We start from the raw sequence: 144,179 nt of genomic DNA, 5'->3' as shown, positions 1-144,179 counted from the left end.
TTTTAAAAGTAATTTTTGTAGGTGTCTTTTTCACCCTTAAAAAACCAAAAGCGTACAACGGCTAAATATAGAAAATGAACTAGAGGATGAAATGAGCCTCATCCCAAATTTTTGTACAAATCGATGCTGGACGAAAAAATTGCGAGGTTTTGCCATTTTTCCAGCTTCATTTCCTCGACTAATTAGCTAAAACCTACATTTGTAACTCTTCTTAAGACTAACTGCAAGTTTCGACCGGTCAGTGTTAACAGTGAGTATTTATTACGACCCATCATAATCAAACATACTAAAAGTGAAAACAAAGTTTTAATTAACTACAGATGGGTTTTCGGGAAAGATTGGAAACTAAGAAGTTTGTCTCTATTGATTCTGCTACAAAATTTTTGAGTCTACCCAGGTAGATATAAAACGATAAATATAAGAAGGAAGGAAAATCAGTGAGGCCAAAGCAAGAGAAGTAATGAAAAATGCGAACAAATTGAGACTCTTAGGCCAGGGTAATAAGACAAAAATATACCCTGTTCGTGACACTTCAGCAGCCAGGGTACTGAAGCGTTTTTTCGACAGGTAATACCACAGAATAAATAACCACACAGAAGCGAATCTGACTGTCGTTTCCATTGATTTTGTTGGGACCGAAATATTTGACCTTGTGCACCAGTTACAGAATAGAACTTGATGTTCTAAGGAATAGACCATTCCAAATTAGGTAATATTTTTGATAACTAGTTATTAATTAAATATGAAATATAAAATTTAACTATAAAATATAAATAAAATATAAAATAACACATATATAAATATAAAATTTAACTATAAACAACTGTCACGTCAGTCGCAAAAGTGAGGTTTCACCAGTTATGTTGACACATGAGCATGAAAATTGTGTTACCGTTTTCGGCAGGAGTTTCGCTTCTGTGTGGTTATTTATTCTATGGTAATACCTATGTATAGGAACAAATTGTAACTATTTCCTGCGTAGAATCTGGCGGCCATTTTTATTTATAAACAATTAACTGTCAAAAAATGGCATGTTCCCCTTTTTTTCAAATCAACGGAAAACAGTGAAACTTATGATTTTTGTAGTACAAATATCTTCGAGATTATGCAAAAAGTTTTAAAATGACGTATTACAAAGTTTGATACATATACTCATTTATTGTTAATATAATTGCGAAAAAAGGTCGGAATTGCAAAAAAAAATATTTTCGCAATAACTGTTGTAAAAATTAGTGTACAGCTTTGAAATTTTTGTCAAATGAGGGTTCTTTGGTGCTTAATATGTGGCAAAAATTTCAAAGCGATTCATTCAATTGTTTAAATTTTATTCAAATTGTTTTTCCCAGAGAGCATTTTTTTGCAATAACATAAGTCAGAAAAAAATGACGTTAGAACCATTCCACATGTGTCAAATGAAAGAGCATGAGCTACATTTTCAACACGGTTTAAAAAAGTGAATAAAACATGCATTTATTAGTAATAAATAATTATGCAAAAGTATCGTAAATTTTTCTTTATAAACTTTTTGAATAACTTTTTCCAAAAAAATTAACTTTTTTACCATGATTTAAGTGTACAACTACCGAGTAAAGTTATTTATATCATAATTGATAAAAAATTGTAATAAATATATATTATTTCTTATATAACAAAATAAAAAGTTTATAAGGAAAGATTTACGATACTTTTGCATAATTATTTATTACTAACAACTTTTTTTAAACCAAGTTGAGAATATAACTACTGCTCTTTCATTTGACACCTGTGGAATGGTTCTATTGTCCTTTTCATGAGCATTTTTCAGTGCGTAACAAATGATAGGAAAAAGGGTAAGTCCGTGATAATACACATTTATGACATTTATTCTAACATGGCATTTTAGTTAAATCTGACAGTTGTCACATTTTATTTTCAATTTGTAATCAACACAAATCAAATGTGTTTCTTGCATTTATAAAATGGTATTTTCTTTGATTTGTATAGTCTTATAAATTATACAGATTAAATGTGTAATATTATTATCTAATTAAAAAAAATTATTTTTTTATTATGGCGCCATCTATTGACAACTAGAATAACTAGAATAAATGTTGTAAATGTCTGTAATCACGGACGTGCCTTTTTTCTCTCACATACAATTTAATGCGTTAGAAAGAAATCGAAAAACTGTGACGCACTGAAAGATGATCATGAGAAAAAGAATAACGTCATTTTTTTCTGACTTATGTTATTGCAAAAAAAATGCTCTCTGGGATAAACAATTTGAATAAAATTTAAACAATTGAATGAATCGCTTTGAAATTTTTATCACATATTAAGCACCAAAGAACCCTTATTTGACAAAACTTTCAAAGCTGTACACTAATTTTTACATTAGTTATTGACAAAATATTTTTTTTGCAATTCCGACCTTTTTTCGCAATTATATTGACAATAAATGAGTATATCAAACTTTGTAATACGTCATTTTAAAGCTTTTTCAATAATCTGGAAAATATTTGTACTAAAAAAGCCATAAGTTTCCCTGTTTTCCATTGATTTGAAAAAAAGTGAAAAATGTCATTTTTTGACACTTAATTGTTTATAAATAAAAATGGCCGCCAGATCCTACGCAGGAGATAGTTACAATTTGCTCTTATACGCTATGAGCTTGTAGGTAGAGGGGATAATTAAGAATTCGCGAGTGCCAGTAGTGACAAATCTGTAAGCTTTTACCGGAAATTTGACATAAATGTCAAAGTGATTAATTTAACACATTGAAATTAAAAACATTAATAGGAAATAATATTAGGTGGTCAAAGCTGTGGTGCATATTTTTACCTAAAATATACTTACGTTTTAAGTACTGAATTTAAGTTTTTTTTAATATTTTATAATATGTAATTATAAATTAATCTAAGCGCCATCTACACGATAATTCTGAAAGTATCCGAGGTAATAAATTAATATTTCATTAATAGAACGTTAAAATGATTAGCAAAATCTTTAAAAAATCGATTACAATTTAATTACTTTTTGGCGTTGTAAATATTAAGCGATAACAATTAAATAATAAAATTAAAAATTACCGGTGAAAGTTGCATTAGTGATCCGCTAGGAGCGACACCAGCGAAGCTCAGAGCGTATAGGTATTACCTGTCGAAAAAACGCTTCAGTACCCTGGCTGTTTAAGTGTCATGGAAAAAAACCTTATTACCCTGCAGTGGGACTCTATAACTTTTATAGCGAAAGCGTAAGCAAGTCGTAGCGAAGCGTAGCAAAGCAACGGTTCAGTTCGAATCGTACTCTGTATTGTGTGACTTCGCTTCGCTATACTATCGCAATACTCTACGAACTGGACCGAATTGAAACGAAAGATGGGGTAAAAATTAACGGCAACACAGCACGTTGTTTCAAGATTTTAGAGTTCTGTAATAATTGTCTTGTTCTATACCACAGATAAACTCCGTCCTGTGGAAATGTGATGTGATTCTACACATTTGACAGATTTAACTAACCTATAATTCCAAAAAAGCATAAGGTAAACAAAAACAAGTGTTTATTGTTGAAATTAAATAAAATGTTGCCTATAAATTTAATAATTTTCGACGAACAAGAACGTAGGGATCAGTTACGGCTGATTCGTGAAGAAGGTAGATTTTTAAGGGATAGAAGTGATTATTTTGGTTTGCCGGATTTACGATTCGTAGAGTTGTTTAGATTAAATAAAGATTTATTCCATTACCTTTTTAATGAATTGCAACCGTTGATGGATAACATTATATATATTTCCATGTTAAAAAAATGTATTTGTGAAAACTGAAAACTCGAGTATATTATGTATTTGTAAACAACAACGGCCAAAAAAACGAAACGTGGTAAAAAACAACCTCAAAACCAAGTAAAATTGTCAATTTCTTCTTCTAATACGTCACTCTAAGCGCTAAACGTGGTGAAACGAAACCACAAATAATCACGTTTCGCTTTACTTCCGAACTCCATTCGGTGTTGCCGACGTCATCCGACAGCAGTTTACAGAGTATAACTTGATGAAAGCGTTCGGAAATCACGCTTACGCTTTCGCTATAAAAGTTACAGAGTCCCGCTACTGGACTATCTACAGTACTGTTAAAGTACGATAGTCACAATAAACACGGGAAAGTTACAGAACTCACAGGTGGACCATGATAGACACAGAAAAAAAATGTAACTGATTCGGATGGAAACATCATCTTGGATAAATGGAGTTAAATAAGAACATGGAAAGAATAATTAGAGGAACTGTTTGAAAACTAAAAGATAAAACGTCTTTGAGCTAGAATAAGAGGTAAATGATAGTTCAAGAACACAAATTGAAGAGTCTCAAATGCAGAATTCACCATTATAATAAAATTAAAATGGTAAATAGTTATTTAAATCTGAGATTTTTCGTGTTGAAAGTTCTTTCTGGTACATCCTTAATCTGCGACTTTAACAATATATAAGACCGCAAACGACGAATATAGAAAACAGAAAGGACTCCTTGCAGTCACATTCCGTTTTCATTCGTGTTTCATCCTTGAATGTGATTGCAAGGTGTCCTTTTTGTTTTCTATATTCGTCATCTGCGGTCTTATAAATTGTTAAAGTGGCAGATTAAGGATGTACCAGAAAGAACTTTCAACGCGAAAAGTCTCAGATTTAAATAACTATTTACCATTTTAATTTTATTGTAATGGTGAATTCTGCATCTGAGACTATTCAATGTCGCTGGATCGCCTCCCAATGGGAATTTGAATGATCTTTCAAATTCCCCTTAAATTGATGGTCGAGCTGTTTTTCAATTCAGAGGAGTGCATGCTAGCGCTGTTGATAAAGCCTGAAATGGAGAAAACAGCTGTCCAGCGATTGTGCATCCCTCTGAATCAAAAACAAGCAAAACCATCTTTTACTTTACAGTTCAAGAATAATTCAACAGAAATTACTTGCATTAATTGTGCAATTACTTGCATCGTGTAATTATGGAAAAAAGGCGGCTGAGAGGGAAATGCAGAATAATTATAAATAAAAGCAGGTTAAATCAAATAAGACTTTTGAGAGTTTCTTATTTGTTAACTGTCGAAGAAATTTCTGTCTATTTCATGTCAGTTTATGCAATTGTTTGCACTGTGTAATCACTTTATTGCAGAAAGTTAATTGCAACTTATTGCACAAGTTCTTGCGCAAGAAAGTGTGCAATTGCTTGCATCGTGTAAAGTGGCTATACGAGAACTGAAGTTCAAGTGGACAAAACACTAAAAAAATAGGAGACTATCATGAAGATAAAAAATATAAACAGTGATATTCTTGAAGGATTTTCATCAGATTATGGCTTGAATAGTAAAACATGCATGATAAATCGTATCGTCTAAGGCCGCTATTATATTAGGCAACTGGTGACGCCACCAAGTTGCTCCACCAGTGACTCATGACGTCACGGGGCATTTAAGTAAATGAGACCTATTAGACTACGGCAACTGGTTGCGCCACCAGAAATTGTTGTCGATCTGGTGGCCGAACCAGTTCACCAGCCGGGTAACCGGGTCTGGTGGCGCCACCAAGCCGGGGCATTATGTTATATGGACCCTATTAGACTGAGCAACTGGTGACGGCCACCACTAGTTCATTTGTATTGTAATCGAGTGCTTCGTATTTCTTTTCTATTAACTTCTATATTTTCTATTCACAAGCGTATATTTTTCTAAAATCTTTTTTGTTGATTTATAAATATGCTATATTAAAAAGTTCTTCTCGCAGATTTAGCCGTTAATTGTTTATTCATTGTTTAAACAATAAAAGCTCTTTTTATATTTTAGAAATATCGGTGAATTCATCACTTTACCTTGATCAAAAAGGTTTCTATTTTGTTTTTAATTATGCTGAATCCGAGTGTGACGTTAATTGGAAAATTTAAAAAAATTGAGCTTTTATATACAGTGTGTCAATTTTAAAATTTACAATGGCTATATCTCACGAACAAAAGCTGAAAACGAAAAATGCTTGAAACCGTTTCTAGGATAGTAAGGGGGAACTAAAATGACATAAAAGAGAACTCACCCCCATCAACCCCCTAGGCCCCACCCACCACAACCAAAAAAGTTTAAATTGCAAACCCCTACTTGTGATGCATCATTGAAAAGGCTATAGAAAATGCTATCCAATGGTATAAATAATAATTATACAGGGTGAAGCAATAATTGTGAAACTTTGGCTTAAATGAAAAATTTAATGAGGTTTTGTTTAACTACAAATTTGATAAAAATGTCAATTAAGTAAATGTTCAAAGTGGGTTCCGTTGTTTTGTAAACAATAATACAGTCTATTTTCAAATTCTGCACGAAATTTGACAAATGTTTTTCTAGTAATAGGGCGACATGCTTGAGTAATTATTTCTCGCAATTTCCCAAGTGACGCAAGTTAAGTTTTATAAACAACTGATTTAAGTCAAAAATGGCAAATTAAGTTTTAATTAACAAACAAAAGTACGAGCGGACACCTACCATTTAAAATAATAGTCCGGGAGATAGCATTACAAATACAAAGGTTCTAGTAAGCCAGCTGATATTAACACCCTGTATAATTATTATTTATACCATTGGATAGTACTTTTTATAGTAGGATAGCATATTACTTTTTCTATGGGGTTACCCTTAATCAGTTGTTTATAAAACTCAACTTGCTTCACTTGGGAAATTGCGAGAAAGAATTACTCAAGCATGTCGCCCTATTACTAGAACATTTGCTAAATTTCGTGCAGAATTTGAAAATAGGCTGTATTATTGTTTACCAAACAACGGAATTCACATTAAGTATTTACTTAATTGACATTTTTAATAAATTTTTAATTCAACAAAACCTTATTAAATTTTTCATTTAAGCCAAAATTTCACAATTATTGCTTCACCCTGTATAATTAATATTTATACTATTGAATAGCATTTTTTATAGCCTTTTCAATGATGTGTCACAAGTAGGGGTTTGCAATTTAAACTTTTTTGGTTGCGATGGGCGGGGCCTAGGGGGTTGATGGGGGTGAGTTCTCTTTCATGTCACTTTAGTTCCCCCTTACTATCCTAGAAACGGTTTCAAGCATTTTTCGATATTAGCTTTTGTTCGTGAGATATAGCCATTGTAAGTTTTAAAATTGACACATTGTATAGGTACAGTATGTCTGCGTAACTTGGAACCATATGGGAAACTTATTTCTTATCAATTTTACGAAAAAAAAAATTCTATATAAAATGCTCTGCATAGTCTATGTTATACGAGGTATGTCAAAAAATTGTATGTAATGTACCTTTAGATTTCACAACATCGAAAATTGTTATTATGAAAAGTTGTTAAGAATTAAAAAAACTATGTTTTGGGACGCATTAATTTTATTACATCATTCTAATTGAAAACAAAAAATGCAATTTTTTTTTAAATTATGGATACCCAACATCAGTTTATTACAAATATCTATAAGTATTTTATTATTAATTTTACGAAAAAAGTTATTTTTTACAAAAAGCTTTATATGGTCTAAAATCTAAGATGCAATCATAATATATAAACTTTTATCAATTCTATACGAGGTATGTTAAAAAATATGAATTTCGTCCAAGAGTAAAGTACCTTTACAGTTCACAATATTTCAATTAGAAGAATGTAATTGCATATTCAAACATTGCTTTTAATTCCGAACAACTTTTTATAAAATATATTTTGATATTGTTTAATATAAGGATATTTTACTCTTGAGCGAAATTCATCTTTTTTGACATACCTCGTATAAAATTCACAAAATTTGAATCTGATGGTTGCATCTTATATTTTATACTATTAAGAGCATTTTATGAAGAATAACTTTTTTTCGTAAAATTGATAACAAATAAGTTTCCGATTGCATTTGATTATTTTTCCAATTCCAATTCATTTTATTATTTTTGCTGGTGGCTATTCTCGGCCATCAGTTGCCCGTGCTCACAATTTGGTGGGCCCACTAGTTGCGCCACCAGTTACCTAGACTAATAGAGCCCTAAGGGGCCATTTTATAACACAAGATGTTGCAACATGTTACAACACATCTACTACGGTTTTTTAATTTTTTATTTAAAAACAAAAATATCGTTAAACATTAACAATATTATAGTGTAGGAAACAAAGGTTGAACCTTGCAAATTGGACACAAGTCCGGTTTTATTTTTTTTCTGGTATATCAAGGGGTGCTTATTATAAGACCAACTTTTTCTGAAAAAATTTCGCCCCGGAACCTCCCTTTTCACCCCTTTAAAGGGGGTAATTTGTGGTTTTTGCGGAACGTAGCCCTTCCTGTAACTTTTACAAAAAATTTCTTTTATAGAAATATGAAGAGGACTATATTTTCTACGATCTACTTCCGACACCATCTCTCTATCATCCACCGTTTAGCGGGGGTGGCGCCCTAAAGTTGACAAGTTTTTAAAAAAGATGTTTTTAAAAAAAATTTATTTTTCCCTAACTGTAACGGAAATTAAGAAAAAATCGTGCGGAAATTATTCACAAATAATTGACTGATTTTTTGGTATAGGTTTCACTTAAGAGTAATTGCCCTTTTTTTAATTACAGGGTGTTACATTTTAAAAAACCTCTTTTTATACCATCTGAACCGTTTATGCTAGAGTAAAAAGACTTTCAGCGATTACCCATGTACTGGTGCTATTTACAAATTTGTATAATGCATCCCCATTTTTTCCCCGGAACCACCCCAAAAAAAGAAGAATTAATAAATAAATTGATTTTCTTGGAATCCTTCACACACAATGCCCTTTATTAATATGCTTCATATATCATTTTGTGCACGTTATTATTACCCATGCATGGACACTAAAAGCAATTTCCTAGTGCAACCCCTGTAGCAAAAAAAAAATAAATAAAATGGGGGGTTGAAATTTTTTTTTGTTTTTTGCTTTTTGATCCATATGGGCATATGCTTCATCAATAGTGCTTTTCAAAAATATATATGGTTATTGCAACATCTCTGCGAAAACCACCCCTATCCTTGAAAATATACTGCAGAAACTACCCCTATCCCTTGGCGAGCATGTTTTTACGATTTTCTCATTACCTATGTATTCTTTTTAAACAAAACTTATACAAGGTTAAAGACCACTATTTACTCTAAAAATTATGTCCTATTCATTTTTTCGTATAAGCAACCGTTACGGCACAGTGGCGCCGTAAACCTCATATATGCTTTGGCGGGCTCCAGTTTTTGTTTTTTTTTTCGTCATCTGTTCGTTTTATTGATAAAGTACTTATGCAAAATAAAACAACACAGTGTAACCTACAAATTATGACTTATGCACATTTTACATTCTTTGCTCCCCAAAGCCACAGTGGTGGCCCAAAATAAATTTTTGCATATTTTCGCCACCTACATGCATTTTATTGCATTAATGCTACCTTAACAGCTCAAAATTTACCCTTAGGTGGTCGTTACGCAGTGGCGGATCCAGGGAGGGGTGATGGGGGTGATCACCTCCCCCCTCTCAAACCAAGTGATATTATATTCAAAGATTATAAAAATATTCATTTATTTTTATAGAAATTTAACCAATTGGCACCCCCCTCTTAACTATGCTGGATCCGCCACTGTCGATTAAGCATAAAAAGTCATTCTTATAAAAATAATATTAATATAATATAAGTATTTCTATAAAAATAAATGAATATTTTTATAATCTTCAAATATAATATCACTTGGTTTGAGAGGAGTGGGGGTGATCGCCCCCATCACCCCTCCCTGGATCCGCCACTGCTTAGCGACCACTTAGGGGTGAATATTGTGCTATTAAGGTAGCATTAACGCAATAAAATGCGTGTAGGTAGCGAAAATATGAAAAAATTTATTTTGGGCCACCACTGTAGCTTTGGGGAGCAAAGAATGTAAAATGTGCATAAGTCATAATTTGTAGGTTACACTGTGTTGTTTTATTTTGCATAAGTACTTTATCAATAAAACGAACAGATGACGAAAAAAAAAAACAAAAACTGGAGCCCGCCAAAGCATATATGAGGTTTACGGCGCCACTGTGCCGTAACGGTTGCTTATACGAAAAAATGAATAGGACATAATTTTTAGAGTAAATAGTGGTCTTTAACCTTGTATAAGTTTTGTTTAATAAAAATGAATAGGTAATGAGAAAATCGTAAAAACATGCTGGATAAGGTATAGGGGTAGTTTCTGCAGTATATTTTCAAGGATAGGGGTGGTTTGCGCAGGGATGTTGCAATAACCATATATATTTTTGAAAAGCACTATTGATGGAGCATATGCCCATATGGATCAAAAAGCAAAAAACAAAAAAAAATTTTCAACCCCCCATTTTATTTATTGTTTTTGGCTACAGGGGTTGCACTAGGAAATCGCTTTTAGTGTCCATGCATGGGTAATAATAACTTGCACAAAATGATATATGAAGCATATTAATGAAGGGCATTGTGTGTGAAGGATTCCAAGAAAATCACTTTATTTATTAATTCTTCTTTTTTTTGGGTGTTTCCGGGGAAAAAATGGGGGTGCATTATACAAATTTGTAAATAACACCAGTACATGGGTAATCGCTGAAAGTCTTTTTACTCTAGCATAAACGGTTCAGATGGTATAAAAAGGGGTTTTTTAAAATGTAACACCCTGTAATTAAAAAAAGGGCAATTACCCTTAAGTAAAACCTATACCAAAAAATCAATCATCTATTTGTGAATAATTTCCGCGCATGTCTTTTTAATTTCCGTTACAGTTAGGGAAAAATATATATTTTTTAAAAACATCTTTTTTAAAAACTTGTCAACTTTGGGGCGCCAATCTTGCTAAACGGTGGATGATAGAGAGATGCTGTCGGAAATAAATCGTAGAAAATATAGTCCTCTTCATATTTCTATAGAAGAAATTTTTTATAAAAGGTACAGGAAGGGCTACGTTCTGCAAAAACCATAAATTACCCCCTTTAAAGGGGTGAAAAGGGGGGTTCCGGGGCGAAATTTTTTCAGAAAAAGTTAGTCTTATAATAAGCACCCCTTGATATGCCAGAAAAAAAATAAAAGCGGACTTGTGTCCATTTTGCAAGGTTCAACCTCTGTTTCCTACACTATTAATTTATGCAAGTGATTGAAAAGTTAAGTACGTGTAAAATAATAAATGTACTACATACCAGCATATGACTTCTCCTTTATGATACTGCATATTAAATATACTATTGCAGATATGTGCAACGAATTCCCAATTATTCTAAAGAAATCTATTTCTTCAAATTTGGAAAACATACTGGATTTGAATGGAACCAAATACATAAATAACACGAGAGAGGAAGCATAGACGTCAACCGTACATCAACCCATACGCTGGTTCTACATATAATACTGATCAGAATCAGATCACTCTGTTCTCTGTTGTGTTTTGAAGCTTCCAGGTAAAATTCTTGCGCTTCTTCAAATGGCGGACCAAACATTTATAGAATTAGATGGAGATTTTATGCAATATTTATTTGGATAACTACCTCCGACTCGGTAATAGCACAGCATGCTTGGGTTTTTCGCCCTAATTAGGTTTTAATATTTCTTTTACAACCTTTTATGTTTGGCAGTAATGCGCTGGCTTTATTAAAAACTAATTATTATAATAGCGATAAGTAGTTTGCTTGTTAATTAATATTGAAAAGAATACAAGAAATATAACGGTAATTTAGTCAATGAGGTAGTTGTTTATTTTTTCTTATAGATGTAGAGGACGCAGTTGTTCAGAATATACAGGCCAACAAAATTTATTTAGGTTGAAAGCTTTTTTGACTTTAATAGCAGATTTTTGTTGACTTTTATGTGCTGAAACCAAATCTGGTCTTTTTATGTATCACCCATGATAGTTTTTGAACAACCTGCTTTTTCACATCCTGCTAAATCACAATCCTGTTTTTTATTTACATTATAAGGATACAGTGTAGTAATGCATGATTCAATATAGTTGGTTTATACTTCCTTTCTCTTTTTTTGTTTTAACTTCTTGTATAGCATTTTCTACAAGAATAACGAGAAACCGCTTGTAGAGCATCTCGATGTAGTGACTAACAGTAGGCCCCCATCATGTTGGTGTCCCAGCAGCCCTGGTATCGTTTTTCCGTCAATTTAATATCTTGGTGAAAACGCTCACTCTGTTCTTCACTAACAGTGCCGGATTAACCATTAGGCAAAGTAGGCAGTTGCCTAGGGGCCTCGACCCCAAAGGGGGCCTCGCAGCCCTCGCAGGGCCCAAAACGAAAACTATAAAATTGTTAAAATATGAAAATTTGCCAAATTTTTACCTTTACCCAACTGACAATATATTCTAAACAATATGTTTCTACGAGTTGTATCTGTTTTGAGTAATACCTACTAAAATATTCTTATTCCTAAACTGTTGGAAAACATTTCAGGTAACCTAGTAAATACAAGATTTTAGCAATATAACTAACTACAATGGGGTAAGGTTATATCAACCATAATAAATTTATTTGAATTTGGACTCTGTCACGTACATTCTATGAAGTTTTATAATTATATTGTATATACTAAAACTTAATATTATTGGCGTTGGGTGGTTTTATTTATTAGTAGGGGAGTAAATTATGCTAAATTTGCAGTCACTCGAGCGTTATGGGGACCAATTGGGTTGTGATTATTAGGTCCTAGAATCAAAAAAAGTTAAGTAAAATTTTCCATTTTAGCGGGCGCTTGTCATTTTTTAATTTAATTTGCCATTTCCAACAATCGTTTTTTTCCTATTATAGCGCCATCTTTCCATAATTCGAAAAAATGTCTCGAATAAAAATTGCTTATTTTTACGTAAAGAATCCAAATCTGCAATAAAAATTTGGGGGTTCCATTTAAGATTTTAAAGTAACCCCGCCCCCGTGGGGGGTCGTATTTGGTACTATTCGATATATTTTTCAGAAACATTTTGAAAGTGTATTTTGCAGTTTTTCGATCTGATGTTCATTTTGTGAAATATCGCAGGATTTGTATTTAAAATTTTAAACTTACCCCCCACCCCTCGTCGTGGGGGTCATGTTTAGTACCATTCGATAGATTTTTGAAAAATATTGAAGAAGTATTTTTTACTTTTTCGATCTGACGTTCATTTCGCGAAATATTCGCTTTTCTTTTGTGAAATTTTGACTCACCCATTTCCTTACATCCCGCTCAAATCGTCAGATTTTTGAAATATACACTCTCTTGCATGTACTCAGGGCCTATTTTACCACTAGGCCCGTGAGGCACCTGCCTCGGGCCCGTATTTTAATGGGGCCCGGAAAGATCACCAAACAAAACATGTTTATTACAATAACAAAACAAATTTTCAAAATTCTTTCATTTTACGAACAGGCAATGATAGATGATAACCATAAGAGTTATAATTAAGTGGATAGGCGCAAACTTTCGGCTTCAATGCTCTTTAAATGCATTAATTTTTTCAAATCCTCAAAAAACTAATAAATATTTTAAAAAAATTTAGACGCAGAATGAAAGACAACATTATTACCTACGAATGTCTCTTAGAATAAATAAAAAGTTTCTTTTGAATAAGATTTAAAAGTATTTTTCTACAACCGTGTTAAAAATGCAATTTTTAGCACTTCATACGAGCGTTAAAAAAGCTACTTTAACGCACTAGTGCTTTAAAAAAATTTTAAGGCACTGCAGTTCGTATTGACCGTATATGCAATTTTGATGTAATGTCAAAAAAATATAAAATTGGAATGTCAGTCCAGTTCAAGTAAAAGTTTTTGTAGATATTGTCCTGTAATTACGTTTGTAGAAAAAATATTGTATGCTATGCGTGTTAAAAAGTACATTTTTAAAGCACTCATGTGAATTGCAGAACTCGCTTTCGCTCATTCTGCAAACTTTCACATGCGTGCCTTAAACGTGTACTTTTAACACTTATATCATAAATAGCTATTAAAATTAAAAATCACACTCAATTTTCTCTCTTTTTCACCCCTGTAACTTATTAAAATAAACATTATCGAAGATTTCAGGGACTTTCGGCCCTCGGTAGTAACGTAATCTTCCATTCTGCGTTTAAATTTTTCAAAAATACTTATTAGTTTTCTCAGGCTTCGAAAAAAACAAATGCATTTAAATAGCATTGAAGCCGAAAGTTTGCGCCTATACCCTTAAACAATGTTTAATTGTTTAAATATAAATTTTATTTGTTGTTAATAAAAATTTTATTTTCTTGTGCAACTATATTTCTATTAAATAATTAATACATTTAAAAAAGTTATTATTATTATTACATTGGGGCCCGAAAATTGTGTAATGCCTCGGGCCTGATTTGAAGTAAAATAGGCTCTGCATGTACTTAACTTACCTATCTTAATCTGACAATTTCGAGTAATTTTAACCATAGATATTTTTTTTCGGGACCCCTTAACGAACCTCAATGTGTTAAGAGCCAATATATGGTAGAGGTACATCTGCAGGATACCAGGTTTCTCCCATATGATAATCGTACGCGCTCGAGTAACTGCAAAAATCCCCGCTTGGGCTCCCCTACCATAAACATCGATGGTTCTTTCAATCTAATATTTATATCTAAGTCATCTTTTCTTAGTTTGGTTTTGTTTGTTCTTTGGAAGAGAATAATTGTTATCGTGTAGTTAGGTGCCATAGTTGATTTTATAAATTTGCACATCAGACATCAGATTGATTAATATTTTATTCTAATAACTCTTCATTTTAAAGCAGTGAAAGGGTACTTTTAAGTGATCGCCAGATACCTTAATTTTTGACTTAGGGTATTTATCTGTTGTGCTTGGTATAATATTGGAATTTAAGCATTTGTTTTGATCTCTACAATATTTAAACCAGGTAAGTTATTTTCAATAAAATGTATATAGTCCAGGGTAATACCTAAGGTTTTTTCCATGACTCTTCAAGAGCAAGGACACTGAAGCGTTTTTTCGACAAGTAATGCCTATAAGAGCAAATTGTAACTATTTCCTGCGTAGTATCTGGCTGCCATTTTTATTTATAAACAATTTAGTGTCAAAAAACGACATTTTTCCTTTTTTTTTTTCAAATACAGTTGAAAACAGTGAAACTTTATGGGTTTTTAATACAAACATCTTCGAGAGTATGGAAAAAGCTTTAAAATGGATTATTACAAAGTTTGATACAATCAATTGATACTCAAAGTTTGATATACTAATTACTTACTTACTTTCCGTGTCCGGAACACCAACAACTTTAAATTCTGTATTTCCAATGGTTGGCCACATAGATGGCCCTGTCACTTGCTATAATTAAGTCTTTTTCTGTGCAGGTCTCTCTCATCTCTGTGCATGATAGTAGATGCCGGCTGGTCTGAACCGCGCCACAGTCGCAGGTATCGTCCTCCTGGTATCCCCATTTTTTCAGGTTACTAGCACAACGTGAAACGCCGGTTCTTAGTCTGTTTAGCGCTTTCCAAGTCGGATACGGTAAATTGTGTCCAGCAGCCATTTCCTCCGAGGGAGGAAAATGTGTCGCGGTAGCTGACGCTTGCCATAGGTGTATTCGGCGCGTCTCTGGCGCTTCGGGGATGGATCTTGATGTTTTCAGGAAGCTTTTCCGAGATCTTAGTCTGCTTGGCTGAGTTTGGTGGTCATATAAGGGGTGTCTTCGGTCCGTCTCCTGCTTTTTCCGTTCTACCTCTGACGTGACCTTCCTCCTGATAGGTGGTGGAGCAATTCCAGCAATGGGGTATACCTCTTCGATAGGTGTCGGTTTCAGGCAACCCGATATTATACGGACCGTTTCATTTAGAGCCACGTCGACGTTCTTTGCGTGAGCAGAGTTTACCCATACTGGTGCTCCAAACTCCGCGGCCGAAAAACATAATGCCAAGGCAGAAATGCGGAGAGTGTGTGGTTGTGCTCCCCATTTTGTATTAGTTAGCTTGCGGATGATATTATTTCTGGCACTTACTTTCTTCTTGACATCTTGACAGTGGTATCGGTAAGACAGAGTTCTATCCAGACGGACGCCAAGGTATTTTGGCGTCTTGTTGTGTTCCAGCATCTGACCACGCCATTCCACCTCCAGCGACCTTCGGGCATGCTTGTTTCTCAGGTGGAAAGCACATACAAAGCCCAGGGCATCTGTCAGTTTCACTTCGACTTCATTGAAGGTTCTTGCCTGAGCTGCCACCGCTGTATCATCAGCGTAAATAAATTGCCTTGTTTGTTGGTGTATGGGTTGGTCGTTGGTGTATATGTTGTATAGAATCGGCGCGAGGACACTTCCCTGTGGTAGCCCATTTGTTTGGTCCCTCCACCGACTGTTCTTGGACTGGAGCGTTACGTAGAAGCGTCTATTCTGGAGGAGACATTTCACTAACCTTGTTAGTCGGAAATCCTTTGTAGTTTCGTAGAGTTTTGCGAGTAGCCGTTGATGGTTAACTGTATCATAGGCGGCAGTTAGGTCTATGAACGCTACTCCTGTTATTTCCTTCCGTTCAAAACCATCTTCAATATGTTGGGTGAGATGAATTTGACTGCAGCAGCACTTTCCGGGCCTGAATCCTGCTTGTTCTGGAATAATTTTAGTCTCCACATATTCTGCGATCCGGTTCAGTATCATTCTTTCAAAGGCCTTGAAAAGGTGGCACAAGAGAGATACAGGTCTAAAACTCTTTGTATCCGCCGGATCCTTCCCTGGTTTTAAGAGGGCTACCACTCTAGCTTTCCTCCAGATTTTGGGGATTTGTAATGTACGGATGCAGCAATTCATCATTTTTACGAGCCACTCTACGGTTTTTAGTCCAAAGTTCTTTATTTGCTCTGTTCGTATGTCGTCCAGGCCAGCCGCTTTATTATCTTTCATTTGATGGATCGCGCCTCTCATCTCCTCTAGACAAAAAGAGGTAACTAGAACATCTCTTTCTTCGTCGATATTCCGTTGAGCTCTCACCTTGTTCTTTCTTGATATCGTCTTACCGTTCATTAGAAGATGATGGGCTATCTGATCGGGTGCGACTTCTGTCATGTTGACTGCCGGAGCAGCGGGATCGTTGCCAAGATTCCGAATCAGCTTCCAGGCACGTCTACTGTTTTGTTTCATGTCCAGACTCGTGACCAGCTTGCACCACCTTTCCGTTCTGTTGGCGGATATCGCATGTGACATTTCCTCCCCAGCCTGTATTGTCGCTTCCGAGAAAGGGTCTTCTTCATATAGCTGTTCGTATCTTTTAAGTAGGGGTTTAGATTCATCATTGAGCCCCGCTATGTACTCAGTTCGACAACCTCTAGGTGATAAATTTCCGTGATACTTGCTTTACGATTTCTACAAATTTATCGTATGAATCAGGGCAAGGTTCTAGCTGGGAAACTTCTTGATCCAATGTTTCAGAGAATTTTTCCCATTTTGCTTTAGTAAAGTTGAACCTTCTCTTGAAAGGAACAATTTCGTATCTGATTGCCGCGTTGGAAAGACAAATTATTGGTCTGTGCTGTGTCTTTGGGAGGGCGCTTCCAACGATTTTTGTCACCTAGTCTCCAATTCTGTCGCTGACAAATATATTGTCTGGGTTGTAACCTCTGCGCCATCTTCCGCTGTTGAACGACGCAGGCTGCTTTGGATCGTGAATAAGTTTTAGGTTCATGCTTTCAGCCCATTTTTCTAGTTCTTCGCCATTGGAATCTGTTTCGTTGTAACCCCACGCGACACTGTGACAGTTGAATTTGATTTGCTGTGATTGAAAGTTATTCGGTTCCTCAAAAGCAAAGTCAGCGTTTGGTGGTTTGTAGATTGACGTTACTGTACAGGAGTTTATCTCCACTGTGAGGATCTCGATGTCATTTTGATCTGTTAGAGATGTGGATGCTACGTCGATATCTGGTCTGACGAAGACTGCGCTACCATATTGGTCGTGTGGTCTCTCCAGTATGAGCTTCATACCCCGAATCCTTGGTCTGCGGCTTGCAGTACCTCTATGGGTTTCTTGAACCAGTAGAACATCGACACCATGTTCTCTGCACATATTAGACAATAGGTCTTCTTTATCTGCTGATAGTCCTTCAATATTAATTGAGGTCGTCATCAAAAATGGCCTTGATAAAGACCGTTTTGATTTTGATTGCATCTGTGTTGTTGGTGCACCGGTGTTGAAAGGATTAGCCGACATTACTCGTTTCCAGGGGACACCCGATTGTATTCACAAGTGATCACAATCTACGTGGAGGCTCCTTTCATGTCCCCCGATATACTAATGGATTATTACAAATATACTAATATATGATATACTAATGGATTATTACAAAGGTTAATATAATTGCGAAAAAGATCAAAATTGCAAAAAAATTAATTTCGCATAACTATTAAAACGCAAAAACTTATAAAATGAATGTACAGCTTTGAAATTATTGTCAAATGAGGGTTATTTGGTGCTTAATATGTGACAAAAATTTCAAAGCGGTTCATTCAATTGTTTAAATTTTATACAATCCACAATGAAAGAGCATGAGCTATATTTTCAACTTGGTTTAAAAAAAGTAAATAAAAAATGCATTTATTAGTAATAAATAATTATGCAAAAGTATCATCAATCTTTCCTTATAAACTTTTTATTTTTTATAAAATAAATTATATATTATATTTATTACAATTTTTTATCACTATGTATATCTAGCATTTTTGGAGTTATTATCCAAAGAAAATGAAATTTATGTACTTACATTGAAAAAAATTTTTTAAATCATATTTTTTTCAAAATTATTCATTCTAAACCGGTCAAAATATTTGAGGTTCTTACTAATGCTAAAGTAAAAAAAGTCTTATAGGAATTACTATAAATTTTAATTTTTGTGGAAATAACGATGTTTTATTTTTCACTTTTTTCTAAAAAATTTGAAAGTGTCCTCTTATTTTCACCATAACTTTGATGATAATTTTGATGTTATTATTAAATCTATTAACTCATTCATTTCATAGGTATACCTGATTACTTTGACAAGTGTTTAATAAGTATATTTTTTATAAAATACATCGTGTTCCCGATATTTAAGTTTGAATATGTATCTATAATCCGTTTGAAAATTATTGATTGTACAGTTTTTACGACGCAGGTATCCCAAAATTTTCCAGAAAGTAATCAAGATGATTGTTCAAAAACTGAACTTTCAGACTCATGAAACATCCGATTTTTTTTAATTCTCTAACATGTCAGTTACAATAGTACCATATTCTTGATCTTTTGCATGTCCTAAGAATTTTGTAAAAACTTGCTTAAACGGTACCATGCTTCTTTCTTATTTATGCTCATTATAGTTGCAAAGTTAACGTTGAGCATTACTTTGTCCTACAAAGACGCCTTGTTTAAATTCTGTGCAGGTCTTTATGAAATCTGGGATGTTTTCTGTGATTTATTTATATTATGTGTCCCAGTCTTCTTTGGATACCTACGGGTTCTATTTGGACGTTTTCGTTGGTATTTTTCCTTCAAGATTTAAATATTTTCCAGGATGTATTGTTCAATTTTTGCACATATTTCTTTCCATTCTCCTTTCCTTTTTGCTCTTATTCGTTTTACTACTGTTTTTCTTTTTCTACTTCTGTAAGTATGTCTTCCGTAGATTTCGTGGTCATAGTTTTCATATAGAATTATATTCTGTTCAATACATTTTTTGGTTTCTTCGTTTATTTTTACTTTGTGTTGGGCATTTCTTTTCTAGAGGTCTCCCAAAGCTTCTAATCCGCCTCTTTTCTACTATGTTTTACGGCAGGGGTGGGCAAAAGCCGGCCCGCGGGCCGGATCCGGCCCTTTTGTTTATTTTATCCGGCCCATCCAACAGGCAATTTTTGTTATTCTCTTAGTATTAGTGTGCATATAACATCATTTTAAATTAATTTGTAGAAATCGTTAAGCTATAAAGAAATAGCAAAATAAAAATTTTCATTAACTGACTTATTTAATGACCAATATTTTAATATTCTTCTTCTTTTAGTGCCGACTCCACTAATGAAGGTTGGCTATAACCATTGCGAATTCGTCTCTATCTTCTGCTGTTCTTAAAAGAGGCTGTGTGTTTAACCCGGTCCAGTCGCGAATATTTTTCAATCAGGATATTATTTATCGACTACCAGGACCGGTTTTTTACTCGTACTAATCATTTTTAAGTATATGTCCCCAATATGCTGCCTTTCTCCTTGTAATGGTGGTCAAAAGTTCTCTACCTCTTCCTATTCTGTACAACACCATATAGTTCATAATATGATCGGTCCGTGGTATTTTTAAAATTCTCCTAAAAAACCACGTCGCAAAAGCTTTCAGCTCTCTCATTAAGTCCACATTAACAGTCCAAGCTTCGGCACTATAAAGAAGAATAGAGTGGATATAAGATTTTACCATCCGATAACGGATTTGCAGATCGAGTCTTTGGTTACTTAAGGTTACTCTTTGGTTACATCTTCAAAAAGGCTAATCTTGATTCTCTAATTAATCTCTCTCTACTTGATCGAATTTCTGATTTCGTATTTAAATCTTTCGTAATCCAGACTAGAAAAGATTTTTCATTTTGCCCACTTGTTAAATATCTTCTTTTTTTTATCTGGATTTGTTATAACTTAATATAATATAATTGACCATATTTCTTTAAAAATTATGTAATATATTTTAGCGGGCATAAATTATTGTGTGCATGTACATATTGTACATCCAAGTAAGACAATAATTTATTATTACTATTATCTATTATTAACAGTCAAATTTCTTTGTCCAAATGCTTTAAAATCATACTAGTAATGATAGTATTTTTGTCAACAAAATTTCTTGAACAGGGAAAAAACTCCACCAAAAACATTCGCGGGTGCAGTGTACTTACGCATTATAGTCCTCCGGCCCGGGAGACATTTTGGAAATTTCATTTTGGCCCGCGCTTAAAAGTATTTGCCCACCCCTGTTTTACGGTCTCGCACGTTTCTTTGGCATTTTTGAAACTAAATTCTATAAACTTGAACTTTATTTTTTCTTCTTTCCCTTTATTTTCTACTTGGCCTTCCTCCTTTTTTCTAGCTTAGGTTTCAACCTGTAGGCAAATCCCCTTTTGAAATTGTTAATCGGTGGTCACAGTCACATTCGGCTTCTCTCTTTAATTTTGATAGTACTATGTAATCGATAATAGATCTCATGTTTCTTATAGACCTGGATCCCGCGTATCAAAAAAATTGATTATAATAGCAAGCTGAAAATTTGTTAATAGCTTAACGGTGTCTAGTCGGACAAACTTTGATGTACGGGAACACTGGATTAGGGGAAGTTTTAATTGTCGAACCATTTAAAAATATGGAACGTCAGATTACGAAAACGTCCCATGTATTTAGTCGGACAGAATATCCAATTGATTTGTTACACTTTCATAAAACGCTCGTGCAAAAATCAGACTGTTACTACTAACCAACATGATACCTGTCATTTGACATGTTCTTCATGTTCCACTCATTACAATGCCCAGTTGGTGATAAACATCAGTCGGATTTTTGCATGAGAGTTTAATGAAATGGTAACAAATCAATTGGAATTTCTGTCCGACAAAATATATGGAACGTTTTCGTAGCATGACGTTCCCATGCATCAAAGTTTGTCCGACTAGACACCGTTAAGCTATTAACAAATTTTCAAAATAACTTGTAACAAAATAAGAAAACTTCTGTTGGAGTGAAAGTAAAGAGAAAGATATACTCCAACAGAAGTAAGGAAAAGAAAAGAAAGACTAGGTAACTAAATAGTTGTGGCTGAAAATAAAATGAAAAGAAGAGAGTGTGGGGTGTGTAAAGAAAAGGGTGAAGTGACTTCTACGTTGAGAAGCCGCCGAAGTAAGAAAAATAAAAAAAATACTACTTTGCAGTAGTACTGAAGAAAGGGGAATAAAAAGGGGTATAAGTAGAAGTGGGACGAGACAGAGGCAAACTGAATAGAGTTGGCTAGCAAGAGATGCAAGAAAACCACTTGACACTCAAGGATGGATACGGCTCGTTTGCATGCCTGTCGAAGAACGGTAGCTCTAAGTAGATAGTAATGATGACTAAAAGGTGAAATAATAAAATAAGAATAAGGTACTGAAAAGGAATGAAGATGAATAATTTCTAAAGACCAACAAGATAACTAAATCTAACAAATCATGGGCGCCATGACAATGATCTTCGATCATTTTCCCAGGTATCTCACACTGCTGTCAAATATTAAATATATTAAACCTGTAATAATGAACATAAAGGAATAATAAAATAATTGATGTACAAAATAAATAAATATTTATTAAAAATAACTACTAGATTTTTGACAATCTCTGAGTTACACAAAGTGTATATCATGTGACTCTAAAATGACATAAGTTATACAAAAAGTTATATCTAAGATAACAACAATAATGTTATCTGTTACAAAATTACAGGTATAAGTACCTCTTACTTACATATAGTGTACAAAATTACATGAGTCTTCTACCAAATGGTTATAGTACGCCTGCTACGTACAACTAAAGGAAACTGACAAAGATGAAAATACTACAAATAAATAGGCCCAAGCCTCACTAAGGGAAAATACAATAATGAAGTACGCAAGTTAAATATACAAGGAATGAAATAGAAATGAAGTTGAGATAAATACCGACGATGACCTAAATTAACCGAACAAACGGAATAAAGCGAATAACAGTAAAATATTTGGGAAACAAGCTAGTAATATTAAAAAATAAATGTACCCGAATTACATAAACCAATATCAAAGCAATAGTAAAGTATTAAAAACCTAATTTTCTCTAGGCTTATTCCTGTGCACAAGAAGTTACCGTAGATACAAAGTTTGGGAACCAAATAATCTAATACATATACAAATATGTCAAAAAAAACCAGAGGTAACCTAAATCTGGAAAAAAAAACATAGTGTATTTAACAGATAGTCTGAAATATAAAAAAACCAATAGTTACTAAAACACCTCACTAAATGTTCCCAAACGAGGTTGCGGTTGCATCCTAGAAAATGATGCACCAGGATGGTGCGACCCCATGACTCCTGTAGGCCCAGGTGCCAAGACGAAAATTGAGCTGGAACGCTCCCATAGCTTGCTCCCAAATAGACATACTCCCAATGGTGACTTGGCCGTGGCTGCAGTGGTTTCCCTAGGTGGTCAAAGGGCTACGGTTTCATGTTAGGGTTTCTTCCAAATGGCTAAAAACATTCCCAGTTTTATTTCCCATTTTAAACATGAGCAAAAAGTAAAGGGAAGAAGAAATACTTTTTAGAAGCAATAGTATAGAAAAACCGGCCATTAAAAATGGAACAAAAAACCAATCTCAGGTAACCTTGAACTATTTTAAGTGTGAAGACATGAATAAATGACACTGAAATGATTTATTTGAGGAAATATCTGTAAAAATATATTGAATTTATAAAATATTGGATGTTCAATAAATTTAAAACCTACAGAGAAATGGTAATTATTTCCAATATTAATTTGAGGACTTCAAAAATGTTTGGTTATATAAAACCAAAAACCCCATTAATATAAAGATCGATATAAAGATAATATAAAGATCGAAATCATCTACACCCTTCCCTTAATAGATTGACTAAGAAAGTTTAACAATGGGACTAATATTTTAAATATTCCACAACAAAAAACACATGACAATGGCTAATTAAAAAATTATTACAAAAAAAATAAATCTCACCGAATGATTCCTATTAGGCTCCAACAGGAGTTGTTACACACATGTCTCCCTTACTCCAGACAACCCTTGCTGGTAACTTTTTACTTAAAAAAACTGGATTGATGTTATAAAATAAGGTGTATGGAACTCATTCGCCATTTCATGGTACCAGTACCAAACCAACCCACTTAATAGGGCTTTTCATTCAGTCATTTGTTTCGAGCTTCTGTCATATGTCGTATAATCCGTGTATATTAAATTATACACAGATTATACAACATATGACAGAAGCTCGAAACAAATGACAGTCGATGAAAAGCCCTATTAGCAGCCACAACACAAACCAAGTGACGAACGAGAGACGAGAGACGTTTCTCCGCCAAGGTGAACGTCAAATTCTCTCAGAAAACGAAATCATTCTCGATAGGTGGAGTACGTTCCATCACCGAGGTATGACGTCACCCCAGTAGTCCTATACGAGAAATTAGAGAATTTAAATGGAGACCGAGGGAAAATAATTATAATAATAATTAAAGAGCAAATTTTGTAACGTGACCGTTACAGCTTGCTATTAGTCAACTTTTTTTTGGTGCGCGGGATTTAGGTCTATTATTGTTTGTACATAATAAAATGTATAATATGTATGTGTATTTATTCTTAGGTCTAAAAAAGCTGTTTGTAATTTTTAGGTGGTCCAGTTCACACAGCTCAATTCGTCTTTCTTCATTAACATTTTTCACGTCCTTTTCAAAACGGCAGACAGTGCTTTTCTTATTTTGTCGTTTCTCTGTTCTTCTATTTGGGTTCCTCGCTTTCTTATACAAAACACTATGTTGTCTACTATATTTGTTTCAATTTTTATTGGTTCGGAATGCATTTGAAGGAAGTAAATAACGAAAGAAAAGTTTTGTTCAATTGTATATATACATATTCGAAAAAATACAAATTATGGAATCATTGTAAATAATCATTAAATACTTATGTAAATAGCTTCTTCTGCATTAGTAATCACATTGTTTCCTTCTCACAGCTCACTTTCAATCCAAAGTCATTCTTTGGTTGAAATTTTTTATCCTGCCATTGACCACAATCCAAATCATCCTCCTTTCCATTTATAAGTAAGGCCGTATCCGAACAATCATCAACAAACTCGCTGGTCAAAGAGTATATCTGTTCGGATCCACCATCATCACTGCTGTACATTTGAACACCAGAATGTAGCATGATCATTACAGAAACAGTGTAAACGCCCAAGTAAATAAAGGAAGTTATATCCGTAGTTTGGTTGAAACCTAGTGTAGAATATTTGGCTATCCAGTCTTGGAAACCCATCGCAAAAAGGTAAATGGCTATTGTGTTTGAGATTTTTTTGGTCTTTAATATTAAGTACATCTGAGGGATCACAGCTACGCATTTGAGGAACTGGCTGAAGGTGTACAGCAACTAAGACAGAAAGAGAAGTTGATAATTATTAGATTATAAATGTTACAGTAGTTGTCAAAATTTTTAATTAAAAGTGATTACTAATATAAGGAGAAATCTAAGTTTGTTACTAAGGACATTTTTAAACAAAAAATTACACCATCTACATAATATCAGGATCTGACAACATAGGACATAATGGAATAACCATTCTTATTATGATTATTGACATAACTGTCAAATGCCTTCTTAAAGTCCACTAAACATATATATGCCGGTTTTTTGTATTGTAATGCCTTCTCTTGAACCTGCTTCATTATAAATATATATAGCGTCGGTGCATGGTCTTCCCGACCTAAGACCTTGTTCTTCTGCTAATGTTGTACTTAATTTTATTCAGTTTGTTTGTTATCAATTTGGTTGTTAATTTTAAAGTTGTGTTTAATAAATTAATTCCTCTGTAATTCTCCGGGTCCTGTTTGTCTCCCTTTTTGAAGAGAGGTATTAGGATGCTCGATCTCCATTCTTATGGTGTTATTATTTTTGGATTAGCTTTAACAGTTGTTTAGTCAGATCTTGTCCTCCGCACTTTAGGAGTTTATTCGATATTCTGTCCTCTCCTGGTGATTTTCTATTTTTTAATTTCGTTAATGCTTCCTTTATCTCTGCTCCTTTAATGTTTATTTCTTTGTTTATCGTCACTCCAGGTGTTGGTGGTTCATTATCGTCACATATCGTCAAATAGAGATCGAAAGTAGTCTGCCCATGTTTCCTTCTGAATGTGTTTCGTTTTTATTAGTTCGTTCATCTCTTTTCTTTGTCTTCTGATCATTCTTCGTATTTCCTTTTGTGTTCCATGGAAGTCGTGTTCCATCTATTTTGAGAAGCTCTCCGTGTTCCCTTTTTATTTGTCTGACTGAAGTATTCGTTTCATTTCTGATTCGCTTATAGTGGTCAAGTTTATAATGGAATGCTTTATTTTGTTCTGTATTGTAAAAAGGCTTTTTTTCTTCACATTTTGTCTTCAGTTCCTCTCTAAACCATGAGGTTTTCTTTTTTTATATGTTAGTATTCGTTTCTGTTCTCTCTCCAAGTGATTCTGTTGCTGCGTTAATTATGGTATCTTTAAGTTTTTCCCAGCTTTCCTCGATGTTATCGTTTTCTAATATTCTCAGCTGCATTCTCAGCAATCTTCTCTGACACTATTTTTCTGTATAAGTATTCCGTGGATTCCGTGTTTAGTCCTTTTACTCTGCTTTTTGTTTGTCTTTGTGCCACTCTCTGGGGTGTGAAATATTTCAAGATGATTCTTATTTTATATAATACTAGGCTGTGGTCACTACCTACATCGGCTGAGTTGAGGCATCTTACATGGATTATTTTTGATGGATGTATGTCTCTGTTGGTCTCATTAAGATTCAAAATATAAATTCCTAAAATTTTAGGAAGAACTTAAAGAAGTTGTGACTGGCTAAATGGCAAAAGCCTGTGCCAAAAAAAAAACATTTATAAATTCTCAGTAATAAGTTGCAATACTGCTGTGTTAAAAATACACTAATAATAATAATAATAATAATAATATAATTCCCTGTGGGAGTTTTTTGTCAGTTCTTCTATCAGGCGCGGCCCCCTGCGAATGGGGGATACTTTCTGGGTATTCGTAGCGCCAGTACCCAGAGAGTAGCAGGGATACTTGCCGTGGAACAAAAACTGACACCTGGCAGTAGGTATAAAATGCACACCCATTGATATGGAGAATTATGGTTTATGTTTAGGATCGCTGCCTGGGGATCGCCAGGGCACGTCTGGAGCCGGCGCTGGACGTGACAGCATGCGGGACGTCGGTGGCAGGGTGTTGAGGAGGCGGGCCCCTGTCACACAAACAGCTACAGCCCAACAACAAGAACAACAACCACAAGCGAGCCAAACAACAGCAAGAGCTCCACTCGCTGAAGGTGCTGCGCTGGAACATCAGCCGGCGCTCACTCAAGCGGGACGACCGAGGCAGCGCATGAAATGGACTGTGTCCATCAACGAAAGCATTTTGCGCTTCTATTATAAGGTGACCAACCTTGGTCAAGAAACGATCGGCTACAGACAACAGCTGTATGCCGAATTTTGCAGGGAGTACCCAGATATTCAAGTATCGGAGCAAAGAGTATCAGATCAATACCGGGTAATCATAAGAAACAACCTTATCCCAGAGACTAGACGCAATACGATCAAAAGCGAAGTCGAACGGGAGATTAATAACCAAGAGCTAGTTTTAGATCAAGTCCCTAATGAAATCCTTGATGAGCAGATTCCTGAGATTCCCATACCAGAACTTCAACCTGACAATACACAGCAGGAAAACAACGAGTTGCGCGATAGTCTAGAAAGCGAAATGGCTCGTGCCGTACAAGAGTTTAATGGAACAAATCCACTTAGCAGACCACCGCTACCACGAATAAACTCTTGTAAGAAACTAGGTGCGCTGTTACAAATTGTGAATACTGAAGTCCTACCCAATTATGTCGTAGAAGCCCACACATTGGAATATCTGCATATGCTAATCTACTGTGCAGCAACAGCAATTGCCAATGTAATGGGCGTTAAGATCAGAACACGACGGGGTACTAATAACGGAAGGACTGGTAACAGAATTGCACCCTGGGAAAAAAGACTTCTCGGAAAAATTGAATTACTGCGTAGGGATATTGGTCAAGTCACAGAATATATAAGAGGTGTAACAAGTAGAAAAGTCATTAAGAGAGCTGAAGAAATAATGCGGAGCACTGCAAGACACTCGAGATACGATCCAGAAAATAACACAGCTCAACAATGTCTGGATACATTAAAACAAAAACTCTCCGTCTATTCAGGACGATTAAGAAGGTATAAAGTTAGTAACAACCGAAAATGTGACAATGCACTTTTTGAGAACTCTGAGAAGGCGTTTTACCGAAAACTTAATTCCACCGTAGAAAGTGTCGACAAGTCTTACCCAAGCCAAGAAGAAATTCATGAGTTTTGGGGAAATCAACTTTCCACACCAGCTGCTCTTAACAACAATGCTGGCTGGATAGAAGATACGACGCACAACTGTCACCACTACGTCACTGCTAACTACGAACCATTCACGACTGAAGAAGTCTCAAATGTCATCAAAGAGCTTCATAACTGGAAATCTCCTGGACCAGACGGAGTTCAGAACTTTTGGCTTAAAAAGTTTTGGAGTATTCATGAGTGCTTAGCAACATTAATTAATCATGTTATTTCTAATCCGCAGGAATTACCATCATTTCTAACTCAGGGAACTACTTATTTAATACCCAAGGATCAAAATAACATCCAAGATCCATCCAAGTACCGCCCAATTACTTGTCTTCCAACTTTGTATAAATTGGTCACATCCTGTGTAACCAGGCGTATCTACCAACACTGTGCTCTAAACAATATCATAGAGCCTCAACAGAAAGGATGCGCTAAGGGTTCCATGGGTTGCAAAGAACAGCTTATCATCGACTCAGTCATTTCTAACCAGGCATTCACAAAAAAAAGGAACCTTTTTACTGCTTTTATTGACTATAAAAAGGCCTTTGATTCAGTACCGCATGAATGGCTAATAGATATATTGAAAATATACAAAGTCGATGATAACATAGTGACCTTTTTAAGGCATATAATGAGAGATTGGAAGACTAAAATTCACCTCCAAATACCTGGTGAAAACAATATCGAAACCGAAAATATCGCAATCAACCGGGGCCTGTTTCAAGGAGACTCGTTGAGTCCACTGTGGTTCTGTTTAGCTTTGAACCCCCTTTCCCAACTATTAAACTCCACTGACTCAGGTTTTAGCATTAAAAGCAATAATACTTTAGTAGCAAAGCTCAATCATCTGTTGTATATGGATGATTTGAAATTAATGGCTTCCACTCGAGAACACCTAGAAGAGATGCTAAAAACTGTAGAAACATTATCTAATGATATTAGTATGCAGTTCGGTCTAGACAAGTGCCGTGTTTTGAATATAGTCAGAGGAAAGTTACAGCCCGGTGGATTCGATATGCAAAATGGCCAGAACATCGAGGCCATGGGCGCTAACGATATGTACAAATATCTTGGAGTAAAGCAGGCGCGGAAAATTGACCATAAGCAAATGAAAACTGAGATAACAACTGAGTTTATAAGAAGGGTAAAACAACTGCTTCGTTCACAGCTTAACAGTAAAAATTTGTTTAAGGCACTGAACACCTACGCTTGTTCCGCGCTTAGCTATTCATTTGGTATTATTAAGTGGACAAAAACGGATATAGAAAATCTTCAGCGAAAAGTACGAACACACCTCACAAAGGCACAAAAACACCACCCTAAAAGTGCAGTAGAACGAACGACATTACCCCGGTATTTAGGAGGAAGAGGACTTATGGATATAGGTGAGCAATTAGATAAACAGATTGCTAATTTAAGAACTTATTTTCAGATGCAGGCTGAGACATCTACTCTACACCGCGCAATTTGCGCAGTAGATGACACAACACCGATCAAACTGAGGGAACCAGAAATGCGCATAAACCACCTTACTAAGGACGAAAAACTGCGCACCTGGATGGGTAAACCTCTGCACGGGCGACATCCCAATGAGGTTAGCCAAGACTATGTCGACAATACAGCGTCGAACTATTGGTTGACATCAGGAAAGATGTTCCCTGAAACGGAGGGTTCATTACTGGCCATTCAGGATCAGGTTATACCAACCAGAAATTACCTGAAATATATCGTCAAAGACCCTCAGATTCAAAACGACAGATGCCGATATGGATGTCAAGCCCAAGAAACCATCCAACATATTACAGGGGGCTGCCAGGCATTTGCTGCAACTGAATACAAGGAACGGCATGACGCAGTGGGAAAAATCCTTCATCAAGAGATAGCTAACAAGCTGGGACTTCTCCAAACGGACCATCTGCCATATTATCAATACGTTCCTGAAAGTATGCTTGAGGATGGCAACTACAAGCTATACTGGGACCGCAGTGTGCTCACAGACCAAACAGTGGCACATAATAGACCAGATCTCGTACTAGTTAATAAATTAACAAGACAAACAACACTAATTGATGTGGCGATACCTAACAACAATAATCTACGTAGTAAATTTACTGAAAAGATCGCCAAGTATAGAGATCTGGAAATTCAAATACGGAGACAATGGAGAATGCAAAGTACCCAGACGATACCTATTGTTATGTCTACTACTGGAGTCATTCCGAAGACCCTCCTCGAAAGCATAAAAAAGCTGGGTCTCAATGAACATATTTATAAGACCATGCAGAAAGCTGTACTACTTGCGACGGCCAGAAGTGTAAGAAAATTTATGGGAGATGCACCTGCATTCCAAGTCACCTAGGGCTCGATAACACGGAAAGAGTCCCACCAGAGCTCAATCCTTTTGATACCGTAGGTATCTGGGATGAGTCAATTTTCCCCTCAGAGGGAGTGTGAGCCGTATGGCTAAATCTGGATAATATAATTCACACTGTACCAGGAAATGATTCAAGTCTACAGTGGCCAAAAAACAATCAAATATTATTAGTTTGCCTTTCCATATACAGTATGGTGCAAATGAAAGGTGAAAAATAGGTCAATTTTTAATTTTAAATTATGATATTTTGGCATATTATATATCATACTAGTGACGTCATCCATTTGGGCGTGATGACGTAGGTAATCGATGATTTTTTTTAAATGAGAATAGGGGTCGTGTGCTAGCTCATTTGAGAGTTTATTTAATTCTCTATTTGGTAATGTAACTATTTACGTAATTATTTATACAAGGTGTCCAAAATTTTTTTTTTAATTTAATTATTTGACAAAAAATAAAGAACTTATTTACTTCAAAAAACATTTTATTGCTGTCAGAAATCAGAAAAAAATGTTTGTTTCACAATAAATATTGCCTTTCGCTTAAACTAATGTTTAAACTTCCAAGAAGCAGGTGACTGGCAGGAGCTGGCTTGAACATTGAATTAATCGAAAAGCAATAATTTTTTTTCTGTTATCAGGAAGCGGTAAAATGTATTTTGAATTAATTAAATTGCAAAATATTCTTCTTTATTTGTCAAATAATTTAATTAAAATTGTGTAAAAGTTTACACTGAATAGAGAATTGAATAATCTTTCAAATGAGCTAGCACACGACCCCCTATTACGCCTAGATAGATGGTGTCACTAGTATGACATATGTATATGTAGATATGCAAAAATATCATAATTTAAAAACAAAAATCCACATGTTTTAGGATTTTTCCTTATCGTCGCCAGTTTACGAAATGACGAATTTATTCCTTTCATTTGCACCATACTGTATAGTTTTTTTTATTCGCCGTAAAATCTACAGAACTGCAGTTGTAAAGTAAACAAACGCTATTAAGGTTAGCTATTACTAAAATTCAAAATTTAAATGCAATATTTTTCAAATATGTTTCATAAAATTGTTGAACACTATAGTTGCAGAAAAAACAACCAGAAATAGGTAACATTAAATCCGGACCCCGGAAGTGTCGTAGGTTTTTGGAAATGGATCATCAGGGAACATAATTGGTGACCTCTGGCCTAGAGCCAGGACCGCCGCTAGCATGTGTGCGAAGTGTGCATCGCACACGGGCGGCCGACAATAGCGGCGGCCAAAAGCAGGCCACTGATGATACTTTTTTTTAAAACGAAAATAAATTCAAATAATTAAATAGTAATGATTCAGATAATTCTGTAAACTATCCATTATTATTATTACCTGATAATACTAAAATGCTTTTCATCTTTCATTTATATTTCTTTTTTTCATCCTAATCTGAACAAAAATATCAGAAAATATTATTTATTGTATGCACTGCCCTTTTGCAAGTATAGTCATAAAGCAGTTCCGGGAACACTTTTTCATTCAAAGCGGCTGGTGGCTTTCGGACTTTTAGATATTTTTCTCGTCCCTGTGTGGAGGCGGGCCGCTCAAGTAGAATACCTCCACAGCTTCTCCTGCTTATCGTAAAAGGCAACAAATTGGAGCAGCTGTCCGCTCTCCTCTAGCCAAGTTCCTAATCTGACCCTGTGTGATAGTCAATACTCCCAACTATCATACGACACCCCCCCCCCCCTACCCATCATAGGTACACGTCCCATACCCAAACCTATACCCGAGGAGAAAACATCTGAAACCAGTGGAGGAAACCACTGAAACCAGTGGAGGGAACCACTGAAACCAGTGGAGGGAACCACTGAAAACAAACGGATATGCATAGGGATGACGACTATGTATCATCCTAATATACCGCAACCCCTACCTCAAGGTGTAACACCATTATGCCGAATCAGTGATGGCCCAGGGGTAACATAGTGGGTTACAAGCGATGCCTAAGGGAGACGGCGAACCCGAGTGGAAAATAGCCTTAGAGGGGCAAGGGCGCACTGCCCCACTGAACCGATCAGCACGACCCAACTCGTGGGAAGAAAAATGGGACAAAAAAAGAAAAACAATAAAGGCGGAAGAGAGCAGCGTGGGCGAAAGAGAAAACAAAAGAGGAAGGGAAAAAGGAAGGGACGAAACTAGAGGGGAGAAAAGCTGGAGGGGAGAAGTGGAAGAAAAGGAATAAATCGGATTTAGAACCAGTGCAATCAAAAGCAATGGAAAAGACAGAGAACTTAAGAGGGAAAAGAGTGATGGAAGAGAGAAACAGCAAACCAAGAGAGAGGAAGAAAGAAAGAGAACGGAAAGAGAAAAATAGGGAGAAGGGAACAGACAGACATTTTATTTCTTAAAAATAATAGGTGAAAATAGTTTCTATCCTTGTGGAATCGGTACTTACCGGAAGGACAGCAGACGTTCAGATACAATTAGCGTCCCTTTGGAAAGACAATGAAGTCGACTTTTCAAAGTAACAAGACATTTACTTAACACATCACTTCTGCTCATTTCTTTAAATACTAGTAAGGTACATTTTTCTAAAGTGTTGAAATTGGAAGAGGGCGGCAAATATTAAGTTGCACACGGGCGGCCAACACCTTAGCGGCGGCCCTGTCTAGAGCATACTTTGGATCAGATCATAAACTGCTAAAAATGAACTGCAGGGAGAAAAGTACATCAGACAAAACAGCTAAGGGTAAATAATGCAGAAGAATTCCAGATAAAACTGACAGAACTAATAGAACAAACAAGGACAAACCACAAATATTAAGGTGAAACAGTAGCGATCAACAGGTAGCGAAAACGCGTTCCAAGATTGCGGCTGTAATTTTGAATATTTTTTCGTGATATTTGGCACACTTATTCGTAATATAATAAAGAATGGCGGTACAGAGCCCAATTTGAAAAATATATTAATATGTGGAAATTACTCTGTAATTAAATACAATATTAAAAAAACGAGCCTGTACCGCCATTAAGAAGAACAAAAAAATACACTTTCTTCAAATAAACTTTTTTATCCGATGCCTAGATTTTGTGTCATTTTGGAACTACCAATGAAATAAAAAATTTTAGTAGTTCCAAAATGACACAAAATCTAGGAATCGGATAAAAAAGTTTATTTGAAGAAAGTGTATTTTTTTTGTTCTTCTTAATGGCGGTACAGGCTCGTTTTTTTAATATTGTATTTAATTACAGAGTAATTTCCACATATTAAGATATTTTTCAAATTGGGCTCTGTACCGCCATTCTTTATTATATTACGAGTACGTGTACCAAATATCTCGAAAAAATATTCAAAATTACAGCCGCAATCTTGGAACGCGTTTTTGCTACCTGTTGATCGCTACTGTTTCCTCTTAAACGATATAAATAAAACATACAGTGTGGAAGGCACTTATGGAATAAAATTATTTCTGACGTTGTTTCAAAAAATTATAAAAAACGCTGAAACCCGTCGATTTTTAACTAAAAATGTGTACTTTTTGAACGTAAATATAAATGTACAGGGTGATTCATGCAAGTCTAGCAGAGTCCATAAGCTTTAGTTTTAATGAAACACCCTGTATATTTTTATATTTTATAAAGAAGCTTAATAATCTGATTTCAACGAACTATATCATGTTGCATATATTATGAATAATACAGGGTGAAATTTTTGCAATTATTAAATATGGAAACCACTTATGGAATAATAGTTATTTATGATATAAGTGTTAAAAGTACACGTTTAAGGCACGCATGTGAAAGTTTGCAGAATGAGCGATAGCGAGTTCTGCAATTCACATGAGTGCCTTAAAAATGTACTTTTTAACACGCATATCATACAATATTTTTTCTACAAACGTAATTACAGGACAATATCTACAAAAACTTTTTCTTGAACTTGACTGACCTTCCAATTTTATTTTTTTTTACATTACATCAAAATTGCATTTACGATCAATACGAACTGCAGTGCCTTAAAATTTTTTTAAAGCACTATTGCCTTAAAGTAGCATTTTTAACGCTCGTATGGAGTGCTAAAAATGCTGGTGTATGGAGTATGGAGTATGGAGTTGTAGAAAAAATTGTTTATGTCCATATTTTAAAAAAATTTTAAATAAAAACTGGGACACGTTAACTTTTAAATTAAACATAAATTAAAATATACAGGGTGATTCACGCAAGTACAGTATATTCCATAATCTCTAGTTTTAATGGATCACCGTCTATATTTTTATGCTCTTAAAAGCTACTTCACAACCTCATCTCAAAAAAGTGTATTATGTAGGGTCCATTATGAAATATACAACGTGAAATTTTGAAATTATTTATAAATTTCGTCAAGACATTAAATACAAAACTCAATAGATTTATACTTAGTTTAGAAAATGTATGTCTTTATTGAGCTAATTTAAAAAATAATACCATTATTTAAAGTATGATAAGTTATTAAGTTCAAAAAAATTTTATGTAGGTACGAATCTTGACGAAAATTATACATAATTTTAAAATTTCACCTTGTATTATTCATAATAGTCCCTACAGAATAATCTTTTTTGATTTGAGGTTGTTTAGCAGATTCTATTTTTTGTAAAAACATAAAAATATACAGGGTGTTTTAAAATTAAAGATCATGGACTATGCTAGACTTGTGTGAATCACCCTGTTTATTTAAATTTATATCTACACAATGCATATTTGAATTTATAAGTTTACACATCCTAGCGTTTTTTTATAATTTTCTAAAATAAAGACACAAACAATTTTATTCCATAAGTGGTTCCCATACACTATACTTTCAAAATTTCACCCTGTATTATTCATAATATACCATATATGATATGGTTCGTTGAAATCAGGTTGTTAAGTGGCTTTAAAAATCTAAAAATACATTGGGTGTTCCATTAAAAATAAAGCTTATGGACTAAGCTAGGCTTGCATGAATCACCCTGTACATTCAAATTAAGGTGTAAAAAGCGTATAGTTATATTTAAAAATGGACGGGTCTCAGCGTTTTTTTAAATCTCATAAAACAAGGACAGAAATAATTGTATTCCATAAATGCCTTCCACCCTAATATATGGACTGGAATGGAATAAAAATCTGAACACATTCACCGGAAAAAGAGTGCAATCCGCTTAAAACCCAACAGAACATTGGATATCAGAGAACCCTTAGAATTAGTAGAAAAATAATTACACTTTTATAAAAAAGAACTTTTTTATAATAAAACGTTTGACGATATAAAATGCCCCAAATTCCAAAAATTACACTATAATAAAAAAGTACGTTTTATAGTAATACGGTTTTGTAATATACACGACATAACATGTTTCGAAAGAATTATAAACAAAGTAAGTACTTTTTATAATACCACGGTTGTTTAAAATGGTATATATGTATAATATTTATATATAATAATTAACTTATAAAATATTAATTTTAAGTATATCAACTTCTAATTATTTATTAAAAAAATTAAAAAAAGATACGCAACAGCCGTGTTCGAACTAGGGAACTCTCGATCTGCAGTCTAATGCCACTGACCCACCATCAATTTGTAGATATCGATTTATTAACGTACTTTAAAATATCATTGCATTGGCCACATTTTTAAAATAGTTTGAAATAAAACTTGCCATTCACAACCCCCGTCTGCAGCTTGGTAAAGTTCCAACGGAAAATGGACCTAGTTACTCTATAGGAGTAATACTAATATAAAATAAAATAAAAATGGTATACATTTTTATTTTATTTTATATTAGTATTACTTCTATAGAGTAACTAGGTTAGGTCCATTTTCCGTTGGAACATGGTTGGAACTTTACCAAGCTGCAGACGGGGGTTGTGAATGGCAACTTTTAGAATTCCGTTCCTTTGTCTTTACTGCAGCATCCATCTGGCTTGCAATTTTTAGAAGCCTTGGAGGTGTTACTAGGGAAATGGACCAATAAGTTTTCAATTTAAAAATCTTTTAGTAATATTTTTAATATTTTTCAATATTATTAATGTTGCTATTAGGATTGAAAACTTTACCTTTCAATTGCCAGATGACGCTAGTCACCTAATCCATACACGTCAGTTACAGTGTGGGGATAAACTTTCATGGTTTGGTCACTTAGAGCAGAGAGCAGGAGGTCTAAGCCTCTCCGATGAGACCCCAATAAGAGTCGAAAATCGCCGATTCAGAGTGCTGGACTGCGCTCCGTATTCTAAGTGAGAAATAAGATTGTTTTGCCTTCGCATTGCAACTGAATAAAAATGGTATACATTTTTATTTTATTTCAAAAATTTTTTGTTACCGGAATAATAAGAAATGACATCAATTAATGTACCTACAAAACTGATGCAAGAATCTTGAAAATCGGAGCATAAATAAGAAAGTTATAGATTGTCAAACTTGATTAAAAATTTTAGGTAGCGGAATTTTGTGCCGGTGAGTGTAGAAAAGAAAAGGGGAACAGTTGTTTGCTCCAAGCGCACTGGCGCGAAACCGCGGCAAAGCAAGTCGAAGATAGGAGTATTCAGCATGCTCTATCTCTGGTAATTTTACTGCGATGAATCTGAAATTTTTAGAGTTTTCTTGAAGCTGCATTTGCACTTTCATTTAAAAAAAATTGAAAATTTCAAGCCATACTTTTGCTCTTTTGGTCTACTGAAAACTCTACCTAGTATCCAAAAGGCTGGTTAACTTTTTTAGAAGTTTAAGATTTTTGAAAGGTGACAGGAACCACTAAACTTACGATTTCATTACTTGTATTTTTTAAATCGTCGTTTAAAATTAACCTTAAATTCCGTAATACGTTCGGTGCCCATCTTGAACAAACGCCGTACTTAAATGGGTTAGTAATGCAGTACTACCGCCGACACTCGTGCGTCGTCGGTACCCTCGATGAAACAGTCGTGACGACACACTGTCGTTATGGGCACCGAAGATGTTAAGTTCCAGTACAATCTTAAATTAAAATAACTTACATCCACTGCAAGCAAAGACTGACTGGCCAGTACCGACGTAAATATTGCTGGTAAAATGACCAATTCGGACCAGAAAGTATCATCTTCTCGGTTAGCAGTCCTCGATATAAATAAGAAAAGAAGAGTGCCCCAGGTGAATGCTATATGCGAAAACTGAAGCCACCAGTAGATTGGCTCGTAATGCCCCAGTTGAATGACATACCAGCTCTTGGCTATTATTGACACTAGGAACAGTATCTGGGTCTTAGCTGAAACACCTGGAATAAAAATACGTTTTTATTCTCTGTAAAAGTAATATTATAGTCCAGAAAGCCACTGTGCATCCGCTAGGAAAAATATTCTAATTCGGATTTTTTGCACAATTTTACTCAAAAAGGACTCCTTTTAACAAATTTGCATGTTGCCAGGACCAAAAGGTGGTCAAAAATTTTTTAAACGTTTTTTTTTTGTTTTTATCCTAAAATAATTTTTTTACATAGAAAAAAGTTTTTTTAGGTTTTTTGGATCATTCCAAACAGAAAAGGTCTTTAGTGACTTTTCTCTAAAAATGATAGTTTTTGACATATAAGCGATTAAAAATTGAAAAATTGCGAAATTGGCCATTTTTAACCCTCAAAAACTGTATGAAAAACTGAAAATTTGAATGTTGCCAAGGTAGGTAGATATTCTTTAAACATCGATTGATGAAATCCCGAAGAGTTTTTTGCAATACAATATTCAAAACTCCTTTGTTTTTTAATTGCTAATCAAGTGTGCGCGACACTATTTGCCACCGACAGTATGGTGCAAATGAAAGGAATAAATTCGTTATTTCGTAAACCGGCGACTTTAAGAAAAAATCACGAAACAGGTCGATTTTTATTTTTAAGTTATGATATTATGGCATATATGGTATACTAGTGACGTCATCCATCTGGACGTGATGACGTAATCGATGATTTTTTTAAATGAGAATAGGGGTCATGTGCTAGTTCATTTGAAAGGTGTTTCAATTCTCTATTCACCAATATAAACATTTACATAATTATGTATACCGGGTGTCCAAAAAATTTTTATTAAATTAAATTATTTGACAAAAAAAGAAGTAGAAGGACACCTTGTATAAATAATTATGTAAATGTTTACATTACTGAATAGAGAATTGAAGAACCTTTCAAATGAGCTAACATACGACCCCTATTCTCATTTAAAAAAATCATCGATTACGTCATCACGCCCAGACGGATGACGTCACTAGTATACCATATATGCCACAATATCATAACTTAAAAATAAAAATCGACCTGTTTCGGGATTTTTCCTTAAAGTCGCCAGTTTACGAAATAACGAATTTATTCCTTTCATTTGCACCATACTGTCGGTGGAAAATAGTGTCGCGCACGCTTGATTAGCAATTAAAAAACAAAGGAGTTTTGAATATTTTATTGCAAAAAACTCTTCAGGATTTCATTAATCGATGTTTAAAGAATATCTGCCTACCTTGGCAACATTCAAATTTTCAGTTTTTCACATAGTTCTTGAGGGTTAAAAATGGCCGATTTCGCAATTTTTCAATTTTTAATCGCTTATATGTCAAAAACTATCATTTTTAGAGAAAAGTCACTAAAGACCTTTTCTGTTTGGAATGATCCAAAAAACCTAAAAAAACTTTTTTCCATGCAAAAATAATAATTTTAGGAAAAAAACAAAAAAAAAACGTTTAAAAAATTTTTGACCACCTTTTGGTCCTGGCAACATGCAAATTTGTTAAAAGGAGTCCTTTTTGAATAAGATTGTGCAAAAAATCCGAATTAGAATATTTTTCCTAGCGGATGCGCAGTGGCTTTCTGGACTATTATTGTTTGTGACAATTTCACAATAATAAATAAAAGGGTATAATTCATTTGAAAAATATTTCGAGTATGTATTAAATAATCGTGCACTAATGCTAAATATTTTGAAAGCGTATAAATGTGTAATATGTTTAATATGTGCAATATGTATAAATGTTTAATCTAAATTATTTTTAGCTGTTGAAGTGATTACAAGGTTAAAAAAAATAATCATCAATAAATGTATATAATTTTATGAAACAGTCAAAAGTGTTTAATAGCTATTTATGATATAAGTGTTAAAAGTGCAATTTTAAGGCTTAAAAATGTACTTTTTACACGTATATCATACAATATTTTTTCTACAAACGAGTTAAAAATGCAATAATACAGTTTAAATTAAATTAAAAACCTTTTAAAAAACCCGTAATTGAAAGGAGATAGTTTTAAATTGCATCGTATATCACCAACAACATCCGAAGATATTGTGGTCTCAACTTGGACTGGAAATTCAGTTATTTCTACTCATTCCGCCTTAACCATGGAAAATGATAAAACTGCAGTGCAAGAAATTCATCTTTCAAATTGCACAATTTGTATTATTAATATTAATGTTAATAAACGAAATATAAATATTTTGACGTTTGCTTTCAAAATTTGACATTTGAGATTCAGAATTCAGATTCAGATTCAGAAATGTTTATTGCTTTTAAATACAGTAATACAGTAATATATCTCCTAATAAAACATTTTCCCCCATGACCATTGGTCGCCTGGGGGTTGGCCAAAATATAAATCAACATTTTTTTTCTATAAATAACAATAAAATTAACCATAATTAGTAAAAAATATAACGAAAATTTGACATTTCACGTTTAACTGCAGTGCCTTAAAAAAGTGCAGTGCTTTAAAAAATTTTAAAGCACCCAGTGCTTTAAAGTGACATTTTTAAGGTTCCTATGCAGTGTTAAACATTGCATTTTTAACACGTTTGTAGAAAAAAATTATTTTGAAAATTTAAACTGATTATTTCCGTTTTGAAAATAGCAGTATAAGCAATAAAAAGATAAATAAGGGCAAAAACCATTTATAAAGAAAAATGTTTTTTTATAAATAAGATTGTTTTTTAAGGATTTTCTTTCAAAATATTTAAAAAAAATAATGTGTGTGTACTTTGTACGCACGCAAGAAGTTAAACTTATATTATAATATAATCTAACTTCATATTATGATTTCAACGAAATCAATATACCTATCTACTTTAAACAATTTTTTTGTATTGTATTTAAATATTTAACTAATCTTAGAAAGAACAAAAAGAATACCAAAAATTAAAAAAAAAAGATATGACTTTGTCGGGATTTGAACAGGGGACCTCTCGATCCTTAGGCGATTGCTCTACCGATCATCTACCACCGTTTTTTTTATTAAGTCGATCATTTCTCGGACATAATTACAATCAGGGTTACAGATACATTGATTCAAAATATTTTCAATAATACTTATTAGGAGGAAGACAAATCCACAGACATAAAAATTATAATAAATATATTTACTAAAAACACTAATAATATATTCTTTTCACGTACACCTTATTTGCGCTATATAACTTAAAAGATGTAGCGACTAATACCATACTGTCGGTGTGCGCATGCGCCAGGGAATGTAAAAATTCACCCTCGTACCTAAAGAAGTATAACTTCAAAAATTTAATTGGTTAATAAAAATGGTAAAGAAAATGAATAAATCGAAAAAATCACAAAAATAAATTATAAAACATTAAATTTTTAGGGGTCGGTGGTGGTTTTATACGGGCGGCAATATGTTAGAGCTTATGAGCCACCTCGAATCCTTAAATAGAAGTATATACTCTACATAGAACCCGATATATTGTATCTATACACTAGGTACATAGTTTTTCAAACGCGCCGCGTTTTGAAATTCCGTTTTCAATTTTCAGGAGCTTGAAAGAAATATTTTCTACCAAGCTCCCACGGAGACAAATCTTTTGGTTTACTAACTTTAACAAGTTTCCATAATGTTATTTAGGAATATATTAAACTTGACTAAATTTGTAATAAAAAATACAACGCCAGGGTGTTAATGTTTATAAACGATCGCACGCGCAACGTCAGTTCTATACGCTCTGAGCTTCGCTAGCGACGGATTACTAATGCAACTTTATGCAACCGGTAATTTTTAAATTTATTATTTAATTGTTATCGCTTAATATTTACAACGCAAAAAAGTAATTAAATTGTAATCCATTTTTAAAGATATTGCTAATCATTTTAACGTTCTATTAATGAAATATTAATTTCTTACTTCGGAGACTTTCACAATTATCATGTGGATGGCGCTTAGATTAATCTATAATTACATATTACGAAATATTAAAAAAACTTAAATTCAGTATTTAAAACTTAAGTATATTTAAGGTAAAAATATACACCATAGATTTCACCAACTAATATTAGGTATTTCCTATTAATGTTTTTAATTTCAATGTTTTAAATTAATCACTATGACATTTATGTCAAATTTCCAGTAAAAGCTTACAGACCTGGCGCTCGCGAATTTTTAATTATCCCCTCTACCTACGAGCTCATAGCGTATAGGTCGCACAAACTTATTTTTTCATAACCTTTCAGAGGGTTTATTTGTTTTTTTTTCTAGTGGTTAAAAGGGCGCAGATAATTTAATTTTTTTATAACGCGAAAAATGATACCTCATTCAGTATCAATGATTGATAAGTAAACAATTAAAAACGATAGCTGAAAGATTGATAAATTTTGTACACACTCAAATGAAGCGAGGAAATGAAAAAATAGTATGTCAAAGTGTGTAAAATATATTATTAATTTCTTTAGCTAAGCACTTCCGATAAAATTGTTATCATCAGAGCTAATACTACAATCAAAAAAGTAACCTTATAAGAAAATAATGTTCTAGCATAAAAAATTTTAACTTACGTCAATAGAAGGTTAAAGTACCACTACTTAAGATTATGTGCATGAGCATCTTAAATAATAGACTTGATTCTAAATCCTGATCCACTACTTTGTGCCGTGTAATTTGGGTTGCCTATATGAACTTGAATCGGCGAAATGGGCATATAAATAATAAAGTTTTGTTGTACTTTAAAAATTGACATTGTAAAGCATGAATGAATTATCAAATTCAAATTAAATTCAAATATAACCTGAGGGAATTAAATTCAAATATCATCTGAGGGAGCGCAGACGTTATGATGTAAAATTGTAATAATATTATATACTTAGGCCAAAAAATGAAGCATTTTTCTCGCAACTTTTTCGTCCAGCATGGATTTACTTGAAATGTTCACAGAAGGTAGGGAATAGTCCTATAGGGAATAGTCTATATCATGCTGCTGTACGCTAAAACTTTGGGGGTAGTTTCCACTCCATCTCGGGGACGGGAATTTTTTATTACATTTTAACCATGTAAGTCGATGTAAAAAGTAATTCTAAGAAAAAAATGTTTTTACATTTTTTTCTTAAAACTAATATTTTTTGAGTTATTCGTGCTTGAAAGTAACAGTTTTTCGACGAAAAAATCGACTTTTTTAGAGGGTTTTTTGAGAATACCTCGAAAAATATGCATCTAATCAAAACAACTGTAGATATCAAAATTGTATCTTTTAGTAACACAAACCAAATTATTTTTCTGTAATATCTTTAAGACCAATACAAACCGAGATACGGCATGTTAAAAGTTAGCTTTTTTCGTCAAATGCATAATTTGAAATATTCAAAGCCAAATAACGGAAAAACTTTGGATTTTTCGGGGAAACCTTAACTATTTTTTTTCAAGTATGTATACAGTTAGACCTTTAAAAAAATAATAATAAAAAGTTTCTAGGATGAAAATTAAGCGACTTATGATCAAAAAAAGGTAGGTACCTGCTTTTCTTTATGAAAAAAATCAGTGAAAACAGCCCCCTAACTACTCTCATAATTAAAAATTGGTCTTCATCTTTCTGTAATTCCTTTTACATTTGTATTGTTAATATACCCAAGAAGTTTGACTTATTTAAAAGGCCCAATTTTAGAAAAATTGGAGTTTAAAAAAATTGATTTTTTGTAATTTCCTATTTTGACCTTTTACTTCAAAATATCTCCGAAAATACTGGAGATACGAAAAAAATGATGGACTACTAAATTGTAGCTTTTTTAATATCTAAAATTCCTCTGTGCATAGATTTTCATTAAGTGAATAGTTAGCGAGATATAGCTGTTTAAAACCTCTATTTACGAGCAAACACCCCCTTATTCGAGCCCTTTAAACCCACCCCAATTAAAAACTAAGGGATCTTACGGAATTTAGTTAACACAGTGTTATAGCTCTTCAAAAATCCTACGTAATCATCTTTGAAAAAACTTTTTATTGCCAAAAATGAAGGAGCTATGTTTATAGAACGACTTATTTTTCGAAAAATTCGAATAGTCCGCTTATGGATCATTTTCAATGTATGTATAATACCGGTTCGTATACTGGAAGATGACTAAAAAACTATTTGTATTTGTACATATTTGTAAATTCGTATTTTTGTGTAAATAAATGTTTTTGTAATTCTTTAATTCTACTTTTTTTTGTATTTTGTATATAGATCTATTAAATTATCTACTTATAAAAATTGTAATGTTATTAAGGGTGGTTTTAAAGGGTTGAAATATTATGATATTATGTCCTAAAGCATAAAACACTCATTATTTAACCAATCAAAACCAAATTTTACCCATATTAGAGTACCCATGTTTTTATATAATTTTTGAAAATAAGGGGTAGTTTGCACCCCTAAAAATAATCAACGCCCTCAAGCATGATATAGTATAGAATATGAAGTACAGGGTGAGATGATCCTAATCCCAAATTTTTTTGTAAATCGATGCAAGCCGAAATTATTCTTTTAGGATAAGTAAATTTTTTATGTATAGTTCCAATATTTTTTTACAATTAGGGGTAGTTTTCACGCTTAAAAAAACCAAAAGCGTACAACGGCTCAATATAGAAAATAAACTAGAGGGTGTAATGACCCTAATCCCAAATTTTTGTACAAATCGATGCTGGACGAAAAAATTGCGAGGTTTTGCCATTTTTTTCAGTTTCATTTCCTCGACTAAAAAGGAAGTAATAATATAAATGCATAGTTGAACTACTAGAGGTAAATACTGCAAGTGAAATACTTGGAAAAATTTCAGAAGAGACGTTTGAATATAAAAAGACTTGGTGGTAGTAAATAAGTTAAAAAAGGACAAAAACTATATAAACACTATCACGAAAATAGGTGGGATATATATCTATAAGTAAGGTCGCCAAACAGGAAGCAAACGTAGCAGTAGCAGAAGCTAATCAGACCCAGAAAGGTTAAAAAAGAAATATAAAATAGTCAGAGTCATCATCATTCTCTTTGCCTTATCCCTATGCGGGGTCGGCTTCCCTAATTGCATTTCTCCACACAATTCTATCCTGGGTCATGTTAATATTAATCTCCCTTACCAACATGTCCTGCCGAATCGTCTCCCCCCACGTCTTCTTTGGTCTTCCTCTCCTACTCCTTCCGGAAATCTGCACTTCAGCTACTCTTCGTATTGGATGATTACCGTCTCGACGTTGAACATGACCAAACCATCTCAACCTATGCTTTCATTTTGGCATCAATTGGTGCCACACCTAGACTTCCCCTAATATACTCATTTTTAATTTTATCATTTCTTGTCACTCCACTCATCCATCTAAGCATTCTCATCTCCGCCACATGCATTCGTTGTTCCTCTTTCTTTTTCACTGCCCAACATTCAGTTCCGTACATCATAGCCGGTCTTATGGCTGTTTTATAGAATTTTCCTTTCAGCTTCATTGGAACTTTTCTGTCACACAACACACCACTCGCTTCCTTCCACTTCATCCATCCAGCCCTAATTCTACTGCGTGCATCTCCATCTATTTCTCCATTACTCTGTAATACAGATCCCAGGTAAAAACTATTGCTTTTTATAATCAGTTCACCATCCAAAGATACCATTTTATTTGTAGAAACTCCATCTTTAAATGAACATTCCAAATACTCTGTCTTTGTCCTACTAAGTTTTAAACCTTTTTCCTCCAGAGCTCGTGTCCACTGTTCCAGTTTTTGTTCTAAGTCTCTTTAACTATTTCCTACTAACACGACATCATCAGCATACATTAAGCACCATGGAATGTTACCCTGTAGTTTCGCTGTTATCTGGTCCAAAACTAATGAGAATAAATACGAACTAAGCACCGAGTCTTGGTGCAATCCTACTTTCACATGAAATTTTTCAGTCTCTCCCACACCTGTTCTAACACTAGTCGTTACTCCCTCATACATATCCCTCACAATCTTTACATATGCACCAGAGACTCCTTTCTTTTGAGTGCCCACCACAGAATCTCTCGAGGAACTCTATCATATGCTTTCTCAAGATCAATGAATACCATATGAGCGTTTGTTTCTTTACTCCTGTATTTTTCCATCAACTGCCTTATAATGAAAATTGCGTCTGTTGTTGATCTGCCCTGCATAAAGCTAAATTGATTCTCGGATATGTCGGTCTCTTCACGTATCCGTCTATCAATTACTCTCTCCCATATTTTCATGGTGTGGCTAAGCAGTTTTATAGCCCTGTAGTTTCTACACTGCTGTATATCTCTCTTGTTTTTGTAGACAGGTACTAGTATACTGCTTCTCCATTAGTCTGGCATTCGTCTGGCATAAAATAGTCAGAGTAAAAAAAGCAAAAGCTTTTGATCAGATTGTTCGACTCTTGTAGCTCTCTAAATCATTTTTTAGTTTTGGAATATAGTAATGAAATAAATTTAATAACTTTTATTTAAAAATATTCCTCACTACGTCGTTCATAACCCGCCTATGATGCACTTAGTGACTCTGACTATCTAATTATCAAGGTCCGCGTTCCGCGAAATGAATAACAAAATGATGTTGCTTAACTCCTAACCTCAATTTTCTAATATTAGCTCCACTTTTAATAAACGTCTTGTATCAAATATTAAAAATTTAATTTTAAAGCACTCAAAACATACGAAAATAATTGTAGGAACTTACCCAGCGATCCTTTATTAAAATATAAACTAAAGAACAAAAATGACACTGCGAACGTATGGATGCCTTCGCCTACAGCAACAAAATCCAGATCTTGTAAGAACGATAACATGTTTATTTAAAACAGACTATCAATAAAGGAAAATATACAAAAGGTACTATTTTTCATACCAAAAGCACTTCACATTTTACTTGTTCTTTGAGTATTTTGCAGTGCAACTATTGAACTATCACTATAGTATGCAATGCAGTAAATTGGAAATCCCATCTCCCATCAAACAAACGTCAAGCCCCCGCCATTTCAATTTCAGCACTAAAATGGCGACCAATGGCGTAGCTAACGTGAGGCAAAAGAAATACCTATTGTTTTTCTTCGAGGTTTCTAAATATTTTTCGAGTAGCTGTTTTTGTTGTTCTTTCTTTAAACCTTATCAACATTAAATTTTAAAACTGTCAGACCACTTGTTCTTTGAAAGTTTACTAATCTTTTTCCTGACTGCCATGGTTTTTCATTATTTTGTTTCGTTTTAAGGCCATCGGTACATAATTCGCAAATATTTTACGGCTATCCCTACTTTGTCTGTCTTTACACGGCAAATTACGTGTATGTATTAAAATTCTCACTGGTATGGATATGTAAACTTTACCTGACATTGTCATCATTAACTGAAGATGGCTTTTGAATGTTCTTGGATAACTGTTACTTGTATAATTAATTGCCTTAATTATTAATTCAATTAATTAATATGATGATTTTTTTCACCATCTATGTATTCAGTGATTGTAATAATTTATCTACTGTACAACAAAAACTAATAATCAATCGAGAAAAGAGGAGAAGTGATAAAATGATTTTTTAATAATATGTTGTTACTATGAAACGCTTACAATTTTGAACATCTTTAACAACAAAATACTTGGATCACTGAATTTATCCTGGTGTATTCTCTGCTTGGATCTTCCATAAATAATAAACAATAAATAACTTTTTGTTAAGTTTACGTCTTAAATAAATTATTTATCAAATATACTATCAATATTATTTAATCAACAACTCAAAATAGTCCCGAGTCCCGATACCATGTCAAATATTTAAAATTGTCACTGTCTGACTGACAATATGCTGACAATATTCTATTCGACTGAGTGCGTTGTATGACAAAGATAGATTTGGAAAATATTACCACGGACATTGTGTTCATTTTTTTCGAATCCTGAAAAAACGAATAAATATATCTGAAAAAAATAAACGCAGAATGAAAGAATAAATTATTACCGAGGGCCGAAAGTTCCTTAGAATAAATAAAAAGTGTATTTTGAATGAGATATTTGAAATTAAAAATCACACTAAATTTTCTCTTAGTTTTTCACCCCTATAACTTATTAAAATAAATATTATAGTAGTTCTGTGGACTTTCGGCCCTCGCTAATAACGTAATATTTCATTCTGCGTTTAAATTTTTCAAAAATACTTATTAGTTTTCTCAGGATTCGAAAAATGAATCCCATTTGAATAGCATTGGAGCAGAAACTACGTACACATCCCCGTGATAAGTATTTATATTTATGGACCAATGCTATTTCGTTGAAGTCGACTTTTGGATTTTCGCTTGGTACCAGTTTGTCTTGTATTGTGTGATACCACAGATGAACAAAAAGGCGATTTTATTAATATTGGTATCTCATGTATTCTTAAGATTCTCCACATACGTACCATATTCTAAGATACCTACATACGGTCGAAGGTCTTTTCAAAGTCGGTAAAACTCGAATCTATATCTTTATTCAATGTATTTGTTAATTCCAAGATAACTCAAATTTTGGTGAATAGTGGAGCGTTTAGCACGGAAGTCTACTTGGTTGCTTTTCAGTTTTCTATCTATACGACTTTCTTCAACACTTTGGATGTGGCAGTTAGTAGTATTATTGTACGCCAATTATTATATTTACTCAGATCTCCTTGTTCGGTATTATTATTATCAATCCCTCCCTCCTTGGGTATTTTTATATTCCCACGTTAGATTTATTTATTATCACTATACAGTAAGCGCAACGCTACTAGATACATTGGTAGTTACCTAATTGATGTGCTTATCGGCTAATCCGGTCCGTTCTCAGATGTGACTTTCATCTCTGCCATGTTACTTTCAAGAAACTATTCAAAATAATTGTTTTTCCATACAAACAATACATTCATTAATAGTATTGTTACTGCGCTTTTAAATAACTTTATTCAAACACCAAGAATATTGCAATATTTTAAAACTTTTACAACTTTAACACAATGACAACTATAAGCGTCAGATACAGCTGATCTATTAATAATTGTCAACTTTCTATACCTCGTCCAATTTACTTACCGTTGCACGTCACCCGCGCCATAGCCTGTGACACGATACCAACACGAAATATCTAGGCGGTAGGCGTGTTCCCCTTTAGAATAATTTTGATTCTAAAAAAAGAACACACCCACCGCCTAAATATTTCGTGTTGGTATCGTGTCACAGGCTATGGCGCGGATTACGTGCAACGGTAAGTAAATTGGACGAGGTATATGTTAATATTCAGTTTCTATACATTTTCTGACTAACGTCACTAGATATAAAAATAAAGATTGCAACAAGTGAAGGGACCAGGACTGTAATAGCTCAATGTTCCTATGTGTCTAGTAGGGTGGCGGTTACTGTATCATCATCATCATCATCATCCAGCCTTCTGCATCCAAAGTTGAACATAGGCCTCCCCTAATTTCTTCCAGTTTTGTCGATCTTGGGCTTTCTGCAACCAATTCCCAGCAATCATTTTAACGTCGTCTGTCCATCGTGTAAGTGGTCTACCTCTACTTCTTCTGTCTTCTCTTGGTCTCCACACTGTAATTTTTTGGGTCCACCTCCCGTCCTCCATTCTGGCTACATGACCCGCTCAATTCCACTTCAGCCATTCTACTCGCTCTATGACATCTGTGACGCCTGTTCTTCTGATTTCTTCTGACGCCTGTTCAGTCCAAGTAGTTCCATTCTTCTTTGAGCAGCTCTAAGTTTCGTTGCTGTGGCCTGGGTTAACGATAATGCTTCGGCGCCGTAAGTCATGACTGGAAGCACACATTGGTTGAACGTCTTCCTTTTCAAATAATTTGGCAAGTGGCTCTTGAAGATGTCTGATAGAGCTCCATATGCGGCCCATGCTAAGGTGATCCTTCTCTGCAATTCGGCAGTTTGATTGTCTCTGGCAATTTGGATTTCATGCCCTAAGTATTTATATTTATGGACCAATGCTATTTCGTTGACGTCGACTTTTGGATTTTCGTTTTGTCCCAGGTTTGTCATGTATTGTGTCTTTCCAAAATTTATGTTTAAACCAACTTTTTTACAGGCGGCATCTAACTCAGTAAGCATAATTCTAATCTCTTTTAAGTTGTCTGTTATAAGAACTATGTCGTCTGAGAATCGTAGGTGGGAGAGCCTTTCACCGTCGACATTTATTCCTTTGACGTCCCACTCCAATTGTTTGAAAGCATGTTCAAGTACTGCCGTAAAGAGTTTGGGAGATAACGTGTCTCCCTGTCTAATTCCTCGTTTGATTTTTATAGATTTGGTATCTTGGTGTAGTCGGACGGTCATGGTTGCATTATTGTATAATATGTTCGCTATCAGTTCGATAGCGAACCGCAAATCTATACGACTTTCCTCCCATGCTCTCATTATGCTGTTTATTTCTATCGTATGAAATGCTTTGCGAAAGTCTACGAAAGCCAGGACCAATGGTCGGTTGTATTCGATAGATTTTTCTATAATTCCATTTATGCAGTGTAGGTGGTCGTTAGTGCCAAAGTTTTTCTTAAAACCCACCTGTTCTCTAGGTTGGTAAAGATCCAATTTTGTTTCCAGTCTATTTGTTATTATTATTGTGAATAACTTGTAGAGGTGGTCTAATAGGCTTATGGGCCGGTAATTCTCGAGGTCTGTTGGATCACTCTTTTTGTGTAATAAGATGGTAAGTGCACTGTGTCATCTTGTAGGTGTTTCACTTTGGTGCAGACATAAGTTGAACAATTCCTTTATGCTGTTTAAAAGTCTGTCTCCTCCAATCTTTACGGCTTCTATAACGATATTGTGTTCTGGTTACTGTATATTACAGTGATATAACTTGTGCTGCTGGCCACCGTAATTAAAATGGATATCGATGATTATCTAAAGCCCACACATTCTGATGATTTAGCGTAGGGTGATTTGAATAATCCACTCTACATAAATTTATAAATTAAAATAAACTTATACTCCATCCAGACGGAGAACAGGACTGACAGATTTCATAGAAAGAATTATGACCCTTAAGTGGAACTGGACGGGGCACGTAGCTAGAATGTCGGATAACAGATAGACACAGCGAATAATACACTAGAGATCAAGACAAGAAGCATATCGGAGTAGAGGTCGTCCGCCAACGAGATGGTCTAATGACATAAAACGGATCGACAAAAATTGGATGCAAACAGCACAAAACAGGAATACATGGAAAAGACTGAGGGAGACCTATATCCAGCAGTGGATAGATCCGGGCTGAATGATGATGATGATGATGATACTCCATCTAATTACGATTCTCCCTTAACTACCTAACGTTGTAAAGAACCTGGTTCTAAATATTACCTGCTCCATCATTATTACATCTCTTTTTCTTTTATTTTATAATTTCTTAACTTGCCTCTAGCTAATTATTGTGTTTTTTGTTACAGTTACCGCAGAAAAGGCAGAATCAGAAGAAGAGGAAGGCGTAGATCCGGAAACAGAGAGTTCCGAAGACATAGAAGACTGTGAAAAGAGAACAATAAAATTTAAGCCTTTTGGCGGACCACTTTTAGCTCAAACGTAAGTATTTTTCGCTAATAATATGAGGCGTGTTTGGTGAGACTTTAGGAGTTTGACATTCGATATTCTGTCCACCTGGTAATTTTCTATTTTTTACTTTCCTTAATGCTTCCTTTTCCTCTCCCTCCTTAATGTTTATTTCTTCATTTATCGTCAGTTCTGGTTTTGGAGATTCATTATCGTTATCTTAAGCCAATACGGACCGAAAGTAGTCTTCTTCGTGTTTCCTTCTAAATCTGTTTCATTTTTATTAGTTCGTTCATCTCTTCTTTTTGTCCTCTGATATTTATCCTTTTTGTGTTCCGTAGAAGTTCCATCTGTTTTGTTGTTCCCTTTTTTTGTATCTGATTAAATTATTCGTTTCATTTCTTATTCTTTAATAGTGGTTATATGTCTGTTGTGTTTTTGTGTTCTGTAGTGTCAAAATGTTGGAGTGAAAGTAAAAAGAAAGATATACTCCAACAGAAGTAAGGAAAAAGCGAAGTAACTAGTAGTACAAACATGAAAATAGATGGGATGAAAAGAAGAGAGTGAAGTGGCTTCTACGTTGAGAAGCCGCTGTAGGAAAAATTACTACTTTGCAGTAGTACTGAAGAAAGGAAATAATAAGGGATAGAAGTAGAAGTATGAAGAGACATAGGCAAACTGAATAGATTTGGCTAGCAAGAGATGCAAGAGAACAACTTAACACTCAAGGATGGATACGGCTCGTTTGCATGCCTGTCGAAGAACAGTAGCTCAAAGTAGATAGTAAGGATGACTAAAAGGTAAAATAATAAAATAAGAATAATGTACTGAAAATGAATGAAGATGAATAATTTCTAAAGAGGAACAAAATAAATAAAACTAACAAATCATGGGCGCCATGAAAATGATCTTCGATCATTCTCCCAGGTATCTTACACTGCTGTTAAATATTAAATAAATTAAATCTGTAATAATGAACATGGGATTCGGTCGCTGACCAGCGAATAGAACACACGTGTTTAGCTCGTATCTTAACTCGATTCTCGGGCAGATATAGCAATAAAACAATTGTGTTATACAAAAGTGCAGTGTAACTATAAACCAATATATGTAGGTACATAAATAAACAACCTAATTAGTTAACTAATTATACAGTGAAAAAATCGGAAAAAAGTAATTCCAACGATAAGGAATTAAATTCTTGTGTAAAGTGATAAAAACTTGTGTGATATCGAATATAAACAAAGCAGGTTTTGCAGTAGGTGGAAACAAAACAATATTGTGAATGGTGTATTTCTACAGGAAAATAAAGCATATTAATAAACAGAATCAGCTGTAAGTAGAAAACTTTATTATAATATAATTAATTTTATTATAAACAGATAACCAGGGCCGGATTTTGATTTTGATTTTACCTAGGAATAAAAGTGCTGGAAAATTAGTAACGGCTAGCGCGGGTGCGGGTGGGAATTTGAACTGTGAGTAGAGTTCTCCACGAAACTTCACCCGTGACGCATTGACTAATAACTCTAGCACGAAAAATAACTAGGAATTAAGAACAATGAGTTCAGATAGCGAATTAGATGATGAAATGAAAAGGAGAAGGGAAGAGGAGGAACATCCCAGCAAAAAATCAAAAATAACAGCTAGAACATCACAAAAAACAGATGAAGATAACATAAGTGGAATGGAACAAATGATGAAAATGATGAGGGAATTAGCAATGGATATAAAAGACATAAAAAAAGAACAATATAGATCTGGAGACGAAATCACACAACTAAAGAATGAAATTAAAGAACTGAAAGATCAACAAAGCGGCTACAAAGATGAAATAAAAAAGCTGCGAGAAACAAACGAAAAAGCTATAAATCAAATAGGTCAATTAGAAAAAGAAATTAGTATAGCAAATGAAAAAATAGAGAAATTGGAAAGAGAAAGAAAGAGAAAAAATGTAATAATACAAGGAATAAAAATTGATACAAATGATCAGAAAGTTTTACGAGGGGCTATGGAGAATTTTATGGAAAAAGAGCTACAAGTTTCAGTAGATGTAAATGGAGCAAGGAAAATAGGAGAAAATACTGTCATAGTGGAACTCAACAGCGTGAAAAACAAAATAGAAGTAATGAAAAATAAAAGTAAATTAAAAACCAAAAAGGACGAAAGAATCTATATTAATGATGATATGTCAAAAGAAGAAAGAATTATTCAGAAAGAAATTAGAAGCAAGGCTATGGTAGAGAGGCATAATGGAAAAAATGTAAAAATAGGATACCAGAAGCTAATCATTAATGGTGAAATATGGACATGGAATAACAGCCAACAACAACTCATAAAAGAGAAAAATATACAACCAAAAAACTAGCAATACAACGAAAGCAGACTGAAATAACGGAGACGACATGGCAAAGTACAGGTACACGAAATAGACAAAATGTACAGATTATTAATGAAAAGCAGCCCATAAAAGAACATATATTAGTAGGAACATGGAATGTAAGAGGAACATACGAAGAAGGAAAACTGAAACACCTAGTAGATGAATGTAAAAAATATAAATTCGAAATAGTAGCACTACAAGAAACGAAACAACTAGGCCAAAACTCAATGGAAATAAATGACTATTTATTTTTCAATAGCGGAGGCGAAAATAGAATGTTAGGCACAGGATTTGTAGTAAACAAAAAGCTGAAAGATCTAATCGTTGACTTTAAACCAATTTCAGAGAGAATATGCATACTAAGAATAAGAGGAAAATACCAAAAAATAACATTTATAAACATACATGCACCGACTGAAGAGAAAAACATAGAGATAAAGGAAGACTTCTACAGTCAAATAGATACAGTATTCGAAAATATTCCCAAATACGATATAAAAATAGTACTAGGTGATGCTAATGCCAAAATAGGAAAAGAAGAAATATACACACCCACCATAGGAAAATATAGTCTGCATGAAACAACGAATGAAAATGGTCACCTCTTAATAGATTTTGCAAAAGAAAAAAACATGATCGTTATGAGCACGTACTTTCAACACAAAAGAATATATCAAGGAACATGGAGATCACCAGATGGAAAAACCATAAATCAAATAGATCATGTGCTCATCGAAAAAGACATGGAAAAATGTATAAAGAACATAAGAACATATAGAGGACCGGATGCAGACACAGATCACTTTATAGTCGGAATACAACTTAAACAGGTTATACCAGTTCTTAGAAATCAACAGAAAAAAAGGTACAAAGTAACTAAACCTATTAGACTACTGTCAGAAGAAGAACAAAGTAAATATGAAAGACTAGTCACTAGAGAACTGGAAAATATTGCAAAAAATGAAAACATCGAACAAAAATGGACGCAAATAAAAGTATGTATGACCAAAGCAGCGCAAGTCAGTAATAGAAATATAAAAGATGGATTCAAAGAATGGTTTGATGAAGAATGTAAAATAGAACTGGATGAAAGAAATAAGTTAAGACTCAAAATGATGCAAGTGAAAACACCAGAGATGGAGATACAATACAACGAACAAAGAAAACGAACTAAAAGAATCATAAGAGCAAAGAAAAGAAAGTACAACGAAGATAAATTGAAATGCATAGAAGAAAACTATAAAAATGGAGAAGTCAGGAACTTATATCAAGGAGTAAAAAATGAGAAAAAGGGGTTCCAAAGAAAACCTGTACACTACAAAAGCAAAAATGGAAGGAATTTAGTAAGCGACGAAGAAATACTGAGCAGATGGAGAGAATACTTCGAAGAGCTTCTAAATGAAATTCCCACAACAGAATATGCAGAAGAAGAAGAAGAAGGACCGAATGAAAATATTGATCAAGAAGAAATACAGGAAAGACCGCCTAATGAAAAAGAAATAAAAGAAATAATAGAAAAACTAAAGAAAAACAAGAGCCCAGGTAAGGATGAAATAACAGCTGAAATGTTTAAATATGGAGGACCAGTACTAATTAAGCATTTGGAAAAGCTGATAAAAGAAATTTGGGAACAAGAACACATACCAAAAGAATGGACTGAAGCCACACTGTGTCCAATTCACAAAAAAGGCGACAAAAGTTTATGCCATAATTACAGGGGAGTAGCCCTACTAAACGTTGCATATAAAATACTTGCAGTACATATAAAAGACAAGATAACACAAAAGATAGATAATGACATAGGAGAATATCAATGTGGATTCAGAAGAGGACGCAGCACGGTGGATCAAATTTTCCTGCTGCGTGAGATACAAGCGGAAAGCTACGAATACGGAAAATCTACAATGGCCCTATTCATTGACTTTAAACAAGCTTTTGACAGAGTTAAACGAAAAGAAATATACAAAGCACTATGTGAAATTGGAATTAGTAAAAAATTAATAAAGATGGTAAAAGTTACACTCAGAGAAACAGAGAACAGGGTTAAAATAAATGGAAAGGAAACAGATAAGTTTAGGGTCGGTGAAGGGGTACGACAAGGAGACCCACTGTCATCACTGTTGTTTAGTATCCTTCTTGAAATAGTCATCAGAGAAGCCGAAATTAACAGGACAGGACTTGTATACCAACGAAAACACCAATGCTTGGCATTCGCTGATGACATAGTAATGATAGCCAGAAGCAAACAAGAATTAAAAGAAATACTAAAAAGACTAGAGGCGATAGGAAGAAAGAAAGGGATATACATAAACGAAGAAAAGACTAAATATATGGAATGGACAGAACGAGAATACACACAAGGACAATACCTGACAATAAACACAGAGGCAAAAATATATAAATTCGAGGAAGTAGAGAGATTCCAATATCTAGGAGCGACATTCACTAGGAGACCAAATATAAAAGAAGAAATCCAAGCGAGAATTATGGCTGGCAATCGTTGTATCTTTGCTCTAAACAACTTATTGAGAAATAAGAACATATCTAGAGGGGCTAAGATAAGAATATACAAGACAGTGATAAGACCTATAGTCTTGTATGCCAGTGAAACATGGACGATGAACAAATCCGAGCAAGTCATGCTTAAAGTATGGGAAAGAAAAGTCCTAAGAAAAATATTTGGCGGAAAGATATGGAATGGAATGTGGATAAGAAGACCAAATGTGGAATTGGAGAGGATGTATGGTGAACCAAACATAGTAGGGATCGTAAAATCACAAAGACTGAGATGGTTGGGACATATCCAAAGGATGCCAAACACGAGACTTCCCAAAAAAATACTAACGGGAGGAATAGGAGGAAATAAGAAGAAAGGTAGACCGAAAACCAGATGGAAGAAAGATGTTGAAAAAGACATAGAAGAACTGAAAATCACAAATTGGAAAAATAAAGCAGCAAATAGGAGAGATTGGAAAGGAATAGTAAACCAAGCCATGGGCCTTCTAGGCCTGGAGAGCTAAACTATATATATATAATAATGAACATAAAGGAATAATAAAAATAATGATATACAAAATAAGTAAATATTTATTAAAATTATCTACCAGATGTTTAACAATCTCTGAGTTAGACAAAACATATACTGTGACTCTAACATAACAAAAGTTTACAAAAGTTATACATGACAAAGTTATACAAAAGTTATATATAAGATAACAATAATAATGTTACCGGTTACAAAAGTATATAAGTATCTCTTACTTACATATAGGGTACAACTCACATGAGTCTTCTACCACATGGTTATAGTACGCTTGTTACGTACCACTAAAATTGAAACCGACGAAGATGAAAATACTACAAATAAATAGGCCCAAGCGTCACTAAGAGAAAATACAATAATGAATAAGCACCGTTAAATATACAAATGAATAAGAGTTATAGTAATGAAGTTAAGATAAATACCGAAACGATGACCTAAATTAACCGAACAAATGTAATGAAATAAAGTAACGACGGATTAACCGAACAAATGAAATAAAGCGAATAACAATAAAATATTTGGGAAACAAGCAAGTAATATTACAAAAATAAATATCAAACCAATAATAAAATATAAAAACCTAATTTTCTAGGCTTATTACCTTGTGCACAATGTAACGTACCATATGATCGTAAATAAGTTTGGGAACCTAATACAATACAAATATGTCATAAAAAAACCAGAGGTAAACTAAATCTGGAAAAAAACATAGTGCATTAAACCAAATGTCTGAAACGTAAAAACCAATAGTTACTTAAAGCACAACACTAATTGTTCCCAAACCAATCCCTTCATCGGACGACCTCAAGGTAAAGACCAATGCTGAAATTCATACAATTAGCACCAGAGGAGGTACTGAACCATGTTTCCTGTAGATACAGGTGTACAGACGACTGAAAATGGGACTGGAACGTCCCCTAGCTTGTTCCCAAATATACCTATTCCCATGATGACTTGACTGTGGCTTTAGTGGTTTCCCTAGGTAGTCAAAGGGCTACGAATTCACCATATGGTTTCTCCAAAATGGCTAAAAAACATTCCCAGTTTTATTTCTCATTTTAAACATGAGCCAAAAAGTAGAGGGAAGAATAAATAATTGAGGAACTTTTTAGAAGCAATAATATAGAAAAAAAACAACCATTAAAAATGGAACAAAAACTAATCTCAGGTAACCTTGAACTATTTTCAGTGTGAAGACATGAACAAATAATGTCATTGAATGTGAAATGGGAATATAAAATATGATTTATCTGAGAGAATATGATATTAATATAATAATAGCCACCTACATACATTTTATATACCTTCATGAAATGGTATGAAACCAGGCAAAAGATAGTTATTTGACAATTTATAAAAATATTTGATGCTCAATCAGTTTAAAACGTACATAGAAGTAATGATAATTATGTTCAATATTAATTTAAGGACTTCAAAAATTTTTGGTTATGTAAAACCAAAAACCACATTAATATACCTATGAATATTAAATAAAGATCGAAATTATCTACATCATTTACTTAATAGAAACGACTAATAAAGTTTAGCAATGGGACTAATATTTTAAATATTCCACAACAAAAACCGTGACAATGGCTATCTAAAAAATTATTACAAAAAAATAAACATCACCGAATGATTCCTATTCAGGCTCCAACAGGAGTTTTGTCACACACATGTCTCCCTACTCCAGACAATCCTCTGTGGTAACTTTTTACTTTAAAATAATTTATGTTACATCAAATAAGTAGGATGGAACTCATCCGCCATCCAACCTCACATACAGCCACAAGTCAAGTAACGAACATTCGTCTCTCCTTCCAAGAGTACGATGTCAAACTCCCAGAACTCGAAAGAATGTCGACCACCAGAGGGCCGCTGCCAATCCAACAACTTCAAAAGAGAGTTTTAAATTGGTTTGATGGTGACGTATTGAAAATAAATAATTTTCATAAAATATAAGAGAAAATAGTATTTCTAAATTGAGAATTACCAGAAATTAGAGAAATTTAATTAAGCGGTCAAGAGAAAATAATTCTAAAAATAATTAAAGAGCTAATTTCGTAACGTGACCGTTACAAAAAGGCTTTCTGCTTTTCTTCGCATTTTATCTTCACTATATGTAAAAACTACGATAATACAACTAGACAAAAATACACATCCCATCCCCATTAAGAAAAGAGTGAGACAAGGAGGCGTAATAGCACCAAAGCTTTTAACCTAGCCCTAGAAGACGTCTTCCAAACTGCATATTGGTCGATCTATGGACATTGACGTTAATAGCAACAAGCTAAACCATCTCAGATTCGCTGACGACATTGTGATTATATAGCGAGCTCATTCGAGGAACTGCAAATTATGACGGAGGAACTCGCAGGCAGCTCCCAGTACGTCGGCCTAAAAATGAATACGAGACAAACAGAAATAATGACAAACACAGATGACCCCAGACTTATACTTACAAATTGTAGTGAGATCTAAAAAGGCCAGGAATATATCTACCTAGGCCAAATCCTGAAACTTGACGAAGAGAACCAAAGTGCGGAAATTACTAGGAGAGCAAGACTAGAATGGGCAGGATTTGGCAAACTTAGTTGAATACTTAAGAACCTCAAAATACCCCAATACTTGAGGAGGACATCGTTCAACCAGTGCATCCTTTCTATCATGGCATATGGATATCTTGGCAACGATCCCGCTGCTCCGGAAGTCAACATGACAGAAGTCACACCCGATCAGATAGCCCATCGTCTTCTAATGAACGGTAAGACGACATCAAGAAAGAACAAGGTGAGAGCTCAACGGAATATCGACGAAGAAAGAGATGTTCTAGGTACCTCTTTTTGTCTAGAGGAGACGAGAGGCGCGATCCACTAAATGAAAGATAATAAAGCGGCTGGAATGGACGACATACGAACAGAACAAATAAAGAACTTTGGACTAAAAACCGTAGAGTGGCTCGTAAAAATGATGAATTGCTGCAACCGTACATTACAAATCCCCAAAATCTGGATGAAAGCTAGAATGGTAGCCCTCTTAAAACCAGGGAAGGATCTATCGGATACAAAGAGTTTTAGACCCGTCTCTCTTTTGTGCCACCTTTTCAAGGCATTTCTGCCGCCTATGACACAGTTAACCATCAACGGCTACTCGCAAAACTCTACGAAACTACAAAGTCGGTGGAGGGACCAAAAAAATGGGCTACCACAGGGAAGTGTCCTCGCGCTGATTCTATACAACATATACACCAACGACCAACAAACAAGGCAATTTATTTACGCTTCCTGATGATACAGCTGTGGCAGCTCAGAGAAGAACCTTCAATGAAGTCGAAGTGAAACTGACAGATGCTCTGGGAGACTTAGCTCTATACTACGATAAAAACCATCTGAAACCCAATCCCACAAAAACCCAGGTATGCGCTTTTCACCTTAGAAACAAGCATGCCCGAAGGCCGCTGGAGGTGGAATGGCGTAGTCAGATGCTGAAACACAACCAGACGCTAAAATACCTTGGCGTCCGTCTGGATAGAACTCTGTCTTACCGATACCACTGTCAAGATGTCAAGAAAAAAGTAAGTGCCAAAAATAATATCATCCACAAGCTAACTAATACAAAATGGGGAGCACAACCACACACTCTCCGCACTTCTGCCTTAGCATTATGCTTTTCTGCCGAGGAGTTTGAAGCACCAGTATGGGAAAACTCTGCTCACGCAAAGAACGTCGACGTTGCTCTAAATGAAACGGTTCGTACAATATCGGGTTGCCTGAAACCGACACATATCGAAGAGGTATACCCCATAGCTGAGATTGCTCCACCACCTATCAGGAGGAAGGTCACGTCAGAGGTAGAACGAAAAAAGCAGGAGACGGACCAAAGACACCCCTTATATAACCACCAAACTCAGCCAAGCAGACTAAGATCTCGGAAAAGCTTCCTAAAAACATCAAGATCCATCCCCGAAGCGCCAGAGACGCGCCGAATACGCCTATGGCAAGCGTCAGCTACCGCGACAAATTTTCCTCCCTCAGAGGAAATGGCTGCTGGACACAATTTATCGTTTATCGGCGTTTCACGTTGTGCTAGTAACCTGAAAAAATGGGGATACCAGGAGGACGATACCTGCGACTGTGGCGCGATTCAGACCAGCCGGCATCTAATATCATGCACAGAGATGAGAGAGACCTGCACAGAAGAAGACTTAATTATAGCAAATGACAGGGCCATCTATGTGACCAACCATTGTAAATACAGAATTTAAAGTTGTTGGTGTTCCGGACACAGAAAGTAAGTATATTATGGATGTCAAACTTGGACCCCAACCAAGGAAAATATAAATAATCTAGCAACAACAGAAAGAGCAATGGAAAGAGCAATGTTATGTATAAGACTGTCAGATAAAAAGACGAACGAGGGAAAGATAAAAAACAAAAGTGTCGAGGACATAACAACACAAGTTGTCAAACTTAAATGGAGCTTCGCATGCCACACTGCTAGACAAAAATACCAACGGTTGAACGCAGCAATGCAACATTGGAGACCTTACGAAAGTAAACGACCGAGAGGAAGACCACAGATGAGGTGGGTTGATGATATTAAAAGAGTAGCCGGAACAAATTGGAAATATATTGCTCAAGATAGAGGCCGATTGGTGATCCCAATCCCTTCCGATAGATAATAAATATGTTAGTGTTCGCTACTTTCCTCTCCAAGTGATTCTGTTGCTGCGTTAATTGTCATTTTTTAGTTTTTCCCGGCTTATCTCGATGTTATCGTTATTTGATATTTTATTATCCGCAATCTTCTTTGATATTCTTTTTCTGTATAAGTATTCCGAGGATTCCGTATTTAGTTCTTCGACCCTGATTTTTTGTTTACAAATAAATTCAAAAATGGTCCAACTGCCCTAAATGTTCCAAATATAATAAAAAAAAGCTACTAATGGTTATTTTTTCTTGTCTAGGGAAATTTCTACAAGTCAACAAGACTTTTTCAAGATGCTGGATGATAAAATTCAAAATGTAAGTAGAACTTTTATTATAGTATGTAGATTTTTTGATGTGTATAATATGTACAAGAATAAAAAACCGCTAAACGCCGTAAAAATGAGTGGCGCATAAAATATTCCGGCTACAAAAGATCTGATATGAATATTACGTGGCGCGAAAATGGATTTTCATTTGATGCAAAACAAAATTCTAGTTTTATTTTAAAAGATTTTTCCATAATATTTGCTAAATTTGAAGTAAACGCGCCACAAAAGAGTAACTTTGATACAGTTTGCATTTTAAAACTCTTTTGTGGCGCGTTTACTTCAAATTTAGCAAATATTATGGAAAAATCTTTTAAAATAAAACTAGAATTTTGTTTTGCATCAAATGAAAATCCATTTTCGCGCCACGTAATATTCATATCAGATCTTTTCTAGCCGGAATATTTTATGCGCCACTCATTTTTACGGCGTTTAGCGGTTTTTTATTCTTGTATCAGGAGTTTTTCAAAGTTATTTATAAATTAAATGTATGAAGTTGAATGCAATGTTCCCCTATTACTAGTGTTGAATTACGAAGTCGTGTCCCGCTGTCCCGGACAAGGCTTCTGGGCCATCCGAATTTTCAACGTTTTGGTAAAATTTAATTTTGAAATTTTGAATACGTTATTCTTTTAAGAATTCACATTAAATTGAATTGGTGGGACGCAAAAAAGTCGACAATGTCTGGAATGTAATATGTACTAATTTTTTTTCTTCTACGACGCTACAGCCCAAATTGAGCCTTGGCCTCCTTTATTTTTTGCCTCCACCCTTGTTGTTTGTATGTGGCTGCTCTTCTCCATACACGGACTCCTAAAAGTGCTTGTGCGTCGCTGTTTACTGTGTCTTCCCAGCCCTTTCTTGGCTTTCCAACCGGTCTTTTTTCCAGCATTCTAGCGTTCAGTGCTCTTTGTAATACTAGTACAACATAAAAAATTTCTTTTTTAAGAACGATTTCCGGATTGGGAGTCGAAACGTCAAAAACTAAGAAAAATGTAGTTATAATTACAATCAATTGTTGCTTAATCCCAACAAAAATATCATTGTCAACATAAAAATGTTAAATTATCAATAAAATGATGATATTAAAGTTCTATATTTGAAAAACATGGCCCGATTTTCATTGAAAATTCCCGGATTTTAAGTATTTTTTTCAGCTTTGTCCCGAGTTCGACTGAATTGGAGTTGGTCACACTACCTATTACACGTCAAGCTTTATAAATGGTCACCTTTGTTGCATTATATCCCAAATAATCTAGTATCTATCGAATGTACACTAGATTTTTTTCTATTCGAAATAGATTGAAACAAAAATATTGAGATGGCCGGTAAATGAAATCGGATTGCCCGTTGCCAGATCAAATTTAGCGTCGTAACCACTACAACTACATAAACCATTTCTGGAATAATCGTTAATTGGATTATACTTTTATAGCTTAATAACTTCTAAACGGCTTAACCGATTTTGATCAGTAAACATGAGTTTGAAACGTATTGACCAGTAGTATCTGATGGATCTAAGGTCAAGTATGATAACTGAAGCTATTACAGGAATTATTGATCTTAAGAAACCGTTTTTCCCACAGGAAATAGATTTTATCATACTTATGAAGCCTATAACCTAAAAATTCGAACTTTCCCGGATATAAGGTATACACCGTTAGATTCGTCTTGAGTCCTTCTACAAACGCTAAGTTATTGGCGCAATTCGTAGGTTGAAATGTTGAGTAATTGTCGAAAAACCAAAATTTTCAAAGTTTAGTTTTTCAGTTTTTCGGCGATACTGAGCCGTGCGTATGTCTGATCCTGACAGCTTGGACACCATTTAAAAGCTTAACTCAACTCTATGGATTTGGTGTATTTGCGGTTTTCCTGTCTCTTCTTGAACCGAAGATATATACCCCAAAAAAATATGCTGTTTTGTACCTACCAAGTCCTATAGCTGGCTTATGGGTGGTCAAAAGTCACAAACTACACCGGTTCTAAATCGGCCCTGACCCCCTCTTCAAACACAGAGAAAAAATATCAAATGGGTTTAACTTTTAAACACACATACATACATATCCACAAACATTTTCTCTTTTTTAAATAAAAATTGAGTCACATTTCTAAGCTCTATAACTTTTGAATGGTATAACCGATTTTCAAAATTAGACATGCGTTGGAAAGGTAATGATCAGTTCTATTAGAAGCCGCAAAGGTTGGACTTAATTTTTAAAATTTTTGGGAATTTTGGGGACGAGAACGAAAAACAGACCCTAAATAGGAAGGGCCGTAAAATCTACACCCTTGGACCAAAATCGATGATTGACATATAAATCGGTGAGTCTTTTTCTGAACTTTAAGATGGGAGTTGGCCCAATTTTCAATTCAGTCAGATTTAGAAAATCGAAAATTTCGTTTATAATATAGTGTCGCGTGTAGGGGGGTGTGGGTGTGCGCCACTGGCGAGAACTGCCGTTCTCTGGTAATGTTCAAAATTAGACATGAGTTGGAAAGGTAATGATCAGTATTGTTAGAAGCCGCAAAGGTCGGACTTAAATTTTCAAAGTTTTTGGGAGTTTTGGGGACCAGAACGAAAAACAGACCCTAAATAGGAAGGGCCGTAAAATCGACACCCTTGGAATAAAATGGATGGTTGACATATGAATGGGTGAGTCTTTTTCTTAACTTGAAGATGGGTGTTGGCACAATTTTCAATTCAGTCAGATTTAGAAAATTGAAAATTTCGTGCAAATAATAGTGTCGCGTGTAGGGGGGTGTATTTCTGAGCCACTGGCGGGAACTGCCGGTCTCTGGTAATTTATTCGATATAAAACTAACAGCTTCGATAACCACTAAATCGAAAACTATTAATTTTATGAAAAAAATGTATAATGAACATTTTTTGCTTATAATTAATATTTTTACCAGCATTTGCGGTCAAAATATAATAAAAAATTTCCACCCTCGAGATGAGGTTGGTTGTCACACCCCATGGTAAAAGCGTATTTCTGCATCATATAGATTTTGATCCTTGGACTATCCACTACTTATTGTCAAATTTTCAAACAAATCTATCCATTCTGTAAAAATTGCTAAGTGAAAAATTACAGTTCCTGGACTAATTATACATTTGGAGCTCTATAACTTCTGAACGGCTTACCTAATGTTGATCACCAAACATGAATTTGAAACGTATTGACAAGTAGTATCTGATGCATCCAAGATCGAGTGTGATAACTGAACGTATTACAGGAATTATTGAGCTTGAAAACCCGTTTTTCCCATAAGAAATAGATTTGATCATACTTATGAAGCATATAACTTAAAAATTCGAATTTTCCCAGATATGAGGTATACACCGTTAGACGCGTCCTGAGTCCTTCTACAAACGCTCAGTTATTGGCGCAATTCGTAGGTTGAAATTTTGAGTAATTGTCGAAAAACCAAAATTTTCAAAGTTTAATTTTTCAGTTTTTTGGCTATGGTGAGCAGTGTGTATGTCTCAGCTTGATCGCTTATGCGCCATTTAAAAGCTTAACTCAACCCTATTGATTTGGTGTATTTGCGGTTTTCCTGTCTTTTGTTAAACCTAAGATATATACGCCCAAAAAATATGCTATTTTGTATCTACCTAGCCCTCTAGCTGGCTTAAGGGTAGTCAGAAGTCAAAAATTAGACCGGTTCTGAATCGGCCCTCACACATTCTTGAAACACAGAAAAAATTTTTCAGATCGGTGTAACTTTTCCACACACATACATACATACATACATACATACATACATACATATCCACAAACATTTTCCATTTTTTAAATAAAAATTGAGTCATATTTCTGAGCTCGATAACTTTTGAATGGTATAACCGATTTTCAAAATTTAACATGCGTTGGAAAGGTAATTATCTGTGCTATCAGAAGCCGCAAAGGTCGGGCTTAAATTTTTGAAATTTTTGGGAGTTTTGGGGACGAGAACGAAAAACAGGCATTAAATGGGAAGGGCCGTAAAATCCACACCCTTGGACCAAAATTGATGGTTGACATATGAATGGACGAGTCTTTTCCTAAACTTTAAGAGGGGGTTTGGCCCAAGTTTAAATTCAGTCAGGTTTAGAAAATCGAAAATTTCGTGTATATATAGTGTCGCATGTAGGGGTGTTGTGCGCCACTGGTGAGAACTGCCGTTCTCTGTGGATTTATGTTAATGACCTACTAAGTATAATATGTTTTAGTGGTTTAAGAGTCGTATTTTTGTAATTCCAAAAAACAGATTATACACAAAGAAACACACTTTTAATCTCTTATTTTCAATTACAAACATAATTTTCTATTTAAATTGATTTTTTAATTATACAGCATTCTTTGTATATATTTTAACATTTAATATTCTGAAGATATTTCTAATAACTAGATTAATCTGGCAAAATATTATTCCAAAGCCGGAAAGTTGCTATGACAGCTTAATATCAGTTTACCTGGAAAAGAGTCTCAAGGAGTTTTCTGTGAAGATTATTATTTGGGAATGTGACAGAAAGCAGGACCGCACGTAAAAAAAAGACCAAAATGAGTGCGATTTATGCCAACTGAAATATTGGGGTTACATTTATGAAGGAATTAGTAAGCATTTGAGCTTCAAGTGATAGTATCTGCTGATGAACTGCTATCATAGCAAATACAAAGATGACACTTAAGCAGTGGCGGCTCGTCAGAGGAGGCAAGGGAGGCTTAGCCGCCTCATAAATTTTTTACACACGCTACACTGTTTTGTTTATCTTGAATCGTGAAAAACAACAAGCACTCTCACTATTATACAACGTGTAAATTCCATATTATCACTAAATATCCATACGCACGGAGCATTAGCATTACAACGCATGATTGCGTTGTGATTGCGTCTCAGTTTTTTTATTATTATTGTAGACAGGACCCTGGGTTATCCCGAAATGCATGAACGGAGCCGAGAAGCCGGCCAGCCCCGTTGCTAATGTTCCGCGTAGCGCAGCAGGCGTTTAAGGAGACCCAGTCTCCTAACAGTGGCATCTATGGTGCCATCACACGCTGCCTGGAGATTTACCAACGGAGGCTAACTAGTTTCTCGGCTCCGTTGCTTTTGCGTGCATCTCGGGAAACGAATTTTAGAGTTCTGACTAAAAATAATGAAAAAACTAAGTGCGAATTATGTTATGAAATTTGGTATTTGGGGTTAGAATAATATTTGGAACAACTTGTATATCGGTAATTTATCATGTTTTTAAATTCGCAGTAGGCCGCGTTTAGAACTAAAAAAATCAGTAGACTATCTTAAAAAATGTGAACCTTCAACCTATATGGAAATTGGAATATACAAAGATGGAATTGTTATCAAAGAAACGACACAAACTTTGGTATTAAACCTTTGACAATTAGACTAATTATTTTTAAAATGATATATTATGAAATTACGAATTATGATGACAAATGTAAATAAAAAATTATCAAAAAATGGGGCCTTACATTACATTTTTTGGCGCATTTTTTGCTAGTGCAAATTTGTCTAGATATTTTACAGTTATGTATAGCCTCCCCTATTGTAAAAATCACGAGCCGCCACTGCATTTAAATATAAGAGAAATTGAAAAGTTTGTTAAAAAGAGAGAAATGAAAAGGGTAGAGATCAACCAACATAAACAAAGTACATGATTATAGAGAAACTAACATAGAAATATAAAATTAGCCAATGAGAACAAAAATAAGCCTATAAAAGAACTTCATAAGACGTGTACTTACATATTATGTAATGAAAAAATCAACGCCTAACTTGTTATCAAGTTTATCATGTTATCAAGGAAACTTGTTCTGGATCTTCCTCTCCTTCTCTTACCAATGAATCTATCAAGAATCTATCTGGGTCAGTCTGTTCCATTAGCATTACATGTCCTACACATCTCAGCTCAGCACCAGATTTGGTCCACAAAGAAGCCTGAGGATATTATTGAAAACGCTAAGAAATATCGTTGAAAAATAAATGTCTGCATAGGAATATTTCGACCCAAAATTATTGGATCATTGTTCCACTGAAACAATTTTATACGGAGAAGTTGTTGGCAGGCTATAGGAAGATATTTGGTTTGAAATGGATGGGGTGAATGGACAATAGCCGGGAGGTTAAGAAATTCCTCAAAAACAGTTTTACTAGTTGTTTGACTAGACCTATAACTATAACATTAAGTGGCCTCCGAGATCGGGAGATCTAGCCCTAAACGATGATTTTATCTTCTTCTTCTTTAAGTGCCTTGTACTCCCAGAACATTAGCATTCAGTCGCATGATTTTTACTTTGTCCATAGCTGACCTAACTAGTGTCGTAGTTCTTACTGCGGTAAGGTCACATTTCAGTAGCCTCAATCCTCTTGCACATTTTTCCGTGAGACTTCATGCTTCCATTCCATAAAACAAAATTCCGAACACATAGCAGACATATCAGCGTAATAAGCGTATCCTTAGCGTAATTTTTAGCTCTCTTGGTTAGTATTTTGCATTTTTACTTCCTGTGATAAGTCCCATTTTTCATTAACTCAGCAGCCTATGCTTGAACTATATGGACCATGTCTCTATTTATTCTAATATCTGCCAGCTATTAGCTATATTTTTGTTTTTGTCATGACCATCCATTGGGTTTTCTTTATGTTTATTTTCAGACTGTCACTGAAAGTAGGAATGTCTACAAATCATCCCTCTCCCTTGCTAACAGAACTAGCAAACTATACTATATGTCAGACTGTATGTCATGTACGGAGAATAGGGCCACTGCAAACTAAATGAAAATTTTGTTGACAACGTTGCTCCTCTTAATGGCAGCGGTTGTAAAAGGAAGTATTAGGCAGGTAGTTGTAGGGGATTATCGCTGTTAACTGCTCTGAAATACTAAAGGAGGATTTATTTATGATAATTCACAGAATGGCAATCCCGCCTGAAATATACAACCATATTGATTCTAACGTTTGAAACGAAGAATAGAAATATTCTATTGGCAATTATACCCTCTGTTCTGTCTTCCACTGCTTCTCTGAAGATCTTTTCTGCATACAAATTAACAGAAGCGGGGAGAGTACGCAACCTTGTCTAACTCTTTCCAGAATATAAATTTCTTTAGATGGCTGGTTGTTAATTCTGATGTCAGTTGTTTGGTTCCAGTACAAATTCGCTATTATCCAAATGTCTCGTCCATCCAGGCCTATCTCTTTTAGTATAACCTGGGGGCACCTAAATTGCTCGTTAGTCGGAGAACACTCGTAAGTCGTCTCCCACCTGATCCTTAAATCGTCCTCTGGACCTCTTTTCCTCAAATCCGGTCTTTGGTTAGAAATGTGTTTCGACGGTTCCATCTCATTCATTCTCTCTAAGTGGTCTACCACATCATGTTTATTTTGATGGACCTACCAACACTAGGCTCATTATAAAGGCGGAAAAGCTCAAAATTATAGCGTCTACGTCATAATCCGTTTTCCTACGTCTTTATAAATCTGGACTTCGGAGGTAAACTACACTATCCCGACATGGTGTTTTTTTGAATAAGTTTGTTTGATCCACTTATTTTATAGTATGGTTTAACACTAGACCCAAACCCAGACATCCAAAGTGAAAGTTATCCTCCAACACCAAATTGTTGTATATGGTCCACATATTGTTCAGTAAAAATTTACACCATTTTGAGCGTCCGGTTCGGGGGAGAGATGGGGGAGAAATCGTTAAGTTTGTAGTTTTTTTAAGTTTTTCGTCAATATTTCTAAAGCTATGCTTTAGCGTAAACAATGTTATATACAAAAATGTTCTACATAAAATTTAAAACAAAAAAAGGTCATATACATAATTGTTATAAAATCAACGGTTCCAGAGTTACGGAGGGTGAAAAGTGGAGGTTTTTGATACTTTTTATATTATTTGGGCAATTTATAATATTATTACTGATGAAAGAAATTTTCTTTAACATGATTGTGTTTTGTAAATAAAATTTGTTATTTCAGTGGCCGATGGTATGTTAGTGATAAGCCCTTGAAGAAACGTCAACCTCACCACCCAAAATCATCATCATTTGCCCAGATAATATAAAAAGTATCGAAAACCTCCACTTTTCACCCTCCGTAACTCTGGAACCGTTGATTTTATAACAATTATGTATAGGACCTTTTTTGTTTTAAATTTCATGTTGTACATGTTTTACATTTTTGTATAGAACATTGTTTACGCTAATGCATAGTTTTAGAAATATTGACGAGAAACTTAAAAAAACTACTAATTTACCCACTTCTCCCCCATCTCCTCCCAAACCGAACGCTCAAAATGGTGTAAATTTTTACTGAACAATATGTGTACCATATACAACGATTTGGTGTTGGAAAAAAACTTTTACTTTGGATGTTTGGGTTAGGCCTTTTTTGGACCAATTATACTATACTACCTCCGTAACTTTAGAACCGTTCATTTTAGAAGGATTATGCATAGGGCTTTTTTATTTCAAATTTAATGTAGAACATTTTTGTATAGAAGGTTGTTCATGATTAGTGTGACCAACTAGCCCGAAAAATCCGGGACATGGCCCGAATTACGAAGTCGTATCTCGGCGTCCCAGGCAAGGCTTCCGGGACATCCGAATTTTCAACGTTTTGGTAAAATTCTATTGTGAAATTTTGAATACGTTATTCTTCTAAAAATTTACATAAAATTTAATTGGTGGGACGAAACAAAGTCGACGATTTCTAAAGTGTAATACCATATCACATCCAAAACGCTTGCATTTTATATCGTGGTATTACAGTTCTACAAAAACTCAAACCCTGGACTTTTTTCCGTTTCTCTATTTTAATTATCGTCTTTTGAAAGACGATTCAAAAACATGAATATCAAATAATGATAATTATATTTTGATATTAACCTAAGGTTCTATTTACATGGAAATGCAACATCAGTTAAATTTTCTAATTTTTCCCTTTTTGAGAACGATTTCCAGATTGGAAGTCGAAACATCAAAAACTAACAAAAATTTAATTATCATTACAACCCATCCCATCAAAAAAATGTTTGTCAGCATAAAAATGTTAAATAATCAATAAAATGATATTAAAGTTCTATATTTTAAAAAAAATGGCCCAATTTTCATTGAAACGTCCCGGGTTTTAGGTTTTTTTTCAGCCTTGTCCCGAATTAGACTGACTTGGAGTTAGTCACACTATTCATGATGAACAGCATAGTTTTAGAAATATTGACGAAAAACGTAAAAAACTACGAATTTACATTTCTCCCCCTCTCCCCCAAACCCGACGCTCAAAATGGTGTTACTTTTTTCTGAACATTATATGTGGACCATATAGAACAATTTGGTGTTGGCGGATAACTTTTACTTTGGATGTCTGGGTTGTGCCATTATTTGGATCAATTGTATCATACTATTATTAGTTGGATTATACAAATTGGTTATACAGTGTGTCCACGATTGGGGTGCGAAAGAGGACAAACTTTTTTATTTTCAATTTCAGCGAAAAATGTCATTCTTGATAAAAAGTTTTGCTTGTTCTAAAACCCCATAAAACGAAACGAAATTAAAGTTTTACAAATCCTGATTAATTTTGTAGTCAATTTTATGTAAATCCCTATTAGTCCAGAAAGCCACGGCGCATCCGTTAGGAAAAATATTCTAATTCGGATTATTTGGACAGTCTTACTCAAAAAGGACTCCTTTTAACAAATTTGCATGTTGCCAGGACCAAAAGGTGGTCAAAAATTTTTTAAACGTTTTTTTTTGTTTTTTTCCTAAAATTATTTTTTTTTGCATGGAAAAAGTTTTTTTAGGTTTTCTGGATCATTGCAAACAGAAAAGGTCTTTAGTGACTTTTCTCTAAAAATGATAGTTTTTTACATATCAGCGATTAAAAATTGAAAAATTGCGAAATTGGCCATTTTTAACCCTCAAAAACTATGTGAAAAACTGAAAATTTGAATGTTACCAAGATAGGTAGATATTCTTTAAACTTCGATTGATGAAATCCCGAAGAGTTTTTTGCAATACAATATTAAAAACTCCTTTGTTTTTTAATTGCTAATCAAGCGTGCGCGACACTATTTTCCACCTACAGTATGGTGCAAATGAAAGGATTATGGTGCAAAAATCACGAAACAGGTCGATTTTTATTTTTAAGTTATGATATTGTGGCATATATGGTATACTAGTGACGTCATCCATCTGGACGTGATGACGTAATCAATGATTTTTTTAAATGAGAATAGGGGTCGTGTGCTAGCTCATTTGAAAGGTTCTTCAATTCTCTATTCACTAATATAAACATTTACATAATTATTTATACAGGGTGTCCAAAAAATTTTTATTAAATTAAATTATTTGACCAAAAAAGAAGTAGAAGGACACCCTGTATAAATAATTATGTAAGTGTTTAGATTACTGAATAGAGAATTGAAGAACCTTTCAAATGAGCTACCACGCGACCCCTATTCTTATTTAAAAAAATCATCGATTACGTCATCACGCCCAGACGGATGACGTCACTAGTATACCATATATGCCACAATATCATAACTTAAAAATAAAAATCGACCTGTTTCGGGATTTTTCCTTAAAGTCGCCGGTTTACGAAATAACGAATTTATTCCTTTCATTTGCACCATACTGTCGGTGGAAAATAGTGTCGCGCACGCTTGATTAGCAATTAAAAAACAAAGGAGTTTTGAATATTGTGTTGCAAAAAGCTCTTCGGGATTTCATCAATCGATGTTTAAAGAATATCTACCTACCTTGGTAACATTAAAATTTTCAGTTTTTCACATAGTTTTTGAGGGTTAAAAATGGCCGATTTCGCAATTTTTCAATTTTTAATCGCTTATATGTCAAAAACTATCATTTTTAGAGAAAAGTCACTAAAGACCTTTTCTGTTTGGAATGATCCAAAAAATCTAAAAAAACTTTGTTCCATGCAAAAAAAAATAATTTTAGGAAAAAAACAAAAAAAAAATCGTTTAAAAAATTTTTGACCACCTTTTGGCCCTGGCAACATGCAAATTTGTTAAAAGGAGTCCTTTTTGAGTAAGATTGTGCAAAAAATCCGAATTAGAATATTTTTCCTAGCGGATGCGCAGTGGCTTTCTGGACTATAAAAAGTATTGCTTGTTCTAAAACCCCATAAAACGAAACGAAATTAAAGTTTTACAAATCCTGCATAATTTTGTAGTCAATTTTATGTAAATCCCTATAAATTTTTGCACTAAGCTCGAAATCGTAACAATAATCTAGTGTTGCCAAGCCACAATGTAGCTTAGTAAACTGTCAACTCCGATAAATAATTTGCGAATTGTCATTTTTTTTCGACTATGTTCAAAAAAGAATTTATCTTGTGATCAATTTTATTGTTAAAATTATTGGAATAATAATTATTTAATTATTAAATAATTGCATGTTTCAAGGAGAACGACAAAGTCTGGTTTCATAAACCAAAGAAGCGAAAGGGTTGTTCTCCCAAGATATTATTGTTACAATTTCGAACTTAGTGCAAAAATTTATAGGGATTTATATAAGATTGGCTATAAAATTAAGCATGATTTGAAAAACTTGAATCTTATTGCGTTTTATGGGGTTTTAGAACAAGCAAAACTTTTTATCAAGAATAACATTTTTCGATAAAATTGAAAATAAAAAAGTTTTTCCTCTTGGGCACCCCAACCGTGGACACACTGTATAATATCATTAAAATATGGTCACATTGTCTTTCGGAACAATTATTATGAGATATATCAGATTTATTTATGGGATATATCAGATTTTTATGACATTCAAAGTGCTCTACTTCACAGTTGCTCGAAATGATATAGTGTAGTTTACCTCCGAGGTCCAGATTAGAGGATTTTACTTTCAAAATAACCTAATCGTTCTTTATCGCTGTTTACTGTCGTCCATATTTCTGACGCGTATATGAGGACGGGCTTGATAAGAGTTCTGTATATCAATATTTTCATTATTTTTGTAACTATGTTTGATGTTAAATGTTTCTTCAATTCATAATATGATAACCTTAAAATTATCTAAATTGAACGAAAAGTGTAATTTTAAATACGGCCCTGAGTGTTGCGACATCCTCCATCGTTTCTAATTTTCCGTTGTCCCCGAAAACGTACGTCGGGTATTACAATTCAGGAAGCGAATACAAAGGGCTTAGAAAAGGGCCTTAGGAAATCCTTCTAAGGGATTGGCAGATATAGAGAGCTAGAAATCGAAAAATAAAGATTGTGGAAATCCTTTTTATATTTACAGATGGTGATACATTGATGGTGTGTTATGCTAATGGAGGCCTACAATTGTAGTCAGTTTTTTTCGGTCTTACGTTATACGTAAAGCTTCGCTCGCAAGCTCACATAAAAGAAAGAATGGAAGAAGATAAGGGAACTACTGATATAAAATTCGGCTAAAGGAGGCATCGCAATAATAATAAAACAAAGCATATCTCACCAGCAAGGGACAAATTGGCAAACAAACTAAATACAATCTGCAGTGGCGGCAGTACTCCACCAAAATATACCTCATATTTTACAAAGAATTCTTGATCGCCTAGGTAGCTAATAGATTTGTACTACATAGGTAGGTATAATACATATCATATGAATATGATATTTGGAGCAAGATTAATAACCACAAAAGACAGAGCACCACTTAAGGCTCGTAAACAATTAAATTCTTATGATGAACAAGCTGCTGGTATGAGCACATTGTAAAATGTTAGGTAATAAATGGTCATAATCTTTTTGAAGGTTTTATTAACTACAGTTTGTGGACGACCGGTTTCGGAGTTTACAATTTGTACGCCATCATCAGGCCCTAAGAAACTGAACAAAGATATCAATCAGTACAAGAAGTATACATGTACAATCTGTGTTAGAATTGTAACAAATTAGCCCCTGTGTCTTACTAGATTTCAAGCTCATATGGTCTTCTAAATAATATGTTCAATTGGTTGTCTAGGTGTTCTGAATTTTATCTCACTTAATAGTAATGTATGTGTACAATATACTGAGTAGTTAATTTTGTGCAATTTTTAGAAAAACTTACAAAAAATATTTGACAAAAACAAAGATGTTACTTGACACTTGACTGCACAAACGAAAAATGACAAACAACACATATAGGTTGGACTGAAGGTCACTGAAAGTGGATATGAGCTATTACCTCCGATTTCGTTGAACCTCCATTGATTTGCATGAAAATTGGTGAGTGGTTAGAGGATATCTCAAGGAACAAAGGTGACAAGGTGCCAACTTGCGCTTTTACCCTGGGGGTGGATGCCACCCCTCCTTGTGCTACCTGACAAATTATAAGCCAAATTTGTTATATAAAGTTATTAAAATAAATCAAAACTTTTTGAGTTATTAAAGATTAAAGATTTTAATTTTTCGTGAGAGAAATGCATGTTTATAACCGATTTTTCATAAATAACTCAAAAACTATAAGTTTTTACAAAAAAGTTATTATCATTAAAAATTGAGGCTAATAAAAAATCAAATAAATTCTTTACTAGAAAAACCTTTCTATGTTAACTAAAAGTAAGTTGATATGATAATGGTAATTGAATGTATATTTCTTTCGTCTAGTACCCAAATCTAAGTATTCAAGCTTAAATACCGGCAAAGTGATGCATTTTATAACATAAACTTCTTAAACATTTGTCAAAGTTCATAGAAATATCTATCAAACAAGCCCTCGAACAAGTTGATAGCATTAAAATTTATGTACCAAAAATGTTTCAAAATGTATCTTTTAAAAATTTTTCCAAAAAATGTTATTGTTTTTTGTAAATAACTCCGTTAATTTTTAGATATCAGGTTCTTCTAAAAACTAATTAAAATTTGATTCCAAGAGATATTAAAAAATGTCGAAATTAGTATTTTAAACCTCTCATTTTTTTAATAATAAAAGGTTAAATGGCCCCGGTTACATGGTTCTCGCAGCAAAATTGAAATTTTAGACATTTCTATCTCGGTTACTTTTTACTCTACGGAAATAGTAAAATAGGTAAAGTATTTGGAACAGAAAAAAATAAAATTTAGTTATATATCATTTTTGAAGTATATTGAGTATTTTTGGAATTATTATCAAAAGAAAATGAAAAATACGATAATTTTAAAAATTCTGATTTTTTTAAATTGTACCTTTTTTTCAAAAATATGCATTCTAAGCCGGTGAAAATTGTTGAAATCGTTAAATATGTTAACCTAAAGAAATTTTTGTGAGGATTACTACAAATTTTAATTTTTGTGGAAATGGCGTATGTTTTATTTTTCACTTTTTCCTAAAAAAATCGAAAGGGTTAAGTACTTTGACAAGTGCTTAACAAGTATATTCTATAAAATGCATCGTTTATCCGTTATGTAAGCTTGAATACTTAGATTTGAGTACTCGTCGAAAAAAATATACATTCAATTACCCATAACTCACTTTGAAATAATATTAGTTAATAATAGTTTTTTTACAAAAGCTTACAGTTTTTGAATAATACGTGAAAAACAGTTTAAAACATGCATTTTTTTAAGAAAAAATAAAATTTTTGATATTTAATAACTCAAAAAGTATTGATTTATGTTAATAACTTTATATAACAAATTTTGCTTAGAAGTTACCCCTCTACCGATTTCTGGTATTTTTTTTATTAAAAAAAATTCACCCCCGAAAAGGGGTGGCATCCACCCCCAGGGTAAAAGCGCAAGTTGGCATCATGTCACCTTTGTTCCTTGAAGTATTTTCTAACTACTCACCAATTTCCATGAAAATCGATGAAGGTTCAACTAAATCGGAGGTGAAAACCTTCAGTGACTCCATTAATATATCACATTGTAAAGGACTACCTCTAAATTGCCAATTGTGAATATATAAGGAGAAAAATCCTTTTATTAAGTTGTAAAAGTATAGGAAAAAATTTTTCCAGTCACAACTAATTAACAAAGACAATTCATTTGTGCAGTTAAGTAACATTTTTGTTTTTGTCATATATTTTTTGTCGGATGTATATCCGTGTATAGCGGCCTCGGATATACGGAAAGAATATTTTATGTCTTCGTCTGTTCTGCATAGCTTGACTGATGAGCCGTAAACGGCGAAATCGCTCTCAAGATGGCAGCGCAGACGCAGTTGTAGATATTTCTTTCCCGTATATTATTTTACAATTATCTCAATGTGTATTCCCTATGTTCAGCTGAACGATTTACGTACTTGATCTGTTTGATAAATCTTTTTCTCCGGAAGCCTTGTTGTTCTTCTTGTATGGTTATAGTTTTGGCGATTTCTTCCAGTAGTCTTTGTGAATGCTTTGAGAGTGCTGTTAGGCAGTTTATTAGGATATATTCAATTGTTTTAAAGTACTGGGTACAAATAGTTTTTACATTTTTAAATAAAACACCCTGTAACTCGGTAAGGAGCCACATTTTACTTAAGTGTTTTAGGTTAAACCTTCGTATTTTGTGCCATTTACGATATGGGCAATTCTTAACGAAATACCCTGTATATTATATTATGTTATAAAAATACCCCTAGGCTTCTCCGATATGTGTACTTCCTTTATGTCAATATGTCAACTTTTCCATAAAATTATGCATTTCCATTCTTAACTAAGTTAAAAAATGATCGATCGGGAATTTACGTTAAAGCCATTTAAAATATTCAATTGTCTTAGGGTCCAGACTACAACTCCGAAAGCGAGTCTGAAAGGGCTCAGGAGACAGCCCGTCTGAAAGCCCTACTGAAAGATTGGGAGACTGCAAGCGCTGGCTCTCGATCCCTTCCAGCCACCCCCAAGAAGAGGCCGCCTGTCCCTCCGGGCGTTGTGGGAGTGAGATCCGCAGATTCAACGGCTAGAGAGGTGCCCCTGCCCCCCATGCCGCCCATGCCGCCTATGCCGCCTAGAATGCCCCCCGACAGAGTTTACGTATCACAGGTAAGCCATGAAATTGTCTTCCGTTTATAGTCCATGTTGTGAGGCCACTCCCGAATGAAAAAATTTCTGGTTCGGTTTCTTTGCAGATTCCTGTTCAAAAATATCCCCACAAATCAGAAGGGCGCCGGGCGAAATTTTCGGACAGAAATTGTTTAAACAATGTTTTAAGACAAATTAAAAAGATTACCCTTTTTGCCCCTGAAAATATTTTTTTAAGTTTTTTGGGATATTTTAAACAAAAACGGTGTCATATTATTTTTCTCAAAAGTTGATAGTTTTCGAGTTATAAGCGATATAATATCTGAAAATGCAAAAATACGCATTTTCTAAGCTTGGAAATTCATATTATGTAAATTATTACATTTGAGGTTGTCAAGGGCCTAAATTGAAGTTTAAACATTCAGTTTTAAGATTCTAAGGCGTAATAGGGGCTTATTTCAATTTAGACCGTTGGTTTTTAATTGTTAATTAGGCGCGTCCACTCGATTCCCATTTAAAAGGATCTTTATGTTTGTTCTAAGGGACTTTCGGCCCTCGGTAATAACGTAGTCTTTCATTTTGCGTTTAAATTTTTTAAAAATATGTATTAGTTTTACCCGGGATTCGAAAAAAATGAACAACATGTCCGTGGTGATATTTTCCAAATCGAACATTCGCTATTGGGACCGTGAAAGTTCGGAAAAGCGACACCTGGTTTCATAGCTCAGCAACATTTTTAGCACTTTTAATTATATTGGCCAATTATATTAGTCCTAAACATTGTCGGTATGAAGTAAATAAAATTAATTATTCAAATGCAGTACTACAAGCAAAATACAATTAATTAAAATAAAATCAATGGGAAAATCCCAATAGTTGGCTGTATGTATTAGCATGTTGGCTGTATTTATGTATGTAAACCAGTGTAATATTTCAATCAACGGTATTAGTGATGTAACGAATATTCGTATTCGCATTCGCATTCGCGAATATCCGCATCTTTTTGCACATTCGCATTCGCTTTCGCATTCGCAAAATTTGTGCGAATGTTTTGCGAATATGAATATCAGAGAAAAAATAATTTTAAAATAACGTTAGATTAATAAAATTAAAAAACAATTCTCTTTTTCATCTTTTTTTATTAAAAAAAGGTAACTTAACCTCGTATAATCAGATTATGAGGATTCATGTTGTTTTATTATTTGGTAAAATGCAATAAAGCTTAAGATTCAGATTGATTTATACTAAGTATTAATTAACTTTTCATTATAAATTTAGAAAACATTTCAAAAATAGAAACAAATTAAAAAAAATGAACATTCGCATCCGCATTCGCGAATGTCGTTATTAGATATTCGCATTCGTATTCGCGAATGTTCAAAAAACGACATTCGTTACATCACTAGTATGTATACCAGAATTTAAAAAACTCATACAGAAGTAAAAACTTCAAATTGTATTCTGGTATAAAATCGTTTATTAAAAACTAGTCCTGTCTCCAGGGGGGGTACAACGGCCTCCTTTATTCAGATGGACTTACCCAAGTTTTTTCATGTATTTTGACCCGTAGAATACGAATTTTTTGGGTAACAGTTGATCCGGATGTCGATAAGATTGTTATTGACCAAGAACTTGAGGAATTACATAACAGAGGTTTCTCACAAAACAAAACATTTTTTTGTATTTTTTGGGTCATTCTAAGTAAAAAATGTTCTAACAAGTTTTCCCGTAGGATGCTCAGTTTTCGAGATAAACGCGGTTGAACTTTCAAAAAATCGAAAAACTGCAATTTTTAAACCCGAATAACTTTTGATTAAAAAGTAAAATAGCAATTCTGCTTAGCGCCTTTGAAAGTTCAAGTCAAATTATATCGGTTTTGATTATTTGCATTGCTAAAAATTTATTGTGTTATTGTTAAACAAAGCTACAAACACCTAGTGCGTGAGTGATGTTTTCTATGATTTCTCATTTAAAATCTAACGAGTAGGTAGAATAGGTACTAGTGCAATCGAGGCTATTTCTACGTAGCATGCGTTAAAATGCATGTAAAGGCACGGGAAACACTATGTGTTTATAGCTTTGTTAAACAATAAAAAAATAAATTTTTAGCAATGCAAATAATTAAAACCGATATAATTTGACTTAAACTTTCAAATGCGGTAAGCAGACTGGCTATTTTATTTTTTAATCAAAAGTTATTCGGGTTCAAAAATTGCAATTTTTCGATTTTTTGAAAGTTCAACCGCGGTTATCTCGAAAACTAGCCATCCTACGAAAAAAATTGTAGAAACATGTTCTGCTTAGAATGACCCAAAAAATACCAAAAAATGTTTTGTTTTGCGAGAGATCGCGGTTATGTAATTCCTCAAGTTCTTGGTCAATAACAATCTTATCGACATCGGGATCAACTGTTACCCAAAAAATTCGTATTCTACGGGTCAAAATACATGAAGAAAACTTGGGTAAGTCCATCTGAATAAAGGAGGCCGTTGTACCCCCCCTGGCGACAGGACTAAACTATCTAAAATGTCATCCAAATGGATTGCAAAAGGTTTTTGTTCTAATTCAGAACATCTTCAGTGCATTCTGTTGCGAGTAGTTTGAAACTAGCACACTATTTAAAGTGGAAACCCCATAATATATGGTTTACATATTATATTTTAATATAATATGGTGACTACAAGTCGATGTTGTTAGATATAATAGAATACATGCTCATAGAGCAACATGTTTCCCTGCTCGAAAATGCTAGGTACTTGTCAGTTCAATGGGCACAGACCAAGGTTGGTATGTGCCCATGATCAAACTGTGTCTGATCAAACTTTTGAATGGTATAACCGATTTTCAAAATTAGACATGCGTTGGAAAGGTAATGATCAGTACTATTAGAAGCCGCAAAGGTCGGATCTAACTTTTTTTGGAGACGAGAACGAAAAACAGATCCTAAATAGGAAGGGCCGTAAAATCCACAACCTTGGACCAAAATCGATGGTTGACATATGAATGGGTGAGTCTTTTCCTGAACTTTAAGATGGGAGTTGGCCCAATTTTCAATTCAGTCAAATTTAGAAAATCGAAAATTTCGTGCATATATAGTGTCGCGTGTAGGGGAGTGTGGGTGTGCGCCACTGGCGAGAACTGCCGTTCTCTGGTAATTAAAACAATTTAAGCGATTATACAAGTACCGGTAAAGAGGTATTGAATGTTGTGTGTGTGTGTATGCTCCTCAAACAGGTCTAGGTGAGAATGAAAGAAGAGCTTTCTATGACCAATTAGGAGACGTCCTGAGTGATATTCCGTCAGAGGAGAAAGTTATAATAGGAGGTGATTACAATGCACATGTGGGCCAAGCCAAGGCAGGATACGAAGCAATACATGGGGATTAGGCTTTGGAACTGTAAATGAAGCTGGAGATGATATGCTTGAATTAGCAACAGCACTAGATATGGCGATTGTTAACACATTCTTTAAAAAGAGAGAAACTCAACTTATTACGTACAAAAGTGGACAACATCAATCCCAAATAGACTATTTCATGATAAGGAAAGAAGACATACGTGAACGCAAAGACTGCAAGGTAATAGTTAGTGAGACAGTAAGCCAACAACATAAGCTGCTTGTTCTGGACATCGAAGTAAAAAGTGAAACTAAACCAAAATATCGGAGAGAACCACAAAAGATCAAGTAATGGATGCTAAAAGAAGAGAAAGAAGGTCTATTCATGGAAAGAATAGTAGAGAAAATATGTTGGAACATGAACGTAAGCCCTACTACAATTTGGACAAAAATGGGCAGTAGTATTAGAGAGACTGCTATTGAAATACTGGGGAAAACGTCAGGAAAAAAGTTTGAGGATAAAGAGACTTGGTAGTGGCCAAACGAAGTTCAAGGAGAAATAAAAGAGAAGGGAAAATTATATAAAAAGTGGCAAGAAACCAGATCCAACACAGATCTTCAAAACTATATGGTGGCGAAAAAGGAAGCGAAAGTAGCAGTAGCAAAAGCTAAAGCAGAAGCATATTCAAACCTATACGATCAACTTGATACCAGGGAAGGCGAAACGAAGATATATAAAATAGGCAAACAGAGAGCAAAGAAAGCAAAAGATTTTAATCAGATTAGATGTATCCGAGATGAAAATAATAAAATACTAGTTCACGAAAAGGATGTCAAAAAGAGATGGAGAAAGTACTTTGACAGCTTATTAAATGAAGAATTTGACAGACAGCCTGTGGAGTAAACGGAGACAGTAGCAGCAATGGTCACCAAAATAACAAACGAAGAAGTGACTCAAGCGCTTCAAAAAATAAAGAAAGGAAAAGCAGTAGGACCAGATGATATTCCTGGGGAAGTACGGAAAGCATTGGAAGAGACACGAACAAGGTGGCTAGCAGGTTTATTTAATATAATTATGGAAGTTGGACAAATGCCAGACGAATGGAGAAGCAGTATACTAGTACCTGTCTACAAAAACAAGGGAGATATACAGCAGTGTACAAACAACAGGGCTATAAAACTGCTTAGCCACACCATGAAAATATGGGAGAGAGTAATTGATAGACGGATACGTGAAGAGACCGACATATCCAAGAATCAATTTGGCTTTATGCAGGGCAGATCAACAACAGATGCAATTTTCATTATAAGGCAGTTGATGGAAAAATACAGGAGTAAAGAAAGAAACGCTCATATGGTATTCATTGATCTTGAGAAAGCATATGATAGAATTCCTCGAGAGATTCTGTGGTGGGCACTCAATAAGAAAGGAGTCCCTAGTGCATATGTAAAGATTGTGAGAGATATGTATGAGGGAGTAACGACTAGTGTTAGGGCAGGTGTGGGAGAGACTGATAAATTTCATGTGAAAGTAGGATCGCACCAAGGCTCGGTGCTTAGTCCGTATTTATTCTCATTAGCTTTGGACCAGATAACAGCGAAACTACAGGGTAACATTCCATGGTGCTTAATGTATGCTGATGATGTCGTGTTAGTAGGAAATAGTGAAAGAGACTTAGAACAAAAACTGGAACAGTGGACACGAGCTCTGAAGGAAAAAGTTTTAAAACTTAGTAGGACAAAGACAGAGTATTTGGAATGTTCATTTAAAGATGGAGTTACTACAAATAAAAGGGTATTTTTGGATGGTGAACTTATTGTAAAAAGCAATAGTTTTAAGTACCTGGGATCAGTATTACAGAGTAATGGAGAAATAGATGGAGATGCATGCAGTAGAATTAGGGCTGGATGGATGAAGTGGAAGGAAGCGAGTGGTGTGTTGTGTGACAGAAAAGTTCCAATGAAGCTGAAAGGAAAATTCTATAAAACAGCCATAAGACCGGCTATGATGTACGAAACTGAATGTTGGGCAGTGAAAAAGAAAGAGGAACAACGAATGCATGTGGCGGAGATGAGAATGCTTAGATGGATGAGTGGAGTGACAAGAAAGGATAAAATTAAAAATGAGTATATTAGGGGAAGTCTAGGTGTGGCACCAATTGATGCCAAAATGAGAGAGCATAGGTTGAGATGGTTTGGTCATATTCAACGTCGAGACGTTAATCATCCAATACGAAGAGTAGCTGAAGTGCAGATTCCTGGAAGGAGTAGGAGAGGAAGACCAAAGAAGACGTGGGGGGAGACGATTAGGCAGGACATGTTGGTAAAGGAGATTAATATCGATATGACCCAGGATAGAATTGTGTGGAGAAATGCAATTAGGGAAGCCGACCCCACATAGGGATAAGGCAAAGAGAATGATGATGACAAGTAACGGTTATCCAGGAATATGCAAAAGCTGGACGGAATAGCTCTCTTTGTTACTTATGACAATGTCGGTGTCAACTAATGTTTACATCTCCTGCAGCTTCTATACCAATGAGAAATTTACTACACGTAATTCGCCATGTAAAGAAAAAAAATGGAGATAGCCGTAAAATATTTGCGCCTACGCTTTTAAAGCCTCAAAAATCTGTATTTTCGCATTTTTTAGATTTTATATCGCTTGTAACTTGGAAACTATCAATCTTTGAGTAAAACATAAATAGATCTTTTTCATACGGGAATGGCCTCATAAAATGGACTATTCTGTCAAGCCGTCGGCTAAGATTAGGCCTTCAAAAATTTTCTGAAAACATTGCGTCAGTAAAAAGTGTTTCGCTAAAAGTTTTTGTTTACTTGTTTTACTCATTTTGTTGTTTTTTTTAATTCTTATTAAGAACGATAAAAAATACAAGTATACTCAATTAAGTAAAAATGTTTGGGACGTTATAAAAATATTTTTTTTTGAAATTTCTCATTTTATACCGGTATTTTATTAAAAGTGCTTTCTTTGTCTTCACTTGAGGTCTCTACCATCGAAGGTTAGCGCAAAATTTTGACGAGGGTCTAACTCTGTCCGACAAAATATAGTCCATTGAAAAGTTACATTTAAAGTTGCATTTTTCAGAGGAAGCAGTTTTATTTTTTTATGTGTATGGGGGTGTTAGTATAAGCTTAAGTTCAACTTTGTAGGATCGCTACCCTTGTTTCTCGGCCGTCATTTTGGAAAAAGTGGTGCAAAGGGTTTCAAAGGGTTTTCGCATTATATCTCATAAACCAGCAACCCTACAGAAAATTTTATAAGACCACTTTTATAGCTAATTAAATTTTCTACAACTTTACTTTTATTACTTTTTATCGTAAAATGAAAAATAAAAAGTTAGAAACAAAAATAACCCAATTTTTTAACAAATTTTGTTTTGAGAGTTATACCTTTTTCTGGTAATTTTAGAATAAAATCACATCAGAGCATTAAAGCAATTTTTAGACAGTTTTTAAAAAAATAATTATTATTTCAAATTTGTTTAACTTTATATTAATTTATCTGGATTTTACAGAGCTCCGAAGACTTGAACACTCGTAAGAATACGATAAACTTGAACTATTAGGCTTAGTTTTTTATTATATTTTTATTCATATAATTTATCTTTTTTTTAACATTCTTATGTTATTGTTATCTTTTGAAACACTTTTTAGCGACCCCACAAACAAACGGGTTTATATTTACCTCTTCATCTGCCACCCCTATTTAATGGATTATACATATCTGACTATACAGGGTGTCCCCGAAAATAGTACGTTCCTTAAAGGTATAGGTAGAAGGCACCATGTAGAGCAAAAAAGTCTTATAACATTTTTTTTCTAAATTGATCCGTTTGACCAAAAAACGAAAATACATTTTGATATGCAAATTGAAGTCTGGCAACAACGCGCAACTCAAAAATCTAAAGATTAAAAAAGTAGGTTTGTAGGTCAGTTGCATCTGATAGGTAAAATAATGTAAATATCAACAAAATCCATTATTTTGCAGGTAGGTACCTACCATGTCAACAACCCCAAAAATCACACCTCAAAGTAAATAAACAAGGGGTTATTAGGTTATATTTCCACAGTCACGGAAAGTTCTTCTAGGTTCACAGCAAGTTCTTTCATATAAAATTCAGCTTTTTGGTTTTTTATTTGAGGCGCTCAGATAAATTATGTAGCGCCATTTAGCCAAATATAGAGGAAGGTTGTTTAGACCCTTGTTAATACGAAGATTTAGCGCCGGACTCCACTTGAGATTTGTAGTCGCGCGATTGTTTGTCGCCAAGATTGAACACTTTTTTTCAAATACAAGTCAATCCATTTGCGACTAAATAATCGTGGATTGACTTTATTTGAAACAATGTGTTCAATCTTCGCGACAAAACAATCGCACGACTAGAAAATCGCAAGTGAGGTCCGGCGCTTAATATTGCTGCTTTTATTGGTATATTAATCTAAAAATGCTCAATTTGTGGGTTAGGCCACTGTTGCTCTGATCGCCTCATTTTATTTAAATATACATTTAATTGATGTGGTTTTACCAAGGTGTAAACATTTGAAAAATTTATTCTGGAAAAATTTGTGAAAACGTGATTTATAATAAATCAAAATTTAATTTCTGAATTAGCCCATGCAAGAATTATCGCTTAAGTTGAAGAAGACCGGTTGAAGTTGAGGAAGCGGTTCGTGGCAGAAATAGTGGGAGTTTATCGGCAGAAATGGGTTTCTGGAGATAAATTCGATACAGAAAAGAGCTCACTCTGGTGGACACCAAGTTACCAATAAGCAATAGAATAGATATATAAGACTTTCCATTCGGAGCAATTTTTCTATGTCTGTACCAGCCCCCAAAGACACTTCAGATATGCTACAGGAGTCAGAATGGCGTTGGCTACAATAAGAAGAAGAATTTTAGAGTCAGGTTTGAAGAGTCTTCGACTCATGTTTTGCACCACAAGAGGTCATCTCACGGATTTCAGAACCTCATGTGAGGAGCTGTGGGTAAAAAATTTGTATTTATGGATTATAACCCCGCTCACATATGACTTAAGCCAAAGGTGGGCAAAAGCCGGCCCGCGGGCCGGATACGGCCCTTTTGCTTACTTTATCCGGCCCATTGAGAAATCCCGCAAGAAATTTTTTTTAAGAGCGTAGGGGCAATGCTTTTTAAATGTATTAATTTTTTTCGAATCCTGAGAAAACTAATGAGTATTTTTTAAAAATTTAAACGCAGAATGAAATATTACATTATTACTGAGGGCCGAAAGTCCCTGAAAACTTCTATAATGTTTATCACAGAGGTAAAAAAAGAGTAGTATGATTTCTAATTTCAAATATATCATTCAAAGAAACTTTTTTATATTCTAAAGGACTTTGGACCCTCGGTAATAATGTAATTTTTCAAAAATATTTATTAGTTTTCTCAGGATTCGAATAAAATTAATGTTTTTAATCTCTTTTATGCGATTTTGCTGAAATCAACAGTATTAGGGTTCGAATAAATAATGAATATCTATCTTCTGCTTTTCTTAAAAGCGTCTGTGTGTTTAACCCGGTCCAGTTGCGAATATTTTTCGGCCAGGGTATTTGTCGTCTACCAGGATCCATTTTTCTTCGATCTTACCCTTCATAATCAGCTGCTGCAACAACTTACAACAACTTACTTGCGTTATCATTTCTAAGTATGTGCCCTTTCTCCTTGCTGTCTTTCTCCTTTTAATGACGGTCAAAAGTTCTCTGTTCCTTTTCCATTCTGTGCAACACCATTTCGTTCGTAATATGATCGGTCCAAGGTATTTTCAAAATTCCCCTAAAAAGCCACATCTCAAAAGATTGCAGCTTTTTCATTAAGTCAGTATTAACAATCCAATAAAGAAGAATTGAGTGGACATAACATTTTTATTATTATCACGGATTTTTATAGTGATCTCCGCCTTCCGGTTGCCAGTTTCCAGCTTCGTCCGTCGGTCGTTGCATTCGTCAGAGTGAAGGTTCCTTTCCGACATTGCCTTCTGAATGCCGCGTAGCCAGGATTGTTTCGACGTTCCTTTCTTCCTTCTTTTCCTTTGCGTCCATTTTGAAATTTGTTTTGGCAGCCTGTCGTCGTCCATTGACATCGGACATGACAATACCAGATCAGTTGCCTCCTTTGAATTTCGTCTATGATGGTTGACTTGACATAACATTTTACCATCCGATATCAGATTTGCAGATTGAATCTTTGGTTACTCAAAAATTTCCTCATCTTCAAAAAGGCTGCTCTTGATTACTCTATTCTTGATCGAATTTCTGAAGTTCATTTTTTATCTGGATCCTTGTTATGGCTTAATATAATGGACCATATTAAAAATTTCGTAATTTTACTGGGAACAAATTATTCGCATGTACACACCAGAAAGACATTTTATTATTATTAACAGTCAAATGTCTTTCTCCAAATGCTTTAAAATGATACTTATAACATTTTTGGCAAAAAAACTTCTTGGCAGAGAAAAACCTCCACCAAAAACATTAGCGTGTACATACTGGGTATAGTCATCCGGCCCGGGAGACATTTTGAAAATTTCATTTTGGCCCGCGCTTAAAAGTATTTGCCCAGCCCTGTAAGCGGTTAATGACTATCTTGAGATATAGGATATTCGCAATTGGAAGTGGCTTGCGATATCTCCAGACATGGACCCCATTGAAAATGCATGCGATGTCCTCTCCAGTTTTTAATTTTTTATTTATAAAACAAACAGTATCACTATTAAAACAAAAAATATTGGTCAACGTTATATCTTTTATAAACTATAAATGTGAAAATTTTGGGTGATGCATAACTTTTGAAACTATATGTATATGTTACAGTTCAAGTTAATTATCCAGTTGGAGTTGACTCCAACTAGTTGGAGTCAACTCTAACGGCTGGTTTCAGTAAAAGTTGATTATAAATATAAAATGAAGATTTATATTCAACATTTACTAGTAAAAGTAGACTCCAACTAGGAAAAGTATACTCTTCCCAATGCCATTTAGTAAAAGTTGATTCTGATTCATAAAAACAGCCGATTCTAGAAATCAAATGTTACTGAATATGTTCAAATTAGTCTAGGCTGTATCGTCGCCCCCGTTAGGTAAATTACTCCGATTCGATTTTTTTGCACAAACTTACTCAAAAAGAGGTCCTTATAACAAATCTACTGGGTGCCAGGCAGTACCTTGATCGATAAATTGTTTAATCAATTTTTTTTAGACAAATTCACAAAAATAATTTTTTCACTTCGAACAATTTTTTTTAGATCATTTGGGTTATTCTGGGCAAAAAAAAATTTTGTGATTTTTCTCTGAAATTGATTGTTGTCGAGTTATACGCGATTTAAAATTTGCAAAATACGAAAATGACCATTTTCAAGGCTTAATAACTCAGTTAAAAATTATAATAAAAGTCCGAAAGTCACCAAATAAACAAGTATATTCAAATGGGAAATAAGCCACAATTTTACCTAAAAATGATTTTATTGACGTTTTGACGCCTAAGTCGGGTGTCGTTGTCAAAATACAAAATAATACTAAATAAACAAAAATATTGTTGCTTAGTAAAAAATTCTTCTAATAATTTATTTAAACAATTTTAGGTAAAATTGTGGCTTATTTCCCATTTGAATATACTTGATTATAAAAATGCCACAAGAAAATAGCTTCAGAACAACATCACCAAATAAAATTTTAACGACCCCCCTACAAGATACTGAAGAAATTTTTGTTATTATTTTATTACTAAGCGGTTATTTTTAATTATTAACAATGAGCGCTAGGAGCGTATTGACGCAGTTATCAATGTGAGTGCGAGTGAGATGCACCATTGCACCATTTTGACATTTAAAAATTCAAACTTCTGTCAAACCACAAAACTGTTAAAACTTTTTTGTAATTTATTGCTCACATGTCATCACCATGACAAGGCGAAAGTTCTTCTTGTTGTGGTGCTTTCTCCTTTAGTGGAGGTTAGCGACTACACTGGTAAATCTGTCTCTGTCCAATACGGCTCTAAACAAAGATGTTGAATCAAGGCCGGTCCAGTCTCTGATATTTCTAAGCCATGAAATCTGGCGCCTACCTGGACCCCGTTTTCCTTCAATCATACCCTGGATGATCAGTTGCGTGAGGCGGTACTTTTCGTTTCTCATTATGTGTCCCAGGTAGCTAAGTTTTCTGACTTTAATGATTTTTAGCAGTTCCCTATCTGTACCTTCTCTCAGAACATATTCGTTAGTGGTGTGGGTTGTCCAAGGTATTTTCAAGTCTCTTCTATAAAGCCAGAGTTCAAAGGCGTCCAACTTGTTCATCAGTGTTGTGTTGTGTCCAGGCCTCCGTAATCAAGTTGATTGTTGAACCAGCAACCAAGATATTTGTACTGGCTTACGTGTTCAAGCTGTTGATGTTTCACATATTTATTGGAAGAGGTAATTTTTTTTCCTTGATATTCTTATAACTTTGGTTTTCGCAGTATTGATCGTCATCCCTATTTTTTCACAACTCTCAGTAACCCTATCCAACAGTATCTGCAGACTATGGTCCGAATTAGTCATATACTGTGTCATCTGCATAGCGGATGTTATTTACTCTCTGACCGTTTATCCTGATTCCTTCTGAAGAGTGCGATAAAGAGTTCGCAAATATTACCTCAGAGTAGACGTTAAAAGTATGGGTGATAGCACACAACCCTGTCTAACACCTCGTTGTATTTCAATTGGCCTTGACGTATTACCATTGGTCTTTATGATTGCTGTCTGATTCCAATAAATAGCCTCTATAATTTTAGAATCTCTTTTGTCGACTCCGATGTCGTTCAATATATCTATTAAGGTCTTGTGCTTCATCCTATCGAACGCTTTCTCAAAATCTACCACCGCAAATAATGATATGTACCACCAGTGGTACATGTACCACAGATTGAGAACCGCTGCTTTACATAATATGAGATAGAGTAGATAAAAATTATTTTTGTAAATTTGGTTAACAAAAATTGGTTAAACAATTTTTCGACCGCGGTACCGCATGACACCCTGTGTATTTGTTATAAGGATTGTTATAAGGATGTATTTCTTTCAGTAAGTTTGTGCAAAAAATCGAATCAGAATAATTTACCTAACGGGGGCGACGTTACAGACTATATTAATAAGTAGTTGAAACGGTTAAAACAAAGAAACGCACACTCATCAAAAGTGCACTTGAGATTCTCGTTTAATCAACATTTACTGAATCGCTCCAGGAAGAGTCAACTCCAACTAGTAAAAGTTGATTTAAATTTTTAAAATCAACTTTTACTGCTCGTTTCAGTTGGAGTTGACTCTAACTAGTTGGAGTCAACTCTAACTGAGAATCAACTTGAACTGTAACATATACATACTTTCGTTCGCTTATTAATCCCAGCGATATTTTATTACGCCATAACCATTTAACCTCAGCTTCGGGCAGATCTTGATATAGTCTCTCTGGATAATACTCTGGATTCAGAGGAATACATAAGATGCCGATTTAGATTCAAAGCTTGAGTGCCTTTGACATTCTCGTAAAGGTACGGGTCAGAGACGTAGCAAATATTTTTGTTAAATATATTTCTTATATTGTTTTCACCCAATTTTGAAAAATGTGACAAAGTTGAATTATTAACGTCCGTCTGTCCATCCGTCCGTCCGTAAACATCCTCCTCCGTCATTATACCAGGTAGAATGATCAATAAGGTGTCGAATGAAAGCTTATATCCCAAGCATGGTACTAAAGATGAGAAATTTGACCTCGGACTTGCGGCTTTAGAGTTGCAATCGGAAGTACCGTTTTAAAGTCACCGAAAAGGTATAAGCGATATATTATTCGACGTGCCTTAGCAAGATGAGAACAAATATATACTTTTCGTTTTTATATCGTTTCCGGTTAAAACGTTCTAAACTCCTTCTTCTTGTGCCACTCCTATCGGAGATTGAAAATCATCAAGGCTACCCTGACCTTGTTTACAGCTGACCTAAAAAGTTCGTTAGTGGTGCAGCCAAACCACTCTCTCAAATTCCGCAACCATGACTTTCTTCTACGGCCGGGATTCTGTTTTCCTTCTATTTTTGCTTGCATTATATTTTGAAGTAATGCGTATTTATGACCTCTCATCAGGTGACCCAAATACTCGAGTTTTCTTCGTTTTATCGTTAACAAAATTTCTGGATCTCTCCCTATCCTTCGTATTACTTCAAGGTTTGTGATTCTTTCAACCCAACTAATCTCCAGCTTTCGATGGTAGCACCACATCTCGAAACTGTCAATATTTTTTATGTTGTTCTATTTGAGAGTCCAGGCCTCTACACCGTATAATAGCGTGTTAAATACGTAGCCTCTTAGCATTCTTAATCGTAGAGGGATGCTTATATCTCTGTTGCAGAAGAATTTTCTCATCTTTATTAAGGTGGCCCTGGCAATTTAGATACGTTTTTTCATTTCATTGTTTTGGTCTCTAGCTTCGTTTATTAAAGTTCCCAAGTATTTGTAACTTGATACTTTTTCAATTTGAATGCCGTTTATACAATTGTGTCATGATTTTACTAAAGACCATATACTTGGTTTTTTTTATATTAATGTTTATGCCATAATTGTTGCAAGCAATATTTATGTTTGTAAGTAATCGTTGTAATTCTTCTATTGTTCTTGTAAATAGGACAGTGTCGTCCGCGTATGGAATATTATTTACAGCCCCTCCATTTATTACGATTCCTTCATTTGCTTGCAAAAGGGCTTCCTGGCAGATGCTTTGGCTATATACATTAAATAGCAGTGGTGACAAAATGCATCCCTGTCGTACTCCTCTACGTATTTCTATTGCTTTTGATATCTGATTTTCTATTTGGATGTTAGCTTTCTGATTCCAATATAAACTGAGAATTATTCGCAGATCTTTATTATCTATGTCTTTTCTTTCAAAAATGTCTCTTAGCCTATCGTGACGCACTCTGTCAAACGCTTTTTCAAGTTCTAACCGGAAGTGCCATATTATAGTCGCAGAAATAGTACATGTGACATATTAAACGAAGCGTATGGAATAGTCGTTGAATCTTTAGTTCCGGTTTTGAACTTATTTCCGTTTAAACAGTTATGATCGAAAGTTTAGTAAAAGTGACTAAAAATTAGTGAAATCGTGTATCAATCGATGCAAAGTTACACGAAGATTTCAAATAACGACTTCCGGTTCTACTTTCGGTCACTTTGGGTGAAAACGACGAAGTCCAATTACATACTTGTCTTCAATAAAAAAATATGTGCTTTTTCATCGAAGATGAAGATAAAATATAATATAGAATCAACTATAAGGTATGGACACAAAAGAGAACTAGGTATAGAACCCATTTTCCTACAATTCTGAATAACATATGATATTAAAATGGCGGCACTCAAATGGCACTTTATATTGAACCATCAACAAAACAAAATAAATAAAAAGAACTAATACATGATACAGAAATAGGAAACTTAGATGGATGTAAGAAGTAAAAATTCTACATCTTTGTCTTCTTTAGCTTTTCACTTTTCGAGGGTTACTGTTTCTTACTCTTCTTCGCCACTCATTTCTGTCCATCGTGTCTTTTGCACCTAAACATTTCTCTCATAAGTGTCCTGTCACACACTCCTTCAATCTCTCCTCGGTTTTCCTCTACCCATACTTCCATCAACTTCTAACAGCTCTATCCTCCCACCTCCCACATAGTTTTCATTTGTACGTCTAACGTAACCAAACCAAACTGCAGTATACTTCATCTCCTTTTCCTGAATCTTCTTTTTATGTCACACTTCGGCGCCGTACACCAAAGCAGGTGGTCTCACCACACACTTCTATATTTTTCCTTTCAACCTTTCCCCGATTGTTAGATCATAGAGTACCCACTCATTTGCTTACAGTTAAACTAATCAGCCTGTGTATCCTGTGAACAATTTCTCGATCTAGTGGCTCATTTTGCTTTATGTAGGAGCCAATGCTTTTAGATTCTCCTACTCGTTCTAGTTTGTCTCCAAGGAGTTCTATCTCCCCAATCATTGTTGACCAAACCCACAACACTGCAATGAGTTCCGTCTGATAAGCCTTATGAGTCATGCAGTAAAAGTCATGTTAAAAGTCGTACATAATCGTATCTATAGAAAGTGCGAAACAATCATCGGAGACGATCAGTTTGGATTCAGAGCCGGCATGGGAACGAGAGAAGCCCTCTTCAATTTACTAGTTCTCACGCAAAAATGCTACGACCAACATAAAGATATATTTATGTGCTTTATAGACTTCGAGAAAGCATTTGATAGAGTAAGACACGACCTACTATTAGAACTTTTGCAAGAAGTCGGTTTAGATGGAAAAGACATCAATTTACTAAAGAACTTGTATTGGAACCAAAACTCCAGAGTTAGGATCGAGGGTTCCACATGCGCAGAGGTAGAAATTAGGAGGGGAGTTAGGCAGGGATGTGTTCTGTCGCCTCTGCTGTTTAATCTTTATTCCGAGTTTCTATTTAAAGAGGCACTAGAGGACTCCAAGGATGGAGTCAAGGTGAATGGCGTAAATATCAACAGTATCAGATACGCCGATGATACGGTGTTGATCGCGGATTCCGACTTGGGTCTACAACGACTCATCGACAAGACCAACTCGACCTGTGAGCAGTTTGGTATGAAAATAAACATTAAAAAAACCAAAGTGATGTCAATCCGAAAAAACCAAAACGTACCTCAACCTTGCACAATAAATGGGCACATTTTAGAAGAAGTCAATAGATTTAACTACTTGGAATGTTGGATCGATAGCAGCTTAAATCCGGATCTAGAAATAAGATCGAGAAGAGAACAGGCCAGAAAATCTTTCGAAAAAATCAAAAAACTGCTTTGTGCAGTTAATCAGATTAAGAATATTGAGGCCAATAGGCAAACCATGCTATGAAGCCCCTAAAGAAACATGTACCTTCTCCTCCCAAAACCTCGGATAACCCCTCCATCTCCTAGCGGTATTCCTTAGATAAGTGGATAACTCTATCGAGTGCTACTTGGTCTTTTAATGACTAGATCGTGGCGAATGGGATTGCTTAGTCGAGTTTCATTTAATCATTTAAGCATAACTTCCCAACGCAACGGTGGGTAGAAGCTGAAAAAAAGTCGTACACGGACTGAACAAACACAAAATAAGATATTGATCCAGCGCAACTTTCAGCAGCACTTACTCCAACAAAATTAAGTGTCTGCTGCACAAGAAACGTAAATTGCAACTTTGTTAATTTTAGATAAATGAGCCTGGAGACTATTGTATTTGTCTGACATATTTGCTGCATTGTCGTATGATTGTCCCCTCATGTCGTTTTAAAATCAATGCCACAGTCGTTTAAAAAAAAGGTTAAAACAGCAGAAGAAAGATTTTCTTCACTATGGCTACTTATGTGTATGAATGTGAGAAAACGCTCATACACTTTACCATCAGATGAACTAACATAATAATAGTTAACTGGTCAATATGAGACAAACCCAATGAATCGACACTTAATAAATAGTATTCGGCTTCCTTAATTTCTCCAACAATTGTATTCAAAACGTGTTTTCTCATTACTTCTATTATTTCTTCCCAGATATATGAAGAAAAGTAAGGTTTTCCAGTACCTTTATTACCATGCTAAATGAGAGCTTAAAAAAGAATCTTGGTCTACAAGTAGTCCTAAAATGCCTAAGTAGTTCTGATTATTTTTTGAACCAAGGATCTCTGTATGACCTCTAAACGCTAATCCGCGAGAAGATAGAAACTTGACAACATAGATTACTTTTTCCAGAACTTGCATCCAGTAATCTTATTCTTTATTAAATTGAATTTCCAAAGAGCTGTCAATTCGACCACGAAGGCGCTGCGCGCTGCCTGTTGATGAGTGTTTTCACACATTGTCGGTGAGCTTGACTTTCTTTATGTGACTTCATTCTATGAGAAGTATTTTTCCAATCTGAATGTCCTGTTGTGAAGTAACCAAACGAAGAAGAAAGAAGGCTAAATGATAAATTCCGCGGAAAATTAGAGCAAAAGGCTTGGGTAGTGAAGGAAACGGTAGGGAGGGTACGCGGACTCATTTGTTCCTTTTGCTCTTACTACTTTTCTAAGAAATCGTACAGACTGACAGGTAGTACTGTTTCTTCTACCAAACGGCATTCGTTAGCGACTTATTCTCACAACATAGGATTAGGATTTCTATGTAAACAAAAGTATGCATTGTAATGTAGTTTTATACTAGACTAAGAGCCGCTATAGGTGAAATTTCTTAATCATTTTAGGCACGATGGGACCCTATAACTTAAATAGTAGAACCTAAAAGAAAACGTTTGAACACTATGCCGTCACTTTTCAGTGGCACATGTGTCGACAGTGGCGCATCAAACTTTCCACTTATGGACGGGATAAATAAATTAAAAGTTACCCTCCCTTACTAACAGAATTATTTTTTTTTATTTTTTTAAGTTCTATGTGATTAACACATAGGATTCAGCGTGATTTTAACCCACCACCCCCTTCCCCCTGCCCCCACAATAAAAAACTTCATTTTTCGTTTTTATTTTTTTTTGGTGGGATACAATCCATTTTAAAATTTCAAATAATTCACACACCTAGCTGAGGCTTTTATAAAACATTTCTATTTTTTATAGACCCATAGGTAGAGTGTACATAACCTCAAAAAATTAAAAGAATTTTTTTTTTCCAAAAAATCGTATAACTTTTTTTGAGGAATAGCTGCAGGTCTAATTTTTTCTTAATCTTGTGTGTTTTATCAAACACTATATTTTTAATTTTTTTTCAGATTTTTTCGTAAGGCTCCCCACCTTCAAAAATCCGAAAAACTGTATTTTGGGGGGTTTTGGTGGATTTTTCCTATTTTATAGACTTCATAATATATCAAACCAATTTTGTTTTTATAGGCTATATGTAACTTGAAATAACTGAGTCCTTTAGAATATTTAAAAATCAGAATAACACGTTCAATTCCCCCAAAACCCCATTAAAAAACAGTTTTTTTGGATTTTTGAAGGTGACCAGCGTTACAGAAAAATCTGAAAAAAATTAGAAATATAGTGCTTGATAAAATACACAAGACTAAGAAAAAATTAGATCTGCAGCTATCCCTCCAAAAAAAGTTGTATACTTTTTTCCAAAAATTTTTTTTTTAATTTTTTGAGGTTATGTACACTCAACCTACAGGTCTATAAAAAATAGACGTGTTTTATAAAAGCCTTAACTATGCGTATGAATTTTTTGAAATTTTAAAATTGATTGCATCCCGCCAAAAAAAAATAAAATCGAAAAATAAAGTTTTTGATGGTGGGGGCAGGGAGAAGGGGGTGGTGGGTTAAAATTACGATGAATCTTATGTCTTAATCACATAGAACTTAAAAAAATTAAAAAAAATCATTTCTGGTAATGAGGGAAGGTATTTTTTAATTTATGTATCCCGTCCATAAGTGGAAAGTTTGATGCGCCACTGTAAACGCATGTGCCACTGAAAAGTGACGGCACAGTGCTCAAACGTTTTCTTTTAGGTTCTACTATTTAAGTTATAGGGTCCCGTCGTGCCTAAAATGATTAAGAAATTTCACCTATAGCGGCTCTTAGTCTGTTCACCATCACTTTTCTTTTATGGTAATGCGTGATATTTAAAATTTTCAACATATGATTTAAAAAACTCTAACATGAAGTAAAAACCACTTCTATGTAATAGGTATATTTATTAAATATTTTAAAAAATCTCAATGGATTGAATGAAATCTGCCCAATTCAGAACGTTTTCGGACCTATCAATCCATCATCAGTGAATCTAAAATAGAATAAATATTCCCACTATTAAAATTGAAAAGATGGTTGAAATTTTGAAAGTTAAGAAATGTGGTTATGATTACTTACTCAAATACTTGCTAAATAGCCCAAGAACCAAACAATCGTTGAAATTATAATTCAATCTACATTATGTTGAAGTAATATTGATCAGGCTAAACGCCGATGTGAAAATATATAACCTTAAAATCTTATTTTAAATAAATACATATACCTATTACATAGAAGTGGTTTACTTCATGTTAGAGTTTTTTAACTATATGGTATACAGCCAACCTAGGGAACTACCCCTTTTTAGTTTATACGATTTATAGCTTTTATTTAATTATAATTATTATTTTTTCTTTTTGGGCCCTGCGAGGCCCCCTTCGGTCCGAGGCCCCCAGGCCACTGCCTACTTTGCCTAATGGTTAATCAGGCACTGCGTATATGAGTCAAGTCCTTTGATGATGGATCCGTTAAGAATAATAAATTAATAAGTAAAAATAAATTTTAACGATTTTTAATCACTCACAACAAAAAATTTCACAGATAAAGTGAAAAAAATTTGTAGTATGTATAATATATGTATTGATTTACAATTCTTAAACTAAAAAAGGCAAACAATAAACTGCCATTCTGTACGTCTATGGCACAAGATGACGGATTTTGTATTTTCCAGCAATATCAAAGCACCCAGTATTTCGTATTCGAATCCAAGATTGCTAAATCCAGTCATCCGAAAATACCTTTAAGGGTCTAAAGGACATATTTTTCGTGGAGCCGGGATTAACTGATGAGGAATGTTTTTGAAGACTTAAATCCCTTTATATTTTTCGTATAAAAAATATTTTCGATATTGATTTGTTTCGCAGACGCGATTTGTGACGTAACGAGATGAAAAAATGACATCAGTAGATTCTTGATATTTTGATTCAATACCAAACGAGGACTAACTTTCTTATTAGGTTTAAAATATACTCCTATTACAGTTGGGTCTATGATTATTTACCCGTGCGTCATCATTTAAAGCACACGAAATAATTCGTAAATCTATTCCACGCAACAGCAAGTGACAGAAAGTGGCTACTACTCCGATCACCGATTATATTAAAAAATTTGACGTTATCAAATAAATAAAATGTAAAATGTTAGTTTTGCTTAAAAATTGTGGTGCAGAATTACAGCTATAATTGAAGTGGCTTAGTAAATCCTTTTAATATTATTATGTAATTAAATATTTGTTATAATATAAATACTTGACAATTGGCGGTGTGCAAGTACTTGGAAGGGAATTGAGAAACGATCGTGCGCGAATAGCGGAGAAATATTGCAACTTTCTTAAATAATTCTTATTGTCAATTGAAATTGTCAAATTGACTTACATTTCATATCTACTGTCATTGGAAGAAGAAAAATTATATGTTGCTCCACAATATTGATATGATATGCAATTATTATATAAAGGTAAATTTAATTAATTATATTTTGCTTGCAGTACTGCATTTTAATAACTAATTTAATTTACTACATACAATTGTTTACGTTTTAATAACATAACCTGAATCTTATTTTTTCTTCTTATTATTTTTTTTGGACTATGACCTTGACAATTATCCAGTAACCAGGACTAATATAATTGGCCAATATGATTAAAAGTGCGAATAAAGTTGCAGAGCTTAGAAATAGGTGTCGTTTTGCCGAACTTGCACGGCCCCACTTTTTGTTATTTATTTCACTTTTACGGAAACTTAAAAAAATCCCTTCCTTAACTCTGAATGAGATTAGGGAGATTTTAGACCCTCTACTTTTTGACGTACGTCAAAATATACGTCGCGGTGTGCAAGTACTTGGAAGGGAACCGAGAAACGACCGTGCGCGAGTCGCGGAGAAATATTGCAACTATCTTAAATAATTCTGAAATTGTCAAATTGACGTATATTTCATACCTTCTGTCATTGAAGCAGAAAAATTATATATTGCTCCACAATATTGATATGATATGTGTACAATAAATATATTATACACGGCTCACTAAAATAATTAGTTACGCCCCTGTACTACTGATTACTTAAAATTCAAGTAGTATTTATGTAACCTTTCTGGAAACTCCAGGTTATTGTTGAGACTCGCATTTGAACCCCTCGCCGGGGCAGATCGTCAAAAGCTTCCTAACGAGAATCATCTCTAATCTATCGACGCTCCCGCTATTCGTAAAAAGGCCGCATTTTACCGGCTTTTTTTGCTATCGTTTTATACCGCTCAGATAATTCAATCTGCTCAGTATTATCGACGATGATTTATTTAGCGTATTAGTGAGTGCCTTACAAATGAACCAAATGGATTATGGAATTCAATCAGAGCTCTGATGTGACACGTCATCAAGGAATAAAACTGTAAGTACTCTACATGTATGTGAACATAACTTATTAGTCGTGATACTGTATGCATTTTGAACCATATACCTCTCGTAGCAAATATTCTTTGTGCCATTTATGCAGATAATACTTTAAATTACATATGAAAAATCGTTATCTACTCTTAACCAGCTTACCTATGGGAATATACTCTATAACCGTACAATAAGTATAGGTTACTATTGTTAAGGATACTTTACGTATTGCCTAAACATTTCTGTTCCATCGAGCCGTATCATATTAATTATTTATTAATTAAATCCTCAAGGTCCTTCGTATTTGCATATTTTGATAATCTCTATTCTGAGAATAACGGTTTTTCATTTATAGTGTCTTTCTGTTGCATTTGGAAATTTCCAAGCCACGCCGCCCCGGCACAAAAATAAAATATTCCTCTCTTTCTGCACTCAAATTCTCAGTATTTAACCCAGCACGTCTCTACAATAGCTGGTAGGTTGTTAAGCCCGGTCTACACGTGCAATTTCAGAAACTACTTGCTTTGTTCAAATAAAGGAGTCGTTTTGTTTGTATGAAAAAATATTTGCATATATTACATTATTTTATTTTCGTAAATATATTTTTCTGTTTATAGTATACAAAAAGTGTACTCATTTCTTGGCTGATAGTACGGGTGTTATAATTTTAACATTGTTTGTTCAACCTTTTGATTTAAATTAAATTTATAATTTTGAATCCGATTAAGCCTGGTTCACAGGTTACAAAAATTATTAAAAATAATTTTGTTTTCTTGCATAAATTGTAAGTTTTTGCTACATTTAGCTTCGCTTAAGCTCATTTTACACTTCTAGAAAACTATAGAAAATAAATAATTGTTTTTTCCTTCAATTTAATTAATTTAAATACTTGTTAAGGGTGTCTCACACTTGCTGAAAAATACCCATTTTGGAAAATTGCATATATTTTGAAATTTTATAGTTTTGCATTTCATATACTAATCTGCGCTCATACAGGGTGATACTATTAAGCCAATCTCACACTATTAAACGTGTAATATATAATATATTGTACATATTCTCTCATTTTCGCATCGATTTATAGGTTTAGACATTTGCAAATAATCTATCTAATCTCACATTCTCGCAACATGGCTGACCGATCAAAATATAACCAACAGAGGCTCACCGCAAAACTTGATATAACCAAGTTGGCTGATTCGGTTCCCACAACTCTTAATTCTCTAAACAAATATAAAATTCGTGAAATAATTTCACAACTCAAACATTCTTACGGACTTTTCCGCGATGCTCAAAATGTGCTGGAGACGATCCCCGAGGAACCTACCCCCTCTACTGATTCCTCTGTGGTTTTTGATAAATATTTGGATACAATTTCTCTATTGGAAGAAAGGTTAGAGGTCATTGAAAGTTCTAATGTGACTGCTACCCCCTCCCTCCAATTTGACCCTAATTCTTCTCTAACCTCACAGTCTATGGCTAGGCAACGAACAGTAAACCTCCCTCGTATTCAGTTAAAACCATTTAGTGGCTTAGTTACTGAATACAATTCATTCATTGAGACCTTTGATACAATAATAGGATCTGATACTACATTAAGTGATCTGGAAAAACTCATTTACCTCAAAAGTTTTCTAACTTCCGAGCCTTTGACGCTTCTCGAGCATATCCCACTCACAGGTGACAATTACAAAATAGCCCGGGATAACCTGACACAAAGGTACGCCAACTCTAAATCGCTTATCAAAACTCTCATCTCTCAAATTCTTGATGCGCCTCCTATTTCTGGAAACGCAAATCACTCACAATTAAGAAATTTTCATACGGTCATGTCAAATAATTTCAAGGCCCTATTGAACTTGAATAGGCCCCCTTCAGATCTCTTGCATTTACTTCTCATACATATCGCTACTCAGAAACTCGACGCACCTACCATTAGGGCTCTTGAGTTCCAATCCGGTGGTAGCCAAGCTACCCCTGATTTTGTCCATTTTCTAGGGGAAATCGAGACACGCGTTGTTCATCTTGAGAATATTCAATCTCAATCAAAACCAAAATCGACTACTACTTCCAGACACTCTTTACACCTAGCCTCAGACACTTCTACCAGTAACCTTTCGCCTCGCTTAGGTCCTAAGAAATGTTCCTATTGCAACGACTCTCACTCGATCTACTCTTGTCCTCAGTTCAAGCAGTTGAATTCTAAAGAACGTTTTAGTTTTGTCAAACAAAATAAATTTTGTATTAATTGTCTTGGGTCTCACATGCTCGATCAGTGTAAATCCAAATTCTCTTGCATAGTTTGTAAATCTCGTCATCACACGTTGCTCCATTTCGACAAAACGGGTCATAGTAACCCTTCCGCGGCTGTTGGCCAACACAACTCAAATAATCATAATAAAACCGCTATCTCAAATAACTCCCATACACAGGGTAATTCACAACAGGGGCCCTCACATGTTAGAGCTCCTGAAACGGAAGTTAATCTTCAAAATTCGACTCCACATTCAATGGCTCTATCTGCAGCCTCGCTTGATAATCATTTGGTGTTATTAAGCACACTCCAGGTCTATCTTGTCGCTCCTAGCGGCAAGAGGGTCTTCGCAAAGGCACTTTTAGACTCGGCCTCACAGGTTTCATTTATTAGTGCTGACCTCGTAAAGGAACTGTCACTCACCACTAGAGATGGAAAATTACGGATCAATGGAATTAACTCCACCTCATCCTCGTCTCAATCTATTGTAGATACAACAATTTTCGCTGTCGCTAACGACGTTCCTTTTGACATCTCGTGCTCTGTACTCCCAAAGATAACAAATCCGCTTCCTCAAATTTCTATTTCGGCGAGCAAACTAAACATACCCTCAGAGATACCATTAGGTGATCCGATGTTCCATGTAACATCCCCAATTGGTATCCTGCTCGGTGCAGACCTGTATAACGATATCATTCAACCTGAAATAATTCGTTTGGGAAAAGGTCTTCCCGTTCTTCAACGCACTCTACTCGGGTACACGATATCAGGGTCAGTTCCAGACTTTGCTCTTAAGTCGAAAAATACTAAAAAGGCTTTGGAATTTTATTCAAACTCTCTCGTTACTTGTTGTTCTCATAACACTCCTTCCGCCGTAAATGAGCCGGTAGTGTCCAACGAGGAACTATCCGATCATTTACAAAAATTCTGGGAGCTGGAAGAAGCCGCTCCTCAGAACACCGATCTCATTAATGATCACCCCGCTGAAATTAATTTTGTAAAACATGTTAATGTTCTCCCCAATGGACGATATGAGTCCACACTCAATCTCAAACTCCCTATCGAAGATATAGACATGGGAAATTCGTTTCTCTCGGCAAAAAGACGTTTTCTCAGTCTCGAGAAACGTTTTCAACTCAACCCTGATTTATTGGAAAAATATCAGGACATTATATCGGAATATCTCAATAACGGACAAATAATTCAAGTGCCGTTAAAAATGCTAAATGACTCAGGTAAACCTAATTACTTTCTCCCTCACTTTCCCGTTTTCAAATCCAACTCTACTACTTCCACTCGTATAGTTTTCGATCCAAACAATAAATCGTCTACGGGAATCTCCCTCAGTGACGTCATAGACAAAGGTTATGTCGTCCAACATGAACTTTTTGACATTCTCGCTAAGTTTCGTCAGTTTAAATTCGCACTAGTAGGCGACATCAAGGCTATGTTCCTACAAATCGCCATTTGTCCCACTGAAACATTTCTGTTAAATTTTCTCTTTAGGGACAATATTCAGCAGCCTTTACGGTGCTATCAATTTCAAAGATTACCCTTCGGGCTCCCAAGTAGCCCATTTATCGCTCAAAGAGTTATCAAGCACATCGCTGACAACAACAAACATACCCACGAACTTGCTACTAGTGTTCTGCAAGAATCTATCTATATGGATGACCTGATCAGCGGTGCTGACAGTCTTCATGAATTAAGTTGTCTTTTCGAACAATTAACTTCTTTGCTAGAAACCCATGGTTTCCTCCTCCACAAGTGGAACTGCAGTTCTTCAGAATTTCTGTCTCAACACAATTTAAATCCCGTCTCTGAAGTCAGTCTTAACTTCACGGGATCTGATAAAGTCTTAGGCATATTCTGGGATTCAGAACGCGACCACTTTTCGTTTAAAACTCCTATCTTCAAATTGGCTAATGTTGTTACTAAACGTACTATTCTCTCCTACATTGCTACTTTGTATGACCCGCTAGGATGGTTATCCCCTGTCCTTGTGAACGCTAAGCTCTTGATACAGGAAATATGGTCCCAGAAATTGGACTGGGATCAACCCATTGACTCACCCATCATTATGAAAAATTGGCAAAACCTCTTATCGACATTCAAAACTATAGAAGAGGTCAAGGTACCTCGATGCTTACTTTTACAAAAGAAAGTTGTTGATGTTCAATTAATTATTTTCACCGACGCATCGGAAAAAATATACAGCACTTGTGTGTATCTCAAAGCGACATACTCAGACTTTTCTGTATCGTCGCGGCTTATCGCTTCTAAAAACAAAATTTCTCCGCTAAAAAATAAACTCACCATCCCCAAATTGGAACTTTGTGGAATAGTGTTGGGAGTCACTCTGGCTCATAGACTTTTTCACATCTTCAAGAAAAATTTGAGTATATCTTCATCTCATCTCTTTGCTGACTCTACAATTGCCTTGTCTTGGATACTTTCTAAAAAACACATTTGGAACATTTTTGTACAAAACAGAATTCAAAAGGTCAATTCCTTGTTGGAAACTTTTCCTTGTGATTTCCATTTCGTCAGAAGTCACGAAAACATCGCTGACCCCGCTTCCAGAGGGATAAATGTCTTTGATAATCCCCAGACCACCGAAGACTGGTTATGCGGACCTAGCTTTATTAGAGACAATCCCATCGATTTTTCTCTTCATCAAATTCCTCATTTTCAGGATGATCTTCCTGAATTAAGGAAGTTAGTTGTCTCAAACATAGCAACAAATCACGAACTCAACGACACCTTTGAAAATCTATTCGCTAAATCTTCTTCTTTTCGTAAAATTCAAAGAATTGTCGCTTATCTTTTTAGATTCATCAGTAATATTAAAAAGAAAATAAATAACTCTCCACGAGATACGGATATATTGACGCCACCCGAAATGGAGATCGCTGATCACGCGATCATCAGGTATATCCAAAGTATCTACTTTAAAAAAGAGATTCTTGAATTGAAAAATGCTAAACTCGTGACCAATAAAGCCATTCGTAAACTCAACCCCTTCCTACAACATAATGATGGGCTGATTCGTGTGGGAGGACGTCTCCGACACGCCCCCATATCGTATAATCAAAAACACCCCATTCTACTTCCTTCTAAATGTCGAGTTGTAGAACTAATCTTGACTCAAGCTCATCATAAGTTATTACATTCAGGCGCGCAAACAGTACTTTCGTATGTCAAAATGAAGTACTGGCCAATTGACGGATTAAGACAGATTAAACGCTTAATTCGTAAGTGTGTAAACTGTTTCCGATTCATGACACCCAATTCTGTTCAACAGATGGCAGATATGCATCCCGATCGTGTACTCCCCACTAGACCCTTCCAAGTCGTCTCAGTGGACTATGGGGGGTTCTTCTTAATTAAGTCCTCACATTTGAGGAAGGCACCGCTTTACAAAGCATACGTAGCCTATTTCATTTGCATGAGCACTAAATGTGTTCATATCGAACTCGTCACAGGATTAAGCGCAGAAGCCTATATTCTTACTCTGAAAAGGTTTATTGCCAGAAGATCCACGCCCAGTATTATTTGGAGCGACAATGCCACAAATTTCCATGGGGCAAAAAATGAAATGCGCGAATTCTATGATTTTTTCTTAAATCAAAATAATTCGGAACAGATTAAGGAATTCTGTACTCAAAACTCCATAACTTTCAAGATGGGTGTTCCCCGCAACCCCCATCAATTCGGCCTCCATGAGGTAGGAATAAAGAGTGTGAAGTATCACCTCTATCGAATTATAGGAAATTCCCACTTCACCTTTGAAGTGTTTAACACAGTATTATGCCAAATCGAGGCTATTCTAAATTCGAGACCCATCACTAGGATGTCGTCTGACGCCAATGACTTCGCTTTCCTATCTCCAGCTCACTTCTTAGTTCAAAGAAGTTTAACCGCGCCCCCTGAACCAAGTGTTTCAGAGATACCTGAAAATAGGTTGAATCTTTTTCAGCGTATTAGTAAAATTCAACAGCAATTTTGGAAATTGTGGAAAAAAGACTATCTTTGCCTCCTGCAGCAAAGAAATAAATGGACCGACCCTACTGACCCTGTCAAGATCGGGGATTTGGTTCTGTTGAAGGAGGATGGTACTCCTCCACTCTTATGGCCAACTGCCAGGGTAATAGATGTATTGCCTGGTAAGGATGGTCTAGTTCGTACTGTCAAGATTCACACTACTCACGGTGATTTTCTTCGTGGTATTACGAAAATCGCTGTGATTCCCCTGGAAGATTAAAATCTATCCCTAGGGGGAAAACTTATCGTTTTCCTCCATTTTATCGTTGTTACCCCTTGTGTATATAAACTCTAATTTCTTCAAACATTTCTTATCGTTGTGCACATCTTTGCCAATCCCCTCTCTTCGAGGTGATATAGGCCATCTCTCTCGCCTGTCGCCCCCGGCAATATGTACAATAAATATATTATACACGGCTCACTAAAATAATTAGTTACGCCCCTGTACTACTGATTACTTAAAATTCAAGTAGTATTTATGTAACCTTTCTGGAAACTCCAGGTTATTGTTGAGACTCGCATTTGAACCCCTCGCCGGGGCAGATCGTCAAAAGCTTCCTAACGAGAATCATCTCTAATCTATCGACGCTCCCGCTATTCGTAAAAAGGCCGCATTTTACCGGCTTTTTTTGCTATCGTTTTATACCGCTCAGATAATTCAATCTGCTCAGTATTATCGACGATGATTTATTTAGCGTATTAGTGAGTGCCTTACAAATGAACCAAATGGATTATGGAATTCAATCAGAGCTCTGATGTGACACGTCATCAAGGAATAAAACTGTAAGTACTCTACATGTATGTGAACATAACTTATTAGTCGTGATACTGTATGCATTTTGAACCATATACCTCTCGTAGCAAATATTCTTTGTGCCATTTATGCAGATAATACTTTAAATTACATATGAAAAATCGTTATCTACTCTTAACCAGCTTACCTATGGGAATATACTCTATAACCGTACAATAAGTATAGGTTACTATTGTTAAGGATACTTTACGTATTGCCTAAACAATATGCAATTATTATATAAAGGTAAATTTAAATAATTCTATTTTGCTTGCAGTACTGCATTTTAATAACTAATTTTATTTACTACATACAATTGTTTACGTTTTGATAGCATAACCTGAATCTTATTTTTTCTTCTTATTATTTTTTTGGGCTATGGCCTTGACAATTATCCAGTAACCAGGACTAATATAATTGGCCAATATAATTAAAAGTGCGAATAAAGTTGCAGAGCGTAGAAATAGGGGTCGCTTTGCCGAACTTGCACGGTCCCTTGTCATGCGCACTGAGTGATAAATAAGGGATAACGTGTTTGCTTGAAATAGTTTTTGAAACCCTTCAGAAAATACGCACACAGGCTATACTAACGTTAATTGACATTTGGCAAACGTAACCTGCAAAACGGCAGTTGTGTGCTATAACTTATTTTATTGAATTATTTGTCATAATGTATCACCAAAGACAATTTACTTCTTTAGGAACACAAAACATCCATCCTAAGTTTAACCAGACAATTCAATCAAGTGTTAGATTTCTCAAGAAATGGTGTAATTTAGAATTATTCTACCAGGGTTGCCAAGCAGATTATATTCAATTATATAATGTTTATTACCTGATAGTTTTTAAGAAAAACAAATTTTGATTACAATTTTATAGGCTCGGAGCTTCGCTGGTGTCACTCCTAGCGGATTACTAATTCAACTTTCACCGGTATTTTTTAAATTTATTATTTAATTTTTATCGCTTAATATTTACAACGCAAAAAAGTAATTAAATTGTAATCGATTTTTTTAAGATTTTGCTAATCATTTTGACGTCCTATTGATGAAATATGAATTTCTTACTTCGGATACTTTCACAATTATCGTGTAGATGGCGCTAAGATTAATAGATTAATTTATAATTAAATATTACAGAACATTAAAAAAACTTAAATTCAGTATTTAAAACGTAAGTATAAGGTAAAAATATATACCACAGCTTTGACCAACTAATATTTTTTATAATTAATGTTTTTAATTTTAATTTTAAAATAATCACTTTGACATTTATGTCAAATTTCCAGTAAACGTTTACAGACTTGTCACTACTGGCGCTCGCGAATTTGTAAATATCCCCTCTACGTACGAGCTCACAGCGTATACATCGTTACTATATTTTTTATTCTAGTTGTCTTTGGTTCAGCTCATATGACCTTTTTTTTCGTTTTTTATGATTTAAATATATGACCTTTGGCAATCTAACAAATACGTAATCCCTTAATAACGTGAACCTTATTTCTACCTAAATAAGGGGATACCTTATCCGCTAATAAAGTAATACGTTATTTTTCAGTTAATGCGCATGAGCAGAATAGTGTATAACGTTTAACGTTGCTAAAATAAAGGAATTAAAAACTCTCTATTAACTGGGTATGAAATTAACGGAAAAATATAATACACTTACCTTAAAATTTCAATCTCCAATAGAAAATTAGTAGTTAAAACAACTGTTTCTGTAATAGAAATAACTTCTAAATGCAAAAACAAGACAAAAAGAGCAAAAAATCCAACAAACTGACAGTGACAAGTAAACAAACTAGAAACGTCACAACCACAAATTGTACTTAAAATCTGAAAAGTCACAAGTCTTCTTTGTACCTATCTCTTTTCGAAGTACTGAGTCTAGAGCGTTCATAAAAATAACATGTGTTTTTACTTAATAACAGGCGGTAGGTGGTTTGTCTTTAGTTTCATGCGTGGAAGACAATGATGCTAGATAAAAAGTATGTGTTTTATCTCGCTAGGTATTAATGACGCACGGGTAAAGAACCCTGGGCTCAAGTGTATATAAATAAACTATAAAGATGACCAAAAAGACATACAACACTTAGAAGAACAAATATTTTTTAAATATTTATTTATGGAAGTATACATTATAATATTCTTATTACTTGATAACATTATAAACAAATTTGTAACGTCATTTTGATCAAAAACTTAATAAGTGACTCCTCCTTGATTTTCTATACACTCAGTTACTTTATGGGGCATTAATTGAGAGTGGTCTGTATCGCGAAATACTCATCCAGATTCTTCTTATCGCATGGAACAAGTCTTCTAAGTTTGCTGACGGACGTGGCAATCGATTTAGGTTTCAACCTACTATATCTCACATGTTCGCTGGATGACTGGGACACATTAGCTAATTTTGATGGCAACTCCAAAGTGTTTACACCAGATTCGTGTTTGAACTCCATGGTTTCACGGGAAATATGATTTGCGATATCCTGTTGAAAGATCGAATTTGGAATGGTTTGTAGATAGGGATGTACATAAAACCGGTTGAAGTACTTCAAGAATATATCGTCGAGATGTCAAAGTATCATTAATGAGAACTAGAGATGATCTGCTTCCCAAACATATAGCACTCCATACCATAAAGCTTGGTTGTCTTGCTGTATGAAGTTCAACAGCCAAGTCTACACTTCGTCTCTCACCTCGAAAACGTCTTACGCTCATGCACCCATCAGAGCCACCCAACAAAACCATAATTCATCTCAGAAGCAGAAGTAGGAAGCAGGCAGGGAAACGGGAGGGAAGCAGAGATAGTGGACTGATTACCTGTGCTTTCACTAAGGCTCAGTCATAGTTTCCCTTCTTATACTCCAGCGCCAACTTCGTCATCGCTTTTAGAGCCGTTAGCCGTCCCTTTCTGAAAAGGAAATGTTGATGTTATCTCCTCAGATTTGATACTTATATCCGATATCCTTTTGCGCTGCTTCTTGGCATATTTTCCGCCTTCTGCCTGCTCTTACTTTCGCCTCCTTGACAAGCGTGCTTATCGGTGATGCTAATTCTGCTTTCCTTTGATGGTTTATTGTTAGTAGTTAAACCACCATATTAGTGCGCCATACGTAATCATAGCCAATACATCTGTCTGGGTTTTACACCTCATGTTTTCCTACATATTCTTCGATATTTCCAAAGGGAAAGCTTTGCTTTGTTTGTTATTCTTTGCGAATGGGCGTTCCATGTAAGTTGCTTATCTAGCATTACTCCTAGATATTTGACCTAATTCGCCTCTTTCATAGTTTGACAGTTTCTCCATCCAGAGCGAACATCCAGATGTTGTATAAGTTTCATATCAATGTGAAACCAACTACTACCGTTTTACTAGGATTGGCAGAGTTCTTCTCTGCCGCACCAGTTAGTAAGAATATTTAATATTCTTTGGAGTATGGTAGATAGAACATTACCATATTTTTCTCTTATCATAATTACCTGATCATTCGCATAGGCCTGCACTTCTACCATCTGAGCCTAAAAGAGCGAGAAAGTCTGAGAAAGTACTTCCCCTGTTGGCGTACCCCTAAGCTGTTTTGGTCAAAATCTCCATTCCTTGCAAATCTGTTAGAATCAGCTTATTTTCAAAATATTTAAAATATGTCAAATTTTAATCAAAACACTTTGATGTTTTTTTAGATTCCTCCAAGTGTCATCCATCAATCATACGGAGTTCAGCCTCAGTACCGCCAAGTGACCTACAACAACCCCAACTACGTAACCCAGAGCCCCTCGCACCAAATGACCTACCCTTCAGCCATGCAGTACCAAGCCATTAGTCCCATGTACTCCAACCAGCCGGCGTACCAACCTCCACCAGTGAGACAGTACCCGAATTATGCGCAGCACGCAAGTCCCATTAAGACTTACATGAATAATTCGGCGAACCACATACCGTACGACCAGCCGGTAGCCTATTCGCCTACACACAGATTGTACGGAGTACCAATTGGGGCTCAGCCGGTCGTTGGAGGTCAGGCTGGTATGGTCAAGGAGAAGCCTAGCGATATGGGAGTAAGTAAATCAAATAATGTTGTAAAGCATCTGGGGCTTATATGGTATACTACTCGTTATTAGCTTTATTATATACATACTTAACCAAGAAATCGAGTAATAAGATAATTATTGATCATTAAAACAACCCTTTGGAAAAATGTGATACATTCCAAGCACAAACATGAAATTAAATAGCTCGTTGTTATAGTTAAAATCTAGTTGTTATAAACCAACACAGAGGCACAGCATTGTAAAACTCTAAATTTTCAGATGAATCACTGCCCTTCGTCGATTTATTCTTTTTTGTATGTGTTCGAAATAGCTCTCTGAGTCACTTGAAGTTTGTGAAACTTGTCATTGCTTTGTATAGTTCTTTCCTTGGCACGGTGTCGTAAGCTTTCCTAAGGTCTACAAATGCCACGTGTACATCTCTGTTCTTAACTCTTTTATTCTCTATTTTCTGTTGTATTGTATAGACATGATATAGACATGATTTCTCTGCTGTGAATCCTGCTTGTTCTTCACCGATTTTAACTTCTATACTTTTCTCTATTTTGTTCCTGAGCTTTCGCTTATTCCCCTGAGGTTTTCGCATTCTTTTCTATTGGCTCTCTTATATATCGATGTTCTATAGTATTCTATAGGCTTTATGTCAGTGTTTAGGAATGGCCTCTCCATATATTTAATTGGCTCCATCACAATTCCTCTTGATTCTCCAGTTTTATTGTTATTCATGGAATTTACCGCTTATTTCTTCTCCTTGTCTCTAAAACTCTAAATTTTCAGATTAATCACTGTCTTTCGTCGTATTATTCTTTTTTGTATTTTTTCGAAATAGCTCTCTGAATCACTTGAAGTTTGTGAAACTTGTCAATGCTTTGTATAGTTCTCTCTGTGGCACGGTGTCGTAGGTTTTCCTAAGGTCTACAAACGCCACGTGTGCATCTCCGTTCTTAATAGTATGGTATAGTTAGACCCAAACCCAGACATCCAAAGTGAAAGTTATCCTCCAACACCAAATTGTTCTATATGGTCCACATAATGTTCAGAAAAAAGTCACACCATTTTGAGCGTCGGGTTTGGGGGGAGAGGGGGGAGAAATCTGCAAATTCGTAGTTTTTTAGGTTTTTCGTCAATATTTCTAAAACTAAGCGGTTTAGCATGAACAACCTTCTACACAAAATTGTTCTACATTAAATTTGAAATAAAAAAGGCCCTATGCATAACCCTTCTAAAATGAACGGTTCCAAAGTTACGGAGGTAGTATAGTATAATTTTGGTCCAAAAAAAGGCCTAACCCAGACATCCAACGTAAAAGTTTTCCTTCAACACCAAATTGTTTTATATGGTCCACATATTGTTCAGTAAAAAGTTACACCATTTTGAGCGTCCGGTTTGAGGGGGAGATGGGGGAGAAGTCGGTAAATTAGTAGTTTTTTTACGTTTTTCGTCAATATTTCTAAAACTATGCTTTAGCGTAAGGAATGTTCTATAGAAAAATGTTCTACATAAAATTTAAAACAAAAAAGGTTCGATAAATAATTGTTATAACATTAACGGTTCCAGAGTTACGGAGGGTGAAAAGTGGAGGTTTTCGATACTTTTTATATTTACCGATTTCTCCCCCCTCTCCCCCCCAAACCCGATGCTCAAAATGGTGTGACTTTTTTCTGAACATTATGTGGACCATATAGAACAATTTGGTGTTGGAGGATAACTTTCACTTTGGATGTCTGGGTTTTTGGTATAGTTATATCAAAAATATTGCCCAAAAAATATAAAAAGTATCGAAAACCTCGACTTTCACCCTCCGTAACTCTGGAACCGTTGATTTTATAACAATTATGGATAGAACATTTTTTGTTTTAAATTTCATGTAGAACATTTTTGTATATAACATTGTTTACGCTAAAGCATAGTTTTAGAAATATTGACGAAAAACTTAAAAAAACTACTAATTTACCGGCTTCTCTCCCATTTCCCTCCCAAACCGGACGCTCAAAATGGTATAACTTTTTACTGAACAATATGTGGACCATATAGAACATTTTGGTGTTGGAGGAAAACTTTTACTTTGGATGTTTGGGTTAGGCCTTTTTTTGGACCAGTTATACTATACTACCTTCGTAACTTTGGAACCATTTATTTTAGAAAGATTATGCATAGGGCCTTTTTTGTTTCAAATTTAATGTAGAACAATTTTGTATTGAGGGTTGTTCATGCTAAACCGCATAGTTTTAGAAATATTGGCGAAAAACTACGAATTTACCGATTTTCCCCCCGCATTTTCGCATTCTTTTCCATTTGATTTCTTAAATATCGATGTTTTATAGGCTTTCTGTCAGTGTTTAGGAATGGCCTCTCCATATATTGCTCTTTCCATGATTCGGCATGTCATTCTTCTTAATTTCTGTGTTAAATATTTAATTAGCTCCATCACAATTCCTCTTGGTTCTCCAGCTTTATTGTTCTTCATCGAATTTACTGCTTGTTTCTTCTCCTTGTCTGTTACGACTATCTTTTACTCCTCTGTGATCATTGTTTTTTTTTCGTCTTCATTAATGCCTAATTCTGGTCTTTGTTCTATCAGTAGATTTTTGTAGTAGTTCTCCCACTCGTTGTCCTGTATGTAGTGTATCGACGTTTCCTCTTTCCTGTTAGTTCGTAATGATTTCGCAATTTTCACAAGTTCGAACTACATAATCTGTCTATCTATCTAATCAGCTCTAAACATCCATCTTTGGATATAGGCATCCTCTTCCTTCTTCCATGCCTCTCTATCTTAGGCAATTTGTACCCATTTTGACCCGGCGTATTTTTTCAGGTCATTTGACCATCGCATTTGTGGCCTTCCCCATTTTCGTTTGTAGTTCCATGGTCTCCAATGTATACTTGTCTTAGTTCATATTTCATCTTTCTGCCTTAGGGTTGGTCCGGCAAACTTCTATTTAAGCTTTGCTTCATTTTTGTTTTGTTACGGATCCATTCATTTCTTTTCCTGTCCGATAGTTTAATGTTCAGCATTTGTCTTTCCATGGATCTTTCTCTCTTCATCTTTAAAGGTGGTCACTTGTACTGAAGCTCTTTCTAAATCCAGCTTGTTTTCTTATCCGGTATTCATGTGATTTAGTTCTTAATCTATTTGTTAGTATTTTGGGTAAGAGTTTGTACATCACATTTAGTAAAGTTATGGGTCTGTAATTCTTTAGATCCCTTTTATTTCCTGTCTTAAATATTTACAGCTTATTGCTTGGTTCCAGGTGTTAGGTATTTGTTTTGCATTAGTATTTTATTCATAAGTAGGTATGTAAACAACTTCTCTAGTTGTTTTGCCACCATTTTTAGTATCTCTACAGTTATCCCGTCTTTTCCTGGCGATTTATTATTCTTCATCTCCTTGAGTGCTCTTTTTATTTCATTCTTACTGATTTCTGGTTGTTGATTTCTTATGTTGGATTCTATTTTGTATTGTAGAGGTTTTTATAATATTCATGTGTTGTCTTATAATTTCTTCTATATTATTGTCGTCTCTATGCCGTCTTTGTCGTTTTTAGTATTAATCTGTATGCTTCCAAGCTGTGGTTTTAAGCACTTTATATTTTAATTTTGTTGAATTGTTTTTTTCTATTTTTCCTTCCTGTAATCTCCTTTGGTATTGGAATAAACACCTGTGATTTAAGAATTATCAGCAATCTGTACTGGAATCAAACATCATCTATCCGGACAGAAGCAGGAGAATCCGACGATATCAAAATCAAACGTGGGGTCCGTCAGGGATGTATACTATCACTACTGCTGTTTAGCATCTATTCGGAGCAAATCTATCAAGAAGCAGTTGATGATGTTGAAGCCGGAATTAAAATTACCGAAGAATGTATTAACCCGGGAGTAGTCGCGCTCACTTCTGTAACGTCGATAGTCGCGTGTGAGATTCTATCTCAAAATACGAATTTAAAACAAATTTATATTTTGTACTATTTTTATCTACTTTTTATATTGAAAATATATATTTCTAACAATTTTATTAAAAAAACCTGTGTTAACGGCCACCTGCCAACATCGGCCACCTGTCCTAACGGCCAGTTTAAAAATTTCCCAAACCAATTATATGTTGACTACAAAAACTGGAAATACCGGCCACCTTTCTATATCGGCCAATAGTTCTTTCATTTTTAGTGGCCGTTACTGACAAATTTTACTGTTCAGTAAAACCTGTATTAACGGCCACCTGCCAACATCGGCCACCTGTCCTAACGGCCAGTTTAAAAATTTTCCAGACCAATTATATGTAGACTACAAAAACTGGCAATAGCGGCCACCTTTCTATATCGGCCAATAGTTCTTTCATTTTTAGTGGCCGTTACTGACAGGTTTAACTGTATTACGAAAAGGATGAAATGTGAGATTCTATCTAACGGCGCGAATACTCGCGGGTTAAAGCTAATTGGCTCTCCCCAAAGCCATAAATTCCAGAAAAAGAAGAAGAAAAAAATTCCTACGCATTACTACAGCCTTCCTCGAGGCACTTACGAAATTTTGTCAAAATTGCAAAATTTTTCATCAAGTTATCGCGAAAAAGGATAAAAATTGAGATTCTATCTCACCGCGCGACTACTTGCGGGTTAATAACGTAAGATACGCAGACGACACGGTGGTATTCGCTGACAGTTCTGAAGCCCTCCAGGAGTTAATGAACAGAATCGCAGAAGTCAGCCAGATATACGGACTTAAGCGCTAAGAAAACAAAATTTATGATGATCTCTAAGAAGGAACAGCAATTTGGACGAATCAGTGTGAACGGTCAACAAATAGAAAGAGTAAAAACATACATTTACCTTGGTACGAACGTCAATGAAAACTGGGACCATTCCATAGAAATTAAATGTAGGATAGAGAAAGCAAGATCTGCATTTCAAAAAATGGCTAAGTTATTCAAAGGTCATGATATCTTTCCTATACTGTTGCACGGAGTTGAGTCGTGGACTCTCACAGATGCCACCTGCAAGAAAATTGAGGCTTTTGAAATGTGACTTTATCGTCGAATCCTGAAGGTATCTTATACCGACCACGTTACTAATAGTGTTGCCCAAAATCGGTCTTGTTCTTGCAGTCTTGGTCTTGTTCTTGCGTTTTCGCAAGACCAAGACCAAGACCAAGACCGCCTAATTTTAGCAAGACCAAGACCAAGACTTAGCATGCAAGACTTAAGCAAGAACAAGACTAAGCCTGCGAGACTCTTGCGTCTTGCGGTTAGAACTGAAGGTCGTTTTAGGGAGTATATAGGAGAATAAAATATTTTGCACATCTTTAACAGCAGACGATTTCTTTGCTCTGAACTTAATTGTCCAGGTTTTTGGTACGAGTGTACCAATCAAACTGTTCATTCGTTTATGCTGGATAATAAAAAACTTAGGTACTTTTTTAACTAGCCATGTTTTTCATCAATGCAGGGTGTTTTAAATAAGTATGGTAACCTTACAGGCTAATTCAGCACCAAAAATAATGGCAGTTTGATAGTTTGATTTATAAACATAGGTATGTCCTATTAGAGGTAAAATTCAATAGCTACACTTTGTACTTGATGAGTTTTTCCATGAACACAATTATTGGATATTGAGAAGTTAATGAATTTATCTCCATAAAGTATCATGACGTTGGGATTCAAAATGAAATAGGTAATGAATACAATGTTAATAAATAATTATTAAGTACATAAATAAGTTTATACAAAACAGTTGCCTCTATATAAAATCACATGCGATAGAAACAGAGGTAATGTTACTGTTAAAATATCCACATACATTTTATACATACAAAGGTACCTATACAAAATTTGGCTGACTTACAACTACTAACGATCTATCAAAAATATCCGTCTATTCTTTTGAAAAATGAACAATAAGTTTCGTTGTTTGAAAATAAATGCCATTATTTTCGGCGACAGCCACAAAAGTTGCCTGCTTAACCATAAAATAGATAATGTTATGCATTATGTAAGCATAGGCTATCTGTTACAAAGAAATTTAAACCCATATTTTTTTAATTAATCGCCAAACAGGTAATGCACACGAATAATATACAGTTTCAGCAATACAATATAACACACTGCCTGTCGCCTTCTTGATCGCAAAATAGATTATGTAAGATATTTGCTACAAAGAAATAATATAAGCTCATTTCTTTAATCAATCGCCGAATAGATAATGAACACAAAAATAATAAACAGTTATGTTTAATAATGTATTCTTGGAAATATCACTAAATAATATGTATTACTGATTCGGCACTACAGATTGTAAGGAAAAATTCACTAAGGGCAATAATAAGTTTTAATGAGTTTTACCTTGAAACCGAAATTCACAATCATGCACTTAGTGAAGTATACCATAAAATTATCTCAGCAATTAGAATAGAGCCCCAGTTGATTTCACAGAGCTGGACAGTACCGTATTGAGTTCAAATTGATGAAAATGTCAAAATCTCAAAAAAGTGCACTTTGTGAGTTTCACCTCTAATAGGAGGGTATGTCCGCAAATGCTTCGTTTCCGAAATAGGGGTATTAAAATTTTTCTTACAAACTGAGGATTTATTTATTGCTCTAAAACCGGTTGAAATATGCAAATGAAATTTGGTGAGTTTTATGAGGTAGTTATTGCGCATTTTTGACATACAATTAAGAATTTAATATTCACCATTGGCATGCATACATGACTCATGTAACATGACTCGTTTGTTTAGAATTACCCCTTAAAGTTTGCCATACTTATTTAAAAACACCCTGTATTAATGAAAAACATGGCTAGTTGATAAAATACCTAAATTTTTTGTTATATAACATAAGCGAATGAATCAAAAACAGAATGTTAAGAAAACATTAGACTATAGTTGGGTTTTAATTTCAGTATTTTATATGCTAGAATATTCCACAAAATGATGCGAACTTTGAGAAAAAACACAGTTTGATTGGTATACACGGTATCCGGTATACAATGACACTTTACCTGTCTAGCAACAACATTTTTCCAGCGATATTGTTAAAGAATACGGCTATATAGCCTTATATATAAGGCTAACAAGTGAGATATTGAAGAGTAAGTTTCACTTTGCTTGTGAAGCAGCTGACGTGCCATAAAATCTGAAACCCATACTGGTCTATCCAACCCAACGTAGTGGATAAAAATTAGAACTGGCATTAACATGCTGTGCAGATCTGTCACCGAATTGAATGCTTTTCAAATCACAGATAGTGAATAGCAAATACACTAAAAAAAACGCATGTTTCTAATAAACTTTAGTTAGTTAGAATATGGGCACGGATCACTTACACCGTGAGTTCAAACCCCACCCGGTGTCAGATATTTATTAATTTGGTTGGTTTTTCCTATGGCTATGATATTCAATCTTAAAATGTACCTACTCTGTTACGTTGTTCTAAGATATGCAATATGCTAATGGGCAACTGCGAGACTTGCAAGACTCTTGCTGCAAGACCAAGACCAAGACCAAGACCGGGAGCGCAATACCAAGACCAAGACCAAGACCAGGTGTACTGGCGCAAGACCAAGACCAAGACTATCTAAGTCTCGTCTTGGTCTTGCATTTGGGTAACACTAGTTACTAATGAGGGTGTTTTGCTGATAATGCAAAATGTAAAAGAGCTGTTAACCACAATAAAAGCAGCCAAAATCGAATACCTCGGTCACATCATGAGGAACAGCGAAAGATATGGACTGCTGCAACTAATCTTGCAAGGAAAAGTGGAAGGAAAATGAGAACCAGGAAGGCGAAGGATTTCCTGGCTGAAGAATCTACGTACGTGGTTCAAGACAACAACCACAAATATTTTTAGAGCAGCAGGTGCACAAAGTACAGATTGCCATGCTGGTCGCCAACATTCGAAACGGATAGGCACTACAAGAAGAAGACTCTCTTTTGACATTCCTTGATATTCCTTCTGATAGCTGCGTTTACCTCTTTGAAATCTAGTGTGTTTCTCTTATACTATACTACATAATAATATACTATACAGCGGGGAGTCACCAATAGGCGGACCGCGGTCCGCATTCGGACCGTAGAATAGTTTTGGGCGGACCGCGTTAAATTCAGAATATAGTGTTTTGCAATTTTGAAAATGTTTGGCCATGAAATTGTGTACTATGTTTGGCTCAACTTCTGTGTGCGAAGCCGCTTTTTCAAGAATAAACTTTATTTCAGCACAGATACAGATCTCAGCTAACAGATGAATATCTCAACTCCGTAATGAAAATCAGTTACACTAAACTCATTCGAAAATTCAGGCAGGTTGTTCATTTTTTTTACAGATTAAACAATTTGTTTAAACAAATTCAAAATTGCCTTTTTGCCCCGAAAAATATATTCTTAGGTATATTTAAGTGATTTAAACAAAAAAGGTCTCTTGGCATTTTTCCCAAAAGTTGATAGTTTTCGAAAATTCGAAAATATACATAGGTAACGCATTTTCGAGGCATGAAAAGTCATCTGTAAATTATTAGCGTTCAGGTTGACAAGTGCCTAAATTGCAGCTTATACCGGGTGTCCACTTATATTTTCCCCCATTTTAACTGCCTATAACTTTTAAACGGCTTAAGATAGAAATATGCGGTTTTCGATGAAATGTTTTATTTTACTAAAAGTTTTGTCTGAATGGATTGAATTTTTTATGCCGCTTTCAAATACGAAAAGAAAAATGGCGGATTTTTGAAAAAAACGTTGTTGACTTTTTTTTAATGGAACACCCAGTATATTCTTTTGTTAATTGAAAGAAAGGTCATTCACATATCCAGCGATATAAAGTTTTTCAAAATCGGTTGTCTAATCACTGAGTAATTTATTTTTAAAATGAGCGGTGCAACGTATCACATACCTAAATAACATAACTACGCAAAATGATATTATGTTATGTGATTTCCACATTGCATCTTTCATTTTAAAAATTATTTGCTCAGTCATTTGACAACCGATTTTAAAAAATTTAATACCGCCAGATAGGTAAATGACCGTTTTTTCAAGCTACAAAAAAATATACTGGGTGTTTCAATAAAAATAGTCAACAACGTTTCTTTTCCAAAAATCCGCCATTTTTTATTTAAAAGCGACATAAAAAATGGTCATTTACGTAAAAATTTGAAAAAAACGGTTATTTCCCTATCCAACGATATAAATTTTTTTAAAATCGGTGGTCAAATGACTAAGCAATTAATTTTTAAAATGAGAGATGCAATGTGGAAATCACATATTATGTTATTTAGGTATGTGATATCCACGTTGCACCTCTCATTTTAAAAATTAATTACTCAGTGATTTGACAACCGATTTTGAAAAACTTTATATCGCTGGATAGGTGAATGACCTTTCTTTCAATTTACAAAAAAATATACTGCGTGTTCCTTTAAAAAAAAGTCAACAACGTTTTTTTCAAAAATCCGCCATTTTTCTTTTCGCATTTGAAAGCGATATAAAAAATTCAGTCAATTCAGACAAAACTTTTGCTAAAATAAAACATTTCAGCGAAAACCGCATATTTCTATCTTGAGCCGTTTAGAAGTTATAGGCAGTTAAAATGGGGGAAAATATAAGTGGACACCCGGTATATTCAGTTTTAAGATTCTAACAAGTAATCGGGTCTTATTTCAATATAGACCATTGGTTTTTAATTTTTAATCGTCGCGCGTCGCACTTTATGGTGCGTCTCTGTCGCACGTATACCTACATATACCTACGTACTTATGCGAAAAATTCCCAACAAATACTTGACGCTCATCAAAATTTTATAATATGTTATTGTTATTACATAGTTTTTTTTAATAATTTATTTATTTATTCAATGAATTATTGCCAATGGGCTAATTAAATACGCCAATTATATAGTGCGATACACACCATATAGGGCAACGCTCCGCTGCGGCGCTTAAGGGTGAGTGGACGCGCATAATTAACAATTAAAAACAACGATCGAAAATGCTTATTTTCACATTGTTCAGATTTTAAATCGTTAAAACTCAAAATCTATCACCTTTTGAGAAAGGTGACAGAAGATCTATTTTGTTTAAGATGACCCAAACATATTTTGGGGGCAAAAAGGTGATATTTTGGCATATATATCACATAAGTGACGTCATCCATCTGGGCGTGATGACGTAATCGATGATTTTTTAAATGAGAATAGGGGTTGTGTGCTAGCTCGTTTGTAAGGTTATTCAATTCTCTATTCAGTAATATAAACATTAACATCTTTATTTATACAGCGTGTCCAAAAACAATTTTTTATATTAAATTATTTGACAGAAAAAGAAGAATTTATGTAATTTATTTAATTCAAAATACATTTACTACTGTCAGAAAACAGGAAAAAATGTTTATTCGAAAAATTAACATTGTTTTTCGCTTAAATTATTTGTTCAAACTTCCAAAAAGCAGGTGCCTAGCGGGAGCTAGTTCGAACATTGAATTTAAGCGAAAAGAAATGTTTATTTTTTAAAAATAAACATTTTTTCTGTTTTCTGATAACAGCAAAAAGTATTTTGTATTAAATAAATTACATACATTCTTCTTTTTTGTCAATTAATTATATTTAAAAAATTGTTTTTGGACACCCTTTATAAATAATTAAGTTAATGTTTACATTACTGATTAGAGAATTAAATAACTTTTCAAATGAGCTAGCACATGACCCTTATTCTCATTTAAAAAAATTATCGATTACGTCATCACGCCCAGATAGATGACGTCAAGCGTGTGCCAAAATATCATCATCTAAAAATAAAAATCGATCTGTTTCGGGATTTTTTCTTAATGTCGCTGGTTTACGAAATAACGAATTTATTCCTTTCATTTGCACCATACTGTATAATAACATAACTAATTTTCATACAAATTATCTTTACATGTAATACTTGTTTTAGTACAAACCCTCCTACACCAACGGCGAACTCCTCCAACAGCACATGTACAGCCAACAGTACCAGCAGTACAAGGAGGCGCGGGAGCAAGTGCTGGCTCAGAACCAGCAGCACCCAGTCGTTTACAGAGGACCACCGAAGAATTACCAGAGTAGTGTTACGATTCCAATAGTAGTGAAAAGTGGGCAGCAAAGCGACGCGAACATGTTACATAGAAAACAGTATGAACTGACGTGATATAATAACTTTTAAGAAAGATTTTGAGTTTATAATATCTGATCGTGATCGAAGATGAAGATTTATTTGTTTATAAAAAGAGGTTTAAGTTTGATGAGTTCATAAAATGAAAATGAGAGTAAAATGAAAAGCAAACGCTAATTCGCTAGTCTTTTAGAATAAGGTTAAATAAAGTTGTGGATAGCGGATCTCCTTGTCTTAATCCGTTCCTTACCGTAAACGACTCTGATAAGCTTCCTTCTAGGATCCCCTTATTTAATGTTTCTTCTAAGGTGATTTTCATTAATCTAATGAGTTTGGTAGGTATTTCTAACAGATCCATCGCTTCGTATAAATTTTCCCTATCGATTGAGTCGTATGCCTGCTTAAAGTCTATAAACATATTATGTAAACCTAGAACCTAGATTTAGTTCGTAGCTATTGTGCAATATTTGTTACATTGTAAACATCTGATCAATTCTAGATCTGCCTCTTCTAAACCCTCCCTGGTATTCCCCTATTATTTCAAATTCATATTTTGTTAGTTGGTTTTTTATTAATAGGGTCAATATTTCCTCTACCTCCTGATCTGATGGTTCTTTGATTTCGGCCTCATTTTTGTTTTGTTCCGACCCGGTTTGTGCTTGTATTTCCTCCATATTGTTATCTGAGTTTAGCAGTTCCTCAAAGTATTCTGCCCACCCTTCTAATTTTTTTTGGTAAGTTGCCAATTAGCCTGCCTTCTTTACTTCTGCAGAAGCATGCGATTCCGGGACCTGTAGCTTTATTGACTTTGGTTTCTTGGTAAAAATTCTTGATCTTTTTATTTATCATATGATTTTCCATATCTTGTAACTTAATTTTCCAGTATTCTCCTTTACTTTTCTGAAGGTTAGTTTTGCTTTCTTCTTTGCTGATTCATAACTCTTCCTCATTTTGTTCTATTTAGTATATTCATTTTTGTATTTTAGCTTTTCTTCTGGTTTCTAAATCCCTGTTTTCTGTATCGAACCAATATTTACTTTTGCTTTGTTTATTTTTCCTATTGTCTTTTCTGTCGCTTCTGTTATTACCTTCTCTATTTGTGTCCGGTCATGGTCAGTATCTTTATTTAGAATTGTGTCTTCTAATTCTTTTGTTATTTCTCGTTTTAACAGATTATTGACGTTTTTATCCTTTAGCGTTTTTACATCAAAACGCTTGGCTGCATTTAGTTTCTGCTTAGGTTCTTTTGGAATTTCTGGTTTTATAGTCGCTACTACCATAAAATGACCTCTCCTAACCAATTTGTTGCACCTAGTCGAGAGATTTCAATGTTATATCTTGCCAGCTCTCTTTCAATAATTGGCAGCTTACTGTGATTGTTTCTAGCACTTTTCCGTTTGTGGACCAGTATCTGAATTTCACACTATGCCTGATCACTAACATTCGCATGGTCGATTATCAATTTCGCACTCCTTGATTCGGACTTAAGGTAGTTCCGGTCGTTACCTGGAATGTGTGACAATGTCCAAGACATTCTATTAGATGTCACGCATAAGTTTCTTGGAAATGATAATGCCATGTATTCCCCTGCCCAGCTACATCGCAGGATCACAACCATCACATTAAGATCTTTCGGTCTAGTTGTGGGAAGCTTATATGGGTTATTAGATGGAGTACAGGATTAGGACCTGTTTTCCTCTAGGAGAGGAGCTTATGAGAGAAACGGTAGCTGGAGTAGGTGCAGGATTTTCAAGCCCTGAAGTAGTGTGTCCTTTCCTGGGAACTTTAAAAGAGTACTAAGTAATTTTCTCCATCATACGTGCAACCCAGTAACCTCTTAACTAGACAATATTCTTTAATCATCATTTCACTTCCGCGATTTTGTTAAAATTCGACAGTATTTTGAAAGTTCATAGTTTCTAAACGTTAAAATTGATTTTTTATTAGTAGCGCCATCTATATCAAGGCGGGCTTTTACTGGGAATGTAATATTGGTATTTTATTATACCGGGTGTCCCGAAAAGGTTGCCCATAAATTATACCACACATTCTGGGGTCAAAAAGAGTTCGGTTGAACCTAACTTACTTTAGTACAAATGTGCACATAAAAAAAGTTACAGCCCTTTGAAATTACAAAATGAAAATCGATTTTTTTCAATATATCGAAAACTATCATAGAAAAATTATACTGGCGTCAAACAGCGACAGCTTGCATAAATGGAAAATCAACAGAAATATGCAAAATACAAAGAGGCGTCAGACAGGGTTGTATACTGTCCCCACTGTTGTTCAATTTGTATTCAGATAGAATATTTAAGGAAGCGCTGCATAATTTGGAATGGGGTGTGAAGGTTAATGGAATTCTGATAAATACAATCAGATATGCAGACGATACAGTTATTTTAAGTGATGATATGAATGGATTACAACACCTTTTAAATGCCATTGACAGAGTGGGAAGAGAGTTTGGCCTAAATATAAACTGTTCAAAAACAAAGTACATGGTATTTAGCCGTTTGGCCCATCAAGATTCACGGTTATATGTTGATGGTCATATGATTCAAAGAGTACCCAGTTTTAAATATCTTGGTTGCCATATTACTGAACAACTAGATCCAGATAAAGAGATAAAATGTAGAATCGAGATAGCCCGCACGACATTTTTAAAAATGAGGTCATTCTTCTGTAATGATACCTTGCAACTTCAACTTCGAAAGCGCATGATTAAATGCTACATTTGGTCAGTCCTCTTGTATGGTGTCGAAGCATGGACATTAAAAATATCCACCATTAACCGTTTGGAGGCCTTTGAAATGTGGCTGCACAGACGTATTCTAAAAATACCATGGACGGCTATGCTGACAAATGTGGCAGTCCTTAAGAGAGCAAATGCTACCCGTGAGCTGCTTGATAACATCAAATATAGAAAGAAGGCCTATTTTGGACACGTAGTAAGGGGAGACCGGTATAATATTCTTCAACTTATTATGATGGGTAAAATCGAAGGACGCAGAGGAATTGGTAGAAAGCAGGCCTCTTGGTTGAAGAATATCCGGGAGTGGACAGGAATAAAGAAAGCAGAACACCTATTTAGAATAGCTCGAGACAGAGACAGTTTCGCCATGTTAATCGCCAACGTCAAGGGGACTTGATAGGGCACGTTAAGAAGAAGATCGAAAACTATTAGAGATTTTTATTAAAATTGGACATGTATCATTCTTATGGCAGGAACACCTTAAAACAAAATTATAGTAAAATTTGTCCACTCCATAAAATTTTATGGTGGTTTTGTTCCCTTAAACTCCCCCCACCAACCTTTTGTGTACTTTCCAATTAATTCATTATTGTGGTACCAAGTTAAACAAAACGTTTTTAAAACTTTTTTGCCTTTTAGTATTTTTTCGATAAGCCAGTTTTTATCGAGATGCGACTTCTTTTTTAATATATTTACATAAACATTTTGTGTGGGTTTTGTTCCTTTAAACCCCCCAAATGTTTGTGTACGTTTCAATTAAACTATTATTGTGGTACCATTAGTTACAGTATTTTTAAAACTTTTTGCCTCTTAGTCTTTTTTTAGATAAGTCACCTTGTATCGAGATGTGCCTTCTTTTTCAAAATATACCTAAAAATGTAAGTTATAAATAAATTGTCAGATGATTAACAAGTATATCATAGGTACCTAACCATATACAAATATATGGTGGATTCGACAAATATTCAAAATATCTCGATAAACACTGGCTTATCAAAAAAGTACTAAGAGGCAAAAAGGGTTTAAAAACATTGTGTTTAACTAATGGTGCCACAATAATAATTTAATTGGAACGTACACAAAATTTTGGGGGGGTTTAAGGGAACAAAACCCCGTTAAAATTTTATGGGGTGCACAAATTTCACTTTAATTTTTTTTAAGATGTCCATTTTCAATAAAAAATCTTTAAGAGTTTTCGATATATGAAAAAAATCGATTTTCATTTTGTAACTTCAAAGGGCTGTAACTTTTTTTGTGTGCAATATTGTATTGTAAGTGAGGTTCAATCAACCTATTTTTGACCCCAGAATCGATGGTATAATTTATGACCAATCTTTTCGGGACACCCTGTATAACCTTGGACTGCTACTAAGATAGAACTGACATAAAAAAATTAACCGTTTAGCAAGGAAGTCAAAAACCGAATTATTGACGAACTGATATTGCCCAAATCACAAACTTATTCCATCTCTCACTTCAATATTGCAGCAAAATTCACCTAATTAAATAGTATAATTGTTTGCTGTCTAAACTAAATATTTAAAGAAAATAATTTAATTTAGGGACACGCTCGACCAGATATTAATAATTTAAAATCTTCTTGAAGGACTTTACCACACTTAGTAAAATACATACTTTCTTGGTATTCACAGAACTGGGAGTATTGTTTGTAAGTACAATAAAGAAGTTGCCAAAAATTAGTAAACAATAACTGTTAGTGACGTATATTTATAAGTAAATCTAGAATATATAGTTATTAAACCATTCACTGCCGATCACGTGCCTGCGCGTGTTATGGTTATTTTAGTCAGGTGCCGTTCACGCGCCAGCGAGTGATATGGTTACACCAGTCAGGTGCCGTTCACTCGCCGGCGAGTGATATGGTTACTCCAGTCAGGTGCTGTTTAACAAAATGACTCGTAGCCGAGTTCCATCATCTTTGATAGGCAGCGAATGTGTTAAAGTTGATTATATCCCAAATATTACTTCTTTTCTCCGATTCTGAACGTCATGTTTTCACGATCATTCATCGTTTCAGATCTATCTCTTACGTATTTTTTTTAATTATTGATTGGGAAAAATAATAATGATCAATACGATTGTTTTATCATCTTTTCAGTGTTATGAGTCTTTGGAAATTTCTATAAATGTTTCAATAAATCTTCGTCGTTTTGTTTGCTCCCATTTTCTACTTGCTTGTATTGATGTATAAGAGAAGATGTGAGATTTCATAAAATTTATTAGAGTAACATAACAGAATTCCTTTTTTCAAATATTTATACATGAAACACGTACATTTAAGTTTAAAATAAAGCTTTATATTGAAAACGCCATTTGATGTTAATAGTAGGGGAGGAAAGTATGGTAAATTTGCAGTTACTCGAGCGTTATGGAGACCTATTGGGTTGTGAAGAGTAGATCCTAAAATCAAAAAAATTTAAGTTAAGTTTTCCATAAAGTGGGGGACTTTCCATTTTTTTAATCTAATTTTCCATTTCCAACAATCGTTTTTTCCGATTATAGGGCCATCTACCCATAATTCGAAAAAATGTTCAAATTAAAAAAAAAATCGAATAAAAGTTACTTATTTTTACATAAGAAATCCAAATCTGCAATAAAAAATGGGGGCTCCTATTTAAGATTTTAAAGTAACCCCCACCTCACCTCCGTTGGGGGTCGTGTTTGGTGCCATTCGATAGATTTTTCAAAAATATTGAATACGTGCATTTTTCAGTTTTTCGATCCCATGTTCATTTCGCGAAATATCGCGGGGTTCGTATTTAAAATTTTAAATTTACCCCCCACCCCTATCCGTGGGGGGGGGGTCGTGTTTGGTAGCATTTGATAGATATTTTAAAAATATTAAAAACGTATTTTTTAAATTTTTCGATCTGACGTTCATCTCACTCTTTTCCTTACGGCCCCGCTCAAATCGTCAGATTTTTGAAACATACACTTATTTGCATGTAGGTACTTACTTTTTTACTTTTTTTACTTTTTTTTCTGACCCCCTTAACGAACTCTCCTGTACTAAGAGCCAATATATGGTAGGGATACATTTACAGGGTACAAGGTTTCTCCCCAAGTGATAAATAATCTGACGCGCTCGAGTAACTGCAAAAATCCCCGCTTGGGCTCCGCTACCATAAGTAACTATGCCAGCAAAAACTTCACTAAAATTATCGAGTGTTAGGGATTTAAAAAGGTACGTTTTCACCAAATTTCGTGAAAAACGTTTTTGTTTGTGTAGAGTGTAAAAGATAAGAATAAAAAACCAAAAACTCAGTTAATTCATTTTTTTGCATAATTTTGAGGTAATGTAAAAAAAGTGCAAAGACAAAAGTTTTAGATATTTTTATTACCTACAACTTTACTATTAGACTTTTTCCATTGAGTTTGTAGTTTTGCCAGAAATCGTGATAAATTTTTAACTCCTAAAGACTCACCCCCTTCCACTTCCTGACCTCAGATCACTCTTAAATTGTTTTTCTTTTAATTTTTGTTATATTTTCCTCATTTTACAATTGGTTCCATCTTGTTAACTATTATTTTTGTTTCCACTTTTTACCATTCTCAAAGGTTTCGGCCCTTGTTTTAACCATTAAAATCGGAAATTAATGACTACATTATACAATAAAGTACAAAATTTGTACAAACAAACAATACTCCCTTTATAATAACTTGTAAATTTTAAATTATTATAAATATAAACCATATAGAAAATTAGCAAAGCTATAGATCTATAGATTGTTAGGATGTACATTTCAAAAAAGTACTTGTAAAACCATCTGTTAAAGTTTTCAAAGTTGATCCAATTTTTTGTACAGTTAATTATACAACGACACGTTATACTGTAAATTACGTTTTTTCAGTAATTTCTTTGGTCTATTATCTCTTGCAAAGGAGAAAAATCTTCTACTGGTGAATAGAAAAGTCTTCTATTGGTGGTATCTTCTATACCGTCCTGGTGAACCACCGAGTAGCATCTGTTAGTGTAATATTATAGTTTCTAGATTTGGTTTTCGCCCTTTTCGTAGTATGTATCTCTTTCTCTTCCAGAATTAGCGCATGGAAATGGAATCACTGAGAAGAACATTTTCCGAATACCTCTATCTATCTTAGCGGCTCATTTTTCTATATCATATAAGTACCTTCATCATACAAACGTGCAAACATCAGAATTGGCCGAAGAGTAAGGCAGTGCTACATTTTGTCCCCACTAATATTTAACATCTATTCTGAGTTTGTTTTCAATAAAGCAGTGGATAATGTTCAATATGGTATCAAGATGAATGGTGCCAATATTAATAATTTGAGATACGCGGATGACGCGGTATTAATTGCAAACAATTACGAAGAACTTCAACATCTGATTACCTAATAAGATTGCCACAACGTGTGATGAATATGGACTCAAGCTAAACACCGCAAAGACAAAGGTGATGGTTGTCAGTAAAACTCCAATACAACCGGAAGTGGTAACAACTTATGGTGAGCAACTAACAGTATTACCAACCTTGGTTGTACCTAATCTAAATGAGAACTAGGATATGGGCAAAGAAATTAGAATACGTATAGAGAAGGTCAGAGCTTCATGCTTTAAGATTAAGAAAGTGTTATGTGGAAACAATATTACTTTATGCCTGAACATTAGATTAGTGAGATGATATTGTGTTCTCTACTCTTTTGTATGGTGTGGAAGGTTGGACTGCAACGGATATTCTTCTTAAGAATCTGTAAGCTCTGTAAGTTGGGTGAATAGAGATCGTAACTAAGTCGGATGGGAAAAGTTTCAGAAGTGGTTAGAACAGTTGTAAAAATAGGTACAATAGTACAAGGCAAGATAGACTGAACAAGCGGGCCAGGTCGAATAAGAACGTCATGGCTTATAAACTTAAGAGAATGGTCTAACGGATTAAGCCTGGACCCCGCGTACCAAACAATCGTTGATTCATAGCAAGCTGAATATTTGTTAATAGCTTAACGGTGTCTAGTCGGACAAAATTTGATGTATGGGAACACTGGAACAGAACAGGGGAAGCTTTAATTGTGGAACGTGATTTTAATTGTGGACAGTGTCATCCTGACAAGTTTATGATTGTGAAAACTAGCAGGTTGTTTTTAAGTTAATTCAATAACAAACTTTATATAATATATGAAAAAATGCTTGTCCTACAAATATGTTGGGCATTTTAAGAAGGCCGACAAGTAAAACATGTCAAATGACAGGCATTATATTAGTACTAAATAGCAGTCTGATTCTTGCATGAGAGTTTAATCAAAGCGTAACAAATTAATTGGACGTTCTGTCCGACAAAATACATGGAATGTTTTCGTAGTCTGACTTTCGAAACCTGTTACCTGTTCCACAATTAAAACTTCGCCTATTCCAGTGTTCCCATACATTCAAGTTTGTCCGACTAGACACCGTTAAGCTATTAACAAATTTTCAGCTTGCTATTAATAAACTTTTTTTTTGGTAAGCGTGATCCAGGCCTTGATCCTCTGCATCCCTTTTCCGAGCTGCCGTCAACAAAATAAATATAGCTAATTTGGTAGCCAACACTCGATAATCGACGAAGGCACATCAAGGCACGTCAGTGTACTGACAATGATGTGCTACAGCATGCCCATTAGTATATCCATTTCAAATATTTGTATATTTTCTTATGGTGGTTAGCCTATTGCGTTGTGATTATCTACATATTACTTAATAAAATTCCATTTTCTATTCTTATGAGCTTTTATACAATATTTATTTATCTATATATAATTTTGAACTGAATACGCAATATATATTCATAATAGATATTTGCAATATATAATATTTAAGTGACCTTGTCGTATACTGTATATAATATATCCTATCTGGTTCGAAGATATAGCTTACAGTTTGAAATGTACATCTTTATTGTTAGAAAAATTTATATTTAGATCTCCCAAGTTATTTTTTCTTTATAGTATCCACTTACAACAAAGATCTATGATAGATTATGTTATAATCAACGTTGCGACATATCTCTCTCCCACTAAAAATACGGCTGCTAAAATGCTATGTATTTACAGTCTTTTGCTGTATAGCACAGAGGCCTGAACAATAACGGAAACTTAATGAGGAAGCTGGAGGCATTCAAAATGTGGGTGTGTCGACGCATCCGCAAAATATCCTGGACGACCCACACTACCAACGTAGAGGTAAAAAAAAACGTTTTTACGTTTTTATTTCGCCGGAAACTAGGACAAATAATCCTCGGACAAATAATCCCCGGACAAATAATCCCGGACAAAAAATCCCCACAAATTATCCCTGGACAAAAAATTCCAAAAAAAAAATCCCGGACAAATAATCTCCACAAATTTTTTGGACAAAATATTCCCATAAAAAATCCCGGACAAAAAATCCCCAAGAAATATTTGCTGTCGAATAGTTCTCTAAAAGTTTTTCTGAAATTTTAACGAATTCCAATTCCATGCTGAAAACTTTAAATTATACATGACAAAAAAGTGTGAGTTTTTTCAAAAATCGTGGAAAATATGGAGAATGAGCTAAGGCCCCGTTTTCATGACAGGTGCTTAACGCTCGATTACAACTACATACATTTTACTTGAGACCGTTCACATGCCAACGCGCGTCTTAATGACCTAAAACGCGCGTTAGCATGTGAACGGTCTTCAGTAAAATGTATGTAGTTGTAATAGCGCGTTATTAAAACTCGCGTTAAGCGCCTGTCATGAAAACGGGGCCTTAGCTCATTCCCCATATCTTCCACGATTTTTGAAAAAACACACTCTTTTGTCATGTAAAATTTGAAGTTTTCAGCATGGAATTGGAATTCGAAATTTGTTAAAATTTCGGGAAAAATTTTTAGAGAACTATTCGGCAGCAAATATTTCTTGGAAATTTTTTGTCCGGGATTTTTTGTGGGGATATTTTGTCCAAAAAAATTGTGGGGATTATTTGTCCGGGCTTTTTTGTAGGGATTTTTGTCCGGGGATTATTTGTACGGGGATTTTTTTTCCGCGGATTTTTTGTCCAGGGATAATTTGTGGGGATTTTTTGTCCGGGATTATTTGTCCAGGAATTATTTGTCCGGACGCCGTAAATAAGAGAGCAAACGCAGACCCGGACGAAGACACTCATGGCTTCAAAACTTACGCCAATGGTTTGGACTAACTTTGATCGAGTAATTCAGAAACGCCATAAACAAAATTAAAATTGCTATGATGATAGCCAACGTCAGCAACGGACTAGATGCGTACCTAGTAACAATAATCGTCCTAAGATTCCTGAACTCAGCAGATGTAGGTAGCGACCGCATAGCCTCAAATAATAAGAATCATTATGAAATACTTCACATCTAAGAGAGCGGCATCAACATAACAAAAATCGAAGTAGAAAGACTCAATACGAAATCTACGGAATAATTTTACAGAAATAGAATATCAGAGAAGTTTGCTGAGAATGAAATATTAGAAAACGATAACATCGAGGAAAGCTGGGAAAAAATAAAAAGTAACATAAACTCCTGGACAAAATTAACGCATCACTTATATTTTTCTCAATAATCTTTATTTATTGATAATATACTGTACGACAAGTTGCCTATGGACCTTGTTTGACAGTGACAGTTGTTATGTAAGCTAATAATAGTCTTGCTTTAACAATAATTTGTATTAAACTTCGTTTTAGACTAAAAGTGAGTTAAACTTTTCATAAAAAGTGCCGATTAAAGCAAAGTGCTTGTGAGAAACAAGCTTTTTATTGTGATATTTTTCATCACATGCATGTTTGGAAGTTCATTTGCATAAAAAGCAAATAAAAAAATGAACCGCCAAAGAAATTTGTCAATGGAGGAGGCAGTGCGAGCATCGACTCTCCTAGATGAAGGATATTTAATGCGATACGTTGCAGGTTTGTTAGGAAGACATCATTCCAGCATCAGTCGCAAGGTGAGGCGATATATAATGAAACAGGGTCATACCATCGAAGACCAGGACAAGGGCGAAAACGTTGCACTAATCAAATTGATGATAGTTTTTTTTGAGACAACGTGCTCTCAGAGATAGGACAGTCACCAGCTAAAAAATGAACTAGCAGATGTTCGAAATGTAGCGACATCGTCTCGAACAGTTAGAAGACGTTTACATGAAGAAGAATTGAGCAACAGGAAACCGGCCAAAAAAACCCTTGCTTACCAGAGAACACAGGGTTCAGAGATTGAATTTTGCAAGATTGCATCAAAATTGAACCATCGATGATTGGAAACGAGTTCTTTTCTCCGATGACGCTAGAGCAAGCCTAAAAGCTCCAGATGGTCGTGAGCGTGTCTGGCGAAGGCGAGGAAAATGGTTTGCCAGCTGCATTATCTCTCCTAAAGTACCTTTTGGTCGTGGCTCGTGGCAAAATGTTTCGGGGGGGGGGGGGGGGGGATTGTTTTGAAGCTCGTACGGAGTTGGTCCCCATACGTACGAGGTCTATGAATGCCCATTATTACTTACACGACATTATTGCCGAACATGTAATGCCTTTTGCTCCGTTTCTTGGACCTAATTTTTTTATTCATGCAAGACAACGCTCGTCCTCATGTGACTCGACAAGTTATTGGCTACCTAAATGATGTTGATATTCCATTATTAGAGTGGCCCCCTAATACTCCGGACATGAATCCTATAGAGCATTCATGGGACTATCTCAAAAAAAAGATTCGAAGTCGTAGACCCCCTATTGCCAATCACAACCAACTCATTGAGGCCGTTATTGAAGAATGGGAGAATATTCCGCAACTTTTGTTGAACATTTGATATCAAGCATGCATCGACGCATAAATGCAGTCATAAAAAGTAGAGGAGGGCCTAAACGGTATTAGTGTTGACCCAGATGCATTTTATTGTGTTACTTTACTGATTTTTTTTCTTTTTGCAATTTGGAATTATGCTAGATTATTTACGCATTTCCGGCAAAACCAAATTTTTAAAGAAACAATAAGGCAAATTAAGGTCATGATAAAGTCATGTTGAACTTATTTGTAGATGTTTATTATTATTTCAATGTAACTTAGTTTTATTTCGTGTTCATATTGTAAATATTTAGATTAACTAAAGTGGTGCGTTAATTTTGTCCAGAAGTTTAATTAACGCAGCAATAGGATCACTTGGAGAGAGAAAAGAAACGAACACTAACATATAAAAGAGAAATCCTTATGGTTTATATGGGAATTAAAAATGTGAAGAAAAGAAGAAAGCCTCTTTACAATACAGAAAAAAACAAACACAACAGGCATACAAACACTATAAACGAATCAGAAATGAGACTACTACTTTAGTCAGACAAATAAAAAGAGAATACTGGCAGAGCGTATCAAAACAGATGGAATACGACTTCTACTGAACACAACAATAACTAAGAAAGATCTAAGTAAAATAAGAATACCATGAGCCTAAGGAGAGAATAACTTTAAAAATGAAGATCTTAGAAATATGCACACAGTAATAAAATATAGAACTGATGAAGAGCAACATTAAAACAAATGAAGAAAAGCACTGAAACTGATAATTATATTTGGAATTGACGGAAGAACTATAGAAAAGATTCCTTCCAATAGAAGGACGAATGGAATAGATAAGAAACCGTGATATTTATTCGTAGTTAAAATGTCATGTAGAAACAAAATATTCTCGTAAAATGTTTGAGCATTTGAGGTTGTCGCTTAATTTTTTTAAAGGTTAAGTTATTCTAAAGAAAAAATAATTTTGGATCTTGTATGTTAGCAAAACTCTTTGAAATGTGATATTGTAATACTAGAAGAGATATCATTAATGTATAAATGTTTCATGTAAAAGCCAAATATTAGATAATTTAGAATCAAAACTACTTATATTATCTTTACTACATGTCTCATTACTAGATATTTTGTTTTTTATGTCTCATTTTTTCATTGTTTTGATAGGTTGGAAGTACCAAGTTATTTGTTCAAAATAAAATATAATTGTGAATGTCACCAAACCTTCACAATGCTGTAGCTTTGATGTGTAGCATAAATAGATCAGCATCATGACCTGACCTTATAGATATAATTATGTACCTATTGTACACTGAGTTTCCCATTGAGAACCAATTATTCAAATCTTTCGGCGTATTGTTAGATTATAACTGAAATAAATTATTTCTTCTATGATTTTACCCTTTTCTAAATTACCATTAATTACTATCAACAAATTAAATAAACGTCTTACATTTGCTGTATAGAAGAAACATGCCAATCAATATTATACAAACCATCGAAAACATCTATTTTCATAATCGAATACAGGCAAAGATAGATGGAAAACTAACGCAGTTTATACCAGTACAAAGCGGAGTCAGAAAAGGTGACTCGTTAATCCCATTTCTCTTTAATATAATAATGGACGAAATAATAGAAGCAGTGCGTAAAGGTCATGGTTACAGAATGGGGAACAAAGAAATCCAAATATTAGTTATGCAGACGACGCCGCAATAATCGCCGAGACAGAAGACGATCTCCAAAGATTAACACACATCTTCAATACAACAGCCAAGAAATACAATAGATAATATCAGCAGAAAAAACCAAATGTGTGACAACATCTAAATACCCACTACGATGTAAAATCGAAATTGATGGGAAAATAATAAAGCAGGAAGCAAGGTTTAGATATCTGGGAAAAGATATAACCAGTTACGAAGATGTTGAAGAGGAAGTACAACAACAAAGCTTAAAAGCAAGTAAAGCGGCGGGATCTCTTAATGACACAATCTGGAAGAACAAACACCTAAGACAAGACACAAAAGCAAGAATCTATAAAGCAGCAATTAGACCTATATTGACATACACGGCGGAGACAAGACCTGACACATCTAAAACGAGACGACTACTAGAAACAACAGAGATGAAAATACTCCGACGAATATCAGGAAAAAGTCTGTTGGATAGAGAGAGAAGCAAAAACATAAGAAGATCATGCAATGTAGAAGACATACATGGAAGGGCGACAAAACGGAAACAGGAGTGGAACGAACACATTAGTAGAATGGCAGAGGATATGATTATGATATGGATATGATAGTAGTCGAAGATATAAACAGTCGAACGGCAGTCAAAGCATAAACAGTCCTACAATCTTTAGACTCGCCTGAGTGTGCGTTCAAGATTAGACTATGTGGTGAAGCTTCAATAATTATAGTTTGGGGTGGGATAACTTTAAGGCAGCTCTGACCTTGGGGACATGTCTCATTTGCTGAAAATATGGGTCCAGAATTTATCCTTCGGCAAGATAATGCGAGATCGCACGCGGAAAAGATAGTGCGAAATTATTTGACTACCCACAATATTCAGGTTATGGAGTAACCAGTGGGGAGTCCAGATTTAAATCCCATTGAAGACATTTGGGATACTCTCTGGAAGCGTTTGAAACATTCGAAAAAACCCACAACATGTCGAGGAAGTTCTCGCGGAAGAATGGGAACAACTAGATCATAAACTGATCGAAATGTGATTGAAAGCATGTCTGGACGTTTTGCAGAAGTTCGTCGAGTTAGAGGAGACCATACACGATATTAGTATTGTTTTAAAATAATTTTAAGCAACGCTGTTATTAAAAAAATAAGTAGAATTTTTGACATTTACCACTTTTTATTTTTTCAAGAAAATTTACAGTTCAGTGCCAAAAACTTTGCTATATTTATTAGTCTAGTAAAATAAAATTACAATACATGTAAATCAAAATGTAAATTCGTACAGGTTGAAACAAATTTTATATCAAAGTTTAGGTGGGTACAAAAGATATTTTCAAGAAAGTATCCAAATCATACAAGGGGATCATTGTTTAAATAATTAAAAAGGGGTCATTTTCGCAAAAAACTTACTTTTTTAACTGCTGAGGTCATTCAATTACTAAAGAAGGTGTATAGGATTGTTTTCTGCAAAGTTGAAGGGTAAATTTTTTACATAAGACTTATAAAATTAAATTTGACCCCCTATTTATTTAAATAATTATACATAAAACTTTAAAAACAAATTTGCAAAAAATTATTTTTAGCGTCTTAAATAAGCACTATAAAATATCTTATTTTACAGGAGAAGTTGCACTATGTTATCAGTATTAATAAAAAAAAAATTGGTCCAAAAATATTTAATATTTTTGGAGATATTGAATTTGTTTATTAAATGTTACTCTATTTTCAATTGCAAAAACGCGGTTGTTGCCAAAGAAGTATTCACCTGTATTAAATCTTATTATTTTTATTTTTTTGTATATTTTCGATAAATGTATTGATAAATTCAAATTTCAATTAAACTTCCCCCTAAAATGGCATTTGAAAATTATTCAAATTTGTTTATTAATTTTTTTTAATAACGTCGCGGGGATTAAACATTTTGAAAAACCGTTTCGATAATTGGATTTCTGGGAATTTTTCACTAATTATCAAATTTTTTGGTCTTTTTTTCCTCTTCTTTTTTTTTCTTGGAGTTATATTACTACGGGCCCTTTTAGGGTTAAGTTTCATTAAGAATGTCGAATCTCTAAGTTGTAGATTCTAGACCTAAAAATATTAAGATTGGTCTAAAATCACTTTAACAAAATGTGGCTACTTACTGAGTTACAGGGTGTTTTATTTAAAAATTTAAAAATTATTTTTACCAAGTACTTTCAAACTATTTGACGTATCCTTATCATACTTGGCAGAAAGTGTGGGTACTATACAGTCTACTAAATTGTGATAAACAAAAGTTTCTAGCTGCTACCAGAGGCGTACGACAGGGGATAGTTAATGGTTGACCCGTCCCAAATTCTACGCCACTGAGGGAATTACTATTTTAGCGAAATTTTTCGATTCTCTAATACTTTCTATGTAAATAATATACTCATTTCTGGTAACGATTAAGTCATTAGTTTTCGAGATATTGGACGTTAAAAATGAAACGGCATAGTTATTTTGATTCATTCATTCATTCATTTTAAACTTCCAATATCTCTCAAACTGATGACTTCATCGATACCAATAAAGTTATTTACATACAAAGTATTGGAGAATCGAAAAATTTCGCTAAAATAGTAATTCGCTCAGTGGCGTAGAATTTGGGAGGGGTCAATCATTCACTATCCCCTGTCGTACGCCTCTGGCACTAGCTAGAAACGTTTATTAATCACAATTTAGTAGGGTGTATAATAGCTACACTTTCTGCCAAGTATGATAAGAAAGTACTTTTGTAAGTAGCCACATTTTATTTAAGAGATTTTAGTTAAATCTTAATATTTTTAGGTCTAGAATCTACAACTCAGAAATTCGACACTCTTAATAAAATTTAACCCTAAAAGGGCCCGTAGTAATATAACTCCAAGAAAAAAAGAAGAAGAAAAAACGACAAAAAATTTTGTTAATTAGTAAAAAATTCCCAGGAGCCCAATTATCGAAACGGCATTTCAAAATACTTAATCCCCGCGACGTTATTAAAAAAACAAATTATAAACAAATTTGAATAATCTTCAAATGCCATTTTAGGGGGTAGTTTAATTGAAATTTGAATTTATCAATACATTTATCGAAAATATACATAAAAATAAAAATAATGAGATTTTAAGCAGGTGCATATTTCTTTGGCAACAACCGCGTTTTTGCAATTGAAAATATAGTAACATTTAATAAACAAATTCAATATCTCAAAAAATATTAAATATTTTTTGACCAATTTTTTTTTGCTCAATACTGGTAACATGGCGCAACTTAGTCTGTAAAAAAAGATATTTAATAGTGCTTATTTAAAACTCTAAAAATATTTTTTTGCAAATTTGTTTTTAAAGTTTTATATACAATTATTTAAATAAATAGGGGGTCAAATTTAATTTAGTAAGTCTTATGGGAAATATTTTCTCTTCAAATTTGCAAAAAAAATCCCATAGACCTTCATCGATAAGTGGATTACCTCAGCAGTTAAAAAAGTATTTTGTTTGCAAAAATGACCCCTGTTTAATTATTTAAACAATGATCCCCTTATATGATTTGGATACTTTCTTTAAAATATCTTTTGTACCCACCTATACTTTCATATAAAATTTGTTTTAACCTGTACGAATTTACATTTTGACTTTTTTTTATTTTATTAGGCTATATTATAGCGAAAAACCTTACTTGGATGTGATGAAATAAAAATAATATAATCATAAAAAGAATTTAGTTCAAAAATACCAACATCTTTATAATTGGCTCCTTTTTCATTTTGATCAGTATATTTGCTTAAGATGCTTACACATTATCCTGATACAGTTTTAACAAATTGTATTTTTGTAATAGAAAATACTTAATATCTCAGACTATTTTATTTTGAACATATGAATTTTTTTATATTATCATAGAATAATATGTACAGTTAGATTGACCGTGAAAACCTATTGTCAAAAAAATGCTATTCTCAATAATATTATCAACACTTTTAAAATATTTTTCGTGGTATACGACGTATTATGTTAAATTCATAGTTTATCATATAGACTTTTTTCTTGAAAATATTTCTGGTTTTATATTAGTCAACTGCACTGAAACCTACAAGTTAATCTGTCAAACACCAAAACATATCCCAATTTTACCAAAAATGTGTTTATTAATTCTTTTGATACTATTTATTAGACGATTTCTAGGAACCTAACTTTTCTTTTTTACACAGATGTATATTTAAACAGAAAATGTATTAAGAAGAAGATAACAAATAAATCATTAAAAGCTAGTTTCCTTTATTTCATTATAGACAATTTGCGTAACAGAAAATACCACGTGCTTTACCTTATTCTGCTGCAGAGGAAGTAAAAGGAGCCTAGTCCGTCGGAGAACTTCTTGGCTCAAAAACTCAACATCAGTTGTAACCAATGTTGGGTCAGAAACAGAAATATCTATGATCGCGAACAGCCATACCGAGAATGGAAAAATATATTACTGGCCATTTCGATGATGCTACTTGAGAAAACTCAGACCTGGCCTAGGCCAAACTAGTTTGTCCTGAAATTGGGTTTGGCCAGTAACATCTATATAAAAATAAAATAGCTCGTGGCAATGGTTGCTCCAAAATTCAAGAAGAAATGGGTCGGATTCATTATTAAATTTCTAACAATTATTCATGGCCATAACCAATATTTGCTTGTTTAATTCATCCCGAATACATTACATGGATCGCCTTTTTTGTTGGAAACTCAAAAACTTTTAATTACAAAGCAAATAGATGCTTTAGTTTCACATGAAAACCACTCGATTGTTTACTAGCGCTGGTATGTGTAAAAATCTACCCTGCTTTTTCGTCTTACCAGTAAAGGCATGCGAGCTACTGGCATGCCCATTACTCGCAAATGTGTTTTGTGCATGATGCCAGCAACTGGCATGCCAGCTACATTCCTAATTTACAGGCATGTGTGTGCCCGGCTTAAGTCTCTTATTCCTGGTGATTTACTGGTATCTTAGTATATCGTTTTACATTTTATTAATTTAAAGTTTGAACACAGCAGTTTCACCTTTCATCCAGAGTATAAGTTGGTAATCTAGGTTTTGATATCTCCGCATTAATCGAAAGTGGTCATTTTCACCCGACACAATATTCCAACTTGTACCACCATAAAACTTAATGACATAAATTATCCCGGAATCTCTGTAGACAAAAAATGAACCTTTACAGCACACATCGAAGACATTTCATGGAAACTTAGTAAGGAATTAAACTTCTAAAATAGACTAATATTCTCTGCGTGCCAGGTGATTAAAAATATACGCGTGCATTTAAATGAAAAGTGCTCTAGATTAGCTGCAGTGTGGAGAAAGAACGTATATCAATAGCTATTTACGTCCTCGATCGCAGCGATTCAATTCGCTCGAGCAAAATCCCGTGATCTGATGATATCCTTAAAAAAAATGTGATCCACAAGAAGCTGCTTTCTGGCTGCATCCCATATCCCCTGCTTTTACAATATATAAGCACAGAGACGATAAATATAGAATAAAGCAAATAAAGGACACGGTCACGTATCTACTTTCTTTTCGTCTAGGAAAAGGACCGAAAGACAGTTTCAAGTACTCAAATCTGAGTATAGAGGAAAAAGGGAAGAGACAGTTTTTGTTTTTATTTGATTCAGAGTTGGATCACCATCTTCAGATAGTATTTCTGCCTTTCAGGCGTTATCAAAAAACAAAAACTGTCTTTTCCCCTTTCCTCAGATTTGAGTACTTGAAACTGTCGTTCGGTCCTTTTCCTAGACGAAGAGAAAGTAGATACGTGACCGTGTCCCTTATTTGCTTTCTTCTATATTTATCGTCTCTGTGCTTATACTGTAAAAGCCGGGGATATGAGATGCAGCCAGAAAGCAGTTTCTTGTGGATCACATTTTTTTTAAAGGATATCATCAGGTCACGGGATTTTGCTCGAGCGAATTGAATCGCTGCGATCGAGGACGTAAATAGCTATTGATATACGTTCTTTCTCCACACTGCAGCTTACCTATAGCACTTTTCATTCAAATGCAAGCATATTTTTTAATCACCTGGCACATAGAGAATATCAGTCTATTTTAGAAGTTTATAATTCCTTACTACGTCTCCATGAAATGTCTTCGATGTGTGCTGTAAAGGTTCATTTTTTGTCTACAGAGATTCCGGTATAATTTATTTGGCTGGCGAAAGACAAATTAATGTCATTAAGTTTTATGGTGGTACAATTTGGAATATTATGTTGGGTGAAAATGACCATTTTCAATTAATGCGTAAATATCAAAACCTAGATTACCTACTTATGCTCTGGATCAAAGGTGACACTGCTCTGTTCAAACTTTAAATTAATAAAATGTAAAATGATATACTAAGATACCAGTAAATCACCAGGAATAAGAGACTTAAGCCGGGCACACACATGCCTGTAAATTAGGAATGTAGCTGGCACGCCAGTTGCTGGCATCATGCACAAAACACATTTGCGAGTAATGGGCATGCCAGCAGCTCGCATGCCTTTACTGGTAAGACGAAAAAGCAGGGTAGATTTTTACACATACCAGTGCTAGTAAACACTCGATTAGTTTTCATGTGAAACTAATGTATCGATTTGTTTTGTAATTAAAAGTTTTTGAGTTCCCAACAAAAAAGGCCATCCATGTAATGTATTCGGGATGAATTAAACAAGCAAATATTGCTTATGGCCATGGATAATTATTGTTAGAAATTTAATAATGATTCCGACCCATTTCCGCTTGAATTTTGAAGTAAGAATTGTCACGAGCTATTTTATTTTTATATACCTACACCTACATAGAGATGATTTAGGTGAATTCCAAATATACTTTAATTACTAATTACATAGTTATAAATAGAAATTAATTTGATGATTTTTCATCACCCCAACGAAACATTTTTAAAAACAAGTTTAAACTAAAACATTTTATTTATCTCCAAAATAACCAATCTGACAATTCTCTGCTAGCTACTGGCAGACTGGCATGCCCGTAGCGGTAGCGCACTTTCACACCATAGATATAATAACACAATAGATTAGGGCAGGTCCGAAAAATAGCGTAACGCGGAGCAGTTCGGGTCGGTAGTCTATTTATCTCTCTCTACCGGCGCTTAGCTTTCTCTCTCTAGCATACGATGGCTGCCGCCTCTGTGTCACTGTCGTTCCATTACTCCCACCTCTTGGTAAATACGCTCACACTCGCACAACAGACAAAGATAGGTACACCACTGTACTTGATATTGGCGTTACACCCCGATGCATTGAGTGGCATATCCCTGGCCTGATCTATTGTTGACATATCTCTGGTTCACACATGCCAGTGACACTCACAAGCATGCCCCTTTTATCTCACAGCACGCTACTAGCAAGAAAAATCAAATTATTTGCGATTAGCAAGCATTCCAGGAACTAGCATGCCAGCTAACGTACATACTTGCCAGTTTGGGGACAGTAGCTGGTGCTTGCTAGGTACTGGTATGCCAGTGTGCTAATAACAGGCATGTGTATCTCCGGCTTTACAGAACTAACCATAGAAGACTGAAAGTGTGAAAAGTTTTACATACATAGGTATATGTTTACTAGTTATCATAGACAGCAATGTCGGAGATGAGGTTTCTTCATTGTAAATTACTCTATTTTGGATAACGTCTTAGTAAAAAATGAATTCATTAAACAGAATTTGTCTCATTATTTTTCACATTAAGGGTGATGATCCAACCATCTGGACCTGGACATACCCATTTATTGACCACTTTCAGATCTAAAAAACAAAAAGAAATATCTTAAAATACCTTCACCAACAAATTACTGTAATTTCTAAGTTCTATACTTTCTGTACTATACAGGGTGATTCATTAAGAATGTCCAATCTCTGAGTTGTAGATTCTAGACTTCAAAATATTAAGATTTAACCCAAATCACTTAATAAAATGTGGCTCGTTACTGAGTTGTAGGGTATTTTATTTAAAAATTTAATGACTATTTTTACCTAGTACTTTAAAACTATTTAACATATTCTTGTTATTGTTGGCAGAAAGTGTAGTTTATGTACACGCTACTGGGTGTAACTGGGTGTACTTATTTACTGGGATATTTCTTGTGTATATCAAAGTCTGTAAAAACAATCTCTCTCTGTCTCTCTCCTGTCGTTTCCCCATTACTGAGGATCGTGATTGTTGGAGGTCATTGATTTTTGATGGATTTAGAGACATGACTTTTATCTGGGGTTTCCTTTTGGGGACTTTAAAACGAAGTCGAACGTTCAATACCAGGAGTTGATGATCGCTTCCACAGTCTGCGCCAGGATATGTTTTACAGTTGACGGACGACGACTTCCATCTTGATCTTATTAGGATGTAGTCTATTTGATTCCTTGTTCGTTCATCTGGGCTGCACCATGTGGATAATCTCCGTGGATGATGTTGATATAACCTATTTGTAACTGTAAGATGTTGTTCTACACAGAACTCCACTAGACCATTTTTGCCCAGCAGTCCTTCAATATTTTCATAAGATGACTTCACTTTGACGTTAAAATCTCCTAAAATTATGACGAGTTCACGATTCTGAATAGCGCGAACAGTTTCTTCTAGACGACCATAGAACATGTTGATGTCTTCTTCTTGTGCAGCTGTTGTAGGAGTGTATACCTGGACAAGGTGTAGGGTATTGGTGGATATTCTCATTTTAAGGGATATTATCCTGTCATCAATAGTATTATATCCAATTACGCAGTCATTAAGTTTAGAGGGTGTAATTATTGCGACTCCATTTGTACTTTTGTTATTTGGGCCTGAAAAATAGACGACATTGCCAGCAGTTGTTTTAAAATGCCCTTTTCCTCTCCAGTGAGTTTCTGAGAGTCCCAATACCGAAAGATTGTGGTCTGCCATTTCTTTTTCAATTATGTGTAACTTTCCAGGGTTTTTGATCAGTCCCTGGACGTTCCATGTACCAATTCGCTGACATTTTCTTAAATTAAATGAAAATTTGGATTCAGTCGCACAGTTTCTGCCAGGTGTCTGGTCCCTCACACCTTGGCAGCCGGTAGCAAATTTCACACCATCCGACCCGGAACCGAGATGGCGCCGAGCGTGAGTCGGGTCGCTACACATTCCATCTTCACTTACTGAAATTGTCATCGTTATGGGAAGAAATTCTCTTGGGAAAATAGTGCAGTGGTTTCCCTTTGGCTTCTGAACCGCTGTATATGTGCCGTTTCTGTGGCTATCATTCTCGCCGCATGGTCAGTTTTGTAACAGCCAGCTGCAACTGTCCAACCTATCACCATGTCTGGCTACCCTCACTTAGTTTAGCCTGCCGACCAATGCAGTTGACCGGGATGTGGCACGTGGAGCCATAAGTGAGAGTTATGTGCCTTATGAGGACCAGTTATCAAAAAACAATATCCCGTCGATGACGTTTGATGTGGTCGTTCCAATAAAAGGTGATACCTCTATA

General features: G+C 34.6%; 3 protein-coding genes across 3 annotated transcripts in view; 1 reads left to right on the top strand and 2 right to left on the bottom strand.

Annotated features, from left to right (window-relative positions):
* Nucleotides 1-24,587: 24,587 nt before the first annotated feature.
* Nucleotides 24,588-46,717, bottom strand: LOC114327311 (ER lumen protein-retaining receptor erd-2.2). Its single transcript, XM_028275891.2, has 3 exons — nt 46,427-46,717; nt 37,508-37,764; nt 24,588-25,125 (listed from the first exon to the last, which is right to left on the bottom strand). Exons 1-3 carry the CDS (start codon nt 46,533-46,535, stop codon nt 24,691-24,693), a joined length of 801 nt encoding a protein of 266 aa, XP_028131692.1. The 5' UTR covers nt 46,536-46,717; the 3' UTR covers nt 24,588-24,690.
* LOC114327320 (YLP motif-containing protein 1) lies at nt 46,664-134,396 on the top strand. The gene is made up of 6 exons (XM_028275908.2): nt 46,664-46,673; nt 51,159-51,291; nt 61,651-61,708; nt 77,398-77,658; nt 109,990-110,364; nt 121,269-134,396. Exons 1-6 carry the CDS (start codon nt 46,664-46,666, stop codon nt 121,500-121,502), a joined length of 1,071 nt encoding a protein of 356 aa, XP_028131709.2. The 3' UTR covers nt 121,503-134,396.
* A 7,232-nt stretch (nt 134,397-141,628) lies between these two features.
* Nucleotides 141,629-144,179, bottom strand: part of LOC114327298 (uncharacterized) — a 7,899-nt gene continuing 5,348 nt past the window's right edge. Inside the window, exon 3 of the mRNA XM_028275874.2 lies at nt 141,629-142,479. Coding sequence (XP_028131675.2) covers nt 142,388-142,479 — 92 coding nt within the window. The 3' untranslated portion in view covers nt 141,629-142,387. The remainder of the gene's footprint in view (nt 142,480-144,179) is intronic.

The sequence above is a fragment of the Diabrotica virgifera genome, chromosome 2, assembly GCF_917563875.1.
Source record: "Diabrotica virgifera virgifera chromosome 2, PGI_DIABVI_V3a".
In the NCBI taxonomy this organism is placed as follows: domain Eukaryota; kingdom Metazoa; phylum Arthropoda; class Insecta; order Coleoptera; family Chrysomelidae; genus Diabrotica; species Diabrotica virgifera.
This window is presented reverse-complemented; position numbering and strand designations above follow the sequence as displayed.

What these genes read in the sequence shown, in the direction of transcription:
- LOC114327311 (XM_028275891.2), bottom strand. Translation starts at nt 46,535, where the DNA reads ATGTTATCGTTCTTACAAGATCTGGATTTTGTTGCTGTAGGCGAAGGC. An exon ending in TTTTAATAAAGGATCGCTGG is followed by an intron (nt 37,765 to 46,426) that starts GTAAGTTCCTAC and finishes TTTTTATTCCAG; the next exon opens with GTGTTTCAGCTAAGACCCAG. An exon ending in AGTCTTTGCTTGCAGTGGAT is followed by an intron (nt 25,126 to 37,507) that starts GTAAGTTATTTT and finishes TTTCTGTCTTAG; the next exon opens with TTGCTGTACACCTTCAGCCA.
- LOC114327320 (XM_028275908.2), top strand. An exon ending in GGACCACTTTTAGCTCAAAC is followed by an intron (nt 51,292 to 61,650) that starts GTAAGTATTTTT and finishes TTTCTTGTCTAG; the next exon opens with GGAAATTTCTACAAGTCAAC. An exon ending in AGAAGCCTAGCGATATGGGA is followed by an intron (nt 110,365 to 121,268) that starts GTAAGTAAATCA and finishes TACTTGTTTTAG; the next exon opens with TACAAACCCTCCTACACCAA.